Source organism: Spermophilus citellus, assembly GCF_964194105.1.
Source record: "Spermophilus citellus genome assembly, chromosome: 2".
NCBI lineage: Eukaryota > Metazoa > Chordata > Mammalia > Rodentia > Sciuridae > Spermophilus > Spermophilus citellus.
Window position 1 is genome coordinate 151,608,589 of NC_138183.1, and position 131,397 is coordinate 151,739,985.

The 131,397-nt window shown below is 40.6% G+C and overlaps 6 protein-coding genes across 8 annotated transcripts in view; 4 read left to right on the top strand and 2 right to left on the bottom strand.

Moving 5' to 3' along the window:
* Positions 1 to 2,944: 2,944 nt before the first annotated feature.
* On the bottom strand, positions 2,945 to 11,357 carry CD3G (CD3 gamma subunit of T-cell receptor complex). Of its 2 annotated transcripts, none has more exons than XM_081262808.1 (7): positions 11,031 to 11,357; positions 7,614 to 7,637; positions 6,764 to 6,991; positions 5,822 to 5,953; positions 4,603 to 4,646; positions 3,669 to 3,749; positions 2,945 to 3,174 (listed from the first exon to the last, which is right to left on the bottom strand). In XM_081262808.1, exons 1-6 carry the CDS (start codon positions 11,083 to 11,085, stop codon positions 3,684 to 3,686), a joined length of 549 nt encoding a protein of 182 aa, XP_081118934.1. In that variant the 5' UTR covers positions 11,086 to 11,357; the 3' UTR covers positions 2,945 to 3,174; positions 3,669 to 3,683. The 2 variants fall into 2 exon arrangements, with proteins under 2 accessions (XP_081118934.1, XP_081118933.1); XM_081262807.1 differs by having other exon boundaries at positions 3,641 to 3,749.
* Positions 11,358 to 12,490: 1,133 nt separating this feature from the next.
* CD3D (CD3 delta subunit of T-cell receptor complex) lies at positions 12,491 to 16,059 on the top strand. Its single transcript, XM_081282247.1, has 5 exons — positions 12,491 to 12,672; positions 14,667 to 14,882; positions 15,291 to 15,422; positions 15,702 to 15,745; positions 15,919 to 16,059. The coding sequence occupies exons 1-5, from the start codon at positions 12,618 to 12,620 to the stop codon at positions 15,982 to 15,984; spliced, it is 513 nt and encodes a 170-aa protein (XP_081138373.1). The 5' UTR covers positions 12,491 to 12,617; the 3' UTR covers positions 15,985 to 16,059.
* Positions 16,060 to 32,282: 16,223 nt separating this feature from the next.
* Positions 32,283 to 43,938, bottom strand: CD3E (CD3 epsilon subunit of T-cell receptor complex). The gene is made up of 9 exons (XM_081278598.1): positions 43,810 to 43,938; positions 43,593 to 43,697; positions 40,837 to 40,857; positions 39,692 to 39,706; positions 36,565 to 36,582; positions 35,704 to 35,928; positions 34,739 to 34,906; positions 34,160 to 34,206; positions 32,283 to 33,189 (listed from the first exon to the last, which is right to left on the bottom strand). The coding sequence occupies exons 2-9, from the start codon at positions 43,639 to 43,641 to the stop codon at positions 33,133 to 33,135; spliced, it is 600 nt and encodes a 199-aa protein (XP_081134724.1). The 5' UTR covers positions 43,642 to 43,697; positions 43,810 to 43,938; the 3' UTR covers positions 32,283 to 33,132.
* A 38,714-nt stretch (positions 43,939 to 82,652) lies between these two features.
* MPZL2 (myelin protein zero like 2) lies at positions 82,653 to 93,530 on the top strand. 2 transcript variants are annotated; one of them, XM_081281093.1, is made up of 6 exons: positions 82,653 to 83,129; positions 83,968 to 84,134; positions 84,432 to 84,642; positions 86,847 to 86,994; positions 89,855 to 89,927; positions 92,044 to 93,530. In XM_081281093.1, exons 1-5 carry the CDS (start codon positions 83,072 to 83,074, stop codon positions 89,913 to 89,915), a joined length of 645 nt encoding a protein of 214 aa, XP_081137219.1. In that variant the 5' UTR covers positions 82,653 to 83,071; the 3' UTR covers positions 89,916 to 89,927; positions 92,044 to 93,530. The 2 variants fall into 2 exon arrangements, with proteins under 2 accessions (XP_081137219.1, XP_081137218.1); XM_081281092.1 differs by lacking the exon at positions 92,044 to 93,530 and having other exon boundaries at positions 82,655 to 83,129; positions 89,855 to 89,928.
* Positions 93,531 to 94,394: 864 nt separating this feature from the next.
* On the top strand, positions 94,395 to 111,689 carry MPZL3 (myelin protein zero like 3). Its single transcript, XM_081267790.1, has 6 exons — positions 94,395 to 94,693; positions 100,104 to 100,270; positions 103,644 to 103,854; positions 105,212 to 105,377; positions 107,170 to 107,233; positions 110,112 to 111,689. The coding sequence occupies exons 1-6, from the start codon at positions 94,621 to 94,623 to the stop codon at positions 110,136 to 110,138; spliced, it is 708 nt and encodes a 235-aa protein (XP_081123916.1). The 5' UTR covers positions 94,395 to 94,620; the 3' UTR covers positions 110,139 to 111,689.
* A 2,098-nt stretch (positions 111,690 to 113,787) lies between these two features.
* Positions 113,788 to 131,397, top strand: part of JAML (junction adhesion molecule like) — a 27,627-nt gene continuing 10,017 nt past the window's right edge. The window contains exons 1-8 of the mRNA XM_081278596.1: positions 113,788 to 113,821; positions 113,934 to 114,085; positions 117,876 to 117,983; positions 118,980 to 119,042; positions 121,351 to 121,505; positions 123,014 to 123,239; positions 127,761 to 127,873; positions 130,478 to 130,712. Of these exons, the coding sequence (XP_081134722.1) occupies positions 119,000 to 119,042; positions 121,351 to 121,505; positions 123,014 to 123,239; positions 127,761 to 127,873; positions 130,478 to 130,712 (772 nt within the window). The 5' untranslated portion in view covers positions 113,788 to 113,821; positions 113,934 to 114,085; positions 117,876 to 117,983; positions 118,980 to 118,999. The remainder of the gene's footprint in view (positions 113,822 to 113,933; positions 114,086 to 117,875; positions 117,984 to 118,979; positions 119,043 to 121,350; positions 121,506 to 123,013; positions 123,240 to 127,760; positions 127,874 to 130,477; positions 130,713 to 131,397) is intronic.

Genomic DNA, 131,397 nt, shown 5'->3' on the forward strand with positions numbered 1-131,397 from the left:
TGAAGTATACTTTGTCAACATTTAATAAAACTACAATGCAAATGCATGATGGTTCAACAATTTCATTTATTTGTTCTTGTTATAAATAATCTTTAAGCTTGTTCAAAATGACATTTATCATTAGAGCTAAAACAATAAAACACTAAAAATTATAAAAATAAGGCAGGAGAAAAATCTTAGTGATCATGGATTTGGCAAAAACTTCTTAGAGATGACATCACAAATATAATCATTAGAGCTGGGGTCTAGCTCAGTGGTAGAGTGCTTGCCCAGCCGGCACAAGGTCCTGGATTCAATCCTCAGTACCTGGGGGGCAGGGAGCAGGGAAATGCAACACAGCTAGGTGCAGTGACACATGCCAGTAATCTCAGTTTCTTGGGTCTTTGAAGCAGGAAGATTGCAAGTTCAAGGTCGGTCTACGAAATTTAGACCCTTTAAAAAGGGGGATGGGGAAGGCTGAGGGGTATAATTCAGAGTGTTGGCTTGTACCAATATGTGTGAGGCCTTGAATTTGATACCATGGAGGTAAGTGAAAAGTGCTGGATTTGGTGGTACACTCCTGTAGTCCCAGATACTTGGAAGACTGAAAAGGAAGATTGTAAAATTTCCTGGGCAATTTTGACAGACTCCATCTCAAAAATTTTTAAAAAGTGCTGGGGATGTAGCTCAGTGGTAGAGTCCCTGGGTTCAATTTCCAGTACCAAAAAAAAAAAAAAAAGTGGAAAAAACTGCAGAAAATATTTCCAAATTATGTATTTGATAAAGAATTTGTATTAAAAAATATGTAAAGAACTTTTTCAACTGAATGGTAAGAAGATAAACAAACCAATTAAAAATGGGCAAAAGATCTGAATAGACATTTCACTAAAGACATATGAACAGCTAATAAATTCATGAATAGATGTTCATTAGCCATTAAGGAAATGCATATTAAGACTATGTTATTGCTGGGTGTGGTGGTGCATGCCTGTAATTCCAGCGGCTCAGGAGGCTGAGGCAGGAGGATGGCGAGTTCAAAGCCAGCCTCAGCAAAAGTGAGCTGCTAAGCAACTCAGGGAGACCCTGTCTCTAAATAAAATACAAAATACGGCTGGGGATGTGGCTCAGTGGTTTACTACCCCTGAGTTCAATCCCTGGTACCTACCCCCAAAGGCTATGATATTATTTTATATCCACTAAAATAACTGTTTTAAAATGCACAGTGATATGGGCTGGGGTCATGGCTCAGTGGTAGAGCACTTGCCTAGCATGTGTGAGGCAGAGGGTTCAATTCTGAGTACCACATATAAATAAATAAAGATCCATTGACAATTAAAAATATTTTTAAAAATGGACAGTGATAAATATTGGTGAGGATACAGAAAAACAGTGGCCCTCATACATTGTTGATGGGAATGTAAGATAGTTTGGCCAGTTTGGGAAAAAAATTGGCAGTTTCTTAAAATGTTAATCATGAATTTGACATGTAATCTAGAAATTCTTCACTTCTAGTTATCTAACCCAGAAAATTGAAAACATATTTACATAAAGAATTGCTTGAGGGCTGGGGATGTGGCTCAAGCAATAGCGTGCTCGCCTGGCATGTGAGCGGCTCTGGGTTCGATCCTCAGCACCACATACAAATAAAGATGTTGTGTCCGCCGAAAACTAAAAAATAAATTTAAAAAATTATATTTAAAAAAAAAGAATTGCTTGAGAATGTTCATATTAGCATTATTTATAGTAGGCAAAAATGGAAACAACCCAAATGTCCATTTATTGGTGAATGGATAAACAAAATGTGGAGTATCCATAAAATGAATTTCAGCAACAATGAAACAAAATTCTGAAACATGGATGAACCCTGAAAACATACTAAAGGATATAAAGATTCATGCTGTCTGATTCCATTTATATGAAATGTTCAGAAAAAGCAAGCCTAAGAGACAGAAAAGCTGGGTGTGGTGGTGCACACTGCAATCCCAGCAACTCAGGAGGCTGAGAAAAGAGGATGGCAAGTTTGAGGCCAGCCTCAGCAATTTAAGTGAGGCCTAAGCAACTTATTGAGATCTTGTCTCAAAATAATAAACAAAAATGGCTTGGGGTGTTCAGTGATTAAGTGCCCCTGGGTTCAGTACCTGGTAACAAAGAAACAAAAAACAAGACAAAACAAAACAAAAATCAGAAAAGATTTGTGGTTACCTGGGGCTGAGGGTGAGAACAGAAAGATGGCAAAACAGCACATCTTAAGAGAATGATGTTATAAGGAAATGTTCTAAGACTGAATTATGGTAATGGTGAAGGGTAAATTTGCTAAAAATTCTGAGAACAGGTGAATCACTTAAAAATAGGTGAATTTTGTGGCACACAAATTTCAATTCAATGCAATTATTTTAAAATGACAGTAATATGTTAGCCATTGTAGCACTGTTTTAAGAGAAAGATTAGAACCAACTTAAATGTCCATCAATAAATGACTAAAATCAATCTATACAATGTGTCTGCATTTTATAGTTATTTTTATTTGGAATATACAATCTTCAGGTTTTATTAGGGGAAATGAAATATATCTAGTATGGTATCATCTATGTGAAAAATAGGGGAAGGGAAAAAATGTGTATTTGAGAATTTTCTCTTTAATGCCCAGAAGATACACACACACACACACACACACACACACGCACACACACACACCCCTTTGGGAAGCTATATAAGAAACTGGTTTACCTATGGAGAAGGCAACTGGTAGATAGGAATGCAAGTGAACACTGCATGTTTGAGCCACATGAACTATGACCTATATAAAAACAGTAAAAATTAAAACTTAAAAAAAAAAATCTGTTCTAATAGAGGGGTTATTTTTTACTTTAAATTTACATTTTTACCAATAGGTGGCACTCTTGAAACACCACATTGTACTTATTTTTACCCCCCCCCCCCCCCCCCCCGCGTTTGAACCCAGGGCCTCACAGAGTTCATACATGCTAGACAGATAAACAAGTGCTCTATTATTGAACCATATCTCCAGCCTTGACTTTTATTTTGAGAAAAACCCAAATTTGCTCTGGTGGCCCCTCCTCTTGGTTTGTCATCTCTACAATCCTGGAGTTTAGAATTAGGGCTCAAAATCTCTCTGCTGAGAGCTCTCCAAAATGTATTGCTTTGATTCTGAGAACTCAGTAGAAGGGAGAACACCTGGATTAAAAAAAGAAAAATTGCAATTAGTTGGAAAATCGAATAACGCTTTCAGTAAGCCCCAAATAATAATGGGTCTACTACTGGCATCTGCACAGGACAACCCAAAGAATCAACTAGCCCAAAATGCTAATAGGATGTGGAGAGACACTAATAAGGTTAATATTTAGCATCTCTGTGGCTTGAGGCCCTGCTCTAAGAGGATTTAGCTACACACAGCATTCATATTTTCTTAGGTCAAGGTAACCAGTACTGGTCCCAGTATTTGTAGATAAGGGACTCCACAGTCAACTGCTTCTCATGCATCTCTCTCTCTCTCTCTCTCTCTCTCTCTCTCTCTCTCTCTCTCTCACACACACACACACACACACACACACACACACACACACACACATCTTTGTAGCTGCTTGGGGAAGAGAGTCATACTTGGCAGCAGTTGGGGGAGAGGAGATGTAAAGGCACTTACTCTGAACTGGTGTTGAAGAACCACCTACTCTTGAGTCCTGAGGTCACTTCTTCCTTTGGTGGTTTCCTTGAAGACGGCTGTACTGGTCATCTTCCCGATCCTTGAGAGGCTGAAGAGGACAGCAAAGTAGTAAACCCATCTTTCCTACCCACTCTTAATTAATATGGTGCATACTGATTGAATTATTTTTCCTTCTTCTTCTCTCCTCCTCCTTCTCCTCCTCCTCCTCTTCTTTTGGTATGGGGATTTAATCCAGGGGTGCTCAACCACTAAGCCACATCTCCAGCATTTTTAATTTTAAATTTTTTTAAAGACAGCCTTTAAGTTGCTTCATGTCTTTCTAAGTTGCTGAGGCTGGCTTTGAACTTGAAATCCTTTTGCCTCAGTCTCCTGAGCTGCTGGGATTACAGGTGTGTGCCATTGTGCCTGGCTTGTCTGTTTTCTTCCTTTCTTTCTTTCCCTTCCTTCCTTCCTTTCCTTCTTTCTGGTTTGAATCCAGTGGTGCTCTACCTCTGAGCTACATCCCATCCCTTTTTGTTTTTTTATTTTGAAATATAGTTTTGCTAAATTGCTGAGGCTGGCCTCAAACTGGGATCCTCAGCCTCCCAGGTCTCTGGGATTACAGGTGGGTGTCACCATGCCTGGTTAACTGAATGCTTTTTATGTGCAAGGATATGGAGAGGGTGCTTTATGTTCCTAGGGGCCAAAAGAAGATGAGGAGAGGGAGGCTCTGTGTATAGCTTCTTTATGTGTCCCTCTAAGTATATTCTTCAACTTTTCCTCAGTCTCTTTCAGTCCTTCTCTTTATTTTTCCCATTCTGCTCAAAAGGACAATCATCTTATCATTTGGTATGCTGTAAGTGGTTCATTCTCGGTATAGTAGTTTCTAAATGATTTGCTTCTCTCCCCAAGTTTCCTCCCAACTAATGATGGCATTGTGTCTTTCATTCCTTATCCCTTACCTGGTAAAGCTGGTCATTGGGCAACAGAGTCTGCTTGTCTGAAGCTGCACAAAAAATAAAATATACATACATAAGAATGATAAATTGACATTGGTATTTTGATAAAATTTTCAATCTCATATTTTTTTATTTCTTGGAAGGATAAAAATAAAAGGCATATTTGTGTTTAGTATTAAAAATATGGTCCATTTGGGCATGGCAGTGCATGCCTAAAATCCCAGTGGCTTAGGAGACAGGCAGGAAGATCATGAGTTCAAAGTCAGCCTTAGCAACTTAGCAAGGCCCTTAGTAACTCAGGGAGACTCTGTCTCTAAATATAAAAAAGGGCTGGGATGTGGCTCCATGGTTAAGTGCCCCTGAACAACAACAACAACAAAAAAAGACCATATTCACTCAATGGAATACTAAATAGTATAAGAATCAACAATATACAAGAACATGGATAAATCTCATAAGTGTATTTTTGAGTGAGAGAAGCCATGCACAAGAATTCTTATTGCATGAGTTCATTTGCCTAAAGAACAACCACAATTAAATAGGATACATTGATCTCTGTTGTTAGAAGTCAGGATAGTAGTGGGGTAGTGGGATGGGTAGTGGTTGAAAATGATCCTAAGAGGAGCTTCTATGAGGTTGGTGATATTTTCTTTGTTTCTTTATATATTTTTTTAAAATTTTAGTTGTTGATGGACCTTTATTTTACTCATTTATTGGTATGTGGTACTGAGAATCAAACCCAGTGTCTCACACATGCTAGGCAAGCACTCTACCACTGAGCCACAACCCCAGGCCAATACTTTCTTTCTTAAACTGGGTGCTGGATGCATGGATGTTTGTTTTGTTGAATGTTTTCAGCTGTAAGCTTGTGATTCACTTTTCTATATATAAGTTTTACTTCAGTAAAGAGTTTTCAAAAAACACAGAGAACAAATCAGAGGAGGCTGGGTCTTAGAACAGGTAAATATACTGGGGTAACACCAAATGTCTCTTTCCTGCCTCACCCAAGTCTGCACATTAGCAACATGTGCCAGCATGGTCTCTGTTATTGGGTCTATTTTGGTAGGAAGGAAAGGTAAGGTCTTGGGTGGTTCCACATCTCAGGTAAGAACATTTTTTTACCTCCTCATTTTGTTTTTGTGGTGCAGGGGATCTAATCCAGGGACTTATGCATGCTAGCCAGGTGCTCTACCACTAGGCCATACCCTCAGCCCTCTTTTACCTCTTGACTGGCGAACTCCGTCCTGTCCAGCAATAAAGTAGACTCCAACAGCAAGGAAGAAAATGCTGATGATTTCAGCGAAGATGAAGCCAGATACGGTGGCTGCATTTAGCTCAATGCAGTTCTGACACACTGGGGGAAACCAGGCACAGTGAGGCATGAGCCTCCCATAGGGTGTGAGTGTTGTTCTTCCTGGATCTTTTTCTCCTGCCTACCAGCAACAACGCTTCTGTCTGGGGTGGCAGGCTTCTCCCTCTGTTAGAGGTATGGTTAGGGAAGATCCTTGGACCAAGAACTCAGTGCTTCTCAATGTTCCTCACTGAGAAGTCCTAGGGAAGCCCAGGAACTATGTGGAATAGAAGAAAACCCAGGTCCTGTTCTCCCCACCCCTGTATCCCTCTCTTCACTGCTGCTCACCTTGTAATCTTCCTTACATTCCCACTCCCCCACCCAACTCAGTTTACCAGTGTTGCTAAACTTCTCCAATTCATGGGGCCCAACCAAAAGTAAGCCAGTGTTTACAGGACTAATTATGCTTTTTCAAAAAGATGAGAAAACTGTCTTGTTAAAAAAGCAGCGCCTGTAATCCCAGCGGCTTGGGAGGCTGAGACAGCAGGATTGCAAGTTCAAAGCCAGCCCCTCAAAAAGCGAGGTGCTAAAAGTAACTCAGAGAGACCCTGTCTCTAAATGAAATACAAAATAGGGCTGGGGATATGGCTCAGTGGTGGAGTGCCCCTGAGTTCAATCCCCAGTACCTACCTCCCAGCAAAAAAAAAAAAAAAAAAAAAAAAAAAAAAAAGAAGCAAACTGAGATGAAGAGAAATGGCTATTATTGTAGTCACTGTTCAGTATCTATTTCTACCTTCATCCTAGACAGTAATCTCACCAGAAGAGTAAGCACCACTTAATTTCACAACAAACAAACCAAAGGGGATTACATACTTCTATAATAAACTTGGAATGGCCTTGAAATGTACTCTGATCCTCCACACCAATATATCCCTTGAGGGTCTTTGGCATTACTTCCTATATTGAATGTTTTTTCACTTGTATTTTGGACAAGTGTATTTGGAGAATCTTTAAACCATTGTATGTATTTGTCGGTCAAGTCACAAGTCAGAAGTACTGAACCATCTTCTCGATCTTCATTCACTTTTATCAGATGTTTTTCTGAAAAGGAAAAGCCCAATATTCTGTTAAGGGTCTTGCCTCTGAAATTCTCTCTACCTCACGGTACCAGGAGAAGACCTTTAGTGTAGTAATAAAGTTGTGCCTCAAACTTCAATGTGTAGTCCTAGTGAGGAGAGATTCTGCATTATAAACATACTCCTAGGTGATGCCAATGCTAATGGCTCACAGGTCACAGTTACATGTGACCTGTCTATTTACCAGGTTCCTCTTTCTCCTGCAAGGACCAGACATTGCTTATCTATAGGAAAGCTGCCCAGAACAGGTTGCAGCAGGGCTGATTTTGTTGATAATGGAGATAGCAGCTATCTATCACCCTTCACCTCATCCTTTCTAAAACTGTTTCCTTCTGAGGGACTTTTTATTTTCAGTATTGGGCATTAAATCCAGGTGTGCTTTACCACTGAGCCACATCCCTTTTTATTTTTTATTTTGAGACAGGGTCTCACTAATTGCTAAGGGTCTTGCTAAGTTGCTGAAGCTGGTCTGGAACTTGTAATACTCCAAGGAGTTGAGTTTAGAGGTGTGCACTACTTCTGTAGCAAGTCACATTTCTATGAATTTCCTCAGAGATTGGGGACAGAAAGAAATCTTTTTTTCCTACCTTTCTTTGACTGGGCCACAGCACCTGTAGACAACAGAGAGAGGATCAGGTGGGCATGGAGTTATTGTGACGCCCTGAAGTATTCTCATGGTCATTTGAGGTCAAGATCAAGAGGGATTCTAACCCATGGGAATGACAGAATCTGTTCCCACATTCCTGGATGTAGCCTAAATTACTGAATTGAAGTCAACATTATAATGAAGAATTTGTTTGGTTTTTGTTCCAGCTTCCTGGATGGGAGTTTCTAGCCCTTGGAATTCATGAGTGATGCAGTGCATCTGCTATTCTTGGTACCCACTTGGGCTGTACTTGAGCTCATGCTAAGGCAATGACTCAGGATGGGCCTGGTCAAGACCAACCATATGGGGCTTTGAAGTCACTGCTGCCAATCCTGGGAGGGGAGTGGCTGAGATGGAATTCAGTTAACTGGCCAATGATTCAATCAATTGTAACACTGTGGTGGCACCTCCATAATAACTCAATGGAGCTTCATGGTTGCTGGGAAGGTGATGGGTTCTGATTCCCCAGGGAGAGGCCATAGACACTTTGTGTTCAGAACTCCCCAAGGCCTTGCCCTCTCTGTTTCTTTCAAATATATATATATATATATATATATATATATATATATATATATATATATATATTTGCTATAACAGTAAGTAAAATACTTTCCTGAGTTCTGTGAGTCATTCTAGTACATGTTCAAACATGAGGAGTCATGGGAACTCTCTGGATATACAGCTAGTTTGTCAGTTAGTGAGGTCTGGGGACTCCTGCATTTGTGGGAATACCTTTGCAGTGAGGGCAATTTTGTTGGCGGCTGTGCTCTTGTGAGATCTGCCATTAACTCTGGGGGGTTAGCATCCAAATTGTATTGCAGTATATGTAAAGGTATTGACTATGCAGCCCAGAATGTTCTGTTCTGTTAGCAACTAAAACCCTATCAAGGGGTAAGTGTGGCCAAAGCCTTTGAAGTTGACTTATTTCTAAAATCTTGGCAATCTTTTTCTTATAGAAACCCTAAAAAGTGAGTTTATTTTAGAAACCCTGAAAAGTGAGTCCCAGGAAAGTAAGCTATTCAATTAGCCCTCAAATCTCTCTCCGTAACAGGTTGCATGGTAGAGTAGTACAGAGAAATAGCTCTGGAATTAATTCAATTTGATTTAATTCAAACATTTACCGAGCATTATGATGACCTAACATGATTAAGTATTGTGAAGTAAAAGGGTGGTGATGTCAAGAACCAGTTGCTCTTCTAAAGAATTTAAGATGAAGTGGAAAAAATAAGCATATGTAATTAATGTAATAGAACTCGTAACTTATCTTTTAGTACTAATATGAATGCATTTGAAAAGAAATAGAAGCTGTTGTGAGAAATTTGGCTGAACCCTGAAGAGTGAAACTGTAAGAATTCATTAGACAGAGAAAGACATTTTGGGTAGAAAAAAAACAGGTGAGTGAAGATATAGATTGGGTAAAGGACAAGAGAAGCAGTGTGGCTAGAGTTACAATGTATGATGAAGAAAGCTGGTCAGGAGTCAAAGTATGATAGAAATTGCTGGAAGGAGTCAACTGTCTTAGAATTTTGTGCAGGGCTGAACTGCTTATGAATAGTCCCCAACACAATGCCTACACATGGTAGGAGCTTCGTATTGTTGGACAAATGCCTGAATGCATTTAAAGGAGTAAATGCAGAAGAAAGGCATAACAGTTAAATAGATTTCTTAGCAGCCCTTCTCCCCAAGAATTGATCACCAAAGAGTTCCTTGCTTCAAACTCAGATTCCAAAGGAAGGAAATGGAACTATTGCTGATGTTTGTTACATCTGAGTGTTGCTTCCTTTCAGAACTTGAGAGCTCCCATAGCAAAAGTTCTGGATTGATTGTTAAGAGAACTGAGCCCAGAGAGTTGGAGGCCTTGTTCCAGAGTGCACACACAGCTCATTGGTGTCTGAGCTGGACCCATTTCTATTGCTTGATCCAAAGCTCTTTTCACTATATGCAGCTAGCTCCCTCCAGCTCCAGGGCTGCCCTCTAACCTGTGTTACCTCGCTCTTTATCCCTTTTCTCTCAGAAATAATCCCACACTCTCCCTGTCTTCTTAAGTTTCCCACTTGGCTATCATCAGCTCAGTTTCAGAGGGTGATATTGCCTTCCACTTAGTTTTTTTGAGAACACAGGTCCTGTTAGCCTTTTCTCCAGCTTCTTTCTCTTTACAAGTCTCCCAATGGCCAAGCCATCTGTATTTCCTTTCTGCTAGTCCCAGCAGGTAACATTGCCTTACCTTCTGTGCCCTTGACTCCCTTCCTAGCTCTGTACTTCCGACATTAACAAATGTGCTCAAGTTTCTCTTACCCTCAAAAATATTTCGTCTTAGACTGTACTTTTACCTCTGCCTCCTGCTCCATCTCTCCTGCCTTTCATTCAGTTTCTTTCAAGAGTAGCCCATACTCACTGCCCTTTATCACCTGCCTTCATCCATTAGGTTTTCACTCACACTATTCCACCAAAACTGTTCTTATTTAATTACTCATGACTTTTATTTTGCCAGATCCCACAAACCTAAATTTTAAATATGTTCTTATGTGGTTGGACTCTTGCTAACATTTCATACTCTTGGTAATTCTCTCCTCTAGAAGCTGTCTATTCCATGCTTTGTACTCTTCTGATTACTTCAGGTCCTTGACCATTCTTTCATTGCTTTCTTGAGTTTTTTTTTCTCCCCTCTAATTATCCCATAAAAGTTGGTGTCTTACAGTTCCATCCTGACATATCACATGGTACTTGTGCAATATCAATAACTAGAGTGGTTTTGGCTTCCCTCCATGTGTTCAGACTCCAGATGACCATTGGATATTTTAAACTGGACATTCATTAAGGCAACCCTGATTGCACCTTATGCTCAGTATGGCAACATTGAAATTTAACTCTCTAATTACACCATAAGCTCTTTAGAGCAGAAACTTTTTATTTATCTTTTTATCCTTCTGCACTATCTGCCCATTTGGATCTTACCCATTCTTGTGGACCAGTTGGCCAACTGACCAAGTGAGTGAGTGAGTGAATGCTTCACAGGTTTACTGCTAAGCCCGTCTCTGAATCAGAGAACACGTACCTTTCCCTTTCAGTTTTCTTGCTTGTGCCCTTTTTGGGCTACATTCAAGCATAAGATGGTGGCAGCAGGGTCTTCTCAGTTAAGCCCTCTATTTTGATTTCTCAGAGATAAGAACCCCTTTGAGACATTACTTCTCTCTAGTTGAGAACAGTAAGAAGTTTCATTTTTGCCTTTCCTTCTTTGAATTCCAGGGTGACTGCTGAGGTAGGTTCAAGGTTAGGATTCCAGCAGCCCTGTCTTTCTGGTGATGGCCTCTACCAGTGAGCCCTTCCCCAGGTTGCCAGACCCCCTAGCAGCTCTTACCTTGAAGAAGAATGATAGCCAGGATGAAGCGAGTCAGACCCTTCCCCTGCTCCATGTCAGTTTTTACTCTTCTTGGCAGAAGTGTGGAGCAAGCCTTAGCAGCCAGCCAGCCTGAGCAGCAACTGGTTTGGCTCCGCCCAGCACCTAGGGCCCCTGCACAAAGGCAAGAACCCAGCAGCCTCCACCCTCTGCTTCAAGTGTGGGCAGCAGGGGCTTTCTCGGGGCTGCAGGTGCAGATAGATGCCTCTTGTTTTTCTGTTAAGGAGTACAGAGGAGGTGGTAAGGAGGGAGATGGAGAGAGAACTGAATTTCCACTCAGAGACTTGGCTTGCTCTGAGAACCCCTTTGGATGCTAGGTTACGGGTATGATCCTGACCTCTTTTCTTCATGAGAGAGATAAACATCCTGTTTCCTGTTGTTGCTAGGATTGCAGCCAGTTTTCACTTGATGCTATAACTAATGACTTTAGGCAGGATTCTCAGGTGCTTGGAGCTGGAACTCCATGTGCAAAAGCACCTCTGACTAGGCCTTCATTCAGGAATTTTTGTCGCTATTTTTTTGAGATCATCAAAGTGGTGTCTGCCTGGAAGAGAGTAGATGGGAGAATTTCAACAGGACTGCCAGCACATTTCCAGGGGTAAGGCCTAGATTGAGTTTCCAGAATCTGAGGTCCCTGTCTCCCTCATCCAGTCAATCAGTGACCAACAGAAATTCACAGAGCTCTGTTATGTGCCTGTCACAAAATCCCAGCAGTGAGCAGGACAGACATGGCTCAGTCCTATTGTAGAAGTATGGAGTTTCAGATCCCTACAGGTCACCAGGGGAAAAAGTACATTGTCTCCTGGGAAGGCTTAATTTTGCCAGGGAGTTGATTATATTGTTATTAATGACTTCCTCTTATGGAGCACATCTGATGTGGCAGACACTATACAAACACCTGTTTTTCAAATCCTTATAATGATACTGAGAATGAGGCTCTGGAGAATTCCATGCCTGGCTCTCGTAGTGGAGCTGGGATTCAAGTCTCTGGCTGGCGATGCTCTGAAGTCCAATTTCCCAGTGGCTAGAAGCTGTTCTATCTGGTGTCCCAGTCTGCCCAGGGAAGGGTCCTGAGAAATACCAGAAATGGGAGGAACCTAGCTGATAGGATTGTGCAATGGAGGTCATACCTTCTCTCAAGGGGCTGTGAGAGGTGGCAGTTTTTAACTAGTAAGTAAATGTAGTTAGGTTGTCAACAGGGACTGTGAAGTTCTCATTTTTCACCAATGACTCAGGAAAGGCTGTCCTAAATCTCCATTCACCTCCTAGAAGTCCAGGCAACCTTCTCCATATTCTCTACTTTGACTTCCGTCCCAACCCCAAGCTCCCTGCTCAGAGAAAGAACAATTTGCAACTGCTTCCTTCCTACCCCACCCCTGACCTACTCCTTTCATCAAAGGCACAGGGCAGAGAGGCAGACATCTTACAGCTCCTCCCCCACTCTTTACTTTTTCCACATACCCATGAATCATTTGGGGGAAGGTATCTTTCACTCTGGCTGGTAGTTCCTTGACCTGGCTCTATCTGCTGGGTGAATTCTACCAAAAAATGGAACTCAGCAGGTTTCTGTCCCATCTGATACTGTCTGCCATTCTCCATCAAGGTAAGTAAGGCTTCTCCAAGCAGGTGGCGGAAGGTCCCTGCAAAGGACATTACTACTGGGAGAGAGGTCCACTGGAAAGTGTTTCTCAATGTTGTTCCATTGAGAACAACACCCTAGGTGTCAGGAGGGCAAGGTTGAGAGGTAGAAAAGAGGTTCTTAGCTTCAACTTATTCTAGCCAGGGCACATGTTGGCCCTGAATGTCTCTCTTTAAAGAGCTTAGGCCAGAGATCTATAGGAAATTGATCAGTATGTGTGTGCCTTAGTGGAACTATGTGCACTCCTTCCAGTATTTTCAGGGCTTTTATTCATTTGTCCATCATTATGTGACCATCTGGAGTCATGTTCCAGGACTCAGGGGAATGCTTTAAGAGAAAAGTTAATTTTAGGTCGAGAAAGTAGAAGGGCAGATTGGTGTGTGGAGATCATTACATGGTCAATAGTAGACCAATACATCCCTGTTTGTTGTGGTTCGGGGGATTGAACCCAGAGGTGATCTAACAGAGCTACACCCACAGCCTTTTTTTTTTAATTTTTATTTTTATTTATCTTAAGAGAGGATCCTGTTAAATTGTAGAGGTTGACCTTGAACTTGCTGTCCTTCTGTCTCAGTCTCCTAGCAGCTGGGATTACTGCTGTGCTTCACTGCACCCCTTGTCTTAGGTTGGTTTTAAAACAGAATCACAGCTGCTTAGGAAGGTGAAGTAGGAGAATTCCTTGAAGTAGGAGAATTTCAAAACCAGCCTTGGCAACATACTGAGACACTGTCTCAAAAAAAGAAAAGAAAAAGAAAAAAAGTAAACTGAAATGGAGCTGGGGATGTAGCTTAGTGACAGAGCACTAGACTAGCATGTGTGAGGCCCTGGGTTTAATCTCCAGTACCACAAAACAAAAGAAAACAAAACAAGAGAACTCTGAAAATTCCATGTCCCAGAATCCTCTTACTCTCAGGAAAACTGGGTTAAATAGTCATCCTAATTCACAGCAACCCTGGAACACCCAGCAATTCTGCTAGAAACAATTCCAAAGACATGGCTCTAGGAAGTAAAGTACTTGATATACATATGTCTCCCTGAGTGTGCACACATATGCTCCTGACTTGCTTCAGATGCAGGAGAAATAACTGTTTTCTAAGAATGTTTTTATATCCAAATCCCTGAATATGAAGCTCAGGGAGAACATAAGTTTCACTTTTCCCTGGGATGAGTATTATAGATTCCAGTGCCCTCGTGGAGATGCTCTCAGGCTGTCAAAGAAATTCAGTGGCTCTAGAAAGAATCTGGACTCACCTCTGGCCTTAAACTCCCCACAAGATTTGTGTGTGAAGCCTCAATAATAAATTTGATAAATATTTTTTTCTGTCCTTCTTCTCATAAGCAAGTGTGAAACAACTGAAAATCTTTACATGGGATTTGCTCTCGTAAATCTGGATCGTTGGGCTGGTAGTTTATAGCAGCAACTCCCCACTCCAGCCATCATCTAAAGCCTGGGGAAGGCTTGAGGAGTGAGTGCCCCATTCCTCTGGTGGATATTGGGGAAGAGACAAGGGGGAGGAAAGAGGATGAGTCGTTGAAGTGGTAGTGTTATAGTTGATTGGGGAGTAGAATTAGAAGGCTTCTAGTAGAATAATTGCAGATCTCTCCAACCTGGGAACATTCTTGAGCCTTTCCAAGTTTCCTGGGAACTGCAGCAGTCTATTCTCCCCTCCTTCTTCTAATCAGTGGTCTGAATGCATTTTCAGGAAGGTTCTTGGATCAACCCAGCTTCACGGCTTCTTCTTTTGCCCCAAGTCCCTCAGGGCCTGCTCTCTACTTCTACTACGGCTTCATAACCTTCCTGATCTGCAGTTCACTTCCTGAACTCTTTCTCTTATCACTTCTGCCTCTCTCATTAGAAACCATGACTATCCTGTACTCCCAAAGTGATCCTCAGCAGAATAGGGGTCTTGTGTAGACCAAACAGCTCTCTCTGATTATGGTATTTTTCTTTCCCTTAGTGAGCCCCTCGAGTGTGAGCCCCTCTGTGTTGGAAATTGAGGACAAGGTGCTTTTGCAATGCAATTCCAGTGTCATATGGCTAGAAGGCACAGTGGGAACAGAGTTAGCAGTCAATAAAAATCTGGACTTGGGAAAACGCATCCTGGACCCACGAGGAACGTATGAGTGTGAAGGGATTGACAAGAAGAAGTCCACTGTGCAAATATATTATCGAAGTATGTGCCTCCTGGACCCATTGGATTGGAATGGCGGGCCTCTGAAATGAAACAATCTGTTCTCTAAATAAACTGGGGTTACTCTTGTAATGTCATGAGTCAAATCTGGAGGTCTTCAGAGAGGGAGAGAGAGCTTGACCCAGCAAGGCAGAGTGGTAGGGGCTTTGTTACCACAGGCTTGGTTGGCAGAGGGATTTAGCCCATTACCTAGTTTAAGGTTCTACCAAGCCGAGATTACTTCTTGGGTCTCTTCGGGAATTCCTTGGGATAGGGGAGAGATGGATATAGCAAGGCCATCAGTAGGATCTTAATGAAGTTTGGGTCTTAGTATGAGAGATCCTAGGGCTGCCACAGGAGGCAGATATGGTTCCCTGATCTTGGAAACTCTCTACTCCTCCTCTTCCCCAGTGTGCCAGAACTGTGTGGAGCTGCACCCAGGCACCTTGGCTGGCATCATGGTTGCTGACATTATTGCCACTCTGCTCCTTGCTTTGGGAGTCTACTGCTTTACAGGCCATGAGACTGGAAGGCTCTCTGGAGGTAATGGCCCTCAGCAAGTAGAGAAACAGAGAATATGAATCAACAAACTCATGCTCCTTCTGAAGAATGGGGCTGATGGTAGATTTGGTCTCATCTGGGGGTCATTCTTGCCATGTTCTACCACTGGATATTGAAAAAACTTGTGCACCCATATTGCTCATGTAGACTTTTGAGGGCGTGGGAGGATATGACCAGCTGCAGACCCTTCTGTAGCTTTCATGGGTATCATTATCCCTTCCCCCCTCACCCCTAATGATACTCCTTCCCTTGTTTTTCTAGCTATGGACACTCAAACTCTACTGAGGAACGAGCAGCTCTATCAGGTGAGCCCTGAGAGGAGGGAGACAAGATCAGAAGGAGGAGTGAGTGGGAATGGAGAAGCTGACACTATGTGTCATGTGCATTTGTGGAGCATTCTAGAAGCCATCATTGAGGGTGTCTGGAGAGGGCAGAAGAGCTTTGACCCTGTCTCACTGTCTCCCTTTTCACCTCTTAGCCTCTCCGAGATCATGATGATGGTCAGTACAGCCGTCTTGGAGGAAACTGGGCTTCGAACAAGTGACCCTGAGACCCAGTGGCTTCTAGAAGCATCACTATCAACTGTGCCTTCTCTCTTTGCTCAGCCAATAAAGATGTCCCCTTTAACCCAGCAGGTGCCTGCACTTTTTAAGGCTCTGGGGCAGGGGATGGGAGTTGTCCTGACTTGGCTGGGATTTGGCCCTCCCTGCCTTCCTTCATCTTTTCCCTTCCTCAGTCACTCATGGACACTGTGAGGGGCCATCTCCCACCCTGGAACCCATCTTGTTTCTAGTCCAGTGGGCTTCCAGGGTGAAGGGGTCTGTCCTACCATCCTCCTCTGCCACTTGTTGACTCCAGTCCCTTATCACAAGCCTGTCACACTTTTAGCTGCCTCACCACGGATGAGGGCTGGCTGCTGTGTTTGGGAGCCAGTCACAAAGAAGTTTCCATGATGTCACAAGTGGGGGTGGAAGAGACATCAAGGGACTCATTTTCCTCCAAAACTCACAGAGTGTTGTGTGTGACAAAGTCCCAGTGCTACTAAGGGTCTGACCTTGGTGTTAGGACCCTGTTGAATAGTAGCCAGAACTGTGAGGAGGTCTCAGCCTAGGTTCCTTCAGTCCCCCTTTTCCCAGCATACCTATCTTTCCTTCCTCAAGACCTGTCTTTACTTGCAGACATTCATTTCATAGGAGACAGAATAAAGTTTCAATGTACACATGCTTCATTCACAGGCATGCTTTTTTCCTAGTTTTTAAATTCCAACCACTATACTTCTCCTTAGATCCTCCTTTCCCATTGAACTCCTCTACTGTGGGCATCCCTTCCTTGGCCTGTATTTCCCCTACACTTTGGATCCTTTTCATGCCCTGCATGCTTCCTTATACCTTGCATTCCTCAAATTTGCTTATATCCCACATCCACCAGTTCTCAACACTGGTTACATGTTGGAATCTCTGAGGGAGTTAAAAAAATATGGATGCCTGGATGCCACCTTCTAAATTTACAGATCTGGGTTGCAGATGGGCCCTAGGACTTAAAAAATTAAGTTGGGGTTGTGGCTTAGTGGTAGAGCACTTGCCTAGCATGTGTGAGGCACTGGGTTCCATCCTCAGCATCACATAAAAAGAAATACATATAAAAAAAAAAGAAATACATAAAATAAAGGTACTAAAAATTTTTAATTGCTGCATAATAATTTTAAAATTTGGGGGATATTGCACGATGTTTCAATGCATGTATACAGTGCGTACTGATCAGATGAGGGTAACTGGTTTACTTATTGCCTCAAACATTTGTCGTTTCTTTGTGTTATGAATCTTCAAAATCCTATTAGCTATTTTAAAATATATAATTAAGTATTTGTCAACTCTAGTTATCCTACTATGCTATAGGACATTAGAAATGATTCCTCCTATCCAACTGCACCCATTAACCATTCTTGCTCCATACCTGCCCCCACTGCCACATGGGCCCCAGGTGTTTTAAAGCTACCTACAGTGATTCTGATGTGAAACTGAGGTTTAGAAACACTTACTACCCTCCATCTGAGCTTTTTGGAAAATTGTGTCCCTTCTGGGCTTTCTCTTTCTCTCCTCTCTCTCCTCTCTCTATTTTTGTGTGTGTCCCTCTCTCTTTCTTTTAAACAACAGGAACAAGAATAAATTGTCCTTGGGGCTGTGGCTGTGGCTCAGTGGTATTGCACTTGCTTGGCATGTGTGAGGCACTGGGTTCGATTCTCAGCACCACATATAAATAAATAAAATAAAGGTAATCGGCAACTAAAGAATAAAAAAGAATAAATTGTCCATACTTCAAATATGAAATGCATTTTTTGTGTGTGTGCTGGGTATTCAACCCAGGGCTCATATATGGTAAGAATGAGCTCTACCACTGATCAATTTTGCAAGTTTTCAAGTACATACATATGTATGTACTTGCGAAATAGCAACAATCAAGATAATGAAAAATATTCGGCACCCTGAGGAGATCCTTGTCCTCATTTCTCTTTCCCCAGGCACCACTGATCTGCTTTCAGTCACTATAGTTTTCATTTTCCTAGAGTTTTATATAACTGAAATAGTATATGTACCCTTTTTGTCTGGCTTCTTACACTCAGCATAATTATTTAGAGAACCATGCATTGTGTTGCATAGTTCATTCCTTTTTATTGTTCAAGGGTACTCACTGTATGGATATACCACAGTTTGCTCATCTTTGTACCTATTGATGGTTTTTTAGTTGTTTATTGGTTTAGGTTATGCAAATAAAGCTGCTATGAACTCTCAGATGCTAGTCAATATGCAAAATATATGCTTTTTTTTTTGTATAAATGATGGGGTTATTCTTTTTCTTTTTGGTACCAAGACTGAACTCAGGGGTACTCGACCACTTAGTCACATTCCCAGCTCTTTTTGTATTTTATTTAGAGACAGGGTCTAACTGAATTGCTTAGCACCTCACTTTTGGTGAGGATGGCTTTGAACTCACGATCCTCCTGCCTCAGCCTCCTGAGCCGCTGGGATTACAGGGGTGTACCACCCCGCCCAGCGGGACATTCTTTTTTAAAGAAAGTTGTTTTGACTGCTCTAGATTCTCAGCTCTTGCATTTGAATTGGCTTTTCAATTACTACAAAAATGCCTATCTGGATTTTGATCAGGATTGCATTGAATTTACAGATTGATTTGGGGAAAGTCAACATCCTAACAATATTGAGTCTTCTAATCCATATTCATGTTTTTTGTCAAGATTTATTCCTATTTTATATTTTTAATGCTGTTGTATGTGGTATTTTATTTTATTTTATTTTTTTATTTTTTTATAAATTTTCTTTTTTTTCCTTTTTTTATTGTTGGTTGTTCAAAACATTACATAGTTCTTGATATATCATATTTCACAGTTTGATTCAAGTGGGTTATGAACTCCCATTTTTACCCCGTATACAGATTGCTGGATCACATCATTTACACTTCCATTGATTTACACATTGCCATTCTAGTGTCTGTTGTATTTTGCTGCCTTTTCTATCCTCTACTATCCCCCCTCCCCTCCCCTCCCCTCCCCTCTTCTCTCTCTACCCCTTCTACTGTAAATCATTTCTTCCACTTGTATTATTCTTCCCTTACCCCTCACTTCCTCTTGTATGTAATATTGTATAACCCTGAGGATCACCTTCCATTTCCATGCAATTTCCCTTCTCTCTCCCTTTCCCTCCCACCTCTCATCCCTGTTTAATGTTAATCTTCTTCTCATGCTCTTCGTCCCTACTCTGTCCTTAGTTACTCCCCTTATATCAAAGAAGACATTTGGCATTTGTTTTTTAGGGATTGGCTAGCTTCACTTAGCATAATCTGCTCTAATGCCATCCATTTTCCTCCAAATTCTATGATTTTGTCATTTTTTAATGCAGAGAATACTCCACTGTGTATAAATGCCACATATTTTTTATCCATTCATCTATTGAAGGGCATTTAGGTTGGTTCCACAATCTTGCTATCGTGAATTGTGCTGCTATGAACATCGATGTAGCAGTGTCCCTGTAGCATGCTCTTATTAGGTCTTTAGGGAATAGACCGAGAAGGGGAATAGCTGGGTCAAATGGTGGTTCCATTCCCAGCTTTCCAAGAAATCTCCATACTGCTTTCCAAATTGGCTGCACCAATTTGCAGTCCCACCAACAATGAACAAGTATACCCTTTTCCCCACATCCTCGCCAGCACTTGTTGTTGTTTGACTTCGTAATGGCTGCCAATCTTAACTGGAGTGAGATGGTATCTTAGGGTGGTTTTGATTTGCATTTCTCTGACTGCTAGCGATGGTGAGCATTTTTTCATGTACTTGTTGATTGATTGTATGTCCTCCTCTGAGAAGTGTCTGTTCAGGTCCTTGGCCCATTTGTTGATTGGGTTATTTGTTATCTTATTGTCTAATTTTTGAGTTCTTTGTATATTCTGGATATTAGGGCTCTATCTGAAGTGTGAGGAGTAAAGATTTGTTCCCAGGATGTAGGCTCCCTATTTACCTCTCTTATTGTTTCTTTTGCTGCGAAAAAACTTTTTAGTTTGAGTAAGTCCCATTTGTTGATTCTAGTTATTAACTCTTGTGCTATGGGTGTCCTATTGAGGAATTTGGAGCCCGACCCCACAGTATGTAGATCATAGCCAACTTTTTCTTCTATCAGACGCCGTGTCTCTGACTTGATATCAAGCTCCTTGATCCATTTTGAGTTAACTTTTGTGCATGGCGAGAGAAAGGGATTCAGTTTCATTTTGATGCAAATGGATTTCCAGTTTTCCCAGCACCATTTATTGAAGATGCTATTCTTCCTCCATTGCATGCTTTTAGCCCCTTTATCAAATATAAGATAGTTGTAGTTTTGTGGATTGGTTTCTGTGTCCTCTATTCTGTACCATTGGTCCACCCGCCTGTTTTGGTACCAGTACCATGCTGTTTTTGTTACTATTGCTCTGTAGTATAGTTTGAAGTCTGGTATGGCTATACTGCCTGATTCACACTTCCTGCTTAGCATTGTTTTTGCTATTCTGGGTCTTTTATTTTTCCATATGAATTTCATGATTGCTTTATCTATTTCTACAAGAAATGCCGTTGGGATTTTGATTGGCATTGCATTGAACTTATAGAGAACTTTTGGTAATATCGCCATTTTGATGATGTTAGTTCTGCCTATCCATGAAGAGGGTATATTTTTCCATCTTCTAAGATCTTCTTCTATATCTCTCTTTAGGGTTCTGTAGTTTTCATTGTATAAGTCTTTCACCTCTTTTGTTAGGTTGATTCCCAAGTATTTTATTTTTTTTGAGGATATTGTGAATGGAATAGTTGTCCTCATTTCCATTTCAGAGGATTTATCGCTGATATACAGGAATGCCTTTGATTTATGCGTGTTGATTTTATACCCTGCCACTTTGCTGAATTCATTTATTAGCTCTAATAGTTTCTTTGTAGACCCTTTTGGGTCTGCTAGGTATAGAATCATGTCATCTGCAAATAGTGATAATTTAAGTTCTTCTTTTCCTATTTTTATGCCTTTAATTTCTTTCTTCTGTCTAATTGCTCTGGCCAGTGTTTCGAGGACTATGTTGAACAGAAGTGGTGAGAGAGGGCATCCCTGTCTTGTTCCAGATTTTAGAGGGAATGCCTTCAATTTTTCTCCATTCAGAATGATGCTAGCCTGTGGCTTAGCATAGATTGCTTTTACAATGTTGAGGTATGATCCTGTTATCCCTAATTTTTCTAGAGTTTTGAACATAAAGGGATGCTGTACTTTGTTGAATGCTTTTTCTGCATCTATCGAGATGATCATATGGTTCTTATTTTTAAGTCTATTGATGTGGTGAATAACATTTATTGATTTCCATATATTGAACCAGCCTTGCATCCCAGGGATGAATCCTACTTGATCATGGTGTACAATTTTTTTGATGTTTTTGAATCCGATTCGCCAGAATTTTATTGAGAATTTTTGCATCTAGGTTCATTACAGATATTGGTCTGTAGTTTTCTTTCTTTGAGGTGTCTTTGTCTGGTTTAGGCATCAGGGTGATGTTGGCCTCATAGAATGAATTTGGAAGTTCTCCCTCTTTTTCTATTTCCTGAAATAGCTTGAAAAGTATTGGTATTAGTTCTTCTTTAAAGGTTTTGTAAAACTCTGCTGTATATCCATCCGGTCCTGGGCTTTTCTTAGTTGGTAGTCTTTTGATGGTTTCTTCTATTTCCTCAATTGTTATTGGTCTGTTTAGGTTGTCTATATCCTCCTGACTCAATCTGGGCAGATCATATGACTTAAGAAATTTATCGATGCCTTCACTATCTTCTATTTTATTGGAGTATAAGGATTCAAAATAATTTCTGATTATCTTCTGTATTTCTGAAGTGTCTGTTGTGATATTGCCTTTTTCATCCCATATGCTAGTAATTTGAGTTCTCTCTCCTCTTCGTTAGCATAGCTAAGGGTCTGTCGATTTTATTTATTTTTTCAAAGAACCAACTTTTAGTCTTGTCAATTTTTTCAATTGTTTCTTTTGTTTCAATTTCATTAATTTCAGCTCTGATTTTAATTATTTCTTGCCTTCTACTTCTTTTGCTGTTGTTTTGCTCTTCTTTTTCTAGGATTTTGAGATGAAGTATGAGATAATTTTTTTGTTGGTTTTTTCTTTTTTTAAGGAATGAACTCCAAGCAATGAATTTTCCTCTTAGAACTGCTTTCAATGTGTCCCATAGATTCCGATATGTTGTGTCTGTGTTTTCATTTAACTCTAAGAATTTTTTAATTTCCTCCTTGATGTCTTCTAAAACCCATTGATCATTCAGTAACCTATTGTTCATTCTCCAAGTGATGCATGATTTTTCCTTCCTTCTTTTATCGTTGATTTTCAGTTTCATTCCATTATGATCAGATAAGATGCATGGTATTATCTCTACTCCTTTATATTGTCTAAGAGTTGCCCTGTGACATAATATATGATCTATTTTTGAGAAGGATCCATGTGCTTCTGAGAAAAAAGTGTAACTGCTTGATGTTGGGTGGTATATTCTATATATGTCAATTAAGTCTAGGTTGTTAATTGTGTTATTGAGTTCTATAGTTTCCTTATTCAACTTTTGTTTGGAAGATCTGTCCAGTGGTGAGAGAGGTGTGTTGAAGTCTCCCATGATTATTGTATGGTGGTCTATTAGACTCTTGAACTTGAGAAGAGTTTGCTTGATGAACATAGCTGCTCCATTGTTTGGGGCATATATATTTATGATTGTTATGTCTTGTTGGTGTATGGTTCCCTTGAGCAGTATGTAGTGTCCCTCTTTATCCCTTTTGATTAACCTTGGCTTGAAATCTATTTTATTTGATATGAGTATGGACACTCCTGCTTGTTTCCGCAGTCCATATGAGTGATATGATTTTTCCCAACCTTTCACCTTCAGTCTATGTATATCTTTTCCTATCAAATGCGTCTCCTGTAGGCAGCATATTGTTGGGTCTTGTTTTGTGATCCATTCAACTAGCCTGTGTCTCTTAATTGGTGAGTTTAAGCCATTAACATTTAGGGTTATTATTGAGATATGGTTTGTTCTTCCAGCCATATTTGTTTATTAATGTTACTAAACCTGATTTGTTTTCTTCTTTGATTATTTTCCCCCCTTTACTGTCCTACCTCCCACTGTTGGTTTTCATTGTTATTTTCCATTTCCTCTTCCTGTAATGTTTTGCCAAGGATTTTTTGAAGAGATGGTTTTCTAGCTGCAAATTCTTTTAACTTTTGTTTATCGTGGAAGGTTTTAATTTCATCTTCCATCCTGAAGCTTAATTTCGCCGGATACACGATTCTTGGTTGGAACCCATTTTCTTTTTTTTTCTTTTTTTTTTTTTAATTATTTTTTATTTTGGCGGACACAACATCTTTGTATGTGGTGCTGAGGATCGAACCCGGGCCGCACGCATGCCAGGCGAGCGCGCTACCGCTTGAGCCACATCCCCAGCCCCGGAACCCATTTTCTTTCAGTGTTTGAAATATGTTATTCCAGGATCTTCTAGCTTTCAGAGTCTGTGTTGAAAGATCAGTTGTTATCCTGATTGGTTTACCCCTAAATGTAATCTGCTTCCTTTCTCTTGTAGCTTTTAAAATTCTCTCCTTATTCTGTATGTTGGGCATCTTCATTATAATGTGTCTAGGTGTGGATCTCTTATGATTTTGCACATTCGGCGTCCTGTAGGCTTCTAGGATTTGGGATTCTGTCTCATTCTTCAAGTCTGGGAAGTTTTCTCGTATTATTTCATTGAATAGATTGTTTATTCCTTTGGTTTGGACCTCTATGCCTTCCTGTATCCCAATGACTCTTAAGTTTGGTCTCTTTATGTTATCCCATATCTCTTGGATGTTCCGCTCATGGTTTCTTAACTGTCTTGCTGAGCTGTCTATGTTCTTTTCAAGTTGAAATACTTTGTCTTCATTGTCTGATGTTCTATCTTCTCAGTGTTCTACTCTGCTGGTAGTATTCTCAATTGAGTTTTTAAGTTGGTTTATTGCTTCCTGCATTTCTAGGATTTCTATTTGTTTGTTTTTTATTACCTCTATCTCCCTGTATAATTGATCCTTTGCTTCTTGGATTTGTTTATGTAATTCCTTGTCAAAGTGATCTTTCATTGTCTGATTTTGCTGTCTCATGTCTTCCTTGAGACTTCAGATCATCTGAAGCATGTATATCCTGAATTCTTTATCTGACATTCCATCTGTTGCAGCTATTACCTCTTCTAAAGTTGAGTTGACCTGCATTGCTTGTGGTCCTTTCTTGCCTTGCCTTTTCATACTGCTCGCGTTTCTTTCTGCTTGGTAAAACTGTTGTGTTTTTGAAATTTTCCCTCTATTTATTTATATTGTTCTTGTATAGTTGAAAAATCTCCCTTGCAGGGCGGGTAGTGGCTGTGCTCCTCCTCCAATTGGGGTGACCTGTCTACCACGCTGGTGGGCAGCTAGGCCTGCTCTGCTGGTCGGTCGCAGGTCTGCCCACCCTGCAGGCGCGGGTGGCGGCTCTGCTCTGCCCCCACTGCCATTGTGGTGACGTGACTACCACGCCCTCAGGTCGTTGGACCTGATCCGGATGCGGGCGGCGGCTCTGCTCGGCCCCTACTCCAATTGGTGTGACGTGTCTACCATGCTGGCAGGCCTCTGGGCCTGTTCCACTGGTGGGTCGCAGGTCTGCCTACCTTGCGGGCTCGGGTGGCAGCGTGGCTCGGCCCCCACTCCAAATGGGGCTACCTGACTGCCACTCCGGCGGGTGGCTGGGCCTTTTCCAGACACGGGCTGCGGCTCTGCTCCGCCCCCACTCCAACCAGTGTGACGTGTCTGTCTCGCCGGCCAGCTGCTGGGCCCGTTCCGCCGGTGGGCCTCCGGTCTGCCGACCTTGCGAGCTCGGGCGGCGGCTCTGCTCGGCCCCCACTCCAAATGGGGTGACTTGACTGCCACACCGGTGGGTCGCTGGGCCTTTTCCGGGCACAGGCAGCGGCCCCGCTCAGCCCCCACTCCAATCGGTGCGATGTGTCCACCACACTGGCAGGCCACCAGGCCTGTCCCGCTGGTGGGTCGCAGGTCTGCCTACCTTGCAGGTTCAGGCGGTGGCTCTGCTCGGCCCCTACTCCAAATGGGGTGACTTGACTACCACGCCATCGGGTCGCTGGACCTGATCCAGGCGTGGGCGGCTGCTCTCTTCGGCCCCAGCTGCAGTTGGGGTGACGTGATACCATGCCGGCGGGTTGCTTGGCCTGTTCTGGGCGCAGGTGGCAGCTCCACTCTGCCCCTCTGGCCCCCACAGCACCCAGCAGGACCTGGACCGAGAAGCAGTTTCCGTGGGTTCCCCAGCCCTGGGCCAAAGCAGCTCCGGGAGCCTGAACTCGGCCGCTCCGAGCTCGGTGCACACTCTGCTAGGAGCAGGCTCCAAGAAGCAGTCTCCGCGGGTTCCCCAGCCCTGGGCCAAAACAGTTCCGGGAGTCAGCACCCGGCCGCTCCAAGCTTGGAGCACGGTCCGCTAGGAGCAGGCTCTAAGAAGCAGTCTCCGCGGGTTCCCCAACCCTGGGCCAAAGCAGCTCTGGGAGCCAGAACCCGGCCGCTCAGAGCTCGATGCACGCTCTGCTAGGAGCAAGCTCCAAGAAGCAGTCTCCGCGGGTTCTCTAGCCCTGAGCCTGAGCTATCTGTCTGCGAGACGCAGGCAAATAACAGCCTGAAATCACCTGTTCTGTAGCTGAATGAGCTGAGATCAGTAGAAAACAGGGATGATTACATCAGCTCTCTAAGATGGCGGCCGCTGGCCTCCTCCGTGGTCCAACCGGTGTGGAGAACCGAACTGGACCGCTTCCCTCCTCCGTCTCAAACCCAGAACTAAGCACTGCGCACAGCCATTGCACCGCTGGCAGGAGCCCACAGAATCCGCAGCGCTGCACCTCCTGGCCGCCACCTTGCCGCTTCCCAGCGCGCGCCGCAGACTCCAGCTGCGGGGCGATCCACCGAACAAGCAGTGCGACCCTCCGTGCGGAGAAATCCTGTATGTGGTATTTTAAAAATTTCAATTTCTAATTGTTCATTGCTAGAGTTTAGAACTTAATTGATTTTTGTGTATTGATCTTGGACCTTGAAAACTTGCAAAGCTCACTCATTAATTCTAGTCGCTTTTCCTGTGGATTCTTTTCCAATGTCCTTGTCATCTGTTAATAAAGATGGTCGAACTTTTCCCTTCGTGACTGCATGTGATTTATGTCTGTGTCTTAGCTTACTGGGTTGGCTACACACTCCAGTAACATTGCAACAGTGGTGGAGAGGAAGACATCCTTGCCTTGTTGACGAACTTAGTGGAAAGCAGTGTCCTTCATCATTAAGCATATTAGCTTAAGGTTTTTCTGAGATATCCTTTAACAGACTGAGGAAGTTTTTTTTTCTCTCTTTCTACTTTGCTGAGAATTTTTATCAAAAATAGATGTGAGGAGGGGCTGGGGTTGTGGCTCAGTGGTAGGATGCTCACCTGGCACATGTGAGGCCCTGGGTTCAATCCTCAGTACCACATAAAAATAAATAAAGGTATTGTGTCCAACAACAACTAAAAAATAAATATTTTAATAAACAAACAAACAAACAAACAAAAAACCACAAATGGGATATTGTCAAGTGTGTCTAATGCGGCCAAAGGGATAATTATATGATTTTACTTTTTTTAGTCTGTTCATATGATAAATTAAACCAATCTTGCTTTCCTGAAAGAGCTCTTCTTGGTCATTATGTATTAATCTTGCTTATATTATTGAATTAAATTTGCTAAAGTTGTGATAAGAAATTTTGTTAAGCTCCTGGGACCAGCTGGGTACAGTGGCAAGTGTCTGTAATCCCAGCAATTCAGGAGGATGAGGTAGGATGATAGTGAGTTCAAGGCTAGGCTCAGCAATTTAGCAAAGCCCTAAGAAATTTAATGAGACTCTGTATCAGAATACAAATTAAAAAGGGCTGGGACTGGGCAGCTCGGTGATAAGAGTGCCATAGAGTCAGTCCCTGGTATTGTGGAGCGGGGAGGGAGGGAAGATTTGGGATTGCCTGGTGGTTTCCTCTTGCCAGGTCCTCTCTCCTGCTCGAAGACTCTATATACTGCCTGGGCCAAAGGCAGCAGAGCTGAGCCTCTGAGAGAAAGAGAGCTGATTTCCTGGTGTAAGCATTTTGATGAGGAGATAAGGCGGTTTTCCCATTTTGCTAATGGAGAATGTTCACCACATTTGCATTTGCTTCACGTCTTGGATACAGATTGCACCAAGATAATGTGAAAATTGGTGAAGATCGAGAGGGAAAATGCAAACTTCACCTATAGCCAGATTGACAGCATATTTTTTCAGAATTAAGACTCAACACTGGGTTCCTTCTTAGTTAAACCATGAAAGCCTACTTGGAAGCTGCAGCAGGGGAGCACAGCCATCTGCACACTTGGACACGAAAGATTATCTTCCATTAGAGAGGTCTCCCTTTTCAGCCAAACCATCGCAAGTGATGAGAAGGGATCCTTTCCACTTGAACTCATCCAGATGAATCAAGCTAGTCCTTTGGAGCAAGAAAAGGAGCTGCACCAGGATAGCTAGGTCACCATCTTCTGCCCACACCACTACTGAGCACCGCCCTCCAGGACTACCACTGCCTGCAGGTTATGCCCTATATGATGGCACCTGGAGTTGGAGCTCTGATCCTTCCCAGGTGCCACTCATAGAGCAGTGTGAATTGGTGTGTGGCTGTGTCTACCCAGAAGATGTAACTCCTTTAATGTGCACCAAAACTCTTTTATGGGCTAGTGCTGACCCAGACCATCCTGTTCCCAGATCAAGGGCAGGGATTGCACATCCTTCTTTGGTCATCCTGGTAAGTCTAGTTTTCATGAAACAGTGATCAGCTTAACTCAAATGCTGCTGACTGGCAAAGAAAAAAACATGGAAGGAGGATCTATATTCACGAGGGATTTTGGTCTGTGGTTTTCTTATGTCTTTGGTTTAGATCTCAGGGTATATTAGGGTTCTCCAAAGAACAGGCAACCACATATATTCATCTCTTATTGGTTCTGTTTCCCTGGAGAAATTGGATGATGTATTTGTAGAGTCTGGCATGTCCACAATCTGCAGGGTATGCTGGCAGGCTGGAGATCCAGGAAAGAGTTGATGGCCTAGCTGTCCAAAGAGAGACTAGAGGCAGAATCTGCTCTTCTTTAGAGGACCTCAGTCTGTTTCTCCAAAGGCTTTTGACCAATTGGATAAGGTCCATTTATATTGTGGAGGGCCATTTTGCTTTAGTCAAAATTTGCTGATTAGAATTGTCATAGCAACATCCAGATATGTATTTTTTTCTTTTTTTCCTCCACTTCTTTTTATTGGTGCATTATTATACATCCTGATGGGATTTGTTGTAACATATTTGAAGGTGCATACAATATACAATATAACAACATAATTTGGCCAATGTCACTCTCTAGCACTTACCCCTCCCTCCCCATCTTCCCCTTTCTCTACTGATCTCCCTTTGATTTTCATTAGCTCCACCCCATCTTTCTTTTCCTTTTTTCTCTCTAGCTTCCACATATGAGGAAACATGTAACTCTTAACCTTCTGAATTTGACTTATTTCACTTAACATAATGATCTCTAGTTCCATCTGTTTGCCAGCAAATGACACAATTTCATTTTTTCTTTATTGCTGAATAAAACTCCATTGTGTGTATATCTTCCATTTTCTTTATCCGTTCATTCATTGATGAACATCTAGGCTGGTTCCGTAGTTGGCTATTGTGAATTGTGCTGCTATAAACATGGGTATGCATTGATCACTGTAATATGATGACTTTAATTCTTCAGGATAAATTCTGAGAAGTGGTATAGCTGGATCCTATGGTAGAGAAACTTTCGAGGAACCCCCATATGATTTCCTTAGTAGTTAAACAAATTTACAATCTCAACAATGTAAAAGTGTTCCTTTTTTTCCACACCCTCTCCAGCACTTATTATTATTTGTATTCTTCTTTTTTTTAATATATATTTTTTAGTTGTTGTTGGACCTTTATTTACTTATATTCGATATTGAGAATTGAACCCAGTGCCCCACACATGCTAGGCAAGCACTCTACCACTGAACCACAACCCCGACCCTTATTATTTGTAATCTTGATGGCTGCCACTCTGACTGGTGTGAGATGAAATCTCAGTGTAGTTTTGATTTGCATTTCCTTAATTGCTAATGATGTTGAACATTTTTTCATAAATTTGTTGGCCATTTGTATTTCTTCTTTTGAGAAACTATTTAATTCATTTATTAATTGAGTTATTTGATGTTGGGGCTAAAGTTTTTTGAATTCTTTATATATTCTAGATATTAATCCTCTGTCAGAAGAGTAGCTAGCAAAGATTTTCTGCCATTCTGCAGGTTTTCTCTTCACATTCTTAATTGTTTCCTATGCTGGGCAGAAACTTTTTAATTCGATGCCTTCTCATTTATTGACACTTGGCATTATTCCCTGAGCTTTGGGGGTCCTATTGAGAAAGTTATTGCCTACACTCAAGTATATTTGGTCAAATATCTGGGCACTGTGGCCTGCCCAAGTTGACATATAAAATCAACTAGACTAATCAATACAAGTAAGTCTGGTTTCCATAGGATAAGTCTTTAATTTTCTGCCTGAGTTTGCATAGAATTGGTATTATTTTTTTCCTTAAAGTTTTGATAGATTTCTCTAGATAACCATTTGGACTGGGGATTTTCTTTTTGAAAAGGTTTTTAACTACAAATTCAACTTATTTAATAAATAAAGGGCTATTCAGGATATCTATTTCATCTTCAATGAGCTTTCTCAAGTGTATCCTTTCCATCTAAGTTGTTTAATTTATTGGCATAAAATTGTTCATAACTGTATGGCCTGGATGTTGTATCACCCCCTCCCCCTGCAATTTGTTGAAGTCCTGAGCACTGGGGTGATAGTGTTAGGAGGTGGGGCCTTTGGAAGGTGAGCAGGTCATGAACATGATTATTGGCCTTATGGAAGAAACTCTAGAGAGATCACTTGCTTCTTCTGTCATGTGAGCACACAGTTTTTCCTAACCTCCCTTGAATTATGAGGTCATAGCAGTTATTTCTAGTGCTATGTGAGACATTGCCTCTAATTCTTTCAAGTGGTTCTTGGACCTCTTGCAGTTTCCTCTCTGGCGTATATTGATCACTATTCAGCTGAAGACTGCAGGGGTCCTCTTCAGATCTCTGGTGTCCTTATTAAGAATTTTCTTCTCTTACACTCTCTCGTGCAAACTCTCCTCCAAGACTCCTTGGCCTCACATCTTCCTTGCCTGCCCTCAGGGAGATCTCTGGGCTCTCCTTAGGTTCTTCCTCCTTGAGCCACACAGATGGAAATTATTTCTAGACCATAAACTGGAGCAATCCTAGGATTCACTGTGCTTCCCATTTCTCAGGAATCATTGTCCACAGTTGCCTGTTGTCCGATGTCTTTAAAATTGTTTTAACTTTTTTTTTTTTGTCTCATGTTTTAATTGTTTAGGCAGAAGGGTAAATTCAATTCTTGTTACTCCATCTTGGCCAGTGTCAGAAATTGATCTTCTCTCTTTTTAATCTTTCCTTTATTCTCCATTACCCCTCTCCACTGTGCCCACCTTTACTGTAATCCTACTGCAATCTGTGGTTCTTCTAAAAAGTATAACCCTCCTACTTTCTTCATCCCTGGCATCCTGCTTATCTTCCTCACTTTATCCTGTTTCTGCCCCAAGTAGGAACCCTGCTCTCTATTTTAACTCCACATTCAACCTGTCCATCTATTTTTCCAAGGACATTTGACAGGATGGAGAGCAGTTCTTAGATTGCAATCAGTAGGGTAGATGTTGAGACCATTGTAGTTGGATAACCCTGGCTACTGATTCCAGCCCTGCCCTTCACTAACTGTGACTTGAGCAAAAGACCTAACTTCTCTGAGCCTCACTATCCTCATTTGTAAAGCAAGAGCAACACATCTATCTTGTGGAGTCATTCTAAAGATTAAATCAGATTATAGCTGTGAAGGGCCAAGCACAGTTTCTGGAGTACAGTAAATGCTCAATAAGTGTGAGCTGTTATTATTGTCTTTATCATGCTGAGCTATGTCTTCCCTTGACTGTGCATAATCAAATATACCTGGGACAACACCTGCCATCCCTGGGCCAGCCTACTGATCAACAGTTAGTGATGGGCAAAATCACTGAGGCTCTGAGCTTAAGTGCTGATGCTTACAGGGAAAGAAATGACCCTTCAACAGGGGCCAACAATCAGAATCTGTAGCCATAGCCCAATCTGAGCATGTGCAGGATGCTCACACTTTTGTGCTATTCACAAAAGGTAATTTTAGCTGTGGTCACACTTGTAATTAGCTTTTTGGTCAAGGGAGATTTCTGAATGCAGAGAGAGCACACTGGTTTGAGCTGGACTAGCACAGTTTGCTCATGCTCTGGCTTCCTCTCTCAGCAAGCTGAGTGTGAGCCAGGGGAGACTGAGAACGAAGCCTTCCCACACTGGCCTGGGCCCCCCGGCTGCTGCACCCCCCCATCCCAGTGCAGCCCACATCCTGTGCGGCTTACCCGGCTTACCCACAGCGCTTCTAGTTGCAGGCAGCTGCCTCTAGAGCAGGAGGGAGGGGTACCTCCTTCCTCCACTGCCCCCAGCCCAGCTCAGCAGCTCTTCCTGGCAGCTTGCAGAAACCTGTGTCCCATCCCCAAGGCCCCCCTTATACCTCCACTGTTCATTTCTGTTACCTTGATCTACCTTTTTATGGACTTTTTTTTTTTTGTGTGTGTGGGGGGGATTTAACCCAGGGGCGCCTAACCACTGAGCCACATCCCCAGTCTTTTTAAATATTTTATTTAGACACAGGGTCTCACTGAGTTGCTTAGGGCCTCGCTAAGTTGCCCAGGCTGACTTTGAACTCATGATCTTCCTGCCTCAGCCTCCCGAGCTGCTGGGATTACTTCTATCTTGCCCATTTTATGACCTGATTTCTCCATCAGGGACCCATCAGTTACTCTCTGCCACCTTTGGTGTTTTCCTCCAAGAGGAATTAAACTTTCTGTATCTGCACCTCCCCATCCCTGCCTCCATTTCCCTCTTTAAAGAGAGCTTCAGATAATACCTCTACCAGCCGGAAAAACAGGTAGTACTTGCAGTACTAAATGGAATATTAAATGTGAGTACTAAATGGAACCAAAGGTGAGGAACACCTGAGTTATCTTGTGAAGCAAGGTAGCCTCTGAGGACATGTCAGAAAAGAGGGACAGCAATTCTTTCAGCCAAACACACTTTATTTGTTTTCTCTGTCAGTGGAGAGGAGCTTACATGCATTCATGGAGTTGCGAATGACCATCCAGTAGCCTGCAGTAAGAACCAGGGAAGGGGGCTCAGGGCTAACTCTGGGCCAGGATCTGTGAATGGGACAGGGCCTCTGCCAACATTTACCCAGTCCCCCACAAAGAAGGCTGGAGAGAGAGAGAGAGAGAGAGAGAGAGAGAGAGAGAGAGAGAGAGAGAGAGAGAGAGAGAGAGCGCGCGCGAGCGCTGGGAAAATGGAAAGTTAAATGAAATTGTTAGTAATGAGGGAACATTTTTTTTTTTTTTGGTACTGGGAATTGAACCCAGAGGCACTTAAATACTGAGCCACATCCCCAGCCCTTTTATATATTTTATTTAAAGATAAGGTCTCACTGAGTTGTTTAGGGCCTCACTAAGTTGCTGAGGCTGCTCCGAACTTGAGATCCTCCTGCCTCAGCCTCCCAAGCCTCTGTGATTACAGAATGAGGGACAATTTATATGCAGAGAAAGGAGGGATTTGAAGGCAGAAATATTTGTGTGGGGGAAGGGAAGAATTGGCCAGGAGTGAATCACAGAAATAAATATCCTGACAGGCAGGCTGGGTGTAAGGGGCTGAATAGCCATGATGTTTCAAAGGACAATGAAGCAGAAAAATCCTAGAACTGGGCGGCAGGTAGAGATGGCAGGAAGGAGTGATCCAAAGAAAATTCTGCAGGATGTTGTGAGTTAACCGTGAGACTGAAGAACAATTCTCTTGTAGGGTCCAAAACTTGTCCAGGGAACAAGGAATTGCAGGGTGCCTAGGGAGAGGCAGACGTAGGCGATCCTCCAGAGCTGTCAGATTCCTCTCTGATTCAGGCCAGAATACAGGTCCCGCTGGCCTTTCCGGATGGGCTGGGGGTAGAACAGAGAGGGGTGGCTAGAAGGGTGGAGGAAGTAGCTCGTTGGGGAGAATGGCTCTGGAGATCTAGCTGTAGTGCAGTGGAAAGATGCTGGGCTTGGAGTCAGGGGGCACCTGGGAATTCCAAGTTGGTCCTTACAGGTAGTAGACTTGCATGGATTCTGTACTTCTGTGAGCCTCAACTTTCCTATTTTAAAAATGGGAGTCTAAAGACTCACCTCTCAGGTGTGTGTGTGTGTGTGTGTGTGTGTGTGTGTGTGTGAGAGAGAGAGAGAGAGAGAGAGAGAGAGAGAGAGAGAGAGAAATACTGGGTTTTGAACCTAGGCCCTTTCTTATGCTAGGCAAGTGCTCAGGGCTTTTGTCAGGATTAAATTAAGTCACTCATGGGAAAGTAAATGTCACATGCTTAAATATTTGTAGAATGGGTCCAGGTGTGACAATAAAAATATGTGATAACTATTAGTGCACACCCACCAACCAATGAGAACAATTCTGGTGGTCCTCCCCTAGGCCAGGCATTAGCTGCTTAGTCACCAGGTCAAGAGGCAGAGGGATGGGCTGTGATGTCTGAGAGTGTATGTGTGGGTGCGATGGCGGGAGGCTTGGGGCTACTTACCAATGAAGCATTAGTATATGCTAGTGCAACATCAGTCCTGAATTTATCATATTAGACCTCACATATGTGATGTTTCCACGGCTATATCCCAGCCAATGAATGAACCAGAGAGAGGGGTATATTCCCACCCTCCGGCCTCTTCATGGGTGTGGAAGCCACACAACCTCTTAGACTGTTCTGCCATGAAAGAGGCAGAAGTGGTCCCATGGTGAGTTTTCCTAGGAACCCTGAGTGAGGGCTTTCAAAGTATCTGGCAGGTGAGAGAGGGACAGTCCTACCTGTTCCCTCCTCCCTAGAAGGGCATGCTCCTCCTCCCCACCTCTCCCTGTCCACTCCATCCCTGTTACCTCATAGTCCGGGTTGGGAACAGGTGGTGGCCTCTCCTTCTTTTGTCCTACAGAGGAGGGAAGGGAGAAGTATTCATTTCCAGGGGGGAACCCCAATGTTGCAGTGCTGAGTGCCCCAGTGAGACCCAGCTCAAGGCTGACAGTCTCCTTTGTCTCTCCTTCACATCTCCCATTTTCCATCCAGTGCCCTTTTCGTTTTCTTTTTTCAATCCCATCCCTAAGGACCCCCACACTGTTCTTATCATTTTCTGACTTTCCTTAGCCCAAGTCCTCCCATCATTTCTTTCCATGGGGGAACAGAAAGGAAAAGGCAGGAACACCCCAAAGTCTCTCTTCTCACAGCCTGAGGGTGGGATCTGATTACTGCAGAGCACTGATAAGCATTTGAGGAAGCCCTTCATTTTCCTAAGTGTGGTCACACTTTTCTAGGGTGGGAAGGAGAGGAGTGGTCTTGGAGAAGGAGACCTTGGTAGAACAGTAAATGTTCTAAGGAAGCAGTTTCAACTTTCCTGGGGACTTGCCCACCCTGTCCAGGCTGGACGCCACCTTGATGGGAATGTTCTCTGACACAGCTCTTACCCCTGGGCCTGCCACCAGCGCCTGCTCCACGTGTCACAGGTTTGGACTTGGCCTTTCTATTCTTGCTCCAGTAATAAACCAGCATCAGCAAGCCCAGAGTGACAATGATGTCGACTACGATGACTGTGGCCACAGCCGTCAGATCCACCTCTACGCAGTTCTCACACACTACGGGGACCAGGGGCAGAGAGAAGAGAAATGACAGAGAAGGGAAGATATCAGGGCACTGGAGAAGAGGGAGGAACAGATGAAGGCGATTTTCCCCTCAATACTCACACACTTGCCACAGGCCCTTCCCTTCAATATGTTTATAACAACGATAACAATTAGCAAGCTATAGTCCAACGGTCTTGGGTTCAAGTCCTAGCTTCATTACTCACTAGTTATGGGAATTTTGCAATGTATTTTTGACTCACAAAATCTCTGTTTCTTCATCTACGAAATGGTAATAAAGTAGTACTTAACTCATATGGCTTTTGAGAAGAATACATGGAAAAAAATCCCTGGCAAGTTCAGTGCTTGAAATTTTTATAAGCACTCGATAAATGTTAGCTCTCCTTGTGATTTCATTATTATACTCTAGTTTAGATGAATTAAAAACAGTGGCTTTGGCTTCCTTTTCAAGTCCCTCTAAAGAATGTATCTCTGGATACATTCAGATAAACATTCAGATAATGTATCTCTGGATACATTCAGATAAACATTCAGATAAAGCATCAGATAAACTCATATTGTAATTCTGGGTGTGACACAATCCAAATGACCTAAGCTTGTCCCTTGGGAAGTTGCTATTTTAGACCAAGAGCTGACTGAGATTATTCAGACAGCCCCATATTGGTTTTTAATCTGTTCTAGAAAATACTGATGCTGTGTGGCCTTGGACACTCCCAGGGTTGAGTATAGAAGGAAGCCCTGGGACATCAGAGGACTGTGAGTTGGGTTGGAGAAGTCATGGAGAATGTTACCTCTAGCTCTCAGGTATAGATAATGGATATTCTCTATTTGTTTTGGTGTTGTGTAGCAGGCGTAATAACCACTGTCATCCATTTCTGAAAAATTCTTCAGTAACAGTTGTTCCTCATTTTCGCCTTCTAGTTTTTTTTCATTTCTTTCCCAATTTATTGTGCCCTGCAGAGTTTTTGGAGGGCACGACAGAATCACATCAGTTCCTGAGATGGAGACTTTGTATTCTGAGGAATGAGAGAAAAGAGAAAGGAAATTGGAGGGAGAAACCAGAAAAATTCCCCAAAGGTCAAACTAATGACAAAAGAATCAATAAAATGTAAGAATTCACATCCTGGTTTTACCCGCTACTGGCTAGAGTGTGTGAGGAAGGGATCACCCTCTGAAAGCTGGCTTCAGTTATAGGCAGGAACATTGGAACTTGGGGAGGGAAGGATGGAAGTAAAGAAAACCCCATGAAGGTCCCTATTTGAAACTTTTCTAAAATGGGAATTGGGCACATAATGTTGAGGGGCCCTCAGTTCTTTGGTTTTTTTGTTTGTATACATAATATACTCATACAATTTGTGTCTTCATACATGTACTTTGGATAGTAATGATCATCACATTCCACCATCATTAATTACCCCATGCCCCCTCCCTTCCTCTCCAACCCCTCTGCCCTTTCTAGAGTTCGTCTATTCCTCCCATGCTCCCCCTCCCTACACCACTATGAATCAGCCTCCTTATATCAAAGAAAACATCCAGCATTTGGTTTTTTGGGGGGCCCTGAGTTTTTGAGGCTAATCTTTCTCGATTACTTTCTTTACAATCCACCAATTTGCATCTTTAGACAAAGCATAATTAAAGGACCATAAACTCACGTATCTGTGTTAGGTCATCTGCAAATAGAAAAAAAGAAAGATTAGAAAGAAAAAGTCCTGGTTTAAGTTTAATTTTTTTTTTTTTTGTACTGGCAATTGAACCCAGGGGTGTTCTCAGTGAGCCACACTCCCAGTCCTTTTTATTTTTTACTCTGAGACAGCGTCTCCCTAAGTTGCTAAGGCTGGTTTTGAATTTGTGATCCTCCTGCCTCAGCCTCCTGAATTACAGGCGTGTTCCACCATGCCTAGCTTAAGTTTAAATTTGAGGTAAAATTTTTCTAATGGGTCTAAACACTTTCCCTATCAGTCCCAAGAGAGGGGAGCCCCAGTCTTGAAAATGATGTGTGCACTTAGCCTCTGAGATACACTTATTGACATGACTCACGTACAGCAAATTGCAAGCGTGGCAGCATGTGCTCTTAGGCCCAGGACTGCAACTCAGAAAGTCTAAAAATCTTCAGGTTTATCTTCTTGCATTAGCTAGATTATCTTTCAGATAAATATCAAAGGATCTTCTCAGAGATAAAAAAAATCTTTCACATGTTTGGTCACTGATTCTTGGCCTTACCTATGTCTCTTTATTCAGGAATTCCCCCCCCACACTTTTTTTTTTTTCAGTACTGAGGATGGAACCCAGGGCCTTGCTCATTCTAGTCAAGTGCTCTATCATTGAGCTGCAGCCCCAACCCCAGAAATTCTTTCCTTTTTTTTTTTTTTTTTGTACTGGGAATTAAACCCAGGGCGCTTAACCATGGAGCCACATCCCCAGCCCTTTTTTATATTTTACTTAGAGATAGGGGCTTGTTGAGTCACTTAGGATCTTGCTAAGTTACTGAAGCTGGCCTTGAACTCATGATCTTCCTGTCTCAGCCTCCAGAGCCACTGGGATTATAAGGATTTGCCTCTGTGCCCATCCAGAAATTCTTTCTTAAAACTAACAAAGTCTTTTGTAATAGAAATCAAATACCTTTCTTTTTATTCCATGTACTTTTCTCTGTTATTGCCTTTAAATGATGTGAATCACTCTACACATTTTAAGGAAATTATTCTCCCAATAAAAAGTGGCTTTATATTATCTCAGAGACACTGTGGTACTGGATAAAGAGCACTGGACTCTGAGACATAAATCTTGTGTCTGTATCTCAGATCTGCCCTACTCTATGTGTGCAATGGAAAGTCATTTAACATCTCTGAACCTCAGTTTCTTCATCAGGGAAATCTCCATTTGTAAGAATTAAATGGATTCTGGGGTCTGAGGTTGTAGCTCAGTGGTAGAGCACTTGCCTGGCACATATAAAACACTGGTTTGATCCTCAGCACCACATAAAAATAAACAAATAAAATGAATGTATTGTGTCCATCTACAACTAAAAAAATTTTTTAAAAACTTTAAAAAAAAGACAAATATTAGTTTCTTTTCTCCTTTCTTTCTTGGGGTCCTGATACCATAGAGAACAGAATTGAGCTTTGACTCTGCCACCCAGATAGTCATTTGGCTGAGACTGTACACAACATAAACAAATCCTTCTCCATCTGGTGATAAATTGGAAGTTGAATATAATGACAACTTGACAAGTTGAATACCAATATAGATGGTATTATTTTGATTTAATAATTTTTCAGCACTTATTTTTTTAGAAATATTATGTGGGGCTGGGGATGTGGCTCAACTGGTAGCGCGCTCGCCTGGCATGTGCGCGGCCCGGGTTCGATCCTCAGCACCACATACCAACAAAGATGTTGTGTCTGCCGAGAACTAAAAAATAAATATTAAAAATAAAATTCTCTCTCTCTCTCTCTCTCTCTCTCTCTCTCTCTCTCTCTTTAAAAAAAATATTATGTGAATCAGAAATCACAAATAAGTTAAAAGTAAATAGACAATATGCTTGGCTTGGTAGGTTTGTTTGAAAAACAAATGTAAAAAAAATTGCTTACAATCCTTATTTGCACAAATTCAGTAGCAGAGCTTAGATTTACATGTGCTCATACATGGGCCTAGATGTGTCTATGTCTACAAATAGGTATGTTCACAAAGATTGTAAACACATGCATGGTATTTCATAATGGTTAAGAAAATGAACTTCAGTATCTTATAAATTTACACTTATGCCTTATGATTGGGCTTTCTATCCATTTTCTAAGTCTTTGTTTTCTTATCTGTAGAGTAGGAATGTTAGAAGAACTGAATGAGGAAATCTGGGTAAGATATTTAAGGCAATATCTAGAACACACATATCTAATAAATGCTTATTATCTAGATTCAGTGTGCTTTCTATATAATAATAGCTAAAATTCACATACTGCCTTCTATAAGTCAGGTAATTCAAAAGAATTACTCTTTCAACACTTATAATAGCATAAATGGGTATCATTATTATTTCCATTTTATACATGATGATGTACAAAGAGAAGTTAACTGTTCAGACATATAGCAACTAGGGAGTTGGACCAGGATTCAAACATGGCCATCCAGCTTCAGAGTTAGACCTTTAACCTCACACTGTATGCCCTTCTCTCTTCTGCCTAAAGTCTCTCTCTTCTTCAAAATACCAGTTCATCCTTTAAAACTCAGCTCAAGAATTGCCACCCCCAGGGAGCCTTCTTCAATTACATTCTGCAGAGTTGACATTCTTCTCTTTATACTTCATTTTACTCTGTATCTACCCATATCATGGCATACAACATACTTTAATATCATTTTTTTGGATTTCCATACAAGACAGGTGGATCCCCAAGGAGAAGGAATTAGCAAAGCATTTATATTTTTGTTCATTTACTCATTCAAAAAATATTCACTGAGCACCTTCTGTGGACTAGACATTGGACCAGGTAAACAAACTCATGGATAAATTTTTGTACAAAAATCCATGGATGCTCCAACCCACACCCAGATGTGTGTTTTTCTGTAGCAGTAAGTTCAGGGACAGATATATACATGCATAGCTATTATAGTCCAGCATGACAGCTAGCAACAAAGACAGGCATATCTCATACAGATCCCATTGAAAGGTGATTGTATTTTTCCTGCTACTGGTTCTGGTTCTCACTGTTTACTACTGAGAGTGTTCTCTATGACCATGTTGTTTCACATTTGAAAAGAGGTTGTACAGAAGGAAACTGCCCTTACCATTTTCTTCATCATCTGAAAAAGAAATGATAAGAAACCATGAGTGACATTCCTATCAGCAACTAAGATAAGCCCTGACCTCAAGGGTTAGGACTCTTCCCTCAATTGCCAGAAAGCAAAGGATCTTCAAGTCTCTCAGCTATGTATCACAAGCTGTCTTGGATCTTACTTCTACCTTAAATACCTAATGGCCATTTGTAAAAATGACTGCCAAGGACACCACAAGTCAGGCAACCCAGTGGAAAGTAGACTGGCACAATTTCTGCTTTGAACACAGTAGCTGTTCTCTCAGTTTGGAGGAGCTATTGAACAGACTTTTCCAGTATTGGGACACTATGGACTCTATTGCTGTGGTTGAGAAAGTAAGTCCAGGCCCGGTACACTTGTATGCATGTGCACACAAAGACACACCTGGCACACACATTCAGAGTATTCAGATGTGATTCTGAATGTGCAGCAAAATGCTGCCCTGAGGTTGATCCAGGCAACCATGGGCATGCATTCTGGCCAGCCACACATTCTTTACAAAATCGCACATCAAATAGGAGAGGCTAGCAAAAGAAAACTGTGGGTACTTTCAACTTATTTTAACAGTATCAATTCTTTTTTGGAATCAAGACTGGCTTCTTACTATAATCTCTGATTCCCTATTCTGGGCTAGCTTCATCAGGAAAAGGCAAAAGAGAATAGTAGAAAACCCTTTCACTGGTCTCTGAGGAAGCTCTGTGGGAGGCCAAGAGAAAGCTCTTCACTCACAAATACAGTTGGTTTCTGAGAATATGATGTTAGATGATTTTGTCATTATATGAATGTCATAGAGTGTCACACAAACCTTGATGGTATAGCTATTATACATTTTAGGTTATAAAGTGTAGCTTATTGCTTGTAGGCTACAAACCAGTATAGCATGTTACTCTACTGAATACTATAGGCAGCTACAACACAGTGGTATTTGTGTATCTAAACACATCTAAACAGAAAGTGTATAGTAAAAATACTAGGTGATAAGGAATTTTCAGAGTCATTACAATCTTATGGGGCCACTATTGTATATACTGTTAGTTATAGACTGAAACATTGTTTGTCAGCACACAATTGTACTAAGAATCCTGGATTGATTTCATAGTGAAGAGAGCATATCTTACCTTCCTGCCCCCAAGCACCAGCTGGAAAATAAATAGTTAAAAAAAAAGAGTTAGAAAATATTGTGAGTGCATGCAATTCCAAATAATAGAATTATATTAATGACCATCTAAAGTTCTTTCCAGCCACTGCATGATCTCAGTGGCGTCTACACTTTAGAAAAGTGCCTTTTACTGCTAGGGATTGATCCAGTCAATTTGGGAAGAAAGAGAAAGGAACCGTCCAGCATTAAACATGACAACACGATATTCAACAAATGGAAGTTAGAATAAATTGGGGTTGCTTTTTGTCTGACAAGAGAAATAGCAAAAGAATTTTGCAACTAAGCCTCCATTTTGAAACTGGTCTCTGTGGAAAAAAAAATAAGCTTTTGTTTGGCTACAAACATTGGGATTCTTGTTCCATTTCTGGCTTCTGCTTGTTGGATGGCTCAGTTTTTCCGTTTGTTTTCTGCTAGAGACGAGTGGAAATATTTGAAACCCCAGTCACTCATAACCTAGAGCCTATGCGTTGAAGAGTTTCCTCTGGACTTTCCCAAATCCCGTCACTTAGCCATGACTTAGATTCATTACAGTGACCAGTTTCCCTGGCACTGCCTGAGAGTTTGCTGTTCACCAATAGCCTCTATGTTGGGTGAGATACTTTTTAATCCCCAGAGAATAACAGGTACTTAGTTAGATAGGTTGCCTTTGCTAAAAAGTACTGACTTTTCACTTGGGCCTACAGATGCCCTATGGGTAACTAAAAGTTACCTTCATTTAGTATCCAGTATTTTGTTTGTTTGTTTGTTTTTTTGTTTTTTGGTACCAGGGACTGAACTCAGGGGCACTCGACCACTGAGCTACATCCCTAACCCTATTTTGTATTTTATTTAGGGTCTCACTGAATTGCTTAGTGCCTTGTTTTGCTGAGGCTAACTTTGAACTTGTGATCCTCCTACCTCAGCCTCGTGAGCTGCTAGGATTACAGGCATGTGCCACTGTGCCCAGCTCCAGTTTTATTTATTAACTTAAATTTTTGTTTTAGAATCCTGCTCAATTTTGCATATAGGTATGTTAATCATTTAAGGAATGTTCATCTCAAGCTGGCATTCTGTCTCCTTCAAGACTGAAGACACTAAAATAAAGGTAAGTAAGGTATTTTTAAGATTTTCAGGGACATTCAACTGCTGACTTTTAAAAAGCTCCTGTTCCAGACTCCCTGGAGCAATGTGTAGAAGTCTCCAGTCATTCTCCTAGACATTCCAGGAATAGTGAAAAATTGAAGGCAGATAATTTCCTGATGAGACCGTCCCCCTACCCTGAAGCAAGAGCAATCATCTCCTGGGAGCTGAATTGTCCCCACCCCTATCCAGGATCATGGTCTGATAAACATCCTGTGAAGCAAAGGGAGATTGTCTCTTCAAGAGACAAGGACTTCTCTGGAGCCACCTTGTAGAACCAGAACTGAGATAATAATCAACCAGGACACAGTTTAACCAAGATTATTTAATTCTGCATACTACTTGTCCACTGCCTCAGTTTTTCTTCTGTTTAAACCTAACACTCATGTCAGTATCCCAAAGACAGGACTGGGAAGCTTGATCCCATTTGCCTTCCCAATATGGCCATATTGATTACAGTTCCTTTTCTGCTTTTCATCATTACTTTTTCCATTTGTTTTTTGTGGCAGGTGGCCAGATCTGATTTGTTGGGACCCCCAGAGTTGGGCCTATGGCCCAGCAGTCCGGTAACAAGAGCATTTTGGGCATATTCTCATAATGCCCACATTCTCAGTCTCCACTCCAGGCCTCTTGAAATAGAAGTTGCATTTTAACAGGGTTCCTAGGTGATTTTTGTGTTCAAGCTTAAGAAAACAACCCAAGATGAAGCAGGAAGTGAAGACACTATGGCTGTGGCTCTGAGTTAGGAGCCCCATCTGAGACAGTATTTCCTAGGCTTTCGAAATAAAACTATCAGGAGCCATTTTGCCTCATACAATGCGGCCATTCTGAGCACAGGCCTTGTGCACAAATAGTCCTGATTTCTTGGATCAGCTTCTGCAATTACTAATAGTATGGTTTTAAATGTTATTTAACTTCTTTGAGTATTAATTTCTTCATAAAATAGAGGGTATAACATCTTTCCTCCAAGGTGGAGGTAAGGATTAAATCAGTTAATGCATGTAATGGAGTTTTCTTTGTATAGTACAGACACTCAATAAATGGCATCTTTTTTTGTATTATTTATCTCATGAGATATGCAAATACTCTCGGTTATTTATCAATTCATGTCCTGCCTTGTTTCAAAAAAGACTAAACTAATTGAAAGCTCTTGGGCATCCAAAAAGGACTGAAAATTGTGAGGTGTTTGTTTCAAAGGTACTAAATTTGTTCTACTATGTGCAGAGTTTAGGTTTAACTGTCTGATTTCCCCAAAACAAAGGCTGGGGCTTAGCTCTTCTAATGTCTTGTGTTAATTCTTAAGGGCTTAGTAAGAACTGGGGTGGCCTTCTTCTTGGTGGCAGAGAGACCTTTTTGCTCTCAATTGATATGATCTTGTCAACTGCTTCTCCCTGGCTATTCCCTGAATGATGACCTAGGCACCTGCACATTTCTTTTGTTTGCTTCCAACCTCAATCCCCAACCCTAACCGATGGTACAGTCCCTTACATCTTCTGGTAAATGAGGCTCTTTGGTACGACGGGGCTGCATGAGTAAGTCTCTGAGGCTTCCAGTGGACTGGAGAAACACCACCCTTCTTTATTCCAATCTACTTACCTGATAGGAGGCAGAGTCCCAGAACTCCCCAGAGAGTGCTTGACTGCATCCTTCTCTCACTGGACACTCACTCTACTGAGACGGTGAAGAGTCAGCTTATTACTTCTGAAAAGGAAACCAGAGGATGTCTTCAAAACATCTGCTGGATATAAGGGCCCTAGAGTCATTGTTCTCAATGCCAGGATGAAAAAGGGAGGCACTATATAAGGAGACTCACCATTTTCTGAAGCAAGCACCTGAGGCTGAGAGGGGAGGCGGGCTTCTGAACACCACACAGGAAGTGCAGAGGGGCCTCTGGGTCTGTGGTTCTACGTCACTTGGAAATGTTGGAGGCAGAGGCCTCCACCTGGACTGGCCGAGGAAAGCTGGGCTTCATAGACTTCTCCTAAGGTTGAGCAAGAGGACTTGAGACAAATCCTGAAGGAGCTGTGAGAAACCCTGCCATTTAGTTGCCTGGGCCATGTGTGGAGTACCTCCACATTCAGGGTGCCTTTCTCAGATATCCGCCCCACCCACCCACCAACTGTTACAGGAAGAGAGAGAAGCACCAAACATTTGCTTTCTTTATGGTGTCCCTGGCATGGAGTTGCAGGATGGAGCCATCCATTATAACAAGAGCTTTTGGCTTGAAAATACATGTTGGTGTGAAATCATGGTAAACCCTGTTTCCCTGTGTTACCTTTACAACAATAAAACATAATACTCAATATTAGAAAGAGTAAAGAGTAGCAGCTTCAAAATCTGCTTGTCTAAGTGTGAGTTGTTTACTATATCCTGGCACTATGCTCAGGGCTTTACTGATACATCTCATTTAATCCTCAAAATGACCCTCCAGCTGGGTACAGTGGCACACATCTGTAACTCCAGTGATTTGGGAGGCTGAAACAGGAGTATTGCAAGTTTGAGGCTAGCCTGGGAAACTTAGCAAGACCCTCAGGAACTTAGTGAGAACTTGTCTCAAACCAAAAAGGGCTGAGGATGTACTCAGTGATAAAGTGCCCATGCATTCAATCCCTAGCACCAAGAACAAAAACAAAAACCCTCCAAGGAAGGTATTATTATTGTTATTATTATTATTATTAGGCACTGGAGACTGAACTCAGGGGCACTCAACCACTGAGTCACATCCCCAGCCCTATTTTTGTATTTTATTTAGAGACAGGATCTTACTGAGTTGCTTAGCACCTTACCATTGCTGAGGCTGGCTTTGAACTTGTGATACTCCTGCCTCAGCCTCCTAAGTGGCTGGGATTACAGGCATGTGACACCATGCCCAGCAGTAGGTATTATTTTTATTCCCATTTCAAACTTGAAGGAACCTAGTCTCAAGCAGATCATCTAACTTGTTGCAGATTACAGAGCTAGGACACTAGAAAACATTTTGGCAAAATTCACTTGGTAAATATTTAGTGCCTTCTGTGCTGTTGTTTTGTGCTTGGTGATGGTAAGACAGCAGGAATGAGATCTGTAGTCCTTGTGGACGAAGAAAGTAAGGTGATCAGGAAACAGATCACTTCAGGAGAATGATACTAAGAAAGAGGACACACTAGTGCTGTGGGGGTGACAGGGGGCACCCAAGAGGGTCTGAGGGAGGAGGTCTCTCTGAGCAGGTGACATATAAGCTGAAATTTGAGGATGAACAGGAATGAACCAGGTCGAGAGGAGGACAGGCAAATGTCCAGAGGAGCATCATGTCTGAAGCCAGGAGATGAGGAAGAGAAAAGGCGAGTCCAGAACAGGATGGCTTCTCAGGCTGGGAGGACCTTTTAAAACTGTCCTGGGTTTGGGTGAGGAGCACACCATCCAGTCTTTGGATGGGAACTGTTTGTTCCCAGAGACCGATGCGGGGCGAAGCAGCTGCTTCTCCTGAGTTTGGTACCTGACAAGGCTCACCTGTGAGTTCTCACGGCACAATGATCCCAGCATATGGGGGAGGGGGCAGTCCTAAAGGGGAGCCTGGGTGGTGCCACACCATCTCCCCATGATTCACTCCTGCATTGTTCAGAGCCATTTGCTCCTATAATAATTTTACTCCATCCATAAACAGCCCTTCAAGGATCCTGGTTGATCTCTATGCTGGAGAAGCTTATAAAAGCAGTTAGTGGGACAAGCTACAGTTGTACTCCCATAGCTGTTCGGGCGCGGGGGGGTAGGGGTGCTCCATCCTTGTTACCTCCTTTCTTTGTTATCCAATTTGGATGATTCCCAGTCCCCAGCTGGCACCTCCGCTGACCTAAGGGAAGACCTGGAGGCGTCTGAGCCCCTGGTCCCCACAGGCTTTCAGGCTGTGGCTGCTGATTGCCCACTTACTGTCAACATTGTAGACGTGTCCCAGAGAGCCCTTGGGTGCTGTCTATTTCCCCTGATCCCTGTGGCCCTGCCTCCTCCTGATGATAAGGAGAGATGCACCCTATTGAGAAGGTAAAAAAAATCTTGCTGTTTGCTGTGGTGCAAGCATCTGCCTCTGGAAACCATGGCCTTTAGAAACTTGAGCCTAGAGTTATGGGATGGGAAGTGTAAATGTCCTAAGTGGGTCACTGGGAGTAATGGCGAGCACGGGTGCTTCTACTTCTGACCCTCGATCCTGGACACATGTATTCTACCTCCTGCAGACACACTACCTTACAACAGTCATTAGTTTAAGATGGATAGTTCAGGATAACATATTCTAAAGGATAGTGCCCAATCCTGGAAGGGTGTTATTGAGTTGATACCTTAGTTATGTCTTCAAAAGGCTATTCTACTGATCTATTGGGTTGGCAGCTTCAGTGCAGCATGGCACCAGAGGATCCCATGTCATATGTCCACAGACACCTTGTTGGAAGTGGGTCCCCTGTTCTGTTTTGATGTATGCAAGATCTGGTAATGTTGGATCAGGCAGCATGTGAACTCTTGGATTGTAGAGCTAGCTGAGGCACTGCAGGCAAGAAAGTCAAACCCATACCCAGATTATGTCAAATGAATTGATGTGTCCCATCAAATGAATTGAGACTTTTCCAGGTTTGCTTTGGAAAGGATCCATTATAATCCACTTACCAAGAAGCGACTGGTTATTTTCCTCCAGGATGATGCCAAATCAGGGACTCAGCATTGGATACAGTTGTAACAGTGGCAGTAGCTAGGTCAGATTTGGCCAGCCCACACTGCCATCCTCAGGCATAACCTCCACCACTGCCACCATGGTGACTACATTCTTATTCCCATGGTTTCAGTGTTGAGATGGCTCTGGACAGAGGCTAGTTGACATTAACTTGCCAAGTTATTTTCTTCTACTTCCTGTTGTAGGTATTTTCCATGATAGATGTTTTCTGGTGGATGCTAACATGTGACACAAAGACCTTCACACTTCATAATATGTCCCTTTCCCAGATTTCTCTGTTATTTGCTCCAGGCTCCTGACTGATAAATTAAGTCATTCACCACAACCCATAAATCTATATATTCTAACATTAGGCTACTTCTCTTTCCAAATAAAGTGGATGACAGGTGAGATGCTAGATACTCTGACCTTTGGGAGAAATTCCCCTTACTGCTGTCTTCAAGGCCATCCCTGGGTGGGGGTTGCGGGCCTATAGCATTCTGTTTTTGGCTTGCATCCACACACTGAGCTGATCTGTTGGCAAAGCTTAGGCTTTATTCTCTGTTGTCAGCTGGTGCAGCCCACCACATAGGCGGAGCCAATGGTGAAGCAGTGGTGCAGCACAGGCGTCAGGACCAGCTACTCCAGTGCTACAGCTTCTACCCTCATTCATGCTTGATCTGGGTTGTATTCACTCCATCTTAACACTGCTACCCATCTGACCTTATGACTTGATGGGTCTGACAGTGCCCAGTTAATAATAGGCAGTTCTGGATTAATGATTAGTCGATGTCCCATAGTCACTCAGCTTCTACCAGTATATGGACCCTGCTAGGTCCTCTGGCAGGGGAGGACACTGTGGGATCACTACTATATTTTATACACATGCCATTGTGTTGAAGTGACCTATGGGGATCTGGCCTTTAGTTTTGTTGATGGGTCCTGGTGTAAGAATTGACTCAGTTCTGGACACTCAAAAGGAAATTGTGACTTCCCATTGGGGAAACTCACCTCAGCCATCTGTTTGTCCATTCTTGGATTCTTTTGGGAATGCCATTATACTAAAAAATTACTTGTTGTTTATCTGAAATTAAACATATATTTAACTATATTAAATACTCAAATATTTTATACAAATTAAATACATATATGTGTTTGTTTATTTTTGTTTTTCTAGTCCTGGGATTGAATCTATGGCCTCAGGCATACTAGGCAAGTGCCCTACCACACACCACCATCCATGGCCTAAATTTTTATTTGCTAAATCTGACACACTGACTTTAGGATTACCACGGCCTATCAGCTATTTCCATAGATCCTTGTGAATCAGGCCTCCTGGCTGGCACTTAGACAATTTGGCCATCTTTCTTTGGAAGTTAGTGCTGCCACCTGGCCTCTTCTCCTCGGGACCCTATCATTCCCATTGCAAACTAGGGAACTAGGCCTAGGAGAGCATCTGGCCTACAGAACATGGCCAATGTTGAGCCTTTTAACAATACTAGTGCCCTCTCACTGGAATGCACTTGGCAAATTCCCTAGGTAACCCCCTGAGGGACAAAGTCAGATGGTGGGTTTTCTGGTCTTATACAGAGGATTCATCCTAGCATGGTCTGTTCTCTGAGCCTCTTTAGTACTTGGTCCACAATTTGCTGAGGCAATTCTGACCCTCTGCTTCATTTAATATGGGCCACCACTGTAACCAAACTTCCCAAGAGCCTAACTAGCAGCTATTAGATCAACCTCCCAGTCACATCCTGGTTCATAAAAGTGGCCCACAGTAATAAAGCCTCCTCTACCCAGCTTTACATTCTTCCCAACTTGATCTGCGTCCCACTCACAGGCAGAAGCTCCCAGTTCTTGCCACTACATGTGGTCTGGCAAGTGCTCTGGCACATTAGTCTCTCTCTTCTAGCAGGTCCAGCACTTCCTCAGTAGAGTCATCTTGAGATTTAACTCTCGTGACTGATCTGATGGCCAAGAGAGCAGATCATAAGGAGGGCTAATGGTGTCTTACAAATCAGCTACTTATATGAGGCCTCTGAATAAATGAGCTAATTCTGTAGGGCTAAAGGTTCAGGGGAATCAGGAGGATCAAGGATTTTCATCATATTTGACCAGTCTCAGGGTCCTTGTTCTTCCTTATTATGCCTCTGACTTTGGCATAAGCAACTTTTCTAGGCTGAGATTTGAATCTCTCCTCTGAAATTCTACTTTTACAATTAAGACCTGTGTGGGGCTGGATGTGGTGGCACATGGCTGTGATCCCAGCAGCTTGTGAGGCCAAGGCAGGAGGATCAAAAGTTTAAAGTCAATCTGAACAACTTAGCAAGACCCTGTCTCAAAATGAAAAAAAAAAGAAAGGGCTGGGGTTTTGGCTCAGTGGTTAAGTACCTCTGGGTTCAATCCCTGGTACAAAACAAACCAACAACAAACCTGTATGGGGGCTCAGTCTGCCTTCTGACTGTAGAAGATGAGGTCTTCTTTACATGCTGCTGAGGAAGGAGGGCCTCAAGCTCTTAAGCAATTTAGTGATTAATTGATCTGAACCTGTTATTTCCTCCTCTTCCTCTCTTTCTTCAACCCCTTCTTCTTCTCTTTCTTGTTCTCCTTTGGCATTTTCAGCCCTTTGCATTTCCATTTAAAGTTAGAAACAGCTTGTCACATTCCAATAATTAAAACAGTTGTCAAGATTTGGTTTTTGGAAATTTTATTCATATTACATTGAATCTGAAAATAAGTTTTGGGGAAATTGACATGTTCATAGTATTGTGTCCTCAGTTCCATGGACATGGTACCTAGAACCTTCATTTATTTAGAAGTCTTTCATGTCTTTAATGTTTTATAGCTTTCTGTGTAGAGTTTTTGAATCCCTTTTGTTAGAATAAGGCCTAGGCATATTATGTTTTGCCGCAGTCTTGGCTGGGCACAGAATCACGAGCCACTCAAGCAGGAACAAAACTTTATTTTGAAAAAGCCGCCAATACTCTGTAGGCGCTGGCAAGCCAAACCCGGTCCTCCCACGCGGGCCTCCACCGGACCCGCGCGTTCCCCGAACCGGGGGTCCCCCGGACCTCCCCCGGAATTCCCTCCTACTATCCTTCCCCAACCAATGGGAACTCTCCATGAGTCCCGTAACATGAATCCGGTAGCAGGCCAAGGTGAACAGCGGGAGTCCAATTTCCATATGAATGTAAATCTTAACATAATCATCTCAGTGGCTAGCTGGCGTCACTTTACAACCAAAGGTGCTATACATCGTGTATTTGCTTGTGGCTCCTAGCAATGTTTTTGATGATATTATAAATGATATTTAAAATTTTTTCATATCCTATTTGATAAAAGTTGTATAGAAATAAATTGAAGTTCTGCATACTGCGAGTACAGATTTCTGGTTATGGTCAGCCATGGGAAAACATTGCACCAATTTCCCAAGGCAAAAGTAAAGTAGTAGCTATGCTTACTCAAAAGATTGACATAGGTGAGGAATTTTTGTAGCTCAAGTTAGTTTTTACAGATCTGCTGGCTTGCCTTGTTGGTCTGGGCAGCAGCTAGATGCACATTTGCTTAAGTTTCTGAGGGATCTTTTTCTTTGGCTCCTTCATATACTGGGTCAAAGTAACTGTGGTTCCACGGCAGGCCATCTATGGCATTGAGGCTGGAAGCTTGGAGACTGGATAAGGCTTATGTGAGTTCTGGTGAGAGCAAGAAAAAAATAGCCTCCAGAGATATCCTTGTGGTTTCCAGTTGTCCTTTCTCTTTCCCAGTTCATGTCCATCTTCTTGGTCACCTGCTCAGCACCAGTTGCAGAAGAAGCAGCCAAATAGACACTATTTTATCAGTTCCCAATTGTATAAGGTCAAACCTCTAAAATAAATCCTTTATTCTATATCATCCCTATGGCTGTTCTTCTCTGATTGTTTTAATCAGCTTTTTGGCTGCTGTGACCAAAACAGCTGACTAGAAAATTTTAAAGAAAAAAAGTTTATTTTGGGGCTCCTGGGTTCAAAGTTCTCAGTCCATAGATAGCCACTCCATTGCTCTGAGCTCAAGGTGAGGCAGAACATCATGGCAGGAGAGTATGGCAGAGGGAAGCAGCTCAGAACATCATACCAGGAAGCAGAGACAGAGAGCTCCACTCAATAAGGACCAAATATATACCACAAAGGCATGTCCCCAGGCATCCACCTCCTCCAATCACACCCTCCACCTACATCCAGGGGATCAACACACTGGTTAAGTTAAGGCTCTCATAACCTCATCACTTTGCCTCTAAACCTTCTTGCATTGTCTGACACATGAGCTTTTGTGGGATACCTCATATCCAAACCATAACAATGATCAAATCTCTCTCTAATATGTTGACCTTAAATATAGCAACTTTGCTAAATTCATCTACTAATTCTCAGTTTACCTCTAAATGATGTTGGATTTCCTATATACAGAATCATGTCTCTGAGAAACTTTCCAGTCTAATTTTTTTTCTTGCCTATACCACATGTTGAATAAAATGATTAGGGTAGGAATTCCTGTCTCATTTCAGATCTTATTTCATCATTAGATATGACGTTTGATGTAGGTTTTTCCCTCTTCTTTTTGTAGAAATATCTTTAGGATATTGAGAAAGTCACTTCTAGGGATGAGAATGTGGCTCAGTGATAGAGTACTTGCCTAGCATGCACAAGTTCCTGGATTTGATCCCTAGTGTGCATATACACACACACGTTCCATTCTCTTTCTGGTTTGCAAAGAGTTTAATCACATACAGTTGTCAACTTTATTACATGCCATTTTGCTATAAGGTACTCAATGATATTTCTACTTTATTCTATGAATTGGTAAAGTATATTGCTTGATTTTCTAATGTTAAACTAACCTTGTATTCCTGAAATAAATCCTATAAATACATTCTATGTACTACTATGTTTTGTTTTTAATATTTCTTTTAATATTTTTCATGTACATTCATGTGTGATACTAGCCTGTAATTTTCCTTTTCTTGAATATCCTTGTTTAGTTTTGGTATCAAGTTTGCACTAGATTCATAAAATTAGTGGGGAAATGCTCTTTCTTAAAGGATGGAAAGGTTTTATGAGGTTGTTGCTTGCACTAATTAATTGAATTACTGGAGAGGGTATGTGGGCCCTTGGATTTCTCCATGTGAAGACCACTTCCTAATATGGACTGTCCCTGACTTATTATAGTTATGATTTTTTGAATTTAGGATAATATGAAAGCAATACATATTCAGTAGCAACCATATTCAAATTAAAAACAATTTTTTTTTTGTACTGGGGATTGAACCCAGGTGGACTTTACTACTGAGCTAAGTCTCCAGTCCTTCTTTTTTTATTTTGAGACAAGGTCTCCATAATTTGTTAGGGCCTTGCTAAATTGCTGAGGCTGGCTTTGAATATGTAATCATCCTACCTCAGCCTCCCAAGTCCCTGGGATTACAACCACATTCCAGGGCACTTGGTTCAAATTTAAAATTTTGATCTCTTCCTGAGCCAGTGAAATGAGTACCAGCCCCACTGACAACTGCACAGTGTACTGTGTTACTGATGGTTTTTGGATAGTGTGATATTCAACACTTTATCATAAAACAGGCTTTGTGTAGAAATTTTGTCTAATTTCAGGCTAACGCAAATCTTCTGAGCATGTTTAAGGCAGGCTAGGCTCACCCTAGTGCTTGGTGGGTTAGGTGTATTAAATGTATTTTTGACTAGAGATATTTCAATTCAAAATGGGGTTGTCAGGACATACATTAAAGAACATCTGTATATGCATTTGGACTGTTCTGAGTATATTCTGTGAATTTTTAATTTTAATTTAATTTTATTTTTGGTGCCAGGACAGTTTACCACTGAACTATATCTCGAGTCCTTTTTATTTTTTCTTTTGAGATGGGGTCTTTCTACGTCGTTGAGGGTCTCACTCAATTGTTGAGGCTGGCCTCAAACTTGTGACACCCCTGAATCACTGGGATTAGACAAATGTAACATTCCATAAATTTTAGAATGCTTGTTTTACTTGTTCATTTAAAATATATTCTCATTTCCACTGATTTGTTCTTGACCCTTGGGATATTTCAAAGTGTATTGCTGAAATTAGCATAAGAATGGAATTTAACAGAGCAGAATAACTCAGCAATTTTGCAAGGCCCCAAATAGGTCCTAACACATATAACCAATTGATTTTCAATGAAGGTGCTAGGATAGTACAATGGGGGAAAAGATAGTCTTTTCAACACATAGTCTTGGAAAAACTAGATAGATGCTGTAAGGAAAAAATATGAACTTCAACCCTTATCTCAAATCATGTATAAAAATTCACCTGAGGGCTGAGGTTGTGGCTCAGTGGTAGAGCGCTTGCCTAGCATGTGTGAGGCACTGGGTTCAATTTACAGCACTGCATATAAATAAATAATAAAATAAAGGTCCATCAACCACTAAAAAATATTTTTTTTAAAAAAGTTAACTTGAGATGAGCCAGATCTAAATGTAAAAGCTTAAACTATGAAACTTTGAGAAGAAAAGAGATGATGACATCATTATGACTTTGGAGTAGGCAAAGATATCTTAGGACACAAAGATAGGAATCATAAAAAGAAAAAAAGAGAATAAATTAGTCTTTGCTAGAATTAAAAAAAAAAGTTTGCATTTTGAAAGATTTAAGACAATGAAAAGGTAAGCCTCAGACTAGAAAAGATTCACAATTCATATATCTGACAAAAACTTGTATCCTAAATATATAAAAAGTCTTACCATTTAATAATAAGCCAAATAACCCAATTAAAAATTGGGCAAAGGACCCATACCTGAAATCCCAACAACTCAGAAGTCTGAGGCAAGAGGATGGCATGTTCAAGACCAGCCTGGACAACCTAGCAAGACTGTCTCAAAATAAAAATAAAAAGGGCTGGGGATGAAGTTCAGTGGTAGAGCAGGTGCCTAGCATGTGCGAGGACCTGGGTTCAATCCCTGGTACTGAAAAAGACAAAGAAAATTGGACAAAGGATATAAATAGACATTTCACAAAGGAAGACACATAAATAGTCAACAAGCATATGAGAATATTTTCAATATCATTATATTAAGGGAAATGCAAATTCAAATTACAATGAGATACCACTATTTATTCACTTGAATGCCTAAAATTTAGGATGACTGACAACAGTAAGTGTTGGAGAGGGTGTGGAGTGACTGGAACTCTGGTACGTTGCTGGTGGGAGTGTGCAATGCTACTCAATGCAACAATGGGAAAACTGTGTCAGTTCTTACACAGCGAATATGCTTTATTTTGACAGCAATTGTATACCTTTGCATTTACCCAAGAGAAATAAAAATGTGTATCCAGAAAAAGATCCACACATTATTGTTCATGGCTGCTTTTATCATAATGGCCCAAACCTGAAAATAACCCAACAACAGATGAATAAATAAACAATTCACAGCATGTTCACATAATAGAATATGATAAGCAATGAAAAGGAGCAAAACTTTGATATGTGCAACAACATAGGCAAATCTCCAAAACTTATTTTAGGCAAAAGAAGCCAGATACAAGAGCATGTGCTAAGTAATTCCATTTATATGGAATCCTAGAATGGCAAAATTTAATGTATAGCTCTAGAAAGGAGATTATGTATGGCCTGAGGTGGAAGATTGATTGCAAAGAGCCTGGAGGGAATTTTAGGGGTAATAGAAATGTTATGTAATTTAATTGGGGTGGTGGTCATTACATGAGTGTATGCATTTGTGAAAACTCCTGTGAACTGTATGGTTGAAATGGGTGCATTTTATTGTATGTAGATCATGCTTTAAAAAAGAAATTCAGCCAAGTGCAGTGGCTCATGCCTGTAATCCCAGTGACTTGAGACGCTGAGACAGGAGGATCGTGAATTCAAAGCCAGCCGCAGCAACTTAGTGAGGCCCTGAGCAATTCAGCAGGACCCTGTCTCTAATAAAATAAAAAAATGGCTGGGGATGTAACCAAAAAAAAAAGAAAAAGAAAAAGAAAAAAGAAATGCACACATACATACCACACAGTAAAATGACTATACCGCAGGGTTAGAGTAAAAGAAAATAGAATGAACAAAGAGAAGAGGAGCAGGATTGGTTTTTGGTTTTCTAAGCCTTCAGCAAATCGATTTTTAAAAAGCCATAAACATGTGTGTGTGTATTTCCTTTTTTTTTTTTTTTTTAATCAGGGATTGAACCCAGGGGCGCTTAACCACTGAGCCACATCCCCAGCCCTTTTTATTTTTCATTTTGAGGCAGGATCTTGCTAATGCTTAGGGCTGAGACTGGCTTTGAACTTGCAATTCTCCTGGCTTCAGCCTCCTGAGCTAAGTGAATAGCTGAGATTCTCACCTGGGAATCATTACAGGCATGTGCCACTGTGTCTGGCCTTATATTTCTTTACTAAAGAATACTGACATAATGAGAGGCAAGAAAGGAGGCAGAGTCAGAATGCAGACAACTCTTTTGAGAAGTTTTGCAGTGAAGGAGAGCAGAAAGTGAGGCTTTGGTTTGTTTGGAAGTGATGTGATTTCATGGGAATTATTTTTAAAATAATACATAAAACTAAGCATGAATCCATTATGTATCTCTTATATAATTATAAAACCAAAAGGAATTTACAAGTTAAATTTAAGTAAAATTTTAGGACCAATTCAATTTAACAATGTAACATAGAGTTTCTCAGTAGAATTTTTGCCATATAAATTATGAGTGCATAATTTATAGAAAAATCTATAGCAAAATGCTTACAAAGATGGCCCATGAATATAAATAGAGCAATTCAAATTTTCTTTCTATATTTTTCTACATATTTGAAATTATTCTATAATGAATATGTATAACTTATATAACCAGCTAAAGACTAGTGTTTTCAAAGAAAAGGATAATTGATACTAATTTTCAAATAGGTATGCATCTAATTTGTGTGTATTTTTAATATCAGCATGCAGACATACTCATCTTACTTTCCTTATCTTTCATAGTTCTGTACTCAGGTCTCTCCTTAATTTGGGGTCATTTCCTCTCCAGCACCAAATAGTTCCCAGTCAGTTGGGATGGCACAGCCTGGAATAATAAGTCGCTATCCAAAAGGGGCATTTGACTTCTCCACTCAATTGCCCCTTTCTATAACAACTATCTTATAAGGTATCTTTTAATGTTTTGAAAGGAAATCATAGAAAATAAAATCCACCTATACACATAGTTTCTATTCTGGTCCAGATGATGCACTAAATAGAGAAAAATATAAAGAAAAGAAGACATAATAAAATAAATCCTTTGGCAAGACTACCTTAGAAGACAATAAAAGGGTCAGGTGCTCATATGTGTATGTGTAATCAATATGAATGCTCCGCTTCAAATAAATGCACAATGCTGGGTTAGGCAGGCGACCCAAATACCACAGGGGGTCTAGAGATGTAATTTTCCAAAATGATCAACAACTATTGATGAAGTTCTGAACGAATCATCTTCCTTCAAATTGTATGGGAGTTGCATTCCTGGAAAATAGAATGTATATTAAAACCATCTATGAGCTCCAAGCATGTCACATGGGCTATTTGAATGTCATGCAGGAGAATTCTTTGTTTTGTTGAACTGCTCTAGTGCATTGCTCTGGCTGCCCTAGCATCCCACGCAAATAATCCCTCACATTTCCAAAACACCTTTTAGTGAATAGCTGAGATTCTCACCTGGGAATCATTACTCTCAAGCCTTCCTCCTTCTTGGTTCACTGGACCCAGCCTCCAGTTTCTTCCTAAAATGAACACAAGGATGAAGCAATTGACAGGGAAATCAGCAATATAGACGTGTGTATTTTTTTTTTTTTTTTTGTACTGAGGATTTAACCCAGAGGCACTTAACCACTGAGCCACATCCTAGCCCTTTTTTTGTTTCATTTTGAGACAGGGTCTCTCCAAGTTGCTTAGGGCCTTGCTGAGTTGCTAAGGCTGGCTTTGAACTTTAGATCCTTCTGCTTCTGCCTCCCGAGTGGCTGGGATTATAGGTGTGTGCCACTATCTCAGTTAGGCATATGTATTCTTTTTAAAAATTTGTTCTAATTAGTTATACATGAAAGCAGAATGCATTTCGGTTCATTGTATACCAATGGAGCACAGCTTTTCATTTCTCTGGTAGTATATGATGTAGAGTTGCACCATATGTGCAGTCATACATGTACCTAGGGTAATGATGTCTGTCTCATTCCACCATCTTTCTTACCCTCCCCTCCTCTCCCTCTGCTTTGTCCAATCAAAGTTCCTCCTTTCTTCCCAGCCCCTCCCCCTCTATTATGTATCAGTATCCACTTATCAGGGAAAACATTCAGCCTTTGCTTTTGGGGATTGGCTTACTTCACTTAGCATGATATTCTCCAGCTCCACCCATTTACCTGCAAATGCCATAATCTTACACTCTTTTAAGGCTAATATTCCATTATGTATATATATATACCATGGTTTCTTTATCCATTCATCTATTGAAGGGCATCTAGGTTGGTTGCACAGTTTAGCTATTGAATTGAGCTGCTGTAAACATTGATTGGCTGTGTCCCTTCAGTATGCTGTTTTTAAGTCCTTTGGGTATAGACTGAGGAGTGGGATAGCTGGATCAAACGGTGGTTCCATTTCAAGTTTTTTAAATGAATCTCCATATTGCTTTCCATAGTGGTTACACCAATTTGCAGTCCCACCGGGAATGTATGAGTGTATGAGTGTACCTTTTCCCCCACATCCTCTAGACACATGTATTCTTGTTGTGGTGCTGTGGGATGTAGGAGAATTTAGTAGATGAGCGAGTTTTTCTTCCTAAAAGTAGCTGGTAAATGAAGTAGGAATGAAAGAATAATAGCATTCTGCAACATCTGATGAATGAGTGGTCTAGGCAGTGAGCATCAAAGGTTGCTAACATCACAAAGAACACATTGGTATGTACAAAAACATCACACTACATTACCTGCCCCCCCAGTAGGAAAAACACAACACCATCTGAGGTAGTCATGCTTTGGAAAAGCTAAACTAGAATGTGATTGGGCCTCAGTCTAGTTTACATCAGTGGTTCTCAAGGTGTGGTCAGTATCACACAGAAACTTGTTAGAAATGCAAATTTTAGGGATTCACCTCAGACAAGAATCAGAAACTCTGAGGGTGGGGCCCCACAACCTGTTCTAGCAAACATAAGGTGATTCTAACACTCACTATTGATTGAGAACCGTTCAGTGCCAATACACTGCCAATTTATAGAAAATATGGAGGAACATATGACAATTGGATAAAACAAACCAACCAACCATGACAATTTGGATAAAACAAACCAACATACTTAAGAAATTCTATCAGACAATGACTTAGTTTCTTTAAATAAATATAAATTGCAAGAAAATAAAAGAGATGAAGGGGGAACTCATAAACTAAAGATAGAAGAAATATATCAACCTACTGCACATTTTAGACCTTATTTAGATCCTAATTCAAATGAGTAGGTTAAAAATATTTTATAACATTTATGAGCTATAATAGGCCTTCAGTATTCTTAGGTTTGGCATCTACAGATTTAACCCACTGCTGATTGAAAATATTTAAAAGAAAAATTGCATCTGTACTGAACTTGTACAGATTTTTTTCTTGTTATTATTCCCTAAGCAATACAACTACTTACATAGCATTTACATTGTATTATGTATTATAAATAATCTAGAGATGATTTAAAGAATATAAGAGGATGTATATGCAAATATTTTGCCATTTTATATAAGGAATTTGAGCACCCATGAATTTTGGTCTTGGAAATAATCTCCCACAGATACTGAGGACTATAATTGGTAATTTTGGCACTGATTTGGTTTAGTAAATGCTAAATCTTTTTTTTTTTTTTTTGTACTAGCAATTACAGGAGCACTTTACTACCGATCTATATCCACAGCCCTTTTTATGTTTTATTTTGAGACAGGGTCTTACTGAGTTGTTTAGGGCCTTGCTAAGTTGCTAAGGCTGGCCTTGAACTTGCAATCCTCTTGCCTCAGCCTCCCAAGCTTCTGGGACTACAGGTTTGCACCACCACACCTGGCCCAAAGTTTATCTTTTAACAGAAGTTATATTTATGGGCAAAATGATATGACATCCTCAATTTGTTTAAAAATAATGCTGGACAGGTAGATAAAGTTATAAATGGAAATTAGAGGTTGACGATAATTAGGAGTAGGTGATAGGCACATGGGTTTTATTATACTATTTTGTCTACTTTTGTGTTTGTTTGGAATTTCTCCATTTACTACATGTATGCTAAAATATTTTTTCCTTTGATTCTGTGGGGCCCACATTAAACCCTCATTTTTCTATTTATTTTCTAGTGAGCTGAGTTGGTTGGGTCAATTGCTTCATCTTTGTCGTTCTCATTTTCTTCATCTGTAAAATAAAGTAGTAAGAATTAAGTGATGTCATGTATTCCACTTCTTTGCAGATGGAAAATCCTATTATCCAGACTGTGAGTCCTTTATAGTCAAATATGACGTCTTCCGATGTTTTTTCAACACATGAAAAACAGCCTCATTTTCTTATTCAATTAAAACAGTATTTGTCAAGTAAATGAATGAATGAGCATGTCCCCAATTCTAGGTTTTATACCCCAACACAGCACCATTCTTGACTGATTCAATGATTAAAACTTAAAGTGAATGAATCAAAGTAGGTGACACATTCTGAAAATTATCATTTAAAATATATGGTATACATTATAAATAGTGTATATTACAGATTCCCTTTACTCCCCTCCCTTAGTGGCTTCTCCTAGGCTGAAAGCAGTGGAAAATGAGAAGGTCTTGTTCCGTAGAGGTATCTCAGTCCTAAAGACAATCTTGCATGCAAAAATAAATCAAGTGAAAACTGGATTGTTTTTTTATTTATCCTTGTAGCTCCTCTTGATTCCACCAGAGGGCGCTTTATGCTGCTAGTGTCGCTGAGATGTGGGGTACACAGGAAAGGGTTTCTTGAGGGCAGGGACTCGTTTAGCAAAGGTGTTGGGAAAGTCTGCTGTGAGCATAGCAGTGTTAGGTGCTGGAGGTACACAGAGGAAAAGGACATGGGTCCTGCCCTTAAGGGACTCAGCCTAGAGTGGGGCAAACATGTAAACAATAATGACAGTGTATTGCAGCAAGGACTATAACAAAATGTGGCCCTGTGCTAAGGGAACCATTAACTCTGGCTCCAGGGTTATTTGTCTGAATGGAAGCTCAACTTTGAAAGACAAATGAAGGTTACCAAATGGACAGAGTAGACAGAACAATATGTACAAATACGTGGAGGTAACCATAAGCAAGTAATTAATTTGGCATGAATAAAAAATATATATAAGGTTTCAAGAGCCTGGAACATAGGGGAAGAGGGGCTGAATAGTGGGCAGCAGCCAGATCATAAAAGGCTTTAATCCTTCAAAAGAAAAGTGTTATTTAATGTATACCTCTAACTGGATAACTCTGTGGAGGATTATACTCTAATCTTAGTTATGCACAAAATAAGTTTTAGGGCATTTATTTTTTTTCTTTAATTTTTATTGTTGGTTGTTCAAAACATTACATAGTTCTTGACATATCATATTTCACACTTTGATTCAAGTAGGTTATGAACTCCCATTTTTACCCCGTATACAGATTGCAGCATCACATCGGTTACACATCCACTGTTTTACATATTGCTATACTAGTGTCTGTTGTATTCTGCTGCCTTTCCTATCCTCTACTATCCCCCATCCCCTCCCCTCCCATCTTCTCTCTCTACCCCATCTACTGTAATTCATTTCTCCCCCTTGTTTTTTTTCCCCTTTCCCCTCACTTCCTCTTGTATGTAATTCTGTATAACCATGAGGGTCTCCTTCCATTCATTTATCTTTTAAATAATCCTTCAGAACCATTAATATACTTCACAAGGTCACCATTCTTAAGATTTTATAATAAGTGCCCAGTTTGGTCATTTTTTTTTCTGCTTGCTTTGGATTTGATCTGACTTCAATGTGTCACAAAATCAAGCACACTTTCAAAGCATGAAGATTTGCCATCATGAAGGATTAAAAAAAAAAATCAAGCTTCTAGGGCATTTTCAAAAGAGTCATTCTAGCAATGTTCGAAATAATGTCATCATCATTAGAATAAAAGCTTGTTCCTAAGGTGACAAAGTAACTCCCCCCCCCCTTAACTTTAAAACTCCCCCTTTCCTTTTCTTTAAAGTTTTAAAGTTTTTATTTTTATTTTTTTTTTTAGTTGTAGTTGGACACAATACCTTTATTTCACGTATTTATTTTTACGTGGTGCTGAAGATGGAACCCAGGGTCTCGCACGTGCAAGGTGAGCCCTCTACTGCTGAGCCACAACACTAGCTCCCTCTTTCCTTTTTGCTAGTGCTGTAACGGGTAGTTCAGCAGATGCTGATATTCAGAGGACATGTACCCCTGGAACACGTGGAAGAACTGGGCACTGATGCTGAGACGGTTCCTGATTCTCTCTTTCCGAAGCTGGGCTGGACCCCCACGGAGCCCGCCGGAGGGCTTTCCCTCTTTCACACTGACTCACCTGAGAGGACTCACACCTCCTTCGTTGGGACAGCCAGATGGCTCCCTTTCCACCTCATAGCACTTCTGAGCCGACGAGTCCAACCTGCTTGTTGCCCCGAAGGCATGGGCCTCTGAGGGAAAAGGTGGGGAGGGCAGCGAGGCTGGGACGCTGTGGCTCAACACCTGGCTGCTTTGCAGCATTCAACAGATCCACCAGGAAGCCCAGTGCTCACTGTGCCCTCTGAGGATTTGAGTGGAGCTGGATTTCAAAGATGATAGGGGTTTCTTGTTTATTAAGCAGTTTTTGTTTGTTTGTTTGTTTTGTTTTGTTTTTTCCTTTCCTCCAGTTCTGGGGATTGAACCTAGGGGCGCTCTACACCGAGTTACAGCCCCAGCACCCGCCCCCCCCCCCCACCTTTTTAAAGACAAGGTCTTGCTAAGTTACCGTGGCTGAATTTCAACTTGAATCTTCCTGGCTCAGTCTCCCGAATTGCTACTGTGAAGCTTTTTAAATCAGAACAATAGATTCTTAAAAATGTAAAGGGCTGGCAGGGTCCTTAGAAGTCACTAGGTTCTATCTCATCATTCTATAAATATGGAAATAAGAACCTAAATATTTAAAATAGGATGATATTGCATCCCGATGTTCAGGGACAGTCCTGGTTTATGCTTTTTTTCTTTTTCTTTTTTTCCCCACAGTAAATAATGCTATTTTTCATATTCAAAATGTCCCCATTTGGACAATAAATTATATGGTCATACACACCCTACCATAAGAAAAAAAAATTGTATGGCTGGGTGTGGTGGCCCCATGCCTACAATCCCAGCAATTTGGAGAGGATGAGACAGGAAGATCAAAAATTTAAAGCCAGCTTCAGCAAGTTAGCAAGGCCCTAAACAACTTAGTGAGATCCTGTCTCAAAATAAAAAGGGCTGCAGATGTGACTCAGTGATAAAGTACCCCTGGGTTAAATCCCTTGTAACAAACAAAAAACCTATGAGAAAGAAATATTAGAGGAAGGAAACAGCATGAAAAAATACATAGAGAAATGAATTTAGCACATCAGACTTTTCCAATGATTTTATTGCTAAATTCCATTGTCTTTCATAGGTTATTTTTTTATATTGATTGATCACAACATTACAAAGCTCTTGACATATCATATTTCATACATTAGATTCATAGGTTATTGTTAGGGAAAGTCATAAATTTAAAAATCTTGGTTAATTTGGGGTTTCCTATTACAAATACTATGGTTAAATTCCATTGGCTGTTATGAACAAATCACTAAAAACTATTTTTGTAAAAACATTAAAAAATAAAGGAGGTGGAAACCAAAATGGGAGTGACTTTTTGGTGAAACAACCTGAGTTTGACTTTGTCAAGAAGAAAGCATTTTTAGGCAAAACTTCCACTTCCACTGTTATCCTAAAACTGCTCCCTTCTGCTGAGCTGAGCTGCTTCCTCCCTCACACGGAATACCTTCAGAGTGTCAAGTATTGTGTGGAGCCAGGGAGACAAAGACGCCTCTTTTCAAGAAGCCAGTGAACTTCTAATGACTAACTGTTTCTGCAAACTCTTATAAATGTTTTATAAGAATGTCACATCTGTCTCATCGCTTGGAATTCTCTTTGTTCCTGTGTACTTTCATTAAAATAAAAAGTTATGACTGTAGATATGGCATCTTTTCTTTTTTTCTAGTCACGTTTTTATTTGCATACCTCAGAAAAGCACACAAATCAAAAGTGTTCAGCCTGATGCACTCTCACAAAGTGAACACACACATGTGACATGAACTGATATCAAGAAACAGCAGGTCCATAGGAATTAAACCAGAGACCATGCACCTGAAAAAGTAGGCCCAAATCTCCATCATGTCAGATTAGGCCCTGACTTCCTTAATAAGACTCCTTTTAGTGCAAGAATTAAAACCAATAATTAATAAATGGGATGGATCCAAACTCAAAAGCTTCTTTTCAGGAAAAGAAACAATCAGTGAGGTGAATAGAAAGCCTACATCTTGAGAGCAAATTTTTACCACACACACATCAAATAGAGCACTAATCTCTAGGATATATAAAGAACTCAAAAATCTTAACACCAAAAAAAGAAATAATGCAATCAATAAATGGGGCAAGGAATAGACACTTCTCAGAAGATGATATACAATCAATCAATAAATATATGAAAAAACGTTCAACATCTTTAACAATTAGAGAAATGCAAATCAAAACTACTCTAAGATTTCATCTCACTCCAGAGTGGCAGCTATCAAGAATACAAACAACAATAAGTGTTGGTGAGGACGTGGGGACATTACATTGATGGTGGGACTGCAAATTGGTGCAACCAATCTGGAAAGCAGTATGGAGATTCCTTGAAAAATGGGAATGGAACCACCATTTGAACCAGTTATCCTACTCCTCTATTGATAGCCAAAGGACTTAAAAACAGCATACTGAAGGAACACAGCCACATGAATATTTATAGCAGCACAATTAACAATAGCTAAATTGTGGATCTGACCTAGATACCCTTCAGTAGATGAATGGATAAAAAAAATGTGGTACATATACACAACGGAATATTATTCAGCATTAAAAGAGAATAAAATCATGGCATTTGCAGGTAAATGGATGGAGTTGGAGAATATAATGCTAAGTAAGCCAATCCCAAAAAACCAAATGCTGATTCATAATGGGGAATGGGTGGGGGAGCATGGGAGGAATAGACAAAATTTAGATAGGGCAAAGGGGAGAGAAGGGAAGGGAGGAGACATGGGGGTAGGAAAGATGGTGGAATGAGATGGACATCATTACCCTAAGTACATGTATGAAAACATGAATGGTGTGACTCTACTTTATGTACAACCAGAGACATGAAAAATTGTGCTCTATTTGTGTAATATGAATTGAATTGCATTCTGCTGTCATATATAATTAATTAGAATAAATAAAATAAAATATATTAAATAAAAGAAATAGCAGGTCCAGAACCCCCAGAAGGCACCCAGGTGGCCCCCTTCAGTTACTGTGCTCACACCAAGGATGACCACTATCTTACCTTTTTTGATTAGAAATTAGTTTAGCTTATGTTAAAGTCAATATAAATGACATCACATAATGAATATTCACAGGGTTTTAGAAACATGTGAATTCATTGCCAGTATTTACAGAGTGGGATTTCTCACATAAAAATCCGGATTTTCTGTTTCTTTTTTAAAAAGATGTGACAGGATCCTTCTGGTGATGAAATGTTCTGTATCTTGACTAAATCAATGTCAACATCCTTGTTTGATATTACACTAGAGTTTTATGAGATGTTATCATTGGGGGGAAAATGGGTAAAGGGCACAGGGAATACCTGAATTAATTAATTTCTTCCTTTCTCTCTAGTTCTTCTTCTTCTTCTTCTTTTTTTTTTTCCAGGTGCTGATGATTGAACCTACATCCTCCTGCATGCTAAGCAAGTACTCCACACTGAGCTACACTCTGACTCTTAAATTAAAAAAAAAAATGTTTGTATTTTGAGATAGGGTCTTGTCAAGTTGTGGAGGCTGGCTAGGAACCTGCTATCCTTCTCCTTCAGCCTTCCAAGTAGATGGGGTTACAGGTATGTGCCACCACACCTAGCTGATTTCTTTTTTCCTTTATTGTTTTATTTATTTATTACTTAGTTTTAAAAATTAGTGCTTTATACTGGTACATAGTAGTTGGATTCATTGTGACAAAATCATACATGCCTGGAATTCAATTTCAGTTCACAATCCCCATAACAACCAGCCTGTTTCTAATAGCTGCATATAAAGATACAAGTTTAATTAAACAAAAGTTTAATTAAAACAAAAAATAACATACTAAAGAACAAAACAAAAATGGAAGGAAGAAAGAAAAAAATACTAGGCTTGCCTTTTCTCATGGCAACAGCTGGTTGGAGCTGACAGTCTGTGGATGGTGACATGTGCTCTCTCACTTGTTACAGTCCCCACTCACTTATTGTCACACACTTGGCTAAGCACTGCTCATTTGTTACCTGCCTACTTTCAGGTCTGAGTCAATGCCAGATAGAGTGGGGAGCTACAAACTATTTCTTTTTATTTTTTGTTTTGCGGTACTAGGGATTGGACCCAGGGGTGCTCTACCACTACATTCCCAGCTCTTTTAAAAAAAAAAATTGTTTTTGAGACAGTACCATGCTAAGTTGCTGAGACAGGTCTCAAATTTGTAATCCTCCCACTTTAGCTTCCTGTAATACCACGCCCATTTTACAAACTGTATCTCCACTTTTTTCATCTATGTGTTATTTCAGGATTGGATTTCTTCAATCTGGTTTTATTTTTCAGCATGGAATGTTTCACCGGATTTTGGCATTAGCTTTGTCTACTTGACTCTGGTTTTCATTTTATATCTCTGTAGGGATCGTGGGCCGGGCTGGATGGAGCTCTGCTAGCTGGATGCCATTTAAAATCAGAATCACCATCAGTAAATCATTTTCAGTGGCATTAGACCCTGGTTTTTTATTTTTCTAATTCCTTAACTGGCTATTCTTCCATCTTGCCACCAGTTGGCAACCCTTAGGGTCAGCCCTTTGCTACTGAAGCTTGTGACCTTGACTTTGAAGTCACTCTCTCTGTGGGTGGCATCATCCCCTGTGCATAATAAAGGTGGGGGCCACCAGTGCTCAGCAAATTCTGGTGTAGGTCTAATTTTGTTTCCACTCTTGGTAGACTGATAAGTGGTTCTAAGATGCATGAAGACTGTGAGACTCATTCCATGTGCCTCCTTTAAATGCTTACTCTCAGCTTTTATATTTATCTCTTGAAGACCAGAGACACTTCCTGGGTAGTCTGCATACAATACTTGGAGATGTATTGTCCCAAATTTTTCAGTGGACAGAAAGTTCTGAAAAGATTAATAGGGAAGGTGTAGAAAAACTGGTTCCAGGTTAGCATACGAAAGGCTCTGAGATGTACTGTTGCTAAAAACAAAACAAAGCTCTGTTTCATTTTGTTTAATCTAGCATTTCCTCTTGAGTCTGGAATCTTTGTGTTTTTCCCATTCAAGGAGTGGCAATTGTCCCAGTGCCAACTTAGGGGACATTAGTGTCACAGGTCCCCAAGGTTTTCTGCAGTTCTAAGAGTTGGACCCCTGATTCTGTGCTTTTTCTTGCCCACCTTTACCCCTGGGAACAGCCCTCCCCTTCCTATTGCTTCAGTTATATCCCACGCTTCTCCCACCTATGATGTCAACCTGCCCATGACACCATAAACCAGTGTGTCTGGAACCCTTTTCTTCCCTGATGGCTGTGAAAATATAGAACGGGAGGAGGAGTTCCAGTAAATCAAGGACCCTGCACACAGAGCTGCTGAGGTGGAGCCAGAGAAAACAGAATTGCTGGTGAGATGCAAGTCAGGTCTTGCTGGAACAGCATGCTTCCCCTTGCTGGAAGTCTGTAAGTGGTCTAATTGTTTTCAGAGGTAGGTACACCGTCACAGTGGTGTTTACAGAGGAAGGCGTTTGATGGTGTTGGAAAAGATGTAGCTTTTTCCCCACTCAGCCTGGCACGGTGTGGTCCTCGCGGAGATTCTATCTTTTAATTAACCAACATTTTCCTCCACCCTCTTACTGATCTGATTCAGTGACTGCTTCATGCAACCACTTGTGCTTACCTAGGCTGAAATCCTTATATGGAAAACCCTATAATAATCCCTATTACCTTTAGAAAAAATAAGTACTGACAAGTTTCTATTGCCTTCCTGTTTCACTCTTTTTAAAAGTTTACATTACTTATTAGATTTTCCTTGGAATTATTAGAATTTCATGAAAAACCTTGAACACAATGGAGACAAAATACCAGAGATTGAACTCAGGAGTGCTTAACCACTGAACAACATCCCCAGACCCCCCACCCCTTTTTTTTGAGACAGGATCTCACTAAGTTACTGAGGCTAGCCTTGAACTTGTGATGCTCCTTCCTCTGCCTCCTAAGTTGGTGGGATTACAGGTGTGTGCCATCACATCCCACAACCTTTTGCATCTTAAGCTTGTTTTGTAGGGGTTAAATGCTACTTCCTGGGTATGTCATCTGGGGCAAGTTCTTGAATGTCCTTATCTCATTTTCTTCCTTTGTAAAATGGGAAGATTAATAAAATACTTTCTAAAGTTGTTGTGAGATGTAAAGATATTAAAAGGAATCTATTTAACCAACTGGTAGTGAATGTTATTCCCATGCTCTAACATAGCACCTGAAGTTCCTACTCAGGCCTCCAAGTTCACCCCTAATTCTGGAACTTGGACCCAGGTCCTGCTCTTTTGTCAGCTAGTCTTCATTTTTCAGGATGCATATGCATGTAGCCTTCTCAGAGGAGGTGTCCCACTGCTCTCAAACAGAGTTGTCCTTCCTCTTGTGCTGTCACTTCTTCCTGGTATATACTTCATTATGCACATCACCTGGAAATATGACTAATTTTTTAATCACCATTTTTGTTAGTGTAAGAGCTCCTTGAAGATTAAGGTCTTATTATTTTTCACCCTTGAATTCCTGAAGACAGTGCTTGACATTCAGTAGTTGCTCAAACCTATTTAAACAAAAAAATATACTAGGAAGAGGAAGGAACAAAATGATATGTTGGCAGAATTTAATTTTATCTAAATTTTGAGACAAAATTTCCAAGTGTTTTCCCACCAAACCTTTTCTTTTGGAAGAGATGCTGGGAAGAAAATTTCTCCTAATGTTTATTTCATCTACTTTTGCTTCAAATGTCTTCAGAAACGGTGGAGGTGGCAGTGGTGAGGAGGGAGGGGTGGTGCTGCTGGTCAACTCGCCACCTGACTGGTGGAGGCCATTGGGGAAGAGGGATTGGTGGCAGAGAAAGAGCAAAGTTGGCCCTGGAGTTGACTTGCAAGTCAGCAGGCCTGGTTTTGAATCTGTGTCCCTAGCTATGTAGTCATGATGATGTAACTTGATCTACAAGGCTTAGGTTTGGGCCGGTTTCCTCTCTCCTTCCTGTCAGCAGTTGTACCAGCCTTCCTCTTCCCTCAAGACTTCTGCTCCCCATCTCCTTCCCTCATTCTTGGAACTTTCTTCCTATTAGATTTCTACTAAGAAAATAGAAACCTCTGATGAGATGAGAATGCCCTCATGGAGAAGGAAGAAAAGTATAAACACACAAACACACACAGAGTTCAACTTTCTGTCCCAACAATTTTGCCTTCAAAGTTAGCCATATTTGTGCCCATCCTCAGTTACCTTTTATGTACATTGGCCACATGAGTTATCTTCCAAACTGTGACACCTCAGACAGACTCACAGATGGACCATGAAAGAGGTACTTTAAAAATGACCATGGAATAGAGGTACAAGTCAGGACCATCCTAGCCTTCTTTACCTCTTGCTAACAATAAAGAGGTACTTTCTCCCATCTACTGGATCATCTTTGTAAGCATTTTTAAAAAGTGTGCATTATTATCCATTAACAGTGTGATTCATTATGCCATATTTGTGCATGCAGGTAACATCAGCTGATCCATCTCATTCCCCATCTCTGAGAATTTTAACATTTCCTTTCTTTCTCCCTATCCTTCCCCCCACCACCAATTTTTTTTTTTTTTTACATTGCTGGGAATTGAACCCAGGGCTTTGTGCATGCTTCTTTCCTGTCTTAAAATCAACAAATAAAGGCTGGGGTGCAACTCAGCAGTAGAGCACTTGCCAAACATAAGCAAATCCCTGGGTATACCCCAACACCAAAAATGAAACAAAAATTAAAGAAAATCTCTCCCTATCCATGTCTCCTTCAGGTTACTACCTTCTCTGTTCCCCTTTAAAAGGTCTATGCTCTAAAGAGAAAACTATTTCCTTGGCACCTCTTTTTGTTTCCCAAACCTCCTGTGAGATGGCTTTGCCTTCATGAGTCTTCTGGAACTTTGCTTTCTCCGGTCTCCAATATTGAGTTCTTTCAGTGGCTGTATAGATTCTCAGCAGCATTTGACATTTTGTATATTTTGCTTGTCTTTGAAACACCCCTCTTTCCTTGGTTCTGTGATAGCACTTTCTCCTGGTAATTAATTGATTTTCCTCTCTCCCTCCCATTCATCTGGACATACTTAGCCAGTCTCTTGAGACATCTTCTCTTTTTATCCTCTTTAAAAATTGTGCAATCTCTAGATTCTGTCCTGGGACCTTGTCCTTTTCCAGTCTACTCATTTATTCTCATTCCTGCAATTATCTTCTAGAAGAACTTAAGATCTTGGACTGGTATCTCCAGCCCAGAGATGTCTTTAAAAACTAGATCCATTTGTGCAATTGAATACTGTCAAAAAGACAAGATGATAAACAACTTTACAATGAAGTTCTAATTGGCTTTTTAATTTTCATTTTTTAGTTGTAGATGGACACAATACCTTTATTATAGTTATTTGTTTTTATATGGTGCTGAGGATCAAACACAGTGCCTCACACATGCCAAGCGAGCAAGCACTCTGCCACTGAGCCATAACCCCAGCCCTATAGTTAGTTTTTATTTGAGATTCTTTTTTTTTAAGAGAGAGAGAGAGAGGAGAGAGAGAGAGAGAATTTTTTAATATTTATTTTTTAGTTCTTGGTGGACACAACATCTTTGTTGGTATGTGGTGCTGAGGATCGAACCCGGGCCGCATGCATGCCAGGCGAGCGCGCTACCGCTTGAGCCACATCCCCAGCCCATTATTTGAGATTCTTGAAGTGGAAAACATCTTAGGAGTTATTTTTTTTTAAACTTTACTTTTTATTAACATGTATTAGTCGTATATATTAATGGAGTTTAGTGTGATATTTCAACACATGTATACAGGAAGCACTAATCAAATCCAGCACCCTTTTTTTTCTTATCACCCTTTTGCAACCTCTAGTAATAACTGTGTGGGTTTTTTGGGTTTGTTTGCTTTGTATTTTTTTTGTACCAGGGATTGAACCCAGGGGTGCTTAAAAACTGAGCCACATCCTCAGTCCTTTTTATTTTGAAACATAGTCTTGTTAAGTTGCTTAGTTTCTCACTAAGTTGCTGAGGCTGGCTTTGAAATGTCACAGTCTCTAAGCTGCTGACATTATAGGTGTGTGCCACTGCACCCAGCTCTAGTAATCTATTTTGCCTACAGTCAAGTTGACTTTTTGCTTCCACATAGGAGGAAGATAGGCTGGCTTTACAGGCAGAAAAGGGCTGAACAAAGTAAAAACAGAAAGCAGTTTGGTCATTTTTGGTCATTTTGAAGGTTGCTCCCTAATAGGGTTAGAACCTGGTCTGGGCAGGAACTTCCTTATACTGACTCAGGTAAATTGTATCCCTTCTGATTGGTTGCTGCTAATCTCCTGGGTTTTTGCTGGGTTTCTGTTTGTTAAGTCCTAGTGATGGAATCCAGGGAAGCTGGACACAATACCTTTATTTTGTTTGTTTGTTTATTTATTTATTTATTTTAAATATTTATTTTTTAGTTACAGGTGGATACAATATCTTTATTTTCTTTATATGTGGTGCTGGGAATCAAACCCAGTGCCTCATGCATGGTAGGCAAGCACTCTACCTCTGAGCCACAGCCCCAACTCTATTTATTTATTTTTTTGTGGTGCTGAGGATTGAACCCAGAGTATTGTGAGGGGGCAAAATTTCGAAGTATGCAGTCGAGGGGAGAAATAAAGAATGTCCACGTGCTTCTGCCCCTTTCAATGCTTTATTCACTCAAATTACTCAATACAGTTTCATTTTATAAGTTCTTAATCAAGAAAACGACAATCCTTAATGCTAGGCACTGCAATAGACATAATCAATTTGCAGCAAACAATTCTAGATTAATTCTAAGCACTGCAAAACACACTTAATCATGACAGGCTAATGACAGACATTCCCTCTGCATGCTAAGTTCAGAAGTCTTAAGCCTTAGGCTTTATGTCCAGCAGATGCACACTCACTCAGACCACGGTGATCAGGTCTGGAACCAAGGCAGGCTTTTCCTCGCATGGAGTGGACGACCGGTTGAGGAGAGGGTCGCAGGGAGAAGTTGCGGCTCAAGGTCCAAATGAGGCGGTAGTGTTTGAGAGTGGTGAGGATCACACAGAGGCTCAGGAAATAATAAGTGATGGGATGTCAGGTCCTCATCAGGCTCTCCAGCTCGAGTGCATCCTTGTTTTGGCTGGCTGAATCCCTGTTCATCAGCTCTATTATTTATACTAAGTTTGGGGGCTTTTGACCCCCCCCTTTCAATCCTTATCAGCTCCCACAATATTTCTCCATGACATCATTTACCCTGGGGTCAGAAACATCTGATCTGGTGGTCTCCACCCTGATCTTCTTGCCTTTCCCTCTAATCAGATGAGGACAGCCAGCCAGGGACTTCACTCTGTTTATCAGGGTGAAGGGAAGTAACTTGTTTGAGGCCATCCCACAGGGCTCTGTGGGTGTGCCTGGTGAGACTGCAGGTTTCTAACTGGAGTTTTTAAAATGGAGTTGCTAGGCTCAGGCCTAAGGCCATTCTCACACAGGGCCTCGCACATGCTAGGCAAATGCTCTACTGCTGAGCCACATCCCCAATCCCTACCCCTTTGTATTTTTTAAAATTTTAAGACATGGTCTCAGAATTGCCCAGGCAGGCCTTTAACTTGTGATCCCCCTTCCTCTGCCTTCCAATTCACTGAGATTACAGGTATGAGCCCCCATTCCTGGACTGGTCTTTTAAAATAGGTTCATTTCAGAGTTCAGTTTGATTACATGGCACCTTGCCGAAGCAACTCCATTCTGGTTTGTTCTGGTCTCTGGGGGTGTAGTGCAGGAGGCCAGTCCAAAACATAGGCTTCTCATAAACTTAGAATACTTCTACTTGGTTGGCCCACAGGAGCATCAAATATAACCACTCTGCTTTGGCTTCTTTATTTCAGAGAAAGACAGCTGCTTTCCACTCAGTTTCCTGTGCTAGAACCTGAAGAACTGTGTCCTACACCTGCTCTCCCTCACTTCCGGTTCTAATCATGAGCCAGTCCCCTTCCATTCCACCTCCCCATTCCACCTCCCTGATATCTTGCAATCCTTAGCTTCTCCGTTTGTTGAGGTGGCAGTGCCAGCCTGCTGGGCTGCTGCTCCCAGAGGTAACCTCTTGACTCCCTTGTTCCTCTCCCTGTCTTCTCCATACCGCAGTTGAGTGATCTTTTCAACGCACAAATCTGATGAGGTCACTTTCTGCTTAAACATTTTCCATGTGTCTCCAAGATAAAGTGCAAACTCCTTAATCCTTATCAGGGGCCTTTCAGGGTCTAATCTCTGACGAGGTTTCCAGCTTCTATCTCTGGTCATTTACTCTCCTTTGTGCCCTTTTCTCTCCTTCCATTTTCAACTGTCAGAAAGGCCCTGCTTTCTCTTCTTTCCTGGGTGTTGCACCTACTCTGTCCCTTACCTGGCATTACCTCTCAAATGCTCCCCTCACCATTGCTTCCCTCGATACCTTCACATCCCCAGGAAAGGGAGGTGGATCTTAATTCAGGCCATGAGGGTCCTTAGCTTCAGTGCATAAAGGAATTTAAGGATAAGTCAAAGTGAGGCACAGACTGAATTTATTGAGAGAAAGAAAATAGAAGCACACCCTCGGAGAGACAGGGCAGAGTACGGGCTTTGGAGATGAACGTACTATACACATAAGATCATAGTACAGGGATGTGATCTAAGAGGGTGCTCAGTTCTCCTTTGTGTTGGTAACTGCACAAGTTACCAGGATGGGAGTGGGGGTTGTTTGCTGATGCATTGGTCGTTATCAAGATAGAGGTTCTTTTCTTCTTTGTTTTTGATGCGTTCTGCTTTGTGAACACAGTACTACATTGGTGAACCTATGGACAAGGTCTAGTAATTGATTTAATAGTGCTGTTTGAGATCAACATATGTAAAAGTGATTTTTACATATGTTTTTTCCCATGTGAAAGTGGACTTGAAATCAAGGCCACTCTCGTTTTGTCCTGTACGCTTCCTTCCTACCTATCCCTCTCTCTTCTAACCTACCTCATTCAGAACATGGCATAACTATTGGTAATAGTTATGTGGCTATTAAGTGATGTATTGGAATTGTCTTCTCCAATCCCATAACCACCCCATGGAGTCATCATTATCCTTACTGATGAGTTGACGAAATGGAGACCCAGAGACCCACATAGTAGTCAGAGTCATCATTTTATACATGGTGTTTGATGACTTTACTCTCTAAGAACTTATTTTTTTTTTCTTGTAATAAAAATCCAGTCCGGTACTTAAGTTCAGCAGTGGTAGCACATCCACAATATTGTGCAAATGTCACCACAATGCATATCCAGAACTTTCTCATCTTTGCACACTGAAACTCTACACTCATTAAACAATCTACTTCCCTGACCCCATTCCACTTTCTCTATGAATTTGACCACTTTTGGTACCCCCACATATGTAAAGTCATAATACAATGTTTGTCTTTTTGTGACTGGCTTATTTCACTTGGCATAATGTTTTCAGGTTTATCCATGTTAAAGCCTGTGTCCAAACTTCATTCCTTTTCTAAAGCTGACCCTCTTAGATCACATCCCTGTACTACTGATCTTATGTGTATAGTAAGTTCATCTCCAAATGATGAACATTGTATGCACATACCACATTTGGTTTATCCATTCATACTTTGGTAGATATTTGAGTTGTTTTCATGTTTTGGCTATTGTGATTGAAGTTACCATGAACATGAGTGTATGAAAATCTGCTTTGAATTTTTTCTTTTAATTCTTTTTTTTAAAAAATATTTATTTTAGTTTTCGGTGGACACAACATCTTTGTTTGTATGTGGTGCTGAGGATTGAACCCGGGCTGCACGCATGCCAGGCGAGTGCGCTACCGCTTGAGCCACATCCCCAGCCCCTCTTTTAATTCTTATGCATATATATCCAGGAGTAGACTTGTTGGATCATATAGTAAATCTGTTTCATTTTTGAAGAACTGCCAAAACTGCTTTCCATAGTGGCTGTAATAATTTTATATCCCTTCCCAGCCACGCCCTGTGCTTATTGGCCATTTTATGTTTTCTTTAGAGCAATGCTTATTCAAGTCCTTTGACCACTTTATATATTATTGTTGTTGGGTTATAGGAGCTCTTTATATAATTTGGGCAATAAACCTTTAGCAGAAATAGATTTGTAAATATTTTTTTTTCACTCTGTGGGTTGCCTTTCATGATCTTTTAGTGGCTAAAGGCAAAGTCCTTTCTGGAGCCCACCAGGTCCCATTTGGTATGGCCTTCCCTGGGTCCTTCTGTTCTCAACTCCTAGCCACTGCCCCTTCACTCTGTTCCAGGCACAAGTGACCTTCTTGCTTTTCTTCAAAAACTCCAAGCATGCTCCCACCTCAGGAGGGCCTCTGTACTTTCTGTTTCATCTGCTTGAAAAATTCTTCCTCTTCTCTTCATTCAGATCTTTTTAAGCATCCTCCTATCAGAGAGGCCTTTTCTGACCCTCCATACCCCTGCATTCACTATTGTACTCCTTGTGCCTAGGAAGTGCCTGGCATGTCATAGTGCTCCAAGCATGCTTGTTGGAAAAATGAATGAATGATGCAGACCTGCGACTCACACTCATGCTCATCTGACCCCAGACTCCTTGGTTCCCACCAACTACTTTGGAGGTTTTCTCTCCTGGAAAGCCTTCCCTAGACCTCCGAAGCTGGCAGAGGGACCTCCGAAGCTGGCAGAGGGTCCCTCTTCTGTGCTTCTTTTATTATAACTCGTTTGTCACACTGTATTGTAATCACCTATTTATTTGATTGTGTTTCCCAACAGACAGCAACTTGAGGCCAAAAACTAATTTCTTTTCTAGCACCTAGCACAATATCTACTGAAAGGGTTCAGTGGGTATTAGAATGAGTAAATCTTCAGTACTTCGAATGAACAAACAAAACTGAATTCTAGAAATCAAGATACTTCCCCCAAGATACTTCAATTTCCTTGTCTATAAAATGGAGATACCTGCTTATCTTACAGAAACAATGCATGTAACATGCCTACAGTGTCCTGGGCACATAGTAAATACTTGATAAATGACAATTTTCACTTATTAATGGCGATTTTTATTTGTAAAATACTGGTTGGATGCACTGTGCTTGTAATCACGGCAATTTTTTTTTTTTTTTTTTTTTTTGGTGGTGCTAGGGATTGAACCCAGGGCCTTCTCCACCAACTGAGCTATATCCCCAGCCCTAATCATAGCAACTTGAGAGGCTAAAGTAAAAGGATTGCAAGTTTGAGGCCAACCTCAGCAAGTTAATGAGACCCTGTCTCAAAATAAAAAATAAAAATGTAAGACTCTGGCTGTACCATGGCTAGCTGTGACTCGTGAGTCAACCCTTTGTGACTACCAGTTACCAAGGGTGTAACAGCATTTTTACTTTTTGTGCAACAAAAAAGCTATGTAAATAAAATCTTAACATTTTGGGTGTGTTTTTTCATACTCTTTTATTTTTGGTACCAGAGATTGAACTCAAGGGCACTCAGCTACTGAGCCACATCTCCAGGCCTTTTTATTTTTTATTTTGAGACAGTCTTGCTAAGTTCGGACCTCACTAAGTTGCTGAGCCTGGTTGTGAGGGGCCGCCCTGAGCACGAGCTAAGCAACCCCCTCAGCCTTGAGTAAAAGGGGTATTGAACTGGCATTGCACACCACACGCCGTGCGAAGCAAGTGGCCCTTACCTTTGCTCTGTAAGGAAATGCTTCAGCTCTGGGCTTGAGCGTTTCCTGATGGAATTGGACAACCTGCCTTTGGAAACATTATCCCCTGCCTTATTTGGGTGGAACAGTCTATCTAATGTCTTTTCCCTAATAAATACAGGGGTACCAGGTGCACTGGCTCTCTTGCTCTCTTGCCTTCCAGAGTGGAAGAGGACCTACCCTCGACCTGAGAAACTCCATTCTCCCCTTCTTTGGCCACACCATTCACCTCCACATCTGAGCAGTCCTACCCTCGACCTGAGAAACTCATGACTGTGTGTTGGGTGATTTCTTGCTGTTTTCTTAGTTTAATGTTGCAGCCAGCTCTATTTGAACCCAGCTCATCTCGGCAGTGCTGGCAGCTGGTGAGAGCTGGCTTTGAACTTGTGATCCTCCTGCTTCAGCCTCTCACGCTGTTAGGATTACAGGTGTGTGCCACCACATCCGGTCATACTCTACTTTTTAAAGGCTCTTTTTTTTTTTTTAACTTGTTAGGACATTTTGTGTGACAACTGCCCCCCCCCAAAAAAATAAATTAAAAAATATTTTTAAGACTTTTTTGGGGCTGGGGATGTGGCTCAAGCGGTAGCGCGCTCGCCTAGTGTGCGTGCGGCCCGGGTTCGATCCTCAGCACCACATACAAACAAAGATGTTGTGTCCGCCGAGAATTAAGAAAAAATAAATAAATATTAAAATTCTCTCTCTCTCTATCTCTCTCTCTGTCTCTCACTCTCTCTTTAAAAAAAAAAAAAAAAAAAAAAAAGACTTTTTTTGTGGGGCTGGGGATGTGGCTCAAGCAGTAGCGCGCTCGCCTGGCATGCGTGAGGCCCGGGTTCGATCCTCAGCACCACATACCAACAAAGATGTTGTGTCCGCCGAGAACTAAAAAATAAATATTAAAAATTCTCTCTCTCTCTCCTCTCTCTCTCTCTTAAAAAAAAAAAAAAGACTTTTTTTTTTTTGTGTGTGTGTGTGGTGCTGGGGATTAAACCCATGGCCTTGTGCATGTGAGGCAAGCACTCTACCAACTGAGCTATATCCCCAGCCCCTATTTTCAAGACTTAAAGTGAAATAGACACATTACTCATTCTTGGGAGGGACAGGGATTAAACCCAGTGTGCTTTACCATTGAGCTAAATTTCCTGTCCTTTTTAATTTTTATTTTGAGCCAGCTAAGTTAGTGAGGTTAGTCTTGAACTTGTGATCCTTCTGGCTCAGCCTCCCAAGTAGCTGGGATTACAGGCATGCACCATTGCATACTACACATTACTTTTTGCTTTAAAAAAAGGGGGAGGGCTGAGGATGTACTTTATTGGTATACCTCTGAGTTCAATCCCCAGTACCTAAATAAATAAATAAATAAATATTACCAGTGTTCTAATAAAAATGATGTAAAATAATAAATCTCAAACACTATTACTGAATTTGGTATCATCATTTACATAAAGCTAAAGAAACTTTGTGAATGACAGAGAAGATTACTCTCCAATATTTTATTATGGAAAACTTCAAATGTGCATGAAATGTACAAAAATTTTATAATGAATACCATTCAAAGAGTTTTGACAATTGTGTTGAGTCTGTGTAACCCAAACTTCTGTCATGATGCAGAACATTCATATCATTGAGAATCTTCTCTTAGGCCCTTCCAGTCAATCCCTGCCCCCATTCTCCAAGGGCGAACACTGTTTTTATGATTTTTTTTTTTTTTTTGCCACCAAAGAGTAGTTTTTCCTGTTCTAGACTTTTATATAAATGGAACCAAAGAGTATGCCCTATTTTGTGACTAGCTAATTTTGTTCAGCATATTTTTGAGGTTCATCAATGTGGCTGTACATATCAGCAGTTTATTCCTTTTTATTGCTGAGTAGTAGTCTAAGAATATTCTGTAGTGTATTTATGAATCTTCTGTTGATGGACAGATGGGCTATTTCCGACTTAGGCTATTATGAACAAAGATTCTATGAATATTATCCTGCAAATCTCTTTGTGGATATACAATTTCATTTCTTTTGGATAAATCCCTTGTAGTGGAATTGCTAGGGAGGTTGTATATTTAGCTATATAAGAAAATGCCAGATCTTTCCCCAAAGGGTCATGGGAACAGTTTAATGTCTTAACTAAGTATAATCATAAACAACTAAAATTTATAGAATATTTTCTGTGAGCACTGTGCATAGAACTTTACTCAAATACAGTATTTCACCTAATTCTCATATTCAGCAGATGCTATTATTTACATTTTGCACAAAGGATAATTGAGGCATAGAGAATTACATAACTGTCCGAAGTCACACAGCTAGTAAGTGGCTGAGCTTGGATTTAGATCTTGGCAGGTTAGATTCCTGCTTCTATGGCTCATGCCTCCTAGAATATAGTAAGAAAAAATAATAAGATTTTTTTTATTCTTTGGAGATAAATTTTTAAGAAGGAAAACTGGTCATGGTAACAAATTTTAACAAGAGTTAACAAGATAGAATAACAGGAAATACCATGCTCATCAATAAATAATATAAATGTAAATTGTGCTCTATCACGTGGGGTGTGGCATGTATGGTTCTCAGGAAGATAGACAATGCATCTGTAAAGTACCTTTAGCCTCTGAGAAATTCTTCAAAGTTATGTTCAAAAATACCTCATCTCCAACCCTGTGCAATCCATCTAGCTTCCCTTGAGAGTAAGTGAAGTGTTAAACTTTAGAGTCTCTTCCCTGGGTTTGTTAAATGAGAGCTGCCACCTCTCCTCTATAATTAGGAGAGGAGCCCCAGGGTTTACTGGAGAGGTGGGTGTAAGCTGCCATGAGGTAAGGAGGCAGGAGAGTGTTTCCTCCCACGGGTTTTTTTCTCTAAACTCATAGAACCCAGATCTGATTTGCAGTATGTCTAGGAAACTTGAGGCGAGGGCGGAGGACCACAGGAAACACACCTTTCCTCTCAGCTGGAACTCTGCCATCCTCACCTTCCTCTCTTTAACAAGCTCTCTAAACCAAAAAATGATGCTGCAGATTGGAGCTGTTGATGAGGGAAGGCTGGGAGTTCCCGAATCTTTTGAAACAGATATTAAGTCTGTAGTTTGACTGGCTCCTAGCCCAGGGGCCCATGGGAAAGCCAGGAGAGTGTGTGATGGTAGAAGTCTCGAGTTCTCCTCCTCCTTTCCCTTCTTCATTTTTCTTTTTAATGGTTCTGGGACATACCAAAGTAATTCCTAGGGAGACTCTTGGTTCATACACACATCACATATACACTCACACATGTGTGCACACACATGTAAAGGCGCACACATTCAAGTTTACTGGTTTATGATAAATAATATTGCAGAGGATACAGAAGAGGAGATGGGGTAAGGCAAGTGTGGCGGGGGGGGGGGTGCAGAGCTTCCTTGCGCTAAATGAATCATCAGGTCACATATTAACCACTCTCAACCAGGCTTAGTCAAGACCAAGTCCACACTCCTTATGTGACCAATGGGGGACCCTGCTCACATGGGCCTGGCCACCCACTGGCCTGCTGCTTCTCTCCATGCTCTAGCTTTGAGAGTCATTGCTGGTCCCGGTGAATACCTATTTGCCCACCCATCTGCCCTGACAGTAAGGCCTTTGTTTCTCCTTCCTCTTGCCAGGATTCTTATTTATCTTTGTAGGACTGAATTCAAGAGTCACAAATATGGTAGTTAGTTGTTTATGCACACACTCCTTCTCTCTATCCTCTTTTAAACTCTGATTTCCTCCTCAGCAGAAATGCCTTATTTTACTTTGTATGTCTCATCAGCATATATCAGACATTTAACCAAAATTTTCCTAATATGCTGGACCTTTGATCAGCAACTTTTGAGTAAACAAATGCTTTATTTGAACTACAATAAAAGGTAAATTATTTGTTTTCCTTGCTTTGCAGAGTGCTGATTTCATCTTGTAAAAAACAAACAAAAAACATTTTGCATAGGATGTTGAAAAAGACAATTTTTTACAAATGCTGATTTGGGTCAACTGTCCTTTATGTCTGCTGAGTTCCTGGTGAGTTTAGCACTGTCTGAGGTCTAGACGTCCATCAGAAAAATTTTTGGGAAATGTAGGCAAATGAGTATCCACAGGGACCAGCGTCAACCCTCAATTGAAAGCATGGGTGGAAGATGCAGCCAGCTCTCAGGGGGTCTGGTGATGGGAGGGGATTTGCTCCAGGCAGGCATTTGTTCAGATCTTCCTGCCCTGGTTACTCTCCTGCTACATTTCACTGTGTCCCTCAGCTCTTGGGTAACTCTACCTCTCACCAAGTTTTGCAATTTGCTGTGGGCTTCAAAACCCTCTACTTTTTCCTCTACTGGGAGGAGCAGCAGGCCAGTGGGTGATTGGGCCCATGTGGGCAGGGCCCCTATTAGTCATCTAAGGAGTGTGAACTTGTTCTTGACTAATCCCAGTTGAGGCTGGCTAATATGTCACAGCAAGAGAGGGCATGGAAGCTCTGCACCCCTTCCCCTTGCCTTGCTACACACATCTCCTCATCTGTATCCTCTGTAATATCCTTTATGAGATGCTTTCAAAGCTATGGGTATGTCACAAATCTAAATGACAAAAAGGATTTTTCTCTGGTAAAGTGTGGAAAAAAACTGGTGTCTCTGAAAATTGAACTTTGTGTGTGTTTGTGTGTGTCTGTGTGTGTGCGTGCGAGATTGAACCCAGGGCCTTATGCAGGCTAGACAAGCACTATCGCACTGAGCTACATCCCCAGCCCCTCAGCTTTCTTCTTTTAAATCTCCAGAATCCCTTCTCCTTTTCTCTCATTTGCCTAGATGCGAATACTACTTAAGCTGTATGTAGATGCCTCCAGTTTTGATTAAAGCCTTGCTGACTGGCATCTTGGGAATTCTGAGGGCCGATCATCCTTTTTATGTAGCATTTTCTGTTGACAAGTTCAGCCTTTGGCCTCCTTCCTCACTCAGGGAGGGGATGGTGTCTTGGATCCTCTCCTGTTAACTGGAAGGAATTGGGCGTTGCCAAGCATCAAGCCAGGAAACAGACCTCTGCCGAGGAATGGGATCTGGGCAGCTGTGCCCTCAGAGCAGGGCTGGCAGCCAGCTCTCAGGGTGTCTGGCGGTGGGAGGGGTTCTTCAGCTCTACAACAGGCCAGCTTGTTCAGATCTTCCTGCCCTGGTTAATCTCCTCTGCATGTCACTCTGTCCTTCAGCTCTTTGGTAGTTCTACCTCTCACCAAATTTTGCAATTTCAAATCCCTCTACCTCTCCTTCCTCCAGGGCTGCATATTCCTGTAGAGTTAAAAGCCAACCAAAGAAGATTAAGTTTCTTTTATCTCTTTTTTATTTAGTCTCCATCTCTGACCTCTCTGACCTACATACCAAAGGGCTGTATTTTACTTAGAACCATTTTTAAAGGTCCACCAGTATGCCAGCATTCTGAGTTTAGGTTGCTCAGAATGACCTAGAAGCTGATAAAGAAGGCAGATACTCTTTTATCAGAAACATCACAATAACACATTCATGTTAGCACATGACTGGTCTCCATCTGAGGCAGCCCCTGGGCTTCTTGGTTCTAACAGAATAGATTTTTGTTGGTGTCTACCTGGTTTTTCTCCACACTGATACCTGTTTTTTTTTTCTCCATACCGACACCATTCTCTTTTTTTCTTAATTTCTATAATTTGCCTATTTTGGTGAAATTTTCTCTTCTCTTTATGATGTTTTACTGTTTTTCTTTTTCTTTCAGTGTTGGGGATTGAACCCAGGTCCTCTCTGCATGCTAAGCAAGTACTCTAGCACTGAGCCACACCCCCAGCCCCAAGTTTTATTTTCTGCATATCCTGCTCCTTGCTCCCTCTCCTGGCAACCTTTCTGTTCCGGGGGTTCAGCTAGGAGACTTGATGAATCACTGGTTTCCAGACTGCTAATCTGGGGGCAAGGGCAACTCAACTCTGCTAGGATTTCACCCCTGATCTAGCAGAATTCCTCACTGCAGGTGAGTCTTCATCCTCCCAGTTCAGCACTGCTTCTTTAATCTGTGCCTCTGACAGACAAGGAGGCCTTTTTTCTCATTTTAATTCCTCAACTCTTTAGACTTCTCAGACAGATGGCTGCCCTAAAAATGGCAGATGAAATGTGAAGCACAAAAAGGTATTATAAGATGTTCCCTTGAGAATCTCTGATTATTCATATCAGCTGGAATTTTGTGGCAAGAGCACTACACTTGAGAATTAGAAAAGTTTGGTTGGTTGTGCAACGTCAGGCAAATCACTTACCTTCCCTGGGCTTTTCTTGTTCTCCTTGGTAAAATGGGACTACTTTGTGGGGAGTTGTGGAGATGAAAGGCTGAGCATGAAAACACTTTGCAAACTGTACTGAGACGGTGGAGTAAATGAGCAGGGCTGTTGTCCCCATTCTTCTTTAAATCGTTAAAAGGAAAAAAACATTAAATATTGAGATTTGCTTCTGCTGGGTATCAACGAAAACTACAAGCTAAAAAAAGGTGCAGAAATCCTTGTGGTAACATTTGGCTAAAACTGAGGGTGTCACTACTGTTAGGACTCTGTGTCCACTCAGGGTCCTAAGGAATTCGGACTCTTGTTTTGAAGAGCTGCTGCGATTCCAGCTCTAGGCTAAGGTGGCCCCGGGGCGGTGCTTTGGGACGTGGAATCACTGCAAGGTGTTTTCACTGTTCACTTCCCAGGGCGGCCTCAAGCCTGTTTTAAAAGGGTGTGTGTGGGCCAAGCCCAAAGCAGCCTGGGACACTGCAGACTGGCACCACCTCCTCTGGCTGTTTCCGAGGCCATCCAGAGGCCAGGGCCCCGTCAGATGAACTGAAAAGTCAAGAGAGGACTGCTGAGTTTGGGACCTTTGTGCAGACGTGCTCCCAGTGTGGAGGGTGGGACGGAGGAAGGGAAGGAGGGCGTTGAGAGGAGGCCCCACCTTTCATTCCAGCACAGTGCACCGGCGGGGCGGGATGAGTCACGACTGGCTTGCTCCGGAGCTCAGATTCCCATAGGTGAGGGACCGAGACTCCCCTCTCGGGGAAAACGCGGCGCCCGCTCTTCCCGCACTGATCTTTGGCAGGTGCTAGAGCCCTGGGTCTGCCGGGTCTGGTCTCTGGGACCAGGTCTGGGTTTCCCTCATGTATGGCAAGAGTCCTGCGCGCCTGGTGCCTCTCCTCCTTGGCTTACAGCTCACAGGTAAGACCTGGCGGCTCCTCCCGTTTCCTCCTTTATTGCCCACACAACCAAGATAGTTAATTGTAGAAGAAATCGCCGGGGTTCTGCGTGGGAGCCCAAGACACAGTTGCAGTTGGTTTTGGTTTGGACTTTACTGAAGCTGTAGTTGTTTGGGGGGAATTGTTTTGGACAAATAAATTTCGGTGTGTTGGCTGCCAGTGATCCAGGTACAGAGAGGGCTTTCTAATCTCAGGTTACACACCATGTTTGTGTGGCTGTCCTCAGCCTCCTGCTGCTGGTAGGACTTGGCACTTGATTTCCGTGTGTGGGTCTTGTGTGGAACTCTGCGCAGCACCGGGAAAACCAAGACTGTTAGAGGAGACCCACCGCGGTTTTGAAACTGCCCCAACACACACATTCTGAATGTCAATATCATGGTAAAAATATGCCACGTGGTATAAAGGTCCCAGGGTGCAGGCAAACACAGGCTGTCGGCAGCTGACAACCTCTGCAGAAGACTAGTAACTGTAGGAAACCTACATCATGAGAACTCTCTGGAAAACTTATCTGCTAGGAAGTTTAGGGCTCCTGACTTTAATATTTGTAGTTTGTTATAGCACTTCTGAGGTCAGTGTCCTGAGGCTGTGGAAGCACTAGGAAGGTTCCCCATGTGGTGTTTGAGCTGTGAGGGGATGGGAGCTCAGGGCTGCCTGTAGGTGGGTGGGACTGTGGGTGAGTAAGCTTGAGAGCTGGGCATCATGGGTCTGCCTTGTTCCCTACTCAGACATTTATTTTGAAAGTGTCATAGTCTTCTCAAGCCCACATCCCCTGTTAACCCTTCTTACTCCTTTTACTGCAGCTCTTTGGCCTACAACAGCTGTGGAAATTTACACCTCTGGGGCAGTGGAGGCTATGAACGGGACAGATACTCGGTTAAAATGCACTTTTTCCAGCTTTGCTCCTGTGGGTGATGCACTAACAGTGACTTGGAATTTCCGTCCTCGAGATGGGGGGCCTGAACAGTTTGTAAGTAAATCATTGTCATTAATTTCTAGGGGACCCTTGGTCAGGCATTAAACCAGTGAATTTCTCCTCACCCTTCCTGTATTTTTCTTAGCAACAGGCACAGGGGTAAGATGGGAAACAATTCTTGGGACAGAGACTGACAGAACTGGACAGAGGCCAGTGGAGGGGGAAGAAAGATTCCTATGAGAGAGCTGTGGATGGGACAGCTGGGCTTGCTGTTGTTTCTCTTCTGCCCCCATCATCGCAGCCTCCTTTCCTGGGTATTGAATAAGCGACATTTGCTTTTCCCCTCTCCAGGTATTCTACTACCATGTGGATCCCTTCCCACCCATGAGTGGGCGGTTCAAGGACCGGGTGGTCTGGGATGGGAACCCTGAGCGGTACGATGTCTCCATTCTTCTCTGGAAACTGCAGTTTGATGACAATGGGACATACACTTGTCAGGTGAAGAACCCACCTGATGTTGATGGGCTGGTAGGGACAGTCCGGCTCAGCGTTGTGCACACTGGTAGGTTATGTGGGGGGGGAGAAATGGGGTTTTGGGAGTGAGAGAGCTGGTAGGAAAGAGAGGCAATCTCTTGTTATGGTTGAAAGGGTAGAGAGGGGGCCTAGTGCTGGGAACTGCAGAGGGAGACTAGGAGTCCTAGGGTAAAAAGAGAAAGGCTTTGTTTGGTTGTGGAAAGAAACAGAGAGTAAAGCAAAAGGATCCAGGGAATGTGTAACAAAATGGCATTGAGATGGTAAAAGGGAGAGGAAGCGACTCTCTGATAAAAGGCCAACAATAGGTCTGTTCATTCTCTCATTTATTCATGATACTTATTGAGTTCCTGCTGTGTACCAGACACTGTCCAAAGTGCTCAACATGTCCTATCTCACTTCATCCTCATAGACAGATATCAATAATGGCAGCTAACATTTATTGAGTACTTTCCACCTGTCCTTACATGACACATTCTATTTGTGCTTTACATTTCTCATCAGTTTATTTTGCACTTAATGTCTCTCATTTTACCAACAAAGGAAATTGAAGCTCATAGAGGTTGTCACTTGCCCAAAGTCATGTGGTTGGAAACTGGAGTAATTCTGGACTCAAACCCAACCATCTTTGACTCTAAAATTGTACTGTAAACTAGTGCATTGTATTGCCTGCACCCCTGTGAAGAACAACCTGGAAAATGGTGGCAGGTCACAAAGAACAAAAATCACAACAGTTTTGAACTGCTGTAGAACTGTGTGTGAGTCATGGCTACCAACTGCAACTGTACATGGATCTTATTTTCCTCACCTACAAATTGGAGGTAATAATATGATGATTATGGTGAGGACAAATTGAGATAATAAATGTGAAAATCTCCTAAATGCTGACCTGTACTGAAAAATTACAATAGCTACCATATATTGAGTGCTTATTATGGGCAGGCACAGCATGAAATGATTTACATGTATTGTTTTTATTTTTTATAAGAATTTAAGAAATGGATATTGTTACCTCTATTTTATACAGGAGGAAACTGAGGCTAAAGAGAGTTAATTACCCCAAATCACACAAGAAAGAGCTGTGTAACCCGGAGAAGTCATTTGAATATTGAAAGAAGAAATATAATACCTCTGGGCCTCAGTTTCTTCTCAGATTAGACAAGAAATCATTTGTTCTTAAACTTATCAGAATCACTACTCTTGAGAATCTAATGAAAGTCATGGCCCTGTTTCCCACAAAAAGTGGGAAAAACACACGTTTTTGGTACTGTGGATCATCTCTCCATTCTCCATCCTTCTTGATGGGCTCCAGGCTGGAACTCCTGAGCTACACATTCTCTAATGTCCTTTCTGGATCCAATGGTTTATTGAAGTTTCAATTAGAAATCAAATTAAGGAACAGGAGAACCAGGTTTCAAAGACTATGATCTTTAGGGGCTCCTTCCCCTGGGCTCCTTCTTTCACCATTTATCCACTAGTTACTGATCTACTTGCCTGACTTCTGAGGGGGTGGCAAGAGCTCCTTGAGAGTAATGTCCTTTTTGGCTTTTCATTTGTATCACAGTACCTGGAGTACAGTAGGACCTTAATAAATCTGAATAAATGACTGACTGAAGGGCAGAGGTGAGATGGGGTGGGGAGAAATGGGTTGGGCCCTAGATTTGGTTAGGTTAGCAATAATCCTACCCCATTAGGCAGTTAGCTGACTTAGTGATTCTCAAAACTATAGTATGTATCATAATCACCTGGGGACAACTTAAAAAGCAGACTATTGGGCCCCACCCCTATTGTTTCTAGCTCAGTAGGCCTGGGGTGGGGCCTGAGAATTTTCATTTCAAAGTTCTCAAGTGATACTGTTGCTGCTATTCCTAGGATCACATTTTGAGAAGCACTAAAGTAGACTATGTGGGCTGGGGATGTGGCTCAAGCGGTAGCGCGCTCGCCTGGTATGCGTGCGGCCCGGGTTCGATCCTCAGCACCACATACCAACAAAGATGTTGTGTCCACCGAGAACTAAAAAATAAAATATTAAAAATTAAAAAAAAAATAAAGTAGACTATGTGACTTTCCCACTGCTGCTAGAATTTACAAGGTCATAGGGTATTTTTTACATAAAGGTGGGAGAAAGGAAGATTCCATTTAATGATGAAATGCATCCCATTTATGTCTTTAGATTTCTTCACAGTTCTATTCTTAGAATCCCCAGTTGATCACTTGATCTTTTTCTCCTCATAGTACAGTTCTCGGAGATCTACTTCCTGGCTCTGGCTATTGGCTCTGCCTGTGCACTGATGGTGATAATAGTAATCGTGGTGGTCCTTTTCCAGCATTTCCGGAAAAAGCGATGGGCTGAAAGAGCTCACAAAGTGGTGGAGATAAAATCGTAAGACTGGGAAGTTAGGGGAAAGTCTCCTTCTAACACCTTCTTATGGTGACTCCTGGTATTTCGAAATGGGGCTAAATAATTGTTGAATAAATCCTACGTAAAAGACTTCTAAGTCACAGGACAGATAAATTAGGTTGTGAATATTAACTTGACAAAAGCTTTCTTGATCTTTACAAAAAGATTTCATCATAGGATTTCTTTACTATGTGGAATTTCACGTCATAAAAATCTGCTTATGTAAAGCTTTTCTAAAATATCCCCTACCCATTTAATTTAGCATTACAAGGGATTAAGCCCAAGACCTTGAGCATTCTCGGCACATGCTCTACCACTGAGCTACATTTCCAACTCCTAAAATATCCTTTATTTTTAAAGTGAAGCATTAATGCTTAAGAACAAAGGGGTCACTATGAATCAGTGCATTAGAAAGGGTGCTGTGCTGATAGTAGGTGCTCAATAGACCTGTTTTAAAATTGACATAAAATTCACCCTTTTAATATTCACAAAGTTGCTCAACAATCACTGCCAATTCCAGAACCTTTTAAACATCCCTCCAAAGAAATCCCATATCCTTAAGCCATCACTTCCTAGTTTCCTCTCCCACCAACCCCTGGCATCTATTATCTGTCTATGGGGGATTTGCTTATCCAGGACATTTCCTATAAAAGGAATCATAAAGCATGTGGCCTTTACATCCAGCTTATTTCACTTAGTATATTTTCAAAGTACATCCATGTTGTGTTATAGCACATATTGGTACTTCATTCCTTTTTCTTTCTTTTCTTTTCTTTTTTTTTTTTGTGCTAGGGATTGAACCTAGGGTCTTGCATATGCTAGGCAAGCACTTTACCACTGAGTCACACCCCAGCTCAGTACTTCAATCCTTTCAATGGCTGTGTGATTTTTCATTGAAATGGGTATATCACATATTGTTTATTCATTCATCAACTGATGGGCATTTAGTTTTTTTCCTTCTTTTTGGCTGTTATAATAAATGTTGCTATGAACATTCATCTATAAGTTTTTTTCATAGATATATATATTTTTAATTCTCCTAGGAGTGAGTAGAATTGCTGGGTCATATGGGAACTCTGTTTAATTTTAGGAGGACTTGCCAGACTGTTTTCAAAACAGCAGCATATTACATTCCTATCAGCAATACATGAGGATTCTAATTTCTCCATGTCCTTTACCAACATGGGTTATTGTCTTTTTAATGATAGCCATCTAGTGGACATGAAGTGGTATCTCACAAGATTTTGATTTGAACTTTCCTAATGACTAATGATGTTAATTTTGTTTTCTGTGTTTAGTGGTCATTTGCATATTTAATTTGTAGATATTTCTTCAGATAGTCTCTCCTCCTTAAAATTGGATTGGCTACCTTTTTTTTTTTTTGGTACTGGGGATTGAACACATGGGCACTTTACCATTGAGTTGCATCTCCATCCCTTTCTTATTTTTTATTTATTGAGACAAATTCTCACTAAGTTGCTGAGACTGACCTAGAACTTGCTATGGTCTTTACCTCAGCTTCCTCAGTTGCTGGGATTACAGGCATGTGCCCCTGTGCCCAGCTGATTACTTTTCATTGTTGAATTGTAAGAGTTCTTCATGAATTTTGGAAACGAATCCCTCATTGGATACATGACTTGCAGTTATTTTCTCCCATTCTCCCATGTGTTTTTTTTTTTTTAACTTACTTTCTTAAAAAGATTTTTTAGTTTTCAGCAGACACAACATCTTTGTTTGTATGTGGTGCTGAGGATCGAACCCGGGCCACACGCATGCCCAGCGAGCGCGCTACCGCTTGAGCCACATCCCCAGCCCCTTTTTTAACTTTCTTGAGCACTTTCTGCTCAGAGCAGAAATGTTCCACAGTTCTATGGGTCTGAAAAAGCCCCCTCTGGTCAGACAAAAGACTGAATGAACACAGCTGAGAAGTTATGGACAACAGGAAGTGCCTGTCTGACAGGTAATAGTTATGCAAGGAACATTTTTTAACATTATAGATTGGTACCTGTTCCTAGGAATCAGTACAGGTTACCATGTGGAATTTGAAAATATATGGAGGTGTATGTGGAGATATCCATAATATCTCACTCAGTCTGTGTTGAACCATTTGGTCCTAAGGTATAAAAGTTTTTAAATTTTGATGAAGTCCAACTTGCCTGTTTCTTCTTTTGTTGCTAGGGTTTTTGTGTCACATTTAAGAAATCATCATCATGAAGATTTAACAACATCATGAAGATTTACACCTACATTTTCTTCTAAGAGTTTTATCATTTTAGTTCTTACATTTAGGTTTTTGATCCATTTTGAGCTAATTTTTGAATATTGTTGAGGTAGGAGTCCCAATTCATTTTTTGGATGTGGACATATAGTTGTCCCAGAATCATTTGTTTCTTTTCCTCAGTAAATATTTGCTAAAACAAATATAATTGATTTTAAGGAGTCTAAGGAAACCCACCTCTGAGGTTCTGGTTTGAATAGAACATAATTAATAAAGATAACTTTTAGGTCAACATAAAACATTTTCTTTTATAAACAGGAGTAGAAATAAGAGTTAGCATTCTAATGGTAAAGTAAGGTGTTTGCTTTAAGCTTCTGGAGTTCCCAAATAAGGTCCCAAATTGTATTCCCTCATATTCTGAAGAGTCTTGGTTCGTTTACCCAGGGTCAGGTGGAGGCATAAGTATTTCTAGTCAGATGGCAGTAGCTGTTTAATGCTAAACTAATCTACTTCCAGTTGAGTGTAATTCTCAAAAAAATGGGGGAGAAAATACATTACCTGAAAAATATTTGCCTCCCTCCCAATTTTGTTTACCTGACATTTTTTCCTGCTTTTTTGTTACAGAAAAGAAGAGGAAAGGCTCAACCAAGAAAAGGTCTCTGTTTATTTAGAAGACACAGACTAACTTTCCTAGATGGTGAGGCTCAAAATGGGTTCTCTCTTTTCTCAGTTTTCTGACCTGTCTGGTCCACCTATAACATGGATTGCCCAGATTACTTTATATGGTCATTAGGTATTTCCTATATGAAATTAGAGGTTCCCAGTCAGGGTTCCAGTCTCATGAATTGCTATGAATTTTGTACAAAGGATTAAGAAGCTAGACTCCATTGCCATTAAAGCTAAAAGAATTCTTTTTTTTTTTAAACTTTGGGGTTATATTTATCACTACCAAGAATAAACTATCAACATGTAAATAAATCTTTTTTTTGTGTGTGTGTGTGGTGTTGGGGATTGAACCCAGGGCCTTGTGCATGAGAGGCAAGCATTCTACCAACTGAGCTATATCCCCAGCCCTAGTCTTTATTTTTTGTTTTTTTAGTTGCAGTTGGGTACAATATCTTTATTTATTTTTATGTGGTGCTGAGGATCAAACCCAGTGCCTCACATGTGTGAGATGGGCACTCTACCACCCCAGCCCTAGATTTTTCTTCTTCTTTTTCTTTTATTGTAAACCAGTATGGCATTAAGAGAGTGACTTAAAAGATCTGCCTGGTATTTTGACTGGAGAAATTTTGTATTATTTGGAACTGGTTTCACTCCTCTAAATTAGTTATTGCTCTATAAATCTAGTTTAGTGAATAACTTTGTTTTTTCAACTTTCAGGTTTATCAGGCTTAAAAGGTAGGATGATTTATTTTTCCTATGCTCAGAATTTCTCCCATTTTCTGAAGTAGGACTACACGTTTAATTTCTAGTTATTGTAAATCGAGACATGTAAACTGAATTTTATACTATCAGAATATTTTTGACATTAATTACTTTAATCTGTGAAACTCAGTTCAGGTCACCTACATGGCAGGAACTTTTTATAGACTGTTATTAGTTGTAAAGAGAGTCACATTTTATATGCTATAGCTCCAGTGAAAAACCTCACGGATTTATAAAATAGAATATGAATAAATGTGATTGGATTGTAAAAACAAAACTGGCCAGATGGGTGGTGCATGTCGGTAATTTCAGCTATTTGGGAGGCTGAGGTGGAGGACTGCAAGGGGGAGGTAGCTCAATGGCAAAGTGCTGCAAAACCAAAACAAAACCAAACAACCTGCAAAAATCCAAATTTGGTATCAGGGAGTTCCTCCCAAAGGCTATTTCTCTTTTTAAAATCAAGCAGGTTCTTAACAAGTCAGGGTAATGGAAAATAAAGATGGGGGCTGATTTAGATTAAAAGAAATTTAAGAGACTTAAGAGGCTAACACAATCAAACGCAATGTGTAATCCCTGACTGGATGGATACAAATTGAACAAACTAGACGTAAAACAGTTTGGTGGGAGCAATTGGGAAAGTCTTGAATATGAAAATGTTGCATATGGATAATATCAGGAAATTGTTAGATTTTATAAAGTACAATAATGATATTGTAGTTACATAGGAAAATGTCCCCATTTAAAAAGATGCATATAGGAGTAAACAGGGGTAATGCCAGTAAATTCCTTTAAAAATTTCAGCCAAAAAAAAAGTAAATAAAAAAAGAATACTTTAAAATTAGATGGTGGATGAATTCCATACACCATCTTCTTTACCTTTCTATATGTTTGATTTTGTTTATAAAGAGGGTGGGTAGAAAACGTATGTATGTGAGCCAGCTGTGGATCCTCCAAGTGTCCATGCTAAAGCGCTAGGATGCTATGAATAAAGGATACTGACTTTGAGAACCATGAATCAGGAAACTTCTTGTATTAAATTTAAGAATATTTTCCTTAAGAAATGGAGAATAGCCTGGAATGGTGGCACATGCCTGTTATCCCAGCAACTCAGGATGCTGAGACAGAAGGATTGCAAGTTTGATATCAGTTTCAGCAACTTTGTTTGAGGCCTTAAGCAACTTAGTGGGACCCTGTCTCAAAATAAAAAATAATAGGGCTGGGAATGGGCCTCAGTTATTAAGCACCCCTGGGTTAAATAACCAATACCAAAAAAAAAAGGGGGGGAGAATTCATTTAATAATATGTATATAATTCATAAGGCTAGGTATTCCTATTGCATTCTTCCAAAATACATTATCCTTTTAAACTTTTGTTTTCTATTATAGGAAACAAGATTTTCAAGAACAAGAACCCTAGATACATGAAGTTAATGGAAGTTAATGAAAACCTTTCTTTGGCTTTTCCAGTTGTGACCTGTTTTCCACCAATTATGTAGCACATACCCATCCAACATCTTCTGCAGGCAACACAGGACTCCTCTTGAGCAGATACCATCAGACTCACATACAATCTTATTATTAAGGTTTTATTTAATTTCAGAGTGCAAATATTTTTCAGATGAGCATTAGCTTTTATAAACTAAGAAGCTATATTTTTGCCCTTAACTACCCCTTATCTGAGTATGACTTATATCCACATATATTGAAGCCAGTCTGCCTGTCATGACATTTCCTTTCAAGCACTTGTTTTTTAGACCAGTAATCTTGCTACTAAAGTTAATGTTTATTCTCCTTCCTTCTCACATTTTTAATTAAAAGGTCTCCCAGCTATATTTGATTAACATTAAATCCCAAATTCAAACTGTTAAGTTTGATTTGTTTTTAATGGCTCCCCTTAAGTATGAGACACATCTTGCTTTTGTTGAACTTCTTTCATTATTCCAGGTGATGGGGTATTTTTGTTTTCGTAATTAATCCAAGGTTTACAATAGTATAAGTCTAAATCATAGTGACTACAAAAGTTACATAAATGCTAATACATTGGCAAATGCCACCTCAGGATGAATCACTTGTCAATTTTTTTCAACAGTCTAGGTCTTTCGTGAGCAATGACTGTTTTGCTTACTATGTTTTTTACCCCCAGTTAAAATATTAAAGTAGAAAAGCTAAGTTCATTTGCAGACTGAAATCATTAAGCAGTTTAATAGAAGTATTTTGAAATAGTCTATTATAATTCTTAAAATTTAAAGATGGTGAAGAAAGGTCAACACTAAATGATGATAATACTGTACAGTATTGTGCAAAGTTCTGAGAACTGGAAGAGATTATTTAAATTTTTCTTTTTATTCTTTTTAGTTGTAAGTCACTGGCTTATTTTAAGGAAGAGAGAACTGGGTACATAGCAAAGAAATATCAAAACTAGTTTAACTGAATGAAACAAACTTTATTATTTTCCCTTATATTGGTAGGTAAGGCAAACTTTGTAAGTGGGCCATGGAAATAGAGTTCTCTTTTAAAAAGTGTCTAGACAGCCAGTGTCAATTTTGAAACTAAAAGTTAGATCTGAAGTCTATATTACCTTTAATCCACATTTTATATTTTTCTTCATAATTAAACTTTGAAAATATTACAACTGGATATTTCTTTAAACAGACAGACTGCATGTTCTATAGTTATAATGAAAAAGTAGTTAAAAACTCATGGAGAGTTTTTCCAGCAAACTTGTAGCTTGTGTCTCGGCTAAATACTCAAGGAGTAATATAGCATGTTGTTTAGTGTCTCCTTCCTAAAGAGAACTTTTGTATTGTAATTTATTTTTTATTATGTCTTAAATACCATGTAAATAAACCTTTAGTAATAAAGAATTATAAATGAAATGATTTGCTTACATTCCAAATTTGAAATTTTACATAGCAGATAACAAAACAGAGGTATATATTTTATCTTCACTGAAAAGTTTTCTTAGTACAGACAACCTGGGAGTCAATAATGGATAGAATTAGTTTCTACTGGGTAAGTAAAAGTATATGGATTTCCATAGAATTGTTACACTGCTTTGGATAACTGGGAATTGGGCATAACAACACTACTTAGTTTGGGGACTCCTGAAGGAAAGGTATCAACTATTCTATTTGGTACTCCTGCAATACTCGCCAATAGAGAAAACTACTAGCTTTCAGGTCTAGTAAAGAGATAGTGGTTGAAAAGTGGCAAGTTATTAAATCTTTCCAAAAGGTGAAGCATATTTTTGGCTCTCTCCTGCTTTCATTAATCATGTGCAATTCCAGAATAGGATAGCATGATTAAAGCAAGGTTCTGTACCATCTTTTTCAGAAGGATGTGATGCCATCTCATTTCAAGTACTTTGATAGCAAAGCTTTCTTTTCCAAATAAAAGATACAAAATCCTAGTTCCTCTTCACCCCTAATATATGATGTAATTATGTGACCATCATTAAGACTGTAAACAGTAATTTAATAAACATCCAATTCTGGATGCTATAATAGCTCACTGAAAAAGACAAAAATCAGAGACTATGGCAAGTATTGGCCACAAGGGCCTAATACATATTTATCTACTGACTGACCCTGCATATGCTCCCAGGTCTCTTTGTACTCTAAATTTGTGAAAATCTATTCCAAGAGAGTTCCACTAAAATCTCTAGACGTATAGACAACATCTGGAACACAGCTGCTCAAGATTATTTAGTCCTGCAGAATTCTATAAAAATAAAACCGAAAATTTTCCTAAGTCTGTAACCGATTTCATTTTCAAGCAAAAGAGCAACGAGCTCTCAAAGAATCGCTGGTCAGTGAAACCAGGTGCGATTCTGGAAGGTAGCCACAGCCTATGGCATCTCCGGATAGCCATTTTAAGTTTTCTCGCTGACGTCACTTCCGGGGTTACCTGAGTCGTTACCGGGAGCCGCAAACAAGGTGTACAAGTATCTGAAGAGCTGTCGGGATGCAGCAGAGCGGAGCGGCTGGAGGCCGTGGCTGCGCGCTCTTTTCAGTGCTGGGCATCCTATTTTTCCAGGGTGAGTTCGCCGGCTGGCTGTGTCCCACTTCCGGCTGGGGGGGGTTAGGGAAGATGGTCGCTTTTCCGGTTCCGGGTGGGGGGGTCTCGTCAAAGCCCCCGTTCGGTTTCTGGGAAGGAAGGAAGGTGGGGTGCCGCGGAGGATGTTCACGCCACCCACAGAGGAGAGTTGCTATCTTGTCAGTCCTTTCCTGAGCTCGACCACCTTGGCGCTGTATTTTGGTGATGACATGATTAGGTGGAACCACAAAGTTCAGGCTTTGGGGGCAACGCGTGGTTATCTTATATGAGATAATCTGTGGTAGTCTGCTGTTACCCTGATGACAGAAAGGAACTTCTAGTGGCCAGTAGTGGGTCCCTTTAGTTTTGGGAAACAAAATCGTTACTTGATAATTTTAGTTTTTGTAAATGAATATCTTGGGCTATGAAATAAAACGTTTGTCACAGGTCGTGATGTGTGTTTTTATACAGAAGTATATTGTTGAAGAAGCAGCAACTGCCTTAGCATTAAAAAAAAAAAATAAAAATACAAGGGTATGTCGGTTCTTAATCGGCTGAGTGATATCAGAAATACATATGGACACAATAACACTTGTAAAAATTGAGTATGTTTTGATTTCATGTAATTTTCAAATTGCGTATATTTCGGTTCAACCTAAATAATTTCATTTTAGGGTGTAATTATTTCCTGATTTTGTGTGTGTGTGTGTGTGTGTGTGTGTGTGTGTGTGTCTTTTGGGGAAATCAAATATAATTACAGCAGCATTAGAGAGAATTTTTGACTTCATAAAACTTCCCTGTAAGTAATGGAGATTTCTGAAATGAACCTTTAATATTATATAAATATAAATCAGGTGCCCTAATTCTCAGCAGGTAAGACTGGGAAGTTTTTATTTATCTGGTGACTAATATTCTTGCTGCCAGCACACTCCCGGATTCCTCCCAGCTGCCTGTGTCATCATAAGTGTCCAGTTTTTCATCTAAATTCCTTTTGCAATACAATATTTAGTTTGACCTGTCACTTCGAATATACCCAGATCTCTTTCTCTCTTTCTCTTACACACACACACACACACACACACACACACACACATGGCATGTCAAATATTCTATCAAGGAAAAAAATTTATAGAAATAATAGGTGTTTTCTTGAATTTAATGCCATTTCACATTGAAGAGTTGCTTCAAATTCAGTGGACCTAATAATTCAAACAGTAAAGTTGATTTTATCATCTTCTTGTACTTGTTGAGGAGATTTATATCTTTTTAAATAACAGGTGTATTGAGATATGGTCACATTCTATGCAATTTATCCATTTAAAATGTACAATTCAGTGGCTTCTAGGAGTCATACAGTTGCATAATCATCACCACAACCAATTTTAGAATATTTTTGTCACCCCAAAGAGAAATCCTACTCCCAATCCCAACTTCCCCCAACCCCTGATAACCACCAGTCCACTTTCTAACTTTGTGGATTTGCCTGATCTGGGTATTTTATATAAATGGGATCATACAATGTATTTTCTTTTGTGACTGGATTCTTTCACTTAGTGTGTTTTTGATGTTTCATCTTTTGTCTTTCTTTTTTGGTCTGACTTTTGAATCTGTTAGGTGATAGACTTTGTTTTCATACTAATATTTATTTGCCTTTCCTCTTCACAGATAGGACACATTTAATTATTAGTTTGTTCAAATTCTCCTTAAGTTATAAGTCTAATCCTATTGTAGCAGTTGTTGAAGTGTATAGAAATAATTGAGTAGGTAATATAGTCTTCTCTTTTCCATGTAAATGTGCCATTATATGAACGAAAGATTGGCAGATGCATATTTTAGAAAATCACATTTATAAAATTAGGAACTTTATTCTGTCATATTTCTCTAATTTCTTCCATTTATAAAATTATTTATGTTAAATATGATTTTCCTGTTTTCTTCCCCAATTAAATTTTTTTGTGGATATTTCTTTAGTTTACTGTTTTACCTGTTCAGAATGCTCTTTGACTCAGGTAGAAAAATAAATATCTGTAAAGACATTAGTCTAAGGTAGAAATTTCTGAATGAATGTAATATTGGATTAGAAGGGAAGAGACTTAGAAGGGGATTTGGTAGGGACTGTCACAGAGATGTGAAATTTTCATGTTTGTGTGTGATGTATGTGTATACACACCCATGCAGCACAATCAGTGTGGGGTGTTGGTTGGGGAGAGAATAAAGGAATTCTGATTTATAACTCTAATCCAGGTCTCTTCTTTGCTCTTTGGAAAACTTTCCATAAAGGGATATAGAATAAATATTTTGGGCTTTTCAGGCACATAGTCTCTGTTGTAACTACTTTTTTCTGCAAAAAGTGCAAAACACCATGATAGGCAATATACGTAAGCAAATGAATATGGCTATTTTAAAAAAATATTTATTTTTTAGTTTTAGGTGGACACAATATCTTTATTTTATTTTTATGTGGTGCTGAGGTTTGAACCCAGTGCCTCGCTCATGCCAGGTGAGCATGCTATCACTTGAGCCACATCCCCAGCCCAATATGGCTGTTTTTTAATAAAACCTTGTTTACATAAATATGTTGAATTTTTTATCTGTTTATCAGGATAATTCTAGAGATTATAATTGGTTTGCCTCCATCTGGGTCACCCACAGAGCAAAGGGTAAGATCAGTTGCTAGTTTTTCTTAGTTTGCTCCTCTCATGAGATCCATTTGTTTGCATGTGGCCCATGGGCCATAGTTTGCTGACCTTTAACCTAAACCAACTGCTCCTTTGATAGTATCCCTTGGGTATCTCACATACACCCAAATTCATCCAGAATCAAATTCATGTTCCCCTTCCAAGTCTGGTACATCTCTAGTCTTCCCTCTCTAGTGAATGGCATCACCAAGTCAGGTGGTGTCATTCTTGACACCACCCTTTCTCTACATTAATTTTTTATGTTGCAATTGTGTGATTTTTCTCCTTCAGGTTATACCAGCCCAGTCTAGAAGTGGTCATCAAGAGCTAGGCTTTTCCTGAATGGGTGCAATAGAAAGACAGAAGAACAGGGGAGTTAAGAGTGTTGAAAATACTGTAAAGAAGGTGATAGGGGGTGGGTGGGTTATTAATGAGTATATTTTGTTCCTGTACTAGAATTTATGGTGAGATATGGTCACATTCTATGCAATTTATCCATTTAAAATGTACAATTCAGTGGCTTCTAGGAGTCATTCATCTCTTTCTCTCAGTCTCTCTTTTTCTGACCCCCCTCTCTCTGAATTTTTGCCCCAGAGGTGCTTGGATTTAATGGAGGAAATAAATAGCATTTAAAAGTTACTTGCAATCAATGGCATATGTAGTTGAGTAGCACTGTGTAAAAGTATTATGAGAATGTTGAAGAAATAGTGATGAACTTTATCAGAAAACTTAGGAAAGCATCACAAAGGGGCTAATATTTGAGCTGGGGTTTTAAGATGTGTGATTGTTGAGGGAACAGTGTGAAGGAGAAAAACTCAGGCAGGATTGGTAGAGATGGGGACAACCTTCCAGACAGAGACATATTCAAAGAAAGACACAGGTCATGAAAGGACACAGTGCCTTTGGGAAATGGAAGGACATTTTAGGCATGGTAAAGGGGATGGGATGGGTAGGTGGCAGAGTGGCAGAAGTTTGGGGCCAAATTGTTGTTTGGGTTTTATTCCATGATGCAACAGGGAATTACTGAAGGCTTTTTAATGTATATAATGTTCATTTTAATAATAATATTTATTGAAATATTTTTTATTAAGCATTTTAGGTGTTATCATTTTAATTGTATTGAAACTTCACAATAATCCAATGAAGCAGGTTTGGTTATTATTCCTATGTACCAAGTGAGAAAATTAAAGTTTGAACAGGTTGGGTAACTGATCATGGTCTCACAGACAGAAAGTTGCTGAGATAGAACTTAAGTTAAGGTCTGGCTAATTCTAATACATGCTTTAAATTCTGTACTATACCTGTAATACTTGTGCTTTAGAATAAAAGAGTGGGATGAGGGAACAATACAGATTATCCATTTGTTTCCACCTTCCAGTTTTTAGACTTAGGTAAGGATTTTTCCACATTATGTGTCGTTGAAGTTGTTATTAGTGAGCTCAATCTGGTCTCCTCCTTTTAAGAGGAATGTGACCAAACTAGATTGTCTAGAGAGGAGTGACAAAAATGATTCAAAGCAGGCAGAGGTAGAGGCAGGGGAACTGATGACTCAGAGCTGTCTGTGGTAGGAAAGGTCGAGACAGTGTAGGAGAACTGAAGAGGTGAATGCTGATACTGATGGTACTAAGATGAATTGGACGATAACTCAGTAGCTCTTAGTAGGCTTCTAGTGTTGTACATGTTTTAACTCATTTAATCCTCATAGTGACCTTCCCATAAGGTCCTTGTAATAATGAGGAGATGGAGGACATACAGTAGCTTGCTGAGGCTGCAGAGCCAAGCAGTATCACTGGGATTTGAATTGGGATTTGGACTGGGACTTGAACCCTCTTCATTCTGTTTGTCTTTGGCTAACAGAAGAATCATGGCTTATTGAGGTGGATAAAGAAGCAGGAAAAACAAAGTGCTAGAGACTTACTTTTCTAAAATATGACTCTTTAGTGGAAAATAAGTTTCTACTTATTATTTTCTGAAAGCAGAAATTAATAAGAAAAAAAATGCCAGCTCTTTTGGGGGAGATGTCGTGTCAAAGTTGAATATGAGCGAATATGAGTAGGACTCTGCAGGGTTTAAAAATGCTCTCTTATTTTTGCATTGTAGAATGCATCCAGTTTTTCTGTTTTCCTCCCCATAATTAAATTTGAACAAATGGGTGATTCATTAACCAGCTTTAATAAAGAGGGGAAAACCAGATAGGTCACAGAATAGTTTTTAAAAATTCTTTGAAATTTTTCCTATTCTTATTTCCTATTCTCATTTTATTGGTGATTGAGACAGTGACAGCTTCTTGCTACATTCATGTTGTACTTGGGGTAAGTCCTTAGACCCCATGAAAACTGTCATATTCCCAGAGCATGTGTGTGCTCTGGGGTTTGGGAAATGGAAAAGGGCGAATGGTGTTGCCTTTTTGCCTACTGTGGACAGCCCTGCTCACTTGTGCTTAATTTAACCATAAACTTGCATTTTGGAAAAAATGCTTGTGTGACCAGGTTTTAAATTTTACCCAAGTATTCAATCTATGATTTAAGATTACAGAATGATAAAAATGCTACCCTAGATTAATGGGGATATCAGGTCCTTGTCCCTTGTGGGATTGCCTGAGAAGACATTGATTGCCCTGTCTTTTTGATGAGAGCCATGAAAATGAGAAATAGCATGCCTATGTTGTTCATTGACATCTGTACATTCCACCAAAATTAATACACTTTAAATGTTTGGGCTTGCTTTGATTAGGTGTTCATATCGTCCTTTCCTTGGAGATTAATGCAGATGCTCATGTCCGAGGTTATGTTGGAGAAAAGATCAAGTTGAAATGTACCTTCAAGTCAACTTCGGAAGTCACTGACAAACTGACCATAGATTGGACATACCGCCCTCCCAGCAGCAGTCGCACAGAGTCTGTAAGTGTGTACTTTTCAGAAAGCTGCCTTGAGTCTTCTGGGTCAACAGTTTTGAAATTTTTTTATTGCAAATAAAAGGCATTCATGAAGCCTTCTCCTCTTAGAATAGAAGATGAACTTCTATGTAAAGGGAAGGAGATGAGCTTCTGTCCTGTGTGACATTTATTTGATCACAGAGGTCATTTTATTCTTCCACTTAAGAATCTTGCATATTAGTTGGGTGTGGTGGCACATGCCTGTAATCCCAACAGGGCTTAGGAAGCTGAGGCAAGAGGACTGCAGGTTCAAAGCCAGCCTCACAATTTAGCGAGACCCTAAGCAGCTTAGTAAGACCCTGTCTCAAAATTAAAAATTAAAAAGGGCTGGGGATGTGCCCAGTGATTAAGTGCCCTAGGGTTCAATCCCCAATATCGAGAGAGAGAGAGAGAGAGAGAGAGAGAGAGAGAGAGAGAGAGAAAGAATATCTTGCATATAATTTGCAGGAATAAAATGGCCAAAAAACTAGAGGAAATATGGTTTAATTTTTTTATAGCTTCATTTTCACATTTGATCTACTAAGAAGTGTATCTCCAGGACCGTTGACTAGAACAGTTCTATGGGTCCCAGTCACAGACATCCTTTCTCTTAAAACTAGCTGCTCATTTCCTGTTAAATAAAATTGTCTCAGTGGGTGTATCTGTTTGTATGGTTGTACTTTGTAGATTTATCTTGGCTTCTTCTCCCAGCAGGTAAACATCTGCAGTGATTTATATAGCTGCCTTTGAAGGAAGTGGTGGCACCTTGTGTTGGTGATAGGTTGTTGGTGACAGATGGTCTTCTATATTAGAAGCAATATACTTTAGTCACACAAATAGAAACCATTTATGGTTCAAATCTCATTGTGGGTATCTAATTGAAGATAAGACACCCTTTCTCTTTATGATTCCACCAGTATCCTTAGCTCAGTATAAGTGCTATTCAACAATGTGAATCTCACAACCATATATGTAAGATTAGATTTTTGAAAGTATTCTTAACTTATTTATGCTGTTTTCCTTTGTTAGGAAAACTTTCCCATTCATTTTAATGTGTAAGCTTTGAATTCTGTTTTGGAGTCATTTTTCAATGCCACATAGCTTGGAGCTAGGCAGTTAATTCTAGTGAAGGAAGCTAGACTGAATTCGTGGTTCCTTTTTCTTTAAAACAGTTTACTTTATTCTGAGTATTCAGGAAACCATGGCTGCCCTTGTTTGGCTCAACCTCCTTGGCCAAAAGTAGGACAGTGCAAGCAATGAGCTTCTTGGGTCAGAAACCTTATAAACAAACAGTAGATCTCTGTGAGACTGGTAGAAAACCAGCAAACCCACCCAAGTTGGACTCAGTAGACCTTTAAAGTCACATAATGTAATGTTGCAGTTACACAGTTAGTGTAACTGCATTGATCAATTAGTAAGGATTTGAGTATCACTAATTTAGTATGGAACTCATTGGTTAGATTAACCTTGAAGATACACAGCAGCCTTGTTTTGTCAATCAGGACTTTCAAACCCTTTTATCCTGATGCTGGTAATCAGTGGTAGGCTCTCTTTATCTCCCTTTGGAACACTCATCTCACATATTATTTCTTGATAACTGTATTTACCACTAGAATGTAAGTTCCATGAGGGTAGGAACTGTGCCTGTGTGGCTCCCAGTGTACTGTTTTTCTTAACATACTGCCTAGAATGCACTCTGCATGTAGTATTTGTTGAAAAAATGAACCAACAAGTGATTCAGCATCTTCTCTGGGAAATTGCTTTTCAGTTGGGAAATTCAGTGGTTATAGATGCCTAGTTGCTTAAGTGGGAAGGTACCAAGAAAACAAAGAAATTGTTTGTATCTTGAATCTTGCATAAGAGAGAAAACTTACATTGTTTTGTAGTACCTGGCTGACCCACCTCCAGGTATAATCAGGGGCTTTTGGTGATGAAGTGTCTGATCACCAAGTCCAGTCCAGCACTGTTTTAATTCAATATACATTTATTGAGTCCTTTTTATGCATTTGACTTGGATTTATATTAACTTCCAGGGTGGTTAATGTGAGAGAGACTGGATTATATTACACTATGCCAGTGATTTTGAGAATAAACAAAAATCTTCCTTTTGTTACTTACTAATTGGTACCATTGAGTAAGTCAGTTGTTTGTTTTTGGTCTTGTTCCCCTTTCCATCAATTTGGAATAGTTAGTTACGTGTTAGTTATAACACATATCATTTAATGTTATTGTAAGGCTAAAGTGAACAAATATGTGGAAGTCATTTGTAAACTATAAAGTGCTATACCAATATGAGACATTACTTTAGAGCAAGATTTCTCAACTTTGGCACTGTTGACATTTTGAGCCAGATGATTCTTTGTTGTGGGGGCCATCATCCCATACATTGTGGGAAGTTTAACAGTAATTCTGGCTTATATTCATTAGATGCCAGTAGGCTCATCTCCCCACTGTGACAACAAAAATGTCTCCAACTCAACAGTGAGAAAACAAAGAACCTAATTAAAAAATGAGTAAAGGATCTGAATAGATATTTCTCAAAAGAAGAGCTATCAATGGTTATCAGATAGATGAAAAATGTTCCATATCTCAATTATTATGGAGATTCAAATTAAAACCACAATGAGATATCACCTCACATCTGTTAAAATGATTGTTATAAGAAAGACAAGTTATAAAAAGTGTAGGAAGGATTAGAGAACAGGGAACCCTGTATACTGTTGGTGGGGATGTAAATTAGTATAGCCATTTTGGAAAATAATATGGAGGTTCTTAAAAAACTAAAAATAGGGGCTGAGGTTGTGGCTCAGTGGTAGAGGGCTTGCCTTGCATGTGTGAGGCACTGGGTTTGAGCCTCAGCACCACATAAAAATAAGTAAATAAAATAAAGGTATTCTATCCATCTTAAAAAAAAAACTAAACAAACAAACTAAAAATAGCTGGGTGTATAGCTCAGTGGTAGAGCACTGCCAGAAAAAAAATCACATTGTATCCCATGAATATAATAATTATTATTTGTCAATTAAATATAAATAAATAAGTTTTGAAGATGGAAAAAGTCTCCAACTGTTGCCAAATGTTTTATGAAGAGCAGAGTTGCCCTGGTTTAAAGCTATTACTTTAGGACGTTAAGAATTTAGAAGAGATTCAAGAGTTAGGATCCCAGGATTCTTTCATTATTCTTTTTTTGAATTGGCCTTTAGGGTGATAGGATGAACCAGAGGATGAAGGTGAAAAAAAAAGCATTTAAAAATTTTCCCAACTACAAGAACCCATTTATATATTGTATTTTACTTTGGAACTACTTAGCTTAACATTTTCCAAATTAACATTTTTCTCTCATGGTGTTGCTTTCTTAGATTTTTCATTATCAGTCTTTCCAGTACCCAACCACAGCAGGCACATTTCGGGATCGGATTTCCTGGGTTGGAAATGTGTACAAAGGGGATGCATCTATAAGCATAAGCAATCCTACCCTTAAGGACAATGGGACATTCAGCTGTGCTGTGAAGAATCCCCCAGACGTGCACCATAATATCCCCCTGACAGAGCTAACGGTCACAGAAAGGGGTAAGCTTATTGCCATCAGCCTTCTGCAGTGCTTTTGGGATTGTTCTGGAGTGCTCATTGAAAAGCAATGAGTTGGGTCATTGGATCCAGTTGAGTCATTGGATCATTGTGACAAAGTGATTTATCTTGCTGTCCTGTTAAGATGAATTTTTCATCTTTATTCTGAAAACTGAATTTTCTCTTCAAATTTTGTCATAGTTTCTCCATTATCCCCTTTTCATTTTAGCCTCAGGTAACCAAAAGTCTTGTGGAATAGATGACAAACCCTTTAGTAAATGGAAGGTTAGCATCTCTGTGAAACAGAAGTCACTCGGGTTTTCCTAATACGTTCACATTCCCAGCTATGAGACAGTGTTCTTGCCTATGTCTTGAAAGGGTATTTCCTCTGTTGATGGATGTGGTATATTTCTTTTATGTTACTAAGGGCAGCAGTTTCCTTTTAGTGTAAAACAGGTTGAGAGGAAGTTGAGGACTGACCTTTTTTTTCTACATTTTTCCTTGGTGACTATTAAGTGGTTATTCTAGTTCTTAATTGAATTTAAACCAAAGATTTAGAGATACATTATGATTCATCATAGTTACCTTATCATTCTTGGGTCTTCCCTCCCCTGCCTTCCTTCTTCCCTCTCTCCCTTCTTCCCTTTCTCTTCTTCCTCAAATTCCTTCTTCCTCTTTATTGTCTTTTGTCTTTATCTTCTTCAACAATAACTGACAGGTTTCAAAGACATGAGCACATTCATAATGCTGGAATGATTAGAAACTGATTAAGTTTTTCTGTAAAGCATTTTGAGAACAGGAATTAGATTCTTAGAAGTATATGTCCTTTGATCCTGTAATTTCATTTCAAAATTTAATTTTAAGGAAATAGAGGTAAACATGAGGATTTATGTACAAGGATGTTCATCCTAATGTGACTTTTGAACTCAAAAGAGTTTGAAATAAACTTGAATGCCTAGCATTAGAGGATTGATTTAATAAATTTTTTCAATATGGCAGGATACTATGCAGTCATTAAACATCACATCTAGAAGGCATTTTTAATGACACAAAAACATGTTTATTATATTTAGCAAAAAATGTTAAAATAATATGTAGCATGATTTCTAGATTTAGGAATATGCACCTTACCTTCAAATGCATACCCCTTGAAAGAAGATTGAATCGGTAAATACCAATGTGTTATTCCTAGGTAGTGGAATTATGGGAGAATTTTTATTCTTCGTTGCATTTTTGTGCATTTTCTACATTTTCCACAATGAATTCATTTCCTTTGTAATCAGAAAAAGTACAAGTGCAAAAGCAGAAATTCTCTCATGTCAGAGGAAGCACTTTTACACCTTTTCTTTTTTCCCTCTAGGTTTTGGCACCATGCTATCCTCTGTGGCCCTTCTTTCCATTCTCGTCTTCATTCCCTCAGTGGTGGTGGTGGTTCTGCTGCTGCTGAGAATGGGGAGGAAGGCTGCGGGGCTGAAGAAGAGGAGCAAGTCTGGCTATAAGAAGTCATCTATTGAAGTTTCAGATGAGTAAGTCCAGCTGCAGCCCTAGTAAACCTATTTCTCTTCAGGGCCCCGCACCCCTGTATCCAGAATTCTATCATGTTGAGTTTAGTTCTGCCGGTGGAGTTTCCTTTTGGACAGGATGGTTCTGGTTGAAAGTGACACTTGTGGATATTGATTTGGAGGGAGTTGGAGGGACTGATAGTATTCTCCTCACCTTCTCCTTTGGAAATCAGATTGTGCAATACTGTGGTTCTAAACATTTTTTCCCCATTGGGTACTGGGGTTTGAGCTCAGGGGCCCTCAACGACACTGAGCCACACCCCCAGCCTATTTTGTATTTTATTTAGAGACAAGGTCTCACTGAGTTGTTTAGCATTTTGCTTTTGCTGAGGCTGGCTCTGAACTCATGATTCTCCTGTCTTATCCTCTCGAGCTACGGGGATCATAGGCGTACACCACCATGCCCAGCACTGACATTTTTTAAAAGTAGGTATCTCATTTTTTTCAAAGTTTAGGGGAAACTCCAAGTCAGTTTTTTCCTCTTCTCTCTCTCTGTTTCTCTTTTTGGCACTAAGCTGATTTCTCCTGACAGAAAGAAAATACATGTGCAATGAGGGAGGCTTTAAGAATAGCCATGGAGGGTAAGGACAATTTAAATAAGCAAGATCTATTCTTGGTCAGCAGATGCTCCAAAGGGCTACTTGGATTGTGGTTATCAAAAGCATTTATTAAACATCATTCTGCCAGTGAGCAGCCATGATCCAGTATTTTCCCTCAAAAGATGTCTCCTAAAAAAAGTAATAAAAATTAACATAAAAACCCTGTGAGTTCTTTATTATCTGTATTAGGAGTCTTTAACATGGGGAGGAGAGTCTGACCCTTAAAGGGTCCAAAATTTGTATTCTCTCTGTGTGTGTGGAGAGAGAATGCCCTTAGTAAGTAATCTGTGGTTCCCCCAAAATAAAGAACTATTGACCAAAATCCCAATGTCTATTTCAAAATATGGTATACAAAACCTTTCATCAACTGATCCTAAGTCACACACTGCTTTCTATAATTTCTTCTCATTCACCCCACCTCAACTATAGTGAGCTTATTTTTCCCACTAGACATACTACATTTAGGTAGAGACATATTGTTTTTATTTTTCCTTGCCTCCTTCCTGCTTTTTTTTTTTTTTTAGTGGTGCTGGGGATTGAACCCTGGGGCTTGTGCATGCAAGACAAGCATTCTACCAAGTGAGATATGTCCCCACAGCCCTTTCCTTCTCTTCTTTGCTAGGAAACTTTCTTCTAAGACCAGCTGAAATATCCCCTTCTCTTGACTCTTCCTGAGTTCTGAAGGGTGAATCAGTCACTCTCTGCCCTTTGCTGCCACAGCAGTTTCACCTTAATTCTATTAAGACATTTATCACATTGTATGATATAATACTTGTTAAGTTATAGAAGACCCCTCACCCCTGCCATGAGATCATTGGCTCTCCGAGGGACCAGGTTTTATTTATCTTTTTATCCCTAGTGCAGCATAATGCCCCAGACATTGTTGGTGCTTAGTACTTTTTTGAATGAATGAATGGTTATGACCAACTACTATTTATCGAGCACTTACTATGTGCTGGGCATGTAGTGGTAATATCTACATTTCATAGATGAGGAAAGAAGCTCCTGGAGTTGAAGTGATTTGTCCAGTTATCCTGCTAGTAAGTGGAAGAGCTGGGGTCTAAACCCAGACCTGTCTGACTTTAAGACCTGAGCTTTTAACTGGCCCACTATACTGGATAGTGACAATAGGGATTTGGTTTGTACCCTTTCCACAGCACTGACCAGGAGGAGAAAGACGAGTGCATGGCAAGGCTTTGTGTCCGTTGTGCCGAGTGTTTGGTAAGTCCTTGCCATTTCTTCTGTTGACTGTGGTGTCTCACTTTCCTCCCTGCTTAAGGGGACTCTTTGTCCTCAAAGGCAGCAGAGAATATACAGGTAGGTCCAAAGAAGGTATGAACCAGTATTTCCCCAAAGCATTTTGGCCTCTGGGGATCTCTACCAATTCTAAGAATGATTTTTTTTTTCCTGCCTCATGGGCATAGAGTGGTATTCTTAGGTCAGGAATGGGGCTAGAAGAGGAATGTCTCATGCCATTGAATTCATACTAAGACACTTCAACTCACTGGATCCAGAACCTTGAATTTAACTTTTAGGCTGAGCTTTGGTATTTTCCAGGGAGTTAGAGTTTTAGGTAACTTAATGTCTTTTATCAATAAGAAACACTATTTTGGAAGGCCCAATTTTTCATTTAAATTTCAAAAAACTATCGTCCTTCCCCCTTTGGGCAATTGCTGTGACTAATAGGCTTGTGTAGCTATCCTAGGATGGAAGGAGGAGGGAAGGCTCTCTGATGTGGTACAGTTGGAAATAGGTCAAAAGCAACTTGTGATCTAGTGTGAAACACACCTGTCATTTCAAGGTCCAAACTTGAGCTCTCTTTGTACTTACTGCCAAGCTCGGCACTTGGTCACATGAGTGTAGCCCAATTATTTGTTACCATAATCTTTGTTTCTGCTTCTCTCCAGCCCTTGAGTAACATATTAAGATGAGAGAAAGATTATTAGTGCTAGGGAAGAGGGAGTACCTGATGCCAACTCTTCAGGCTTTGAATATTTTTATAACACAAAATAAGTTAGTGTTCTTATGGTTATTATTTGTTGAGCGTCTGACACATGTCACATGCCTTCTTGTAGGGAAGGACATGTCACTTCCTAACCACCATTCTAGGTGGCTATGAAACAGTAGAATGGTGGTTAGGAAGCAGCAGTGAAGAAAAACTGACAAAAACTTCTGCCCTCAAAGAAAGAACTTAACATTATTTTCCTGATAAACTTTCTCATCCTCCAAGATCCAGTTGAAATGTCACCTTTGCTTAAACTGGGGTACAAACATTGACTTAATCTTAAAAATAAGTAAAATATATACTATACCAGGTAGTTTTAATGCTATGAAGAAAAATAGAACAGGAAAGGGAGATGGGTCGGCTGGATAGGGGTGTATGAGGATGGTTGGGGACACCCTCAGTAAGATGATATTTATGCAAACTCCTAAAAGAAGTAGATAGCAAGCCATATGGCCACTGTGGAGAAGCATTTCTAGATTGGGGAGATGAAGAAAAATTAGCCAAGGAGGCTGAGAAGTCATAATCAATAAGGTTGAAGGAAAACTGGGTGAGTTTGGTATCCTGGGAGATAGGGAAGAAAGTGTTTCAAGGAGGGCAAATAAAATGAGAACTGAGAAGTGATTGTTGATGGTTGATAACGTGCAGGCCACTGGTGACCTTTGTAAAAGTGGCTCCAGTGGAACGGTGGGGTCGAAGCCTGACTGCGGGAGGTCAAGAAAGATTCCAAAGAGACACTGGAGAATATGGGTGTGTACAGCTTGCCTTGCTGTGGACCGATTCAGAGAAATAGACAATACATGGAAGGAGGAATGTGTCAAGAATTACTTTCTTTTTATTATGGGAAAAATTGAGCAAATTTATCAGCTGATGGGAATGATCCAGTCAATAAGGAAAAATTGATGCTGCAGAAGAGAGAAGGAGGGTTGTTGGGGGTGATGCCAGGATTTAGTGCACATGTGGAGATGTTGGCTTAAGGCAAAGGCAGTAGGAGTGTGAAAGAAGAGTAGGGAAGGCCAAAAAGATGGGGCCATATGCTTGTCAGTGGTAAATACGATGATGGGAGACTGCTTCTCTATTCCCAGTGATAGGAGATAGCAGTACCATCAGCTGAGAATGATGGGAGGAGGTGTTAGAAGATAAGGGAAAGAGGTTAAGTTATGAAATAGTCATTTGGGAGAATAGGAGAATTAATGACCTGTGAAATGCCAGGTAATGCTCATGGCCCAACTTAAGTTAGAAGTAATGTATGTGAGTTTCTGTAATAAGAATAAGAATCATGGTAATAGGAGCTAAGCTTGAATGAGTGTTAAAGGTGGCAGGCACAGCTAAGTAATTTACATCTATTGTCTCATTCACTTCTCATAATGGTACTGTGAGGTATATTTTTATTATCCCCATTTCATAGATGAGGAAACTGAGTCTTAGAGAAGTTGAGGAACTCTATCTAGCCAGATGCAGTAGACACACCTGTAGTCCCAGCAGCTCAGGAAGCTGAGGCAGGAGGATTGCAAGTTCAAAGCAGCCTCAGCAACTTAGCGAGGCCCTAAGCAACTCAGAAAGATCCTGACTCTAAATAAAATATAAAAAAGGGGCTGGGGATGGGGCTCAGTGGTTAAGTGACTCTGAGTTCAATTCCTGGTACCAAAAAACAAAACAAAACAAAAATCCTCAACAACAACAACAACAACAACAACAACAACAAACCACAAAGAACTTTATCCAAAGTCACACAGACAGCAAAGTGTGGAACTCAGAGTTAGAGCGACTCCTACTCTAAACTCCTAACCCTGGTCTTGTGCATTCTGCTGAAGGCAGTCATCTTTTCCTGTGTGTTATGGTTTTCAAAAAAATATTCACCAAGGAAAAGGGAGTCATTAGGGCTTTGAGGCAGAAAATATCCCAGTGGACGCATTTCATTGAGGTCTTGTGAAGTTTCATGGGAATTTAGGTGGGTCAAGTCAGTGGCATTTCAATCTTATTGTCCTAAGTCAGCTTTCACTGGAGGATCCAAAGGTGTGATCTTTGCCTAGATTCTAACTGTGGTGTTGCACTTCACATGTACACCCCCCCCCCATGCTGCTCTTTCCTCTGTAGGATTCAGACTATGAAGAGACATACTGATGAAAGTCGGCAGAATGTAAGAAGAGTCACCTAACAACAGAAAACACCCATTCCGCTGCAGCTGTAGCCTTTCCAGAGGAGGGGAGCTGGCCAGGACAGCAGTGACAGAGGATTCTGGAGGTCTTCAGTAAAGACTATGAACCATTTATTTATTGAAGAAATCTTCTTTTTGTATTTATAAACTGTTCAGAAACTTTCAGAAGAGACTCATGACTTCCCCTTTTAAAAAGTTACACTCTAATTGAATGAAGAAATTCTTTCCTTGAAGAGAAAGATAACTTTTTGGTTTACCTTTGCTCTTGAATGTATTATGTTTTCTTCCAATTGTTTGAAGGAGAATCCTAAATGTGTGCCACACTGCTGATGCCAAAGTGCTATTTTTTACTGAAGCAAAGCTTGCAGCTCCTGATGATGGGCTACCAGACAAAAGGCTTGTTTGGGATAGATGCCCATTGTTTTTTAGCCATGAACTTTTCCAGCTGTGAGTCTACAACATACACTACTTGGTTCAATGATATAATCATTGGTTGTATCTGGGTGATTTGGAATGTGCCCCTAATTTCTTTAGAGTTGGTAGGATCAGGAGTCATTGGTTTGCTTTGACTGGGTTTTTAAACTATTAAAGTATTATAATTTACACTTAAGGAAAGGACTAGTGAGGTAGAGGAATTATTTTTGTTTGTCTTGCTAGGTGCAATTTGGGCCAAGGAGCTTTGTCATTCTACTTTCCTATAGTTGACTAACTTGTGGTTTCCTTCTTAACTTTTCAGGTCAGAGGCAAGAAAAACTCCTCAAAAGGTTTTAAGTGGGGACTTATAGAATATATTGAACAGTTAGTTGAAATTAAATCTTTTTACTTGTATTGTTCTTCAAAACTTTTTTGGTCTAAAATACACCAATTATGAGTGAACTATGGTATTTGCAAGCTATTTTGCATAATTTTGGAGAGGAGGAAGTAAGGTTATGCACAACATCTATGTCTTCTTTCTCTTCTCTCTATACCTCAAAACACATTCCTCCATTCTACAGCAACCTACTTCACTTTTTGATTATCCCTTCTCCCGTCTTTGTTGTTTCATCAGAGAATGGTCCCTTTCCATGGTTCTTCCCTAGGTGGCTCAGGAGGCTTTCCTATGGTAGCATTATATACTATATATGTTTTTTAAAAATCAGTTCTACATTTTCTGCCAAGATCTAATTTCTAATATTTGTGCCATTAATTCCGTCCCAATGATTTGGCCTGGCCTCTTTTGTTAATTTAGTGAACAGATTAGAAAATCTGGTTATTTGATAGATATTTTTGAATTGTTTCTGGTCACATCAGTCTGTTGCAGAGGCCAAGACAGGACTGATGTTTACATTTCCAGTGATTAAATTTTATACTTTTTTTTCACCATTTGTTAATTATGTGATTCTCTGTGGTCAATTTAACAAGACCATTCTTGTGCCTCAGAAGAGAGGAAAATTTGAGCAGCTGATCTTGAAGATTTAAAAATAGAGATGAAATACTGAGGGGGACTTTTTGTGGGTCTCATTTCTCTGAGAGAGAGAGAGAGAGAGAGAGAGAGAGAGAGAGAGAGAGAGAGAAGAGATCACATTACAGGAACCCATTTGAAGCCACATCCCATTGAAGGAGGAACCAGAGTTTGGGTTAGGTTTTCTTGCAAAGATTAGTCTGTCTTGGATGTTTGCTGCTTTAGGTAAATGGTGCTCTGTGAATACTCAGACATGTTATTTTGTAGCCTTTATCATGATTTGACCCAGTCCCTCTATTTTAAATGACAGAACAATAGAATCCTTCATGGTAAGGGAATAAGTTGATAATTTATTCTGCTTCATGGGTTTGTGGTCACATCCCAGTCCAGGCTGCCCTGTTTCCTTCCTGTGTATTGACACTTGAGTTGCTGCTTTTTACCTCCAAAGGAGCAGAAAAGTGTATAGACCCGTGCCTTCTTAGAGGATGGAAGAAAGATAAAGTGTTTTCTTTTTGTTTGTTTAATGTACTGTTTTAGTAACTTCTAAGGTCTTAGTCTATTTATTTCCTTTTGCTGCTCTGTGGGCACTTGTCACACCATGTGGTGACTAGCCTTATCTAGAGAGGGAATTTCATTAAAAAGGCATTAAAAACCTTCAGATTTTTTCTTTGCTTTCTCAAGCTTTCTTGTGGTTACGTTATCTTACCAATTTTATGCATTAGGTTTCTTAATTCTGTTACACAATGTAAATTTATAAAGTGCTTTCTGTTTCCCCTGTTAGCTGTTACTGCAGGTCACTTGGGAAACATCTTAATTCTCTTGAATTGGGTGCTATTGCTTCAAGAGAGAAGCTTGCACGTGTTTGTTTTTAAAACAACTACAACAACAACAAAATTCTGGGAACCACATCCTGAACTTGAATGTTGCATAATGAACTACTCAGCTGTAGTCATAAAGGAGAACTGTAAGAATATCCATTGGAATGGAGCAAAACTATTACTTAATTACACAACTCAAAACTTTTAGAAGAGGCAGCTGCATTCCTTTGTCTGCAGTGTTGGACTGTTAACTGCTATACCTCGTTGCCTTTTTTGTTCATTTGTTTTGTAGGAGGGCATGCACTGTTAGGCCATGTGCACAGGATTGTAACTCTTGGTATCTTTATTCCATCACACTTAATAAAGTTCTTTGTACCTTCTGGCTACCTCTTGGTGTATGTCTTACTTATGAGAGTTGTTATGTGAGGAAAAGGGGGGTTTTGTGGTTTTCAGCATTGAGTAAAAGATTTGTCTGAGCTGAAACCCAGCAAGAACCTACAGCTCACATAGCAGGGCTGATAATAAATTTTCCGAAAATCTGTGAGCTGGTTGCTACGCTGATGGTGACTTGAAATTGCCTAATGGTGGAAATATTCATACTACAGAGATGCCTTACCAGCATATCACTTTTCAAGGACCATGCAGCATGGTGCTTGAGGAAAGCAAACATTCACAAGCCTTTCATGTGATATGGACAAGTTCCATAAGGCAAGTATACTCAGGCCAATTGGTTAAGTCAATTGAGTTCAGGTTGAAGGCTACATTGAGAATGCTTATTTTAAAGTAGTGAGTTAGACTGAGAGAGCCCTCACACTGAAGAAAACTTGACTTCTTATCTGGGATGTCCAAGTCACCCAAGTGGTTCTCTGGAAGAATAACTGACTGTCTGTATGCTGGAAATGCTGATAACTCACCGTCACAGGAAATCTACATGGCTAGATGGTGAGTTGGAGGACTGAGCAGGAATGGGATAATTGACTGGCTATGTGGCACCTCTGTATTGAGAGAAAAAATGAGAGGTTGCTATATCTTAAAACAGATTTTTTTTGTACCAGGAATTGAACCCAGGAGTGCTTAACTAGCCACATCCCTGGCCCTTTTTATATTTTATTTTGAGACAGGGTCTAACTTGCTTAGGAACTCGGTAAGTTGCTGAGGCTAGCTTTGAACTCATGATCCTCCTGCCTCAGCCTCCCAAGCTACTGTAATGTCAGGTGTGCCTGGCTCAGTCAGATGTTTTGTGTCAATCTTTATTGTATTTTGTTTTCATGAAACTGATTTCTTTCTCAGCAAGTTTACCTGATGCCACTCAAGATCCTACCCTCAGAAAATTTGTAATGTGGAAGGGGAGATGACACCTGCAGAGATCTGGGATGTGAGGCCCACCTCAGTAAGTTGAATTAAGAATGTTTTTTAGAATGAAAATAAAAATTAAAAGTGGGTAATGGGCCAGATGACTGAAACAAGAACCTTTATTTGGAGGTTCCTGTTTGTCTGTGCAGCCACCCCGGGACATGTATGCATGCATGCACATTTGCTGTGATGTGCTTAGAGCTTGACGTAGTGTGTTGGCAGAAGTCTCTTCAGTCTGGTGTGGGACCTGCAGCAGTGGAGGATTTAAGTGCATTGCTTGTCCTGGGTATCTTCATCTTGGGTAAGATACTGCTTTGTATTTTGTGAGCTGTTATTGGAACTTTTCTCAGAAGGCTTGTTCTCACTCAGAGGAAAGCTAGTTTAATTGGCGACCTCAGGATCATTGTGGAGCCAATTGCAGAACTCTTGTTCTTAGCAGGGGGACTGCCATAAGGTAGTCCATTGAGTGCAGTTTTAGTTTCTGTAATTTATGTTAAGGTCCTCAGAGAGAAGAAGGGTAGAGTTTGTGGGTAATAAGAGAGTAAGCAAGGAGGGAAATGACAAGGCTTCCACTGTTAAATTGCTTTAGAGCAGGGCTGTGAGTGGCTGTCCTTGAGCTTTTGGCAGGACTCTTTCCTTGCTATTTTGTTTTTTTCTCCCCATTCTAGACAAGCCAAAACTTAACCTTTCAAAGGCAGGAATTCAAACCTCCCAAGAGGGCTAGACTGTTGTCCTGACTTGTCACAACCTGGCATGGCCCTGACCTTGGAAAAGATTGATGCAGGCTGGTTGAGGTATAATGTGGTCTGAAGGGGGGAGCAGGAGAACATAATGACTTCCAAGGTCCCATTCGAGGATAAGGCTGGCTGATGTAAGCCTAGACTGTGTTACGTGGTCTCAGAGGGGAAAACAAGGGCATATTTTAAGAGATTCATGTCTCAGAGTGGTTATGTGGACTTGTATACCTACAAATACTCAAGAGGCCTGTTGAGGTACACAGGAGCATACAGGGAAGTTGAGGGGTCTTAGCATCACTGCAGAGTGATCTGTGAGCAAGGGGAGAATGTACAGTTGTCACTTAATCAGTGGTGGGTTGCCCACTTAGGTCAAACAATATTGCAATATTTGGGGGTCATTTTCACATCTTGTATGGTAATCTCATTGTCATAAGAATCTTTTCCAAAGTTTTTTTTTCTGTCATAATTATGCCACAGATAACAATTTTCCTACACTATATTTTCTCTTTCTTTAAATCAATTTTTTAATTTGTTCTTTTTTTAATATACATGACAGTAGAATGTATTTAGATAGGCATACATGGAATCCAACTTCCATTCTTCTGGTTGTACATGATGAGGAATTACATTGGTCATGTATTTAATATATGATTTCCTACACTAGGAAATAGGAAAAGGATCCTGATATTTTTACACACATACACACACACACACACACACACACACACACACACACACCCCGCCCAAGGAGTGATAGGAGGTGTTATTTAGGAGTTATATTGTGAAAAAGTCATGAGTTCAGGTCCAAATTTTTGGTCAACATATGAATTTCCTATGCAGAATTATCTCAAGAATTATACTGCAGAAGATAAATCAGTATCTGGAAAGAGAAGGAAGTAGGGTGGAGGTAAGAGTTTAATGGTATCTATTATCAAGCTGTTTCTGAATGCTTTTGTTGGAGTTTTAAAAACAGATTTATGAGTAGATAATCATTTAAAAATATATGTATTATGTATATTTATTTCAGAATGTTGGTGTTCAGGTATATATGTATTCAGAATACATTTGTATGGGTATATATATATGTGCATGTGTGTATGTGATTATATATTCATGTGTCAAGTAACATTTCGGTCAATGACAATGCACAACAGTGGTCCCATAAGGTTAAACTGCCTAGTTGCATTGTAGCAATTTCAATTTGTATAAGTACATTCTATGATTCTCCTCACAATGGTGAAATAAATCACGTAGTGACACATTTCTCAGAACACATCTCCATTGTGAAGTGATACATGTGTCTATGGGTGTGTATATATGTGCGTGTGTATATAAATGAATAAATGTATATGAAAGAATGTCTGGACATTTTCTAGCTAGGAAATTGAACTTGACTCGAGAGTTCTTGGTTACTGTTCAAGGTGTCTTGAACCCGTATGATGAGTAGTTACTGAGTGCTTCTCTGCACCTTGCACCATGCTACTGCTGGAGGTTTAGTGGCACACAGGCACAGCTCTTGGCCTCATGGGGCTTGTAGTCTTGGTGAATGTTGTGGAGAGCAAGACTTTAACCACATAAGCATGCTAATAAATAATTAGAAGTTGTGACATATGCCCTGAAAAGATATATTGTACTATTAAGACATGTGGCTGGGGATCTGACTTAGGATGAACGATTGAGGAGATATTTCACTGAGAAAATGACATTTCACTTGACATTAGAAAGATTAAAAGAGTTAGTGGGATGAAGGTATGAGCAGTAGCAATTTATTCAGGGGGAGCAGACAAATACTGTCCCCCCACTTCTCGGTACTAGGGATTGAACCCAGGGGCGCTCTACCCCTGAGCTACATCCCCAGTCCTTTTTATTTTTCGCTTGGAGACAAGGTCTTGCTAAGTTGCTGAGGCTAGCCTTGAACATATGATCCTCCTGCCTCAGTCCTCTGAGTTGCTGGGATTACAGGTGTGTACCATCACACCAGCTGGAGTATGGTTTTGACATATTAAGTTCAGGGACGCTTCCCTCTAACATACTGATTACTTTCACCAACATGGAAAAGCAGTATAGTGTGACAAGGGTACAGGCTCAGGTCCAGAGTGCCTGGGTTTGGATCCTGGCTCTGCCACCTGCTGTGTGTTCTTATGTAGGTCACCTCACCAATCTGTGCCTCAGTTTTCTTATCTCTTAGATCTCTCAGATTGTGAGGATTAAGTGGGTGAACATGTTTGTTGCTCAGATAGTACCTGATATATAGCCTTGTCTGATTTATTGCATATCAACTCCTGATTTCCATTGTGGCACTCATTAACTGGGAAAATAAAAGTATGATTCTTTAATGTTAAAGATTTTGCTCAGGAAGTTGAGTGATTTTCCCAAAGATCAAAGAGTTAGTCAATGGAAGGTCTGAGCCTAGAAGATAATCTTTTTTAAACTCTAATTTAGTGCTCTTCTACTAAGATCTTTGCTTTTTTCTTCATTCACTCAGAACACTAATGATGTATTTGAGTATTTGGGGCTGAAAATCAGTATATTCTATTTATCAGATTGTTTGCACCTTTTAAATAATTTATTTGAAAGTGGTTTGGTGTGGTTCCAAGAGTTGCTAATGAGGTTGTAGGATGCCTTGCAGTTGATTTCCATGTAATGGTCACATTGGCAGTGAAGGCATCCTTCTATTATGTGCCAGACACTTTACGGCTGTTGTAGCTCAGGAATGGGGCTCAAATATAAGCAAGACATGGATGATCTTGTCTTTGAGAATACATAGACCTGATGACAGAAATGGAAATCAACCATTTCTCTTTCATATAAGTGGTGCACTGCTGGGCGGGTTGGGGGGGGTTCTAGTGCTGAGTGCTATTTGCTGGGCAGAGGAGGGAGCACAACCGATTTTTTGGAAAAGGATACATTCAGAGGGTGACAAAGATTTCATGCCCCATTAGGATGAACTGAAGTTAAGACTTGTTCTTTTTATGACCCTCATCCATGTAGGTGTGAGATGAGGTGGGTGGTGTGGAGCAGGAATAGGGCTGTGGCTATAGAGAGACTGTGTTTTCATGAGAGGTACTTCTATTTAGGGGAACTCAGTGTGACTTCCTTTATATCTGACTCAGTAATTATTATCAACATTGTTATAGAGGGTTCAAGATGCAAAGTGAAAAGTTTCCAGTTCATTCTGATTCATCATTTGCCATTCTTATAAAGGTGGAAGTTCAGAACCCAAATCTTCCCTGAAGCTATAAATCATTTTCCATCTGACTCTTGAGTTATAAAAAATAGGATCTTCTATGGTAATGCTTCCTATTTTTCAAAGCACTGTTATCTACATTGTCATATTTGGTCCTTGTGTTATAGACGAGGAAGCCAAGGCTCAGTAAGATCAAGTGGGACCTAAGGCAGGAACCTCCTTGAGCAATTGGATCTAGATTCTCCAGGTGGAGGATTTTGTTGATTAGAATACAGGTAAGGAATCTCTTCAATTGGTTTTTACAAGTTAAAATGGCCACCATTATGTGCCAGATGGCCTATCTTGTTGTTAGTGCAACAAACAGACCTCTCCCCTTTACAGATTTGGAGGTGGAATTTCTACAGTGCCAGGTGGCTAGGTGTGCAGGGATTATGGCTGAGACTAGGCACAGTAGTAGATAGGAACCCAAAACTGGATGAATTGTAACTTGTTGGCATTAGGGTTCTTGTGTTAAGCTGAGAAAATGTGGGGGCATTATGTAGAGAACAGTGAGTCCTTTTGTAGGAACTGGTGAGTGCAGTGAAATCAATACCACAGAGATAATATAAACAGAGAAATACTTTTGCCCAGTGTGGTCCAGTTCTTATTCTACTCACACTGCTCTGCTTTTAAAATAACAACAAAAAACCTCACCATGGACTTTCATGTAGTCATGTCCTAAATTTGGTTAATTCCTTAAGTGAGTTTAAACTTTCCCCATATTTATGTATCTCGTCTCCCACATGCACTGAATATTCTTCCTATGTTTCAAAGTAGTAGTTCTGATTTAGTTGGAAGGAGGGTGAAAATTTCAGGCTGTATATCTTATAATTTTTTGTTTGTGTTAAATGTGCCAGTTGTGTTACGTTTGGGGTTGTCATCTCCAGGGCAATCCTGCAATCATTTGCTTTTTATTTTTTTTTCCGGAACATCAACTTTTATCTAATCTTTCATTATAGCCAATCTAAAGCAGCCCCCAAGTGGCTTTCCAAACATCACCCTGTTTTGCTTCATCGCAGCCCTTATCAACAGCTGATGTTTCTCATTTGCACATTCATCTGCTTCTTTTTTGCCCATCCTGCCCCACATGTAAACTGCATGAGCTGGGACCATGTCTTTCTTGAGCAATGCTGCGCCCCAGTGCCTCAGAGACTTGCCCACACAGGTACTCACTGTTTGTTTGTTAAATTAATAAACTTCTCTGGACATAATTTTCTGATTTTTATCTTTAGATTGAAAAGTCAAGAGCAGCATGTTTTGCCCACTTCAGCTGGTCCTGATCCCAATGTTACTGGGTAAGTAGAAGCCAAGGAACCATGGGAGGTATTTGATTTCTCATAACTCTTGTGCATTTTTAAAAGGCTTTTTGTTTTGTTTTTGGTAGTTTTTAATTCCCTTTGATTTTTGGAAAATGAAAACCCTAGCCTGAAACTTCATGGTTTTACTGAAATAGCTGTTTTAGAAGCAGGTAGTGGGCTCTTTCTTGGGAAACTGAAACTTCTTGTTTCTATTAGTCACAGAATGTCTTCGGTTTATCCTGGATGTTCTAGGACCTTCTTGTGTGTAAAAAAAAAGAAAAAAAAGTTTCTCTATGGCCTTCCTGCACTTTAAATTGTCTTCAAAACCACAGCTAGTCTCAGATCCAGAATTGAAATGACCAGAGACGCCAGAATCCCTTTCATTGTTTTCACTCGTAGCCATGCCAGCGCCAGCCTTCTTGCAGTTCCTCAAATGCCTGAGCTTTTTCCCAATATGGTGGTTTCCTTTGCCCGGAAGCTTTCTTCCTCTCTTTGGCACCTCACACTAGTGAGCCTGCTTCCTTTCCCATTAAGATCCATTTTCTTCTGTGAAGCCTGCTAATGGACTCAGGCCATGTCTATACCTTAGGCAGGTGCTCAGGGCTGCTTCCTGTTGTTCATCTCCACTGCTAATTCTTTAAAATTCCCTTTTACCCCCTGCCTTTCTTCTTATTCCATGGCTATAACTCTATAGGAAGAAATACATGAATTAAGTGCTTTGCTCTCATTGCTTTTTTTGTTTTTCTATTATTACTTTTTGAATTGTGGACAGTGAACTAAACACTGACTTAGCAAAGAACACAAATAGGTTGCCTTTGCTCCAGTTCTAGGCAACACAGAGTGTGCACAAATAGGTATGTGCCCATGTGTACACATACACCCTCACACACAAATGGTATGTGTTAGAGAATTTTTTTTTCACAGAAACAGTGTTATAAGAGATGTGTGAAGCAACCTGCAGACTTTTGCTCTTCTTTCCAGTAAATTTCCAAGCCAACCCCTGAATGTAGTGGTTTGAAGGCATCATGGGGTTTGTACTTTTGTGTGGAGAGATTTCCCTCCCTAAGAATATTTCCTTCTCTTCAGCTACTCCTCTACTAAGATCACCCCTCAGATCTCCAGACAGTAGTTTCCCTTTGCTTTGGTTGCTGCAGTTGCTTTCTAGTAGTCCTTCACTTAATTCTACATAATATTGAATTAAACTAAATTCACTTCTTGTACTTTTAACCACAAGTACAATTGCTCAACTGTTCCTCACAGGAAAATTCCAAATGGTTGTTGGAGCTAATTTTGATTTCTTTCAAAATAACTCTTTCCAAAGGGTTTAGAGTTCATGTTTTCTTTTCTGTCCTCCCTACTGTGTGAGCCTGCTGTTGGGCAGGAAGTTAGCTGTCTTCTCTCAGGGAAACAGCTTGGATGAAAAGACTGGCACATTTTCTGTTCATTCCCATATGCGTTCTCTTGGCTCTTCTTTGATATAAACTGGGCAGCATCTAAATTTGTCTCTCTTGATTTTGTTGTCTCTATGCATGGAGCATGTCCTATGAAAACAGAAATATCCATAAAATGGTTTTCTCTTTTAGTGACCTCTTGGAATTCCACCCACACATCAGATGATTATATGAGTGGGTGGGTGGGTGTAAGCCCACGTGTGCAAATGCCTCAAAGAGGAAAAGCTAGGGATGATGGCAAAGTTGGAGGGGGTGAGGTAGGGAAAAGGCAAACACAAAGGAATTTAAGGGGAAAGCCGTGCTCCACATTAGCCTACTTACAAAGGCCTGCTCAGTCAGAATTTGCCAACAAATGCAGAGGTAAACTTTTGTGAAGGAGCTAAAGAAAGGGAAAAGAGGAAGAAAACAAACAAAATACTGTAAGTTGGCCATTCAGATAGGGAACTAGTAGGAAATTTAAGAACAAGAAATATCCATTTCCTGTTTATGGTAAGTGAATTGGGTGACTAGTGATCCAAAAGGATGGACTTTAGGGTTTCCTTTGTTTCTTTAAAAAAGTTGGGAGATAGAATTCTAGAAAAGGGCAAGAGCCTAGTTAGGGGAAAGGAGCCAGATAGCATTTATTCCAGTACAAAGTTTGCGGAACCCTTCTGACTTAAGCCATGCAGATAACTAGAGGATACCTCAATTACCTTTAGAGATTCCATGCTGGTTCAAGTGAGAGGCCTCTGAGCACTTGGTCCCTGTTGAGTCATCGAGGGAAGGGAGGTGGATAGTACTTGGTGACTGATGCTGATTTTTGTTACTAAAGGTATTTGTCTAAATGAGTCATCTTCTTGCCTTTGATTCTATAGCTTGTTCCTTGGGCCTGAATGACTTTAGTGCTTCCCCCCCTGAACTCACAGTCCATGTGGGTGATTCAGCTCTGATGGGATGTGTTTTCCAGAACCTAGAAGGGAAACACGTGACCAAAGTAGACTGGATGCTGTCACCTGGAAAGCATGCTGAGGTAATGAAGAGCGCACCTCACTATATCCTAGAAGCCCCACATTTGTGGTTGTCAGGATGGTACTGCAGGAGGGAGAGAGAATCACTCATCAAGTACCATGAAATGGTGTTGTTGCAAGAGCTTGGGCTTTGGAGGTGTCCTAACTGGGATTCCTCCTAGCTTGGCCACTTGGCTGTGCAATCAGTGAGGCAGATTACCCAGCCCTGCTAAGCTTCAATTTCCTGATCTGTGTTGAGGAAGGTAGTTATGATAATGGCAATGCTTAACTTTCACGTAGTTGAGGGGCTAATTGGAGACATGCATGTGAAGTTCTTTTAGTTTCCTTCTTCTGTGCCTTTGTAGAGCCGTAAAGGTGGGTGACATGGATAATTCCTGTGGCTTAGACAAAAGACCTCTGAGCTAGGCATGAGGATGTTGTCACATTTATCTTTGGGTATGTGTGTGGGTGGGGGTGGGGGCAGACTCTTTCAGCATTCTACTGCTGCTTGAAGTACTAGGATTAGCAACTGCACCTGGCTGGGTGAGGGTCTCTCATGGAGCTCTTTGGATTAGGAAACAGTATTAAGCTTCATCAGAGATTCTGTGGAGCTACTTGGATGTAAGGATCATTTGTGAAATACATCCCAGGTAGTTTGCTATTAGTAACAAAGTCCCAATGTTTGCAAATAAAATAGTTTTTGCAACTCAGAGCACATTCTTTGTTACCCCTGCAATGCTACTCTCTCTCAAATTTTTATTACTATTTATTATCATGAGAGGGCTATAGCTATGGTGTAAATAGAAATAAGGATCTTCCAGGGTTCCCCCTCTTAGCTTGTAACCATTTCCTACTCATAACTCCTCCTTTTGTGTTAGAGGAGGGCAGAAATGGGAAGAAAGGCAGCCAGCATTTTGGGAACCCCAGCCCACAACACCAGAGGGATTACATCATGCAGTTAAATGCTATGAAATCTGGGGGCCTTCAGAAAACAGGGTGAAATGAGAAGTGTTTTTCAAAAGTTGTGAATTTGAGCAGCTTGGGGCACTGAGGCACAAGGATTGCGAGTTCAAAGCCAGTCTCAGCAACAGTAAAGCCCTAAGCAACTCAGTGAGACCCTGTCTCTAGATAGAATACAAATAGAATTCAAAATAGGGCTGGGGAAGTGGCTCAGTGGTTGAGTGCCTCTGAGTTTAATCCCTGATAGCCCCCTTCACTGCCAAAAAGAGTTGTGAGTTTGAATCTCCAGAGTGATCTTCAGAGTCGTTGTAGCACTGATTCCTTTAGCTGTAAGAAATAAAAATGTGTGCACTGTATTTCCCTTTGTCTTTGTGGAAAATGAGCCACAGAGCTTGTGTAAGCTGGGATGTTGCCTGGCATATTATTACCACTGATTGGCTACAAAGAACACTTTATTCATGTATGATGATGATAACTATGCCACCTCCACATAACGGGGTCTTTTGACTACAGACTCCTAGGTCTAGTTCCTCTTTGGATTTTCTCTAACACTGTCTGTGTTGCCCTCCAGGATGAATATGTGCTATACTATTATGGCAACCTCAGTGTGCCTGTGGGGCGCTTCCGGAACCGTGTGTTTTTGGCAGGAGACCTCCTACAAAAAGATGGTTCTCTGCTGCTCCAAGATGTGCAAGAGGCTGACCAGGGAACCTACACCTGTGAAATCCGCCTTGAAAGCGAGAGCAAGGTGTTAAAAAGCAAAGTGGTGCTGCGTGTGCTACCAGAGGAGCCCAAAGGTATGGGGATGCTTAGATGGGGCTGAGGACAAGGGGCAAGGGTACTGATTTCATGGAGCAAATGCCAACCTTTGGCTAAGTAGTTACCACCAAGTGAGTCTTGAATAAATGATAATTATTTTATTAAATAAAAATCATGATAATTATACTTTAAACATATTCTTCCTCACAAAAGTCCCGTGAAATGTTTATTATTTTTTCCATTTTACATGTGGTAACTGAGGCTTAGAGAAGTTAAGTGACTTGCCTAAGGACACATTTATTAAATGACATAAGCTGTACTTAAGCCCTGGTGCCTCTGACAACAAAGTCCATGTTCCTTTCACTTTTCCTTGACATTTCCTATCTATCAGTTAGCCACTTTGATGCCAATCCATAGCTACCTATGTTAGGTGTCCTGTAGGTTATAAAAGAAGTGAATAGATTTCTCTAAATTTTTAACATCTCATTTTCCCACTCATAAATGGAGGAAGTGGCTTCAGTAGATCAGTGTGGTTTTTTTTTTTTAAACTGTTCCTTTGTAGATGCCTTAAGCTCCAAGGAACTGATAGCACAGAGGGTGCTATCTGAGGGGCATGGGTTGGTAGAAAACCTACTCAGGTAGGACCCCAGCTTCCACCTCCATTGCAGCCAAAGTCCTTTTCCTTTTCCTGTTTTGTTTATTGAGCTGCCAGGTCAGATTTTGTTTGAAGAAAGAATTCTGCATCCTTAAAGTAAGATTGTGATCTGTGGTGACCCAAGTCATGGAAAGACAGGCATTCAGAAAGTTCCTTCTTCTCTCTGACTAGGTATTAGCTGGAAGGAATGCAATTGAGACTGCAATCAAAGAAGGCATTATGTTTCCAGAACAGTCTCAAGAACAAGTATTTTAAGCAGCAGCAGTAGCTGCTGGATTGGTCTCTAAAGCAGAGGTAGAGAGGGTCAACCAGTAGGGTGGAAGCTGAAGCTTCAGTTCTTCTCCAGAAGAGCATGAAGGCACCAAAGTAGTGGTAAATAACAAGGATTCCTTCTTATTTAGTGAGAGCAACATTCTTGGAAAATAGGTAGACTAGAATACAGCACTACTGAACAGCATCATGCATGGTTACCCATTCCACTAACATTCTGAAATCTTTCATCATGTAAATAATTTTTACTCTTTTATAATGAACTAATGATATCCAAACTAATAAGAGTCAATGTCTCTAAAATTTAGTTTATTGTATTGATCTCTAAACAAAAATATGTAAATTAAAAGTGTTTGAAAGTCATAGGACAAGATGCATTCATTACCAAGTGTGGTGCAGAAGGAATAGTCTGTGGCCTCGGGGAAGCTTGCTATCTAGGTAAGGAGGGAGATCTGGGTCTCCCTCTGCTGCTGGCTTAGGTCCGTAGCTACTCAGCTCCATCAATGAGCTCCTCTGGAACACCCTGCCTTCCTTCCTCTTTCAGAACACCCACCACACCTGTTCATTTGTATTTTCCCTGCTTCTCTGTTTCTACTCATCTGTGACCAGCTCTGGGCATAGCACCTGGTACAGAGAAAGCAATCAATAAACATCTGTGTAAAGATGAAATTCTTTAAACATCTCTCTGAGCCTGATTTCTAAAAAGAGTTATAGAAGGTAGTCTCTGGCACCTCCCCTCATGTTTCCTACTTTTTCTCATTGAAATTTTTCTCTTAATTCCAAAGCTATGGTTCTTCAAGAAAAGGAGGAAGGTCAAATGCTAGTATTTGTCAAGGTATTTCTCTTTAAATTTTTTTTTGTGTGTGGTACTGGTGATTGAAACCAGAGCCTTGCCCTTGCCAGGCAAGTGCTCTACCACTGAACCTCATCCCCAGCATTTTTAAAATTAAAAAAAAAAATTTAGTTGTAGATGGACACAATATTTTTATTTTTATTTATTTATTTTTATGTGATGCTGAGGATTGAACTCAGGGCCTCACAGGTGAGAGGCAAACTCACCACTGAGCTACAACCTCAGCCCCACTTTTTTAAATTTGAGACAGGGTCTCGCTAAGTTTCCCAGGTTGATCGCAAACTCATAATCCTCCTGACTCAGCCTCTAAGTCTCTGGGATTACAGGCATGTGATACTCTACCAGGCCCCAAGGATACCTTTATGCTTCCTTTTTCTGTCTTCATTCCTTAGTGCTATTATTTAATGCCTAAACACTTGTCTAGACAAGCATAGCCTTCAAAATGGGTGCCTCTTCCCACTTAGAGATACAGTGGGAGCTTAAAAAGGAGCCAGTCTCAAGAGTTGAAGAAGCCATGAAAACATGCTAGAACCACATTAGTCAGATATTTCCCCAGTAGTTGGTAAAGCAGCTTGAATTTATCTTTCCCTTCCAATTAGAATGGGACCATATACACAATTTTTCCCTGTGTCCCAGTAAGAACTTGCTTTATGGAGGTTGTCTTTTTCCATGTGGAAACTCCTTTTTACAGTCATCTATAATTTTCTCTGCAAAAGTAATCCTTCAGTTTATAATTTTTATTAATGATTCTATTACTTTTTCAGTTATTTTAAATACTGATAGGTTAAAAGTAATAAAAAATTAATAATATTAACTTCCTGTAATTTTCTAGAATCAGCCACCCTTCTACTTGTGTGAGATGGTACAGTCTGTGAGTGAAAGAACAAAGAGTTTGTTTTTACTTATTGGGCCTGGATTTGAGTGCTGGTTCTATCCTTTACCGGCCGTGTGGCTTTGGGCTCTTTCACTTTGCTCTTCTGCAAAATGGGAAGTGATATAGATGTCTCAAAATATTGTATGACTAACTGATAGACTAGGTATAGTGTCTAGCATGTGCTTGGTGCATTAAAAAGACTTAGAATGTTCAGTTAATATTATTTAAAAAGATAGTTCAGCTCTTAATGTGCTGATAAATTCAGAGGGAGGCACCTTCCCTACTGGTATTTTTGGGAATCAATTTTGATTGCTTTCAAAATAATTCCCTCTATTGAATTTAGAATTCATAATATTTTCTTTTGCTTTCCTCCCATTGTGCACATCTCCTGCTGGGCAGGATGTTCATGTTCTCCCAAGGAAAGGGTTTAGATGAAAAGTGGGCTATGCACTCATGGGCTTTTCTCAATGGTCCTTTGAAGGAACTCTCTCTAGATAAGACCTAAGCTTGTGTCTCCCTATATGCCCTTAATCAATTCTTTTTTTAAAAAAGATTTAATTTGTTTTAATTAGTTATTCATGACAGTAGAATGCATTTATGCACTTTGATATATCATACATAGATGGGATATAATTTCTCATTTTTCTGAGTGTACATGTTATAGAATTATATTGGTCATGAAATCACATATATACTTAAAGTAATAATGTCTTTCATTGTCTATCTTTTCTATCCCCAGATCCCCTCCCCTCCCCTCTCTTCTCTTTCCTCTACCTAATCTAAAGTAATGCTAATCTTCTCTAGTGACCCCCGCCTTATTGTGAATTAGCATCCACATATTAGAGAAAACATTGAGCCTTTAGTTTTGGAGGACTGGCTTATTTAACTTAGTATGGTATTCTCCAATTCCATCCATTTACTGACAAATGCCATAAATTTCTCTCTTCTTTAAATCTGAGTAATATTCCATTGAGTATATATACCACATCTTCTTTATCCAATCATCCTTAATCAATTCGTAATCAACTTTGTGATTGATTTGTATAGGGCATTTGGAAAAATCAGAAACATGTGTCTACTTGTTTTCTTTTCAGGGACCTCTTGAAATGACTCACAATGAACATATGGTGGGGTCAGCTGCTCATAAAAATAGGCAGCAGAAAGAGCCCAGGAGTAGGAAAGTGAGAAGCAGTAGAGAGGGGTCAAGTGGAGAAGGTAGGGTTAGGGGAGGGCAGGGTTGGAATAGAATGAAGAGTCTAGGGGAAAACTGTCTACTGTCTTGTCCTACTTTGCAAAAGTTTGGTGACCTATCCTGAAACCAGAACTAGGTCCTAAGCAAATCCTAAGACAATTTGTAAAAGAATAAAAGAATTTGAATAAAGTTACCCTTGATTCATTTTTTTTTAAGCTCGGAGAACCAGTGGGTTAAATATAAGAATGAAGGTTTTATAACTTTCCACTTCCTGTTTATGCTAAGGAGATGTGGGTATCTTAAGTTGATGAACAGAAAGTGGGACTTCAAGATTTTCTGTACATCCTTTAGTACAGACTTGATGTGAAGTTAGAATTCATGGGAGGAATTCTGAAAAGAAGGAAAGAGAAAGGAATTAAAGGGCACCAGAAAGAATTTATTGCAGTATGAAGACAGCAGAAACCTCAGACCTGCCATTTATAGGCAGTTAGAGGGTATTTCTTACTCTTGGGGATGCCATGTTAGTTTGAGTGAAGGGCCTCTGTTACTTTGACCACATGGAATCATCTGGATTATCTATGGAGGGAATATGTACAGTGTTTGGCGGTGACAGTGATTTTTGCTGTTGAGGGTCTTTGGCTAACATTCTCTAGAAATTCTTTTACTTCTACAGATTATATTTTGAGCCTAACTTGATTTACTGTTTTATCCCCAGAGGTCACGGTCCATGTGGGTGATTCAGCTCTGATGAGATGTATTTTCCACAGCACAGAAAAGAAACGCCTGACCCAGGTAGACTGGATGTTCTCTTCAGGAGAGCATACCAAGGTAGGAGAAGGAAGCATCACCATGTAGTAGAAGCCTGTGGCTGGTGGCAGGACAGAGCTGGGAGAGGGACAGTCAGTTGTCAGATGCATGAGGTGGGTGGCATTACAAGAGCTTGGGCTTTAGAGCTTGTTGAACATGGACTCCTAATTCAGCTGCTTGGCTGGGCAGCTTTGGCTTCCTAGTGGGAAACGTGACACTAATGGAGAAGAAGATAATGAGGATGATGTTTAACTTTTAAGGTTGTTAAGACACTGGCATGAATACATAGATGTAAAGCATTCTGCACATGACTTAGCCAAGGCATCTTGGTTTCCTTCTTCTCTTTGTAGAGTTCATGAGAGAATGAAAGGGATGATTTCTCTTGCCTAGCCAGGAAAGCTATGGAATAAATATAAGAATTTGATTACTTTCTTATTCTTATTGGGATTGTTTTGTGAGTTTTGGTTTGTGCTCCATTGTTCCCTTTATGTGATAGAGGGAATTTTCCTTTTTTTTTTTTTTTCAAGTGTTGGGATTGGTGGATCCTGGGGGCTGGGTGAGGGTCATTTCATGGGAACTCTGTAAAACCATAAACAGCAAGTTAGTTCACTAGACTAGTAGATCTTCACCATGATATGTGGTGATGTATTTATGGATGACGCTGTGTGTGAGGGGCATTCTGGGTAACATTATTAATAAAAGTTAAGGTACAAGGCTTTTACTTTTATAAATTAAAACATATGGTAGTCATCCCTCTAGCAAGATAATTTGCACTCCCTTGATTCCTATATGCTGATTGAGTGGGTCAGAAAGGATGGCATTATGGAGTAGGGGGAATTACATGTCATGCATTTTTTTCTTTTTTTGTACCAGGGATTGAACCCCCAGGGGTGTTTAACCACTGAGCCACATCCCTAGCCCTTTTTAATATTTTATTTGAAGATAGGGCCTCTTGCTGAGTTGCTAAGCCTGGCTTTGAACTTGAGATCCTTTCTTTCTCTGCCTCCTGAGCTGCGGGGATTATAAGTGTGTGTCATTGCACTGGGCTGACTTTATTATGCATTTAAATGTCGTCCATCAAATGATTCACCGCAGAAGGAGATGGGAGGTTTAAGGGCCAGATCTCTCCATATGTGTTTGTGTCTGTATGCCCAATACCTTTTCTTAAAAGCTTAAAGAAATTTACATACCTTTATAAAAAAAATTCTAACACTCCTTCACTTAAATATTTTTTAAGCATTTACTGTGTGATAAACACTCAAAGCCCCTGTCCTGATGCAGGACTTGCAATCAAGATAATGGGGAGATAATAAAATGGCAAAGAATAAATATATAATACATTGAGTAATAGTTAGTGCTATAGAGAACCATTAAGCCGAGTTTTGTGGTTATTTTATGTGGGTGACACTTGAGCAGTAGTCTGAAGGCAGTGGGGGTGGGTGAACCATGAGTATGTCTGGAGGAAGTGTCTCAGTCATAGGGAGTGGCAGTGAAAGGCTCTAAGACCAGGACCCAAGGAGCAGCAAGGAGCTGATGGAGGAAGAGAAAGTAGAAGATGAAACCCAAGAGGAAAATGGGACTGTCACTTTGTGAAGGGCCTTTTACTTTAAGTAGAAATGAAGGGCCGTGGGAAGGTTTTGAGCAGAGAAGTGAAAGATGTAACTTAGGTTTTTAAAGGCTCATCTGCTGAGAATAGATTGTAGTGAAGAATACGCAGAGAGGCCAGTAAGAAAGTCCTGTGGGAACCTGTGTAAGAGATGCGAACCTGTGTAAGAGACAGCAGGAGGTGAAAAGTGGCTGGGGTCAGAATGTATCCTGAAGGTAGAGGTGATCAGAGTTGCTGAGAAGTTAGATGCAAATTCTCCAAGAAAGAGAAGAAATTAAGGATGACCTTAATTTTTAGCTTGAGCCTCTGGAAGAAGCCATGACCATGGCTGTTTACCAGTGTGATGGACTGAAGGAACTGGCTTAGGGGAACAATTAGGAGTTCAGTTTTAAATGTGTTTCAGGTACCTATTGGAAATCCAACTGGAAATGCCAAAAAAGTGAACATGTAACTGGGCGTGTTGGTGCAGGCCTGTGATCCCAGCAGGGTTCAGGAGTCTGAGGCAACAGGATTTCAAGTTCAAAGCCAGCCTCAGCAATTTAGCAAGACTCTAAGCAACTTAGCAAGACCCTGTCTCAAAAATGGCCTGGGGATGTGGCTCAGGGATTAAGTTCCCCTGGATTTAATCCCCGGTACTAAGAAAAAAAAAAAACAAAAAAAACAAAGGAACATGTGCTCTTACTTTTTTTTAAAAAAAAACTGGAGAAGTGCAAAACAAAAGCCCTTTATTCCCACTTTAAAAAAAAAAATCCTCCTCTTCTGAGGAAATAGCATGCATGATTTCATGATGCTCTTCATAAGCACATACTTACGTGTGTGCACTTGAATTGCTGTTATCTAGTACATATACACACATGTGTGCACACAGCTTTGTTGCATAACACTAACATGCACCTGTGTGTGCCCAACCTTGAGTTAGCTAACACTTTCTGAGGCCTGAGATCGTCCTTCCTCCCCGCTTCCCCATATCCCCTCGCTGCCAGTCCTCCAAAGCTCATGCTTTTGCCTTTCCCTTCCAGGAAATCATCTTACACTATGACCTCAAATTCCACTTTCCTGAGAGATACTTCCCTTATCAGGGTCGCTACCAGAACCGTGTAAACCTGGTGGGAGACATTTCCCACAACGATGGTTCCATCATGCTCCAAAGAGTGAAAGAGTCTGATGGAGGAATCTACAACTGCAGTATCCACCTGGGGAACCTGCTGTTCAGGAAAACTCTTGTGCTGCATGTGACTACGGAAAAGTCTCAAAGTATCTAACATTTGATTGGAGAGGGCTGAGGGACCTTAGCTGGTAGCAGGGCCAGGACTAGAGTGAGTAGAAAGGTTCCTAGGCTGAAAAAGGGAAGGGGCTTGCTCCTAGGTACTCATTGTGGGCCGGCCCCGCCCTGAGAGTGCTGCCTCCTTCACCATGACTCTTTAAGGGCCTGGCTTCCCTTGCCCTGGTTTTGGCACTGTGGGGCTGAGGAAAAGGGAGCTAATGTATAGACCACCAACCCTATGCCAGTGTATACTACTACTGCAAAGATTCAAGAGCTCAGACAGCTTGGAATTGAGGTCCAAACCCATTTTTATTTGGCTTAAAGGGAGTCACTGCGTGCTCTGTTATGGTAGGGAAAATGATCCTGAGCTGGTGAGAGATAGCAAGAATCAAAGAGAAAACAGGAAGGTACCAAGCCCAAAATGGAGGGGTTTTCTGGCATACAATGTGCATCCAGGCCAGTGGTGTGTAGGAAAAGAAAGAGTCAATTGTGTTGACTGAGAGGTTGATAGTGAGGAGTTAACGTTAAACCATAACTCGTTTAGCAGTCAGGATGTGGCCTGTGGACTTTGCTGGGGCCTTCAGGAGCTGATTGCGGTTGACTGGGGGTGGAGAGGTGGGGGTAGGATGGTACATACCAGAACCTCAGGCTGGGGGCTTAAGTCTGTGGATTCTT

Coding starts and splice junctions, on each gene's coding strand:
- CD3G (XM_081262808.1), bottom strand. CDS start 11,085: ATGGAGCAGGGGAAGGGTCTGACTCGCTTCATCCTGGCTATCATTCTT. Junction 6,992..7,613: donor TGTGGCCCAGTCAAAGAAAG/GTAGGAAAAAAA, acceptor TTTCCTTTTCAG/AAAAACATCTGATAAAAGTG. Junction 5,954..6,763: donor ATTCCAAGTTTATTATAGAA/GTATGTAATCCC, acceptor GGTTTCCCCCAG/TGTGTCAGAACTGCATTGAG.
- CD3D (XM_081282247.1), top strand. CDS start 12,618: ATGGAACTCAGCAGGTTTCTGTCCCATCTGATACTGTCTGCCATTCTC. Junction 12,673..14,666: donor GTCTGCCATTCTCCATCAAG/GTAAGTAAGGCT, acceptor TCTTTCCCTTAG/TGAGCCCCTCGAGTGTGAGC. Junction 15,423..15,701: donor GACTGGAAGGCTCTCTGGAG/GTAATGGCCCTC, acceptor TTGTTTTTCTAG/CTATGGACACTCAAACTCTA.
- CD3E (XM_081278598.1), bottom strand. CDS start 43,641: ATGCAGTCAAGCACTCTCTGGGGAGTTCTGGGACTCTGCCTCCTATCA. Junction 40,858..43,592: donor GGGACTCTGCCTCCTATCAG/GTAAGTAGATTG, acceptor TTTATTTTCCAG/CTGGTGCTTGGGGGCAGGAA. Junction 34,907..35,703: donor TCTATACCTGAGAGCTAGAG/GTAACATTCTCC, acceptor TGGTCCCCGTAG/TGTGTGAGAACTGCGTAGAG.
- MPZL2 (XM_081281093.1), top strand. CDS start 83,072: ATGTATGGCAAGAGTCCTGCGCGCCTGGTGCCTCTCCTCCTTGGCTTA. Junction 84,643..86,846: donor GCTCAGCGTTGTGCACACTG/GTAGGTTATGTG, acceptor TTCTCCTCATAG/TACAGTTCTCGGAGATCTAC. Junction 86,995..89,854: donor AAAGTGGTGGAGATAAAATC/GTAAGACTGGGA, acceptor TTTTTGTTACAG/AAAAGAAGAGGAAAGGCTCA.
- MPZL3 (XM_081267790.1), top strand. CDS start 94,621: ATGCAGCAGAGCGGAGCGGCTGGAGGCCGTGGCTGCGCGCTCTTTTCA. Junction 100,271..103,643: donor GCAGCAGTCGCACAGAGTCT/GTAAGTGTGTAC, acceptor TTGCTTTCTTAG/ATTTTTCATTATCAGTCTTT. Junction 103,855..105,211: donor GCTAACGGTCACAGAAAGGG/GTAAGCTTATTG, acceptor TTTTCCCTCTAG/GTTTTGGCACCATGCTATCC.